General features: G+C 37.4%; 1 protein-coding gene and 1 long non-coding RNA gene across 2 annotated transcripts; one reads left to right on the top strand and one right to left on the bottom strand.

Annotated features, from left to right (window-relative positions):
- Positions 1-21,092: 21,092 nt before the first annotated feature.
- On the top strand, positions 21,093-21,467 carry LOC121153457 (NADH dehydrogenase [ubiquinone] 1 alpha subcomplex subunit 5-like). Its single transcript, XM_040976043.1, has one exon. The coding sequence runs from the start codon at positions 21,093-21,095 to the stop codon at positions 21,465-21,467; it is 375 nt and encodes a 124-aa protein (XP_040831977.1).
- A 10,625-nt stretch (positions 21,468-32,092) lies between these two features.
- Positions 32,093-120,606, bottom strand: LOC121153489. Its single transcript, XR_005883406.1, has 4 exons — positions 120,561-120,606; positions 37,475-37,576; positions 34,277-34,343; positions 32,093-32,118 (listed from the first exon to the last, which is right to left on the bottom strand). It is a non-coding gene; the product is annotated as an uncharacterized LOC121153489 (long non-coding RNA).
- Between the last annotated feature and the right edge of the window lie 23,573 nt (positions 120,607-144,179).

The raw sequence follows: 144,179 nt of genomic DNA, 5'->3' as shown, positions 1-144,179 counted from the left end.
AATCCCTAGAAATAATTCTAGATGATGGTGTATAACATAGTATCAGAATATTATTATTTGCATCATTGCTGATTTTATTTTCCCATAATGTGGAGTAATATGACAGACAAGTATAGCCATAGATTTAATGATTAGCTGAGAAATATAAAATCTTTAGCTCTTTGCCCAACTTCAGGTATCTGAAAAAAATGCATTTCCAACAATTCTCAACTGTTTCATGTTTATTCTAAATAGAAGTTTGTTTTGTTTCATCATAATTTGTTTGAAAAGATGGAAACTATTTAAAGTCAAGATATACAAGTGAAACACTTTGTTTCTCCAATGCATACATTAAGAACTTAATGCATTCATTACATAGCGGAGTGATCCAGAGAAAAATGGAATCACTGTACCTGATCAGTGAGAGCTGCTTCATGTGTCATTCATTCTCCAGTCTTCATTGCTCAGATTCAGCGCCAGTCATTTGTTAGCAATTCACATCATCAGAAGCAGTGCATTACAAGAACCAAGTCTTGGTAGTCTGCATCTCAATGCAACTGAGTTTATTTCATGCTACCTCCTGTGGATGGTGTGTAGTTACAATTTAACACGTCCATTCATACCCAACTCTATCTTTCATAAATCTGTATTTCTATTATTACAGATTGTGTATGAGAATAATGTTTTGCATACTGGTGCAACGTTTTCTACCCACTCAAATGTAGGCTGTTATTTCTAAAAGCAGACAGATGTGTGTATGCTTCCCGAATCGAGAACAACCCCCGTAACATCTGGTACTTTAAGATGTTTTTATGAGCTCATCTATTTTATTGTAATTTTTCCTCATTTTTAGGTATGGTTCATATCACTAGTTTCTCCCTAGCACTGCTGTGTTTTCCTTTCACAGACCTGTGTTCATTCAGATATGCATTCATTCATTTACAACTGATTACTTCTTAACTGCTCTGCGCTAGTCCTTGCTTTTGACACAAAAGATGCCAAAGGTCACTGTGGTCTCAAAGTTCTCATTCACTTGGGCAAAGAAAAAAATTAGCTATAGATACAAGACACTAAATTGTAGTTCCAAGGAACTTAACTGAAAGGCGTTGCTCTAGTTCATTTTCTTCGTAACAAGGTACCACAGACTAGGTAAGTTTTAAAGATTAAAAGTGCTTATTTTGGTACCAGATTCTGCGGTAAAATCATGAAGTATCATCTTATGATGGCTTTCCTACCTGTAATAGTCCCAAGAATGTCCAGGACACCACATGACAAGAAAGAGGGAACATACTCATGTGCATGCATGTACTCTGATCTTAAATAATTACTGGTGGCTTTCTAAGAAAATTCCTTTCTGATCACTTTGTCCTATCCTAAATACCTCCCAAGTTCTACCTTAGATTTATATTCTGATTTCATCATCTACAGTGAGAATTAAACTCTAATGTAAGTCTGAGAAGTATGGAAACCATGATTAGCCGACCTCAGTTGGGACTCCATCCCCTTTTTCCCAAATGATAGTGATGCTGGTCTCTATTACTGCACACATGATACCAACATATGGAAAAGGAGCATAAACCGAGCTGTAAACTTATTTTTACAGGGCCCACAGTCATAGCCTAGAGGCTAAAGTTCTCGCCTTGAACCCACCTGGATCCCATATGGACACCGGTTCTAATCCTGACAGCTCCACTTCCCATCCAGCTCCCTGCTTGTGTCCTGGGAAACCAGTCAAGGACAGCCCAAAGCCATTTGATCCTGCATCCATATCGGAGACCAGGAAGAATCTCCTGGTTCCTGGCTCTGCATCAGCTCAGCTCTGGCCACTGTGGCCACTTGGGGAATGAATAAACAGATCTTCTCTGTCTCTCCGCTGTGTATCTAACTTTCCAATAAAAATAAGTCCTTAGGGCCTGGCGAGATGGCATAGTGGTTTAAGTCCTCACCTTGCATGTACCTCCAGGATCCCATATGGTCGCCAGTTCTAATCCCAGTGGCCCTGCTTCCCATCCAGCTCCCTGCTTGTGGCCTGGGAAAGCAGTCAAGGATGGCCCAAAGTCTTGGGACCCTGCACTCCCATGGGAGACCCACAAAAAGTTTCTGGTTCCTGGCTTCGGATCAGCACAGCACCAGCCATTGTGGTCACTTGGGGAGTGAACCATTGGACGGAAGATCTTCTGTCTCTCCTCTGTTTATCTGCCTTTCCAAAAAATAACCAAATCCTCAAAAAATAAGTCCTTAGGAAAAAAATTCACACACAAAAAAAACATGCCTTCTCTTGTTCGTTCTGAAACTCACTAGCAGTTGGTATGTTAGACATTTCACATAACTTGCTTCATTTGCTGATCAGAAGTCAACTGATAATGCCAAGTATCTCTGAAAACTTCAGTGCAATGCTAATGGGGGACCTATGCTGACCAACTGAAAAAACACACTAAAAACTTTAGATGTTTTTTGGAACTCTGGAGAAGTAAATAGAGGTAAATCGGCATGCAGTACACACATGGACAAACAGCTTCCCTCAAACCTCACACTGTAGAGAGATCCAGTGAAGACGTAACTGTCACCTCCACAGTGATGAACACATAGGCTATTCCACTCATCTGCTCACATGGACACAGGACACACTGAAGGCTTTCATCATTGTTACTAATACGAATTGGAAATGATTGCAGCTATTTACATTATTCTCCACCAAAGATTGGTTTTATGCTTCACCCTGACCTGCCTTCCCCATAGAATAGCTGGGTGAGTGCATCTGGTTATCAGAAACATGGTAAAGGTTTGTGATGACAACTGTAGATCAAGTTGATACAGTGGACTTCCAGCATGTCTACTTATGCTGTGGAAAGCAGCCCATTTGTTAAAAAGTGAAAATGGCCCCAAAGGCTAGAGCTGGGAAAAACCAAATGAATGGTAAATTTTGAGTTAGTTCACTCTTTGAGTTCCAGTATTTTTCTTTTTACCCTAAAAAAATCTAGGATAATATAACATTTAGTAATTTAAAAAATGCTCTTCACATCTTTCTTAAAGGATTCAAGAATAATTGCTCACATTTATCAAATTCAAGAATTCTCAGTAATGTCTTGACTTCATACAAGGAAGTGCCCATGTTTCTACTTCTTTTACCACACCATTAGTAAGTTAGATCTAACTGAACACAGATCTGCTTCTTCTAACTTCATCCAGGTAGCTTCTTACAGTACAGTAGTCCTTATAGTACACTGAAAGAACCTGCTTTTAATTATAGGACAGGAGACAGCAAGAGAGGCTGGGGTGGAACTAGAGAGTAATTTTTCCAATGGAAATATCTGGCTGCCTCACATTTTCTGCCAAATTTTAGTATTTCAAGTTTATCCATCCCTTTCTTTGAGCTCAGTAGTCTCACTTGGAATGAAAACAGAACCCCATAATCTTATTCCACAGTAGTAGTCTGTTTTTCAAAAACTTTTAGATAGCTTCTGTAGGTTGTGTTATTTTGATTAATTTTTATTTACAATTAAAATTGAATCTTATACAAATATCAATAGGTAAAAGTACTGTGCATAGCTTGCTGAGATGATCAGATAACCAACCTCAATTTCTTTAAAATATCTAAAGCAGTAAAACAATCTTTAAAAAGTATTTTTGAAAGACAGCTACAGAGAGGGAGATACTATTTCTCATCTGGTGGGTCACTTCCCCTTAGCTCCAACACCACGGTGGAGTCTGGAATTTCTTCTGAGTCTCCCATGTGGCTACAGGGGCGTAAGCACTCGAGTTTTCTGCTGCCGCCCTGTGTTCATTAGCAGGGAGTTAGACTGGAACTGAGGCAGGTAGTTCTCCAAAAAGCTATATGGGATGCCAGTTTAACATTGGCAGATTTACCTGTCAGCACCACAAACAGATTTCTTATTCATTGGGCCCAATGTGATGTCCTTGTGTCTAAAATCCTCACCTTGTACGCACTGGGATCCCATTTGGGCACCTGTTCTAATCCTGGCACCCATGCTTCCCATCTAGCTCCCTGCTTATGGCCCAGGGAAGCAGTTGAGGATAGTCCAAACCCTTGGGACCCTGCACCCACTTGGAAGACCCGGAAGAGGTTCCTGACGGGATTGGCTCCACACTGGCCATTGCAGCCACATAGGAAATAAGCCCAGTGGATGGAAAACCTTTGGTTCTCCTTCTCTAAATCTGGCTTTCCCAGTTAAATCTATCTCTCTCTCTCTACACACACACACACACACACACGGATTCAAAGAATTGAGATAGGGAACTATACTGTGACTATGCTCACTGTCAATTTGCTGCCATTTCTACCCCTAAGCAGTAAGTATAAATTCCAGGCTCCACTGACATGGACATTTCACAATTTTACCTTGTCCCCCGAATCACAAAACATAATTTCTAATACTGCCAGGATCCACATTTGTTCCTAATCATGACATCACTAACTTCTGGAACAAAGCCTTGAATCAGTGAATTTAATTTTTGATACATGATGCAAATGCTCAAACTCTTACAAGGACATATTGACAAACCAGACAGTGTTATTTTTATCTTCAATGGTGGGAGTCATGTTTTTCCTTGTAAGTTTAACATCATGGAGTGAACAGGTTAAGATTCAGAACAAAGAAAAGGTATTCTTTATAGTGCTCCTCATTAAACACAAGAAATATCGTCTAGAGACAATCAGTTCTTCTAGACATCCCAAAACTGTTGTTCATGTTCAATTTTAATGCAATTTGCATGATTAGGAAAGACAAACGTATTGCCTTGATTTTTTAAAATTTCTACCAAGTATGTTCATTTAGGAAAGTTTATGCCAGCCTGCAAGTTACATTCTTTGAGGAACTATTTTCATGAAGAATTATCTTCCCTACTGTATCTTTCTTGGGTCAATGTTTAAAGAGCACTTGTGAAACTTTATAAAGAGATCAGCTATATTCGTTCTGAAATGTTAGGTACAGTTAAATATTTGGTACAATTCTTCCTGAATTAAAAATTCCTTCAAATGCAGGTCATGGTTTTCTTGCCTCTGCTTCCATGATTAATTTCAAAAATGGAGAATTCTTAAGCCCCTAAGGAAGTGTTCAGTTTTATGACAACTGAACTTGTGACAAAATTCTTCCTAATGTTCAAAGTTTGAGTGTTTTCAGCTGTATTTCCAATAGTAGACCAAGAAATAAGATTAGCAACAGATTTATTGCCAAGTAATCCCTAGATCAGTATCTGTGATGGAGCGAAGGACAGGATTGAGAGCAGAGTGTGAGAGTGGTCATTGTCATTTTGAGAGGTGGTCCAAAGCTGGGACAGCTCTTTTCCACTGCCCAACCACTTGCCATTATCAACTACATGTTAGAATTGAGCTACCTGCAGGGAAAGGTCATTTCCACAGGTCAGGAAACTGTCTTACAGAGGATCATTACACCGAGATGCATTAGAAGCTTAAGCGTAGTCATTCTGAAAGCAATACGTAAGCTCAACACTCACTACTCCTAGGACTCTTCTGTGTCAACTGCTCCACAGCTTTTCACCTTGCCTTCAGAGTCAATGAAAAAAAGCAATCCTTCTTCCACTAGGTCAAGGATATTGAAAAATGCACATTTACTTTCCAAGAGTCTCTCAAGTTCTCCATTGCAATGTTTTCCATCCAGGAATCAGATATTAATTTTTGTTCAAGTATGGCTCATAGAATTCAGATAACTTACTTGGGTCCATCCTTAGGCCAAGATTTACTAGTTAGTGCTATGAATATTTTTCCAAAAAACTTTGCTGACTTGGAGTCTCTCCTGGAATACAACATTAAGTACAGAATCCTAACCCGGAGATCACCAGAAAGCTGCTTTACATCTTCTAATTCATTAAGAATCACATCCCTTTTTGGATTTTAATTTTGTCATTGATTAATACCATGATATAGCCAATGAGTACACATAATTTATCCCTTGTTCCTGCTTTATGATTTTATACTATTCTTACACAAAATTTCATCCAGTGCTAACAATTCACATATGCCTAAGAAATCTTTTGTCTTTATGTAAGATTTATGTTTTCTCAAGATTTTATTTTTTACCATTAAAGTCTACCTGCTCACATAGGTGTTCCCTGAATACTTTGAATGAATTGGCTTCAATTTCCGACATGGTAGTTGGTAAGTATTTCCAAAATCAGATAAAAACTAATCTTAGTCATGAAATGTTGCCTTTGTAGTGTAACCCAATGCTTCAGATCATGGATTTGATGAAATAATGAAACAAAGAGGCAGAGGGTGTTATAATTCTAGTCTTATTTCAATTGCTTTGCACCTTCTTGTGTGCAAGAAAAGGAGCTTTGTGAACAGATTCCCATATGATTTTGAGCAGTGGTGAGAAACTTTCAACCAACTCTTCACTTCAAATTTAATTGTATTGATGGAGTCTCACACTGAATGTAACACTAGCTATCAATCAACTTTACCTACTTCTCCGCTCTGGAAAAGCTCATCTCAGCTCTTCTTATCCCTCTTTTATCACTGTCTTCGGTTTTGTGATTAAACTATGATCCACTATCCTTCAAAGAAGTTGGTATTCAGTCCAGATCCATTTTTTGGTGGCCAAACCAATTAAATGTGTTTTATCCTTGAAGTAGTTCTCCATTAGCCAAGCCGTTGTTCCTCTTTTCCTTGGGAACTGATGGTATTTGTGATCAGTACTGAAAGATAATTGTTTCTAAGCCAATGGGACACCACACAAATTCAAAAAAAAAAAAAAAAGGAAATGGCTGGTCCATTAGTATGGCATGACACAGGTCAAGTTTTCACTGCTTCAAACTGAGTATGTTTTAATTAATACCAAGTTTAGCCATTCATAAGAACCCCTGTGCTTACTCCCTTTCATTATCATGCTATGTAATTCAGTGTTATTGTTATGCGATGCTTGCGACTGTAGGAAATCAAAGTTACCCTTCAGGTGCTAGCCTCATGGTTTCTAAATTGCACATTATCACAATACTTGTCCTGCATAAATTAAAGACACATATGCACAGCCAAGAAAAAGTGCTAAAGGTTAACATTTTAGAGTTACTTATTGCATTGTGAAATAATTCTGGCTTTCAGAAAGAGTAAACACATGATTTCAGCATAACAAGCAATATTCTTAGTGTTTCACCATTAAGAATTCATATAGGCTTAAATGTTAGGAATTGCTATTGTCTTATTACAAATTAGACAACTGAGACACAGCAAAGTCAAACAAATTGCCCAAGTCTACAGAGCTAATAATATCACTGCCTAAATTAGATTGGAACCCAGCAAGTCTGATCATCGGAAAAATTTCTTAGTATTTCTATGACAAATTGCATAATGGAGACTTTTGCTTGAAAAACCATGCTTAACTATTATTTAAAATTGTCATGTAATTTTCCTAAAAAGCACCCAAATCCATGTAATTACATTATTTAATTTCAGTGTTCATTACAGACAGATGAGATGGATAGACAGGACTATGCATGTAAGGGTTAGTATACATATGAATATTTTCTAGCTGTGAGCACCATGAGGTCCCAGAAGAAGTGTCTTCAGTCATGACTACATCTCATGGCCAGATCTTGATGCTGAAAGTTTCAACAATAAGATGCATACTACTTCAGAGAAGTCATTGACTCCAGAATGGTTACAAATACACTAAATGAGCCCAGAACAAATTGTGCTGATGATGTAAGGACATAATTTGAATGGGACTGTTGAAAGAATACAGCAGTAAACCTAAAGAACTTCATAAGAGACTCAGGTTTAAACAACTTTACCACGAAAATGAATGTATGTGATGTTTTAATCCATAGATCCATCAACAATTAGATGCAAAGTTGAAGAGAAATCTTGATTATTCTCAAAGTAGCTCACACAAGACTTAATTAGCTCATTCAACTTTGTAATATTGAAGAAACCAAGTACAGGTTGTCAATTGATCAAGGCTGATAACCCATATTGCCCTCATAAATTCACTAATTATATATAAAGTGATGGATATTTTTATTGTATCTTAATGAAAACCACATAAACTCCTCTCATTCCAGCCATAAGAAAAGGTCAAATTAAAATTAAAATTATAGGGCCCGGTGCGGTGGCGCAAGTGGTTAAAGGTCCTCGCCTTGCATGCCCGGGATCCCATATGGGCGCCGGTTCTAATCCCGGCAGCCCCACTTCCCTTCCAGCTCCCTGCCTGTGGCCCAGGAAAGCAGTCGAGGACGGCCCAAAGCTTTGGGACCCTGCACCTGCGTGGGAGACCCGGAAGAGGCTCCTGGCTTCGGATCGGCATAGGATCGGCCCGTTGCGCTCACTTGGGGAGTGAATCATCGGACGGAAGATCTTCCTCTCTGTCTCTCCTCTCTGTATATCCACCTTTCCAATAAAGAAAAATAATAAAAATAAATCTTTTAAAAAAATCATATGAAATAACTGATTTCTCAAAAAGTCATCAAGAGCATGAATAAAAGGAATTACTAAGAAATGTGTGAAAATTGGCACAATGAGCATAGTAACACTTGCTTAAAAACATCTTTGTATATAGCCATCCCCTCAAAATGTGAACTGTCTGGACTATTAACTGACGTAATGTTTAACCTTCATGTGAAATGTGGGAAATATTAGTTCATGAAATGTGATTGTGTGTAAGCTAGAGTAAGGAATGGTATTAAGATACATGGCAGGCCTTGTGGACTAGACTAGCTTATAAGATGTGTGAAACAAGGTAACATCCAACCCCACCTCACTGATCTGCAAGGGGGAGATCCGAGGGAAGCCGGAGACAGAACCCCAGTGGGTATAGAAAGGGACTCAGTTGGCGGGCGAAATACTGTCAACCAGGTCTTTAAGGAATGGTAAGGTGGATGATAGTATTAAGTATTAAGTATGATTAGTATTAAGTATGATGTCATGCATGCCTGCGTTAAGCTATGGAGGTGGGAGGACTTCATGTAGGAGGGAGACCATGACAGGCAGGTGCCCTTCCCCGAGTGTGCCGCCATCTAGGTTGTGTTGTGTTGTGTTAGTATTAAGTATGATTCCGTGTGTGTTAAGTGACATAGTTTAAATTTGTGAATTCATGAATTTAGATTTTAAAAAAGCATTCAAAGACAAGATCATGCAAGTCTTACTCCTGCTCCAAGAATGACAAGAATGACAAGTCAAACTCCACTAAGAACTGAATTATGGACTAGTTGGTAGAATGGATAGGGAACTTTAGTGAAAGATTTAGTGATGTCTGAATAACTTGTTATTTTGTGGGTTTGGTACTTATACTACAATTGTGTAAGGAAGGTGTTTATATTATTGGATTATGGGTAAGTGGCCAACATACTTGATTTTCAAATTTAAGTCTAAAGTCAGTTAAAAATCAAGTTTTCCAACATCTGGACAGAATGCTATGCAATACTGTACAGTTTGTACATTCTAAAATCTATGCTTCCTCAATTTCAAATGCTCTATGATTGGTTGGAATGGTAAAATTATCTTGAAAAAGAATTTTAAATTCATTCTCATGGTACAGGTTGAACCAAAAACCTGAACAGTCTTAATTCTTTCTGGGAAGAAATGAAGTATAGTTGAAATAAACACCATGCCTATGTTCCCCTGCAATTCCAACCCACTAACACAGCCCACTATGCTTTTTGGCCCCAAAGGATCTTACGCAACCTCAGTCTTATTTCTGTAGTTTTCCCAGCAACATCCAAGCAGCCTTCAGATCAACCAACTGGGAAGAGCTCTTTTCTTAATACATCAAGCACATTCTGGAGCCTGCCATCAACATATCCTGCAGAGGTGCTGCTTTGAATCCCAGCTATACTATTTTTGATCCACTTAACTGGTAATGCCTCTGGAAGACAGCAAATGATAACTCCAGTGTTGGAGGTCAGCTTGGAGTTCTCAGCTCCTATTTCGACTTGGTCCAACCCTGGCTGTTGTAGGCATTTGAAGAGGGAGTCAATGAAACATCTCTCCCCCCAGGCACATTTTGTCTCCCACTCTACCCTTTGCCTTTTTTTTTTTTAGTTCATTTTTTAATACTTCCAATATTTATTTTTCACTCCCCAAATGCCCTCAGTAACCAGGGGATGGACCAAGGCCCAAGAGGATGGACCTAGGAGCCAAGGAGGCAGTGCTGGTTGCTGTCCAGCAGCAGTGGACTTGGCGCACAGACTACTGACTGATGGTCAATAGCTACCCTTTGCCTTTCAAGTGAGTCAATCCTGAAGAAAAGAAAACACTATTTTTTAATTCCCATACTTAACAGGATATTTGATTTAAAATGAAAAATCCACATCTCAAATTCACACTATCCTTCAACATTCTTGTTAATTTATTACTCTCAAACCTTTTTTATAAGATTTGACAATCAGAAATAAGAAAAAGAACAGAACTTTTATGCAGTATCCTTCCCCCAGACAGCTGCAATGACCAGAACTAGGCCAAGGCTCAGCTCTGCCTGGGTATCCCAGATGTGTGCAGCGGTCCAACCACTTCTGACCATCGCCTGCTGCCCTTTTCAGGACATGAATGGAAGTTGGATCTGATGCAGAATAGCATCCATAAGCCAGCACCCGGAAGAGATGTCGGCTTCACAGGAAGCAGCTTTGCCTATTGTGGCACAACTCCAGTCCCCAAGATAGACAGTTTAAGGGCTCACATATAGAAAATAATTCTATACGAAATCAAAAATATTCAATACATAGTTTATATCTCAATTCAATAATGAAAATGGATTCAGTAGTTGTTCATTTAGCATGCCCACTGGCAACCATTGTAGCCATTCGGTTATTTCAAAAAGGACCTTAGAGAACAATAGTCACCGATTTTCATCTCTTTTCACCAAGATGTGGAATATTTGCCACCCGGCATGAAAAGTACTATGACCCCACCCCACAGAATGAAGGCTGACAGATTAAGCTACCAGGCATTATGAAATTCATACAGACATCTAGATCCAAGTTTCTTTACATCAAGTTCTCTACTGAATGCTAAAATGAGATGTAATTCAAATCACATGTTAACAAGCTATTTCACTTAAGGAAACCCCTTTAAGCTTTATGTACCCCAATTTCGTTTTCTCAAAGTTTTTAGAATTCTCTCCTGCATTGTTAAAGAGAAGTGCTCTTTTTTCTGGATGTTCGCCTATTTCAGATGATGAAGGTGGAAACCATCAGGAGAGTCAAAGGCAGTTTTTATCACCCGCCTACTCACGGAGGAAGACACTCCTTGGGGACAAGTGCATTTGCATCTGCCAGTAAATTAGGTATCCTGGAGCTTTTCAAGCATGAACAGTGAAAGCTGAAACGGTGTTCAATGGTAAAATTTAGGCCTATCAATGTGAAGATTCTTCCTTGAAGAAATGGCCTAATCTATATTTTTGCATTTAGTGAAACACTGCTTGAAGTGGAAATCAATTCCTAAGTTAATTTAAATTTAAAGCTGTTTGAGAATCCCCAAGTCTCACAGCACCTTAACACATTTTGTTACAAGACTCCATTAGGGACAAAAATATATTTATAAGATACAGAGTTTGCATGTTGAATTTACAGCTATCATATGGTAAAGCCTACTCATGGGTAAAATTTACCCAGACACTCTGAATTCTTTGTCAGCTTGGCTACACACGAAATGTAATACTAATCAACGAGCCCAAGAGGTCAGAATGGCAGACAGCCTTATCACATACTAGTTCCACTCTCAATGTGTCTCCATGTACTTCAAGATGTTATCAAATTTAAACTTAAAATCATGTAAATGAACAAGAATCTATAGTTTTCATTGGAGGAAGATGGTTAGCACAGTGGTTAGGATGCTAATTGCTACACCGACATTCTGTTTAGCAGAGCTCCTGGCCCAGTCCTGGCTGTTGCAGGCATTTGAGCAATAAACCCATGGATGGAAGCTCCCTCTAACTCCATCTCTATATATGCTTCACCCCCCAAAAAAGCAAATCACCAGAAATTGTCAGAAAACTTGCGTTTAATTAAGGTTGTGGCAAGAAAGTTATGTTTTGTTTAGCCAACAATTGTTCTTCATAAACTGTACTACATTAAGATACATGTATGAGGGCTGGTATAGTTGCATAGCAAGCTAATCCTCTACCTATCACACCAGTACCCAATATAGGCGCCAGTTCACATGCTGGAAGCTATTTCCAATGCAGCTTGCTGCCTATGACCTGAGAAAGTGGTGGAAGATAGCTCAGGGTTTTGGGTCCCTGCATCCACATGAGACCCAGAAGAAATTCCTGGCATCAGATCAGCTCAGCTCTGACAGTTACTGCAATTTAGTGGGTTAGTGGAAGCAAGATCCCTGTGTCTCTTCTTTTCAAATAAAATAGATCGATCTTAAAAAAATATACATTTGCCCATGAAACATCTTGCATGTTAATAGAACACATCATAAACCATTGCATTTTGGAAAATTAAACAAGATTTAATATTTTTCATGTCTTCCTTTCCCCAAAGTTTGAACTCACTATAGACTTCAATAAAGTTTTCTAAAATCCAAGAACACATACTTCATTCCTAAGGAGGAACCAAACCTTGGAACTCACCTAAAACCCCATCCTGACCCTCCCTTCACAGCTCTAGTTTTAAATAGGTCATCTACTATCTGTGCATCTACATTTCCAAGCGAGTTTCCCAGCAGCCTAAACATAATTCTAAGCTTTCTAGTACACACTGTGTGAGTTTGATGGCTTTACCTGAGGTACAGCTTTCAATTCCTATGGAACACAATTCAAACCTCACCTCTCGGCTCAGTTCCTTAACCAAAACTCATTACAGGTGATCCAGAGAACTACAAGGGCCATTCCCTTGGAAAAATAAAGGGAGATGAAGCACTGCTGGAATCAGACACAGAACAGCAGAAAACAAAAACAGTTGCCAAATGAAGGCAATGAGAAGCTCAGCAAAAAAAAAAAAAAAAAAAAAAAAAAAAAAAAGCATCGGGACCAACACCTTTTTTTCAAGTATGCCTACTGATTCGCAATGTGTACTGACTAGGATGAATATTTGTGGCACAACAGGCTGAGCTATTGCGGACTACTGCATCCTCTAAGGAGCGTGTGCTGCTGACTCCTGCCTCTATTTCAGAATCATCACTCCACTGATGCACCCCCTGGGAGGCAGTGATGATGGCTCAAGGTCCTGGGACTCTGCCACCAGTGTAGGAGATTTGGATGGAGCTCTGTCCTCCCAGTGACTTCCTTTTTGCCCAGTCCCAGCTGTGGCAGGAATCTGCTTCATCTGTCAGCGGATGAGAAGATCTTAAACACTGCTAATTTCAAAATATACTAAGTGTACCTGAAAACTTCATTGGTCATATTATAGAGCAAGCCACTGAAGATTTTTAAACATGAAGGAAACATGGATTTCTGATATTCATTCCTGTGTTCAGTATTAGGCTAATGTCTTGATTAATGATTAATATAGTTTAAAAGACTAAGAAAATTCCTTGTCATCCTTAGTTTTGTACATTTTCCCCACAGAGTTATGAGTTTCATCTCATCAGAAATGGCAACACAGCAACATTGAACTTCCTGAGAAAGGAAGAATCCTTCAGCAGAAAGAATTTGGACTCCAACTGCAATTGTTCCCTTAGCCTACAGACCTCCAGTCAAAGCCTCTAGTAACCATGCACCAATCTCTTCACTTCCTACCTCCCAAACCCATTGCACATTTGTAGTTTTCTCTGGAGAACTGGTATTATGCGGGAGAACTAAAAGCTAATGCCTATATTATGCACATTTTACCATGATTAGAATCCCAAATGGGAGAAAACATGACATTTTTCTGCATCCACAAGTTACTGGGTAAGTGACCTAATTATGTAATACTTTCCAAAGACAGGCAACAAATATGGTAATACGAATATGATGTACATTAAATGAGAGAATGTAGGCAATAGGACACATATAGTGCATGATCTGTTTCAAAAAGGTCATGCACAAGGGAAACTCATGATTGTAACCGGAATGAGAACACACTATCTCCAGGGGCAGGGTGGAGCTAGCATTGGTTGAATAAACAGCAGATTCCATTATCTTGACAAGGAAATATTTAAGATTTCCGCAAGTTAAAACTTACTCAAATGTAATGTATCCAATACATAAGTGAAATAAATGCAAGCAGAGGTACAATTTCAGGTAAGGTAGATCTGACTTTTACGGGCCATTGTTGTTGGGTACTAGATCAAGCTGCCACCCACAGTGTCAGCATTCCTTATCAGATGAATGGTTTGAGTTCTAGGCTCTCCTTCTGATCCATCTCCCTGTTAGTACACATGGCCATCAGCACAGACAATGCAAGAATTTGGAACCTTGCTATCTCTGGGCAAGACCCAAATGTAATGCCTGGCTTCTGGATTTGATTTGGCCCATCACATCATTTAAGGGCTTAACCAAAATATTGAACAATCCTAAACTCCATCAGTATCTTTTTCAGAAATTCTTTTTATTTCAATGTGTAGATTTGCAAGTTAACAAATTCAGCTATGATTTAAATACTGAGCTCTATCAAGCCACATGCTTACACAAATATACATAAAAATAAAAATACAATGAAGCCTTAAAATCCTTACCTAATTTACACAATTTCTATTTTTAATAGTGTTAGGAATCCTTATGTATGACGAATAGCCTAACTTGCCTACTCAAAGGATAGACTCAGGTGCAGCAAAAGGCACCACCATTAAAGACAGCAGGACCAAGCACCTTGTGGAGCAATGCACACAGGTAGCATACACCAAGACATTTCCTAGTACGCAGGTATCTCCCCCAGTTCCTCATTGGCTGAGTAACTATGGGGTTAGCATCTTCTCAGCAACTGATTTAGCTGTTCTGTCCACAACTATCCTGTTAGCCTAAGAACTTTCAGATACATGCGACCTAGTTGCTTTTCTGGCTAGTTGTCTACTCACAGCTTCACAACTGCTTTGAAAATGACCCCAATGTTTATATCCCACAGCCCCTCCAATTTTTGGTCTCATGTCACTGCTTTGATGATTGTCTCTTTACCTTCAGAATTTTGTGAAATTCCAACATGAAGGCACCAGTCTCAATCCAAGTGACAGGAAGTGGACATGAGGCTGTTTCCCTAGACATCAGCCCAGGTTCTAAAGATGACTAAAACATTGCTATCAGGCTCAACAGCAACGCTTGAGATACGTGTGCAGGCCAGCAATTCTGCCAAGGCCTTACTGAACTTAGCTTCCTGCCCAACAGGCAGAGGAATAATTTGTTCCTGATAACAAAGAGGGCATTGCCCTTACTCTGACCTTCTCCTGCAGTGTGGGGAGAAGCAATGACAAGCTTTTTCTAGTCCAATTTCCTCGTGCCTCTTTACCGTGCTCCAGCCAGCATGCATCAGTGTTGGTACCCTAGCAGAAACGAAGCCACCTGTGTTTGAGGTAAGGGCTTACACTGAGACTGACCCATTCTACCCAGGCATTCTAACCTCTGTACCATGTCTCAGCTTCATCTACTTCCACAATTCTGTACCAATTTGAGGGCTGAGACAACCTATGGTCACACTGCTCCTACAGTCATATTTAAAGACTCTCGGTGACCTATGTACTTCTAAATGCTCTTCTACCCTTTGAGGATCCTGTATTTCAACACTTCTCAGCAGCTTAGACATCTATCTCAGTGGTCAGGAGCACTACACAGGGGTCTTCTCAACCTTGATATAACTTGGTCTTTTTTCTAGCACATAATTAGCACCAAGCTGCTTGTTTCAGAGTGATGATACACAAACCTAAGAGGCACAGTCTGGGCAAGGAGTCCTTCTAACCTGAAGGAACACTAGTCCCTCCACCTTTGGCACTTACACAACCACCTCATCCCTGATTAACAATTCCCACACAGCCTTGAATCTAAAAACTTCCTACCTACAGTTTGTAGAGCTCAATAGATTCCTTTATGTCATACAGACACTCGTTCGGAAGCACAACATAATTTCACATTTTGTAACCCTGAAAATGAATTTTCAGAAGTTCAAACCATTAACAGCAACAGAAAAATGCATGAAACATGTACATAAGTTACAAAAACACAGAACTAGCATATTTAATCAACATCACTAAACACAATTGGATAATCGTCTTATGTGGACTTCTAAAATTCATCCTAATCTCATACTGCATTTAACTTCCATAAACATTCTTCTGGTTTCTCTTTGTATCAACCATTTCCATTAATACATTCTTAGGCTTGTAGCTTTCTCATAAAAAAGTTACCAACCCTAGAAATCTCAGGGAAATGTGGAAAGCTAGCAGACTAAGCATTTTTAAGTATCCTATTCAGAAGACTTAGGCCTCTGGCCCAGCCTGATAGCTCAACTCGCTAATCCTCCATTTTCAAGCACCAGCAACATATGTACTCTGTTTGCCCCATTTCAGATCAAGCTTTCTGCTTATCACCTGGGAACGCAGTACAAAATGCCCCCAAACCATTGCTGCTCCACTGATCCAGCTCATTACTAACGGCCTTTGAAAAGCAGAAGCTGGCCCACACACACGTGCTCCTGCTGCTCGTCTGGAAGATCTAGAAAAAGCTCTTGGCTTTGGTCCAGATCAGTCTCAAATGCCTTAGGAGCATTTTGTGATTGGGGCTAGTCTTTCTAGCCCCTTGATCACTACTTCCCTTTGATTTTCTGGTTTTCTCTGCCACATGATCAGTTATGAGCCCATCGAAGAAGGTCTTTTGGGCTCCAGCACAGGGGACTCCCGGACCAGGAAAGTACTCTCTTCCTTAGATGTCCATAGCCAGCCCCTCCCTCGGCTATGCTAGCCAGGTCGCCAGAACTGGTCTAATTGGTCAGACCAAATGAGTCTTTGCAAGGTGGACTCTTGCTAATACCCGACTTTAGTTCTTGTAGAAGGGGCAATGACGATGCCACACCTCACTGGAACTTCCTGGCTTTAACAGCAAGTACTTAGTTTTCTTCAAATAGTAAAGATGACAACAATCCCTCTGATCAGGTAGAGGGTGCTTCACCACGCGCAGACTAAATGCAAGTTCAACATACCTGTGTCTTTATTGGAAAGGGTCTTAAGCCTCAACACTGCAGGCTTTAAACTGATGTTTTGGGAGGAATGAGACACTCACTTCATACAGAAACACAAGAGTAAGCATGGAACACCAACAGGGACACCTACAACACCCACACGTAAGCACAGACTGAAACAAGGTCTCCAGAGTGCACTCCCACTACCACTGTGCCCCAAATGACTCTAGAACTTTGGGACAGAGCTGCTGGCACCGTCTCATCCCCACGCCTAGACCTTTGCCATGTTCAGCCAAACATACTCAAGCCACCCTAACGTGGATGTTTTGGGGACCGCCTCTCTGGCTAGCTTTCACGACGCACTCACACCCTGACCACTTTCAGGGATTCTTAGAAATAAATCCACACACGCCTTTGACTCCACAAAACGCACCCAACAGCATGTCGCTTTTTTAAATTCCAAGTCTTCCTACCTTAGCTGCTGAACTTCTTTTCTCTGAGCCTCCTCAGCTGTCTTCCATGCCGCATTCACAGGCTTTTCCGTGGCTGCCGGCTTGAGTTCGGGCTCCAGGTTCGAGCTGGGCGCTGGGAAACTGGAGAAGCACACATCTCCTTCTCTACCAGCATCTCACTACCACAAGCACAAAGATCTCAGCGACCCGTTTCTCGGAAGCAGCCTCGCCCATCCACTTCAAGGATATACTCAAACTCGGGCAGAGAGGCAAAAGCAGAGCTTCATCAAACACCTCGCATGGCCGCACGCCCGCACGCCCGCACGCACGCCCGGGGAGTTCACAGCAAGCTATTTATTTCCTAGCGCACAGGCCCCTCCAAGCCGCTCATTGGCTTGTTAACAATCAGGCTCCCCAGCTTCCTAGCATTGTCTCAGCTGTTTGGCTTCTAAAGCCCTATTTGCCTAAGAACTTTCAGGTGAAAGTGGCCTAGCTGGTGTCCGTTCTCAGCTGTAAGCCTCACTTTAGAAATGAATCGCACACTTCGTACAGTGCACACCGATTTGAAAAACAAAAGAGGTGGATTGTTTATAACCATCTGAGATCGTCAGTGTCCACTTATAACTGTTATTGATACGGCCCATAAACAACGAAGGCCTAATCCTCACTGTACCTACATTTAGGGCCCCAGGATACAAGAATTAACCTTACAATGAAAAGTTATTCTCCTACATGGCTGGGAGACACATTATGATTCTAGAGAGGAGAACATTTGGGGAAGGGGGAGGGGAGAGCCCACCACCAACTAAAATGTATCAAAAAACAATTAAAAAAAAAAGCAACCCGTTTCTTTTTTAATGAGAGAGAGAAAGAGTATCTTAATTTTGCTAGTTCACTATCCAAATATCTGTTGTGCCTGGGGACTGACAAAGCTGAAGCTAATAACTGGAGGCTCTGCATCACCTGGGAGCTGCGTGGAGACCCACAGCTGAAGTTCAAACCCAGGCACTCCAAAGTGGAATGTGGATCTTTCAAGTAACAAATAAAAGCTTTAATTTCCCACAACCTTATGGAAATTTGAATACTTAGCAAATGTCAAGATAACTTATTACTCTTTTCCTGCAATTCAAACACCATTGTTAAAAATATTTCTAAATAATGTGATAGAAAAATATAAACTCATCCTAACAGTTCTTCACACTTGTTGATAACCAACATGGAAGCTTCTGTTATAAATTTCAAAATTCTAAGCAACATGAAGGTGTTCCTTCTTGTATGTTTATCTTCCAGTGATAGAGACAAGTGTTTGGGCAATATGCAATGCAACTTTAGGTTTGCATTGCTAATATTATTCATCCGTCTTCTCATCTGGAAAGACTCAGAAAATATGTAACTAATTTTTTTTTTTTATCAAATGAGCCATGGAATAATTATCAAAATGACTCTTTCACCTGTAATGCCCCCAGCTGGCTGGAGGAATAACTGTGGAACCCCTAAAACTGGTTTCACGCACAAAAGAACAGCAAGCTGATTCCTAACGCTCAGATGGTGAAAGGAAGCTGCAATGCACAGAGCAGGGAGCCAGGCAGCTAGTGCTCCTTCCCGGAGGGGTCAGGAGGAAAGCTTGGTACATTCTGAGTTTGATCAGCTTCTCTGCCATGTCCTGGCCCTCCTTCAGCACAGCAATGACCTTACACTTCTTAGGGAGTTTGGGGGGGTGACACAGCAAGCTGCAGCCAGTCTCAGGACTACGGGCAGATGACATGTACTTTCTGTTTGCAGCCTGGAGTTCTTGGAAAAGAAACTCCTGATGACAAAACTGGGCATGGAGATATTTCAGAGAGAAAATAATTGATCTTGTGAGTGGTGAACTGGGGACTTCATAGGACTGATGGCACCACTCTCTCAAGTCAGGCAGTTAATTATAGCAAAAATAAATGCGGCAAGGGAAGCTGTTCCTCAGTATATTTTCCTCTTTAACTGAGGAAAGCTGGGAGACCATAGCCCGCTGGGACGTGGAGGTATCCAGAACCTTCCTTCCATACACCGTATGAGGTCTGAATGTGACATCCACTATATCAAGTTGAACAACACTGACCACCCATATATCTACATCTGAAACTCTGAACCTGTTACTGTTGGTTTATAAGGCATAAAAGAACTTCAACCAAGGATTCTCAGATGGGGAGCGAACGCTCCAGTATTCAGGTGCTTCCAATAGTATCAGAAATCCCCTACAAAGTGGCAGGAGACCCCAGAAGCTCATGTATTGATAGAAGCAGCCAGAGCTATGTGGATGGAAAAGAGGCCACACGCCAAGTGATACAGCAAGTGCGACCTAGATGACTAGACACGGAAGGCAAAGGTCCCCCTTCCAAGCCTCTAACAAAAGCCAGCCCAGCTACACCTTGTTTTTAGTAAGTCTATGTTCAGACTTCTGACATCATCAACTTCCAGAGGATGAACCTGGGTTGTTTAAAGTTGAGTTTATGGGATTTCATTACAGTAGCAACAGAAAACCATACTGTGAGCTAGAGCTCTAAAATTTCCTGCCAAGTATTTAAAAAAAATTTTTTGCATCAGTCAATTTTTAGAAACCTTAGTCAGAAAGAAATTTATCTCAAGTTCAGGCAAGCTGAGAGGACCATTGAAATTGTCTTGGTTAATCCCTGCTAAAAAGAAAAGGAAACACCTCTGCCTTCAAATCAAACCAGATATTTATATCACTAAACCCTTTGGGTTTATTTAAAGTATTTTGTGATTTTTTTTTTCATTGAACAGCTGTGTGTTTTCCTATCACAGAAATAAGCTAATTTTTCAGTTAACAATTATTTTGAAAAAAAAAAGAGAAAATTCTGAAATTTTGACTACATTTCTCCATAAAATGAAAAACTTGAAAGAGATTTGAAGATGCTGTCTACATTCAGGATAACAAAATAAACAGGAAAAGCCTAAATAAAAATACTTTGAGGATATTGGATACTTTTAAAGAACAATTCCAAAGTGTGCTTTTAATCAATTCAATCTCATATTTGTTGCACAACTATTACATACTGAAAAATAAAACTGAGCTAACACCCTTAAAATATGTGCAAATATATTAAAATATATAAATTTCTGTAGTCTCGTTACATAACATCATTGAAATTAGAGAAAAAGGATAATGAAAAAAAAAATAGAATGTGTAGTTCTGAATCCAGAAATGAGGAACTCATCGATAAGGAGTGTTTGGGCCGATTGCCAAGGAAGAATTAAAGATAATCTCTAAAAAGAGGGTTGAAATGGATTGTCAGCGAGAAAAACACATTTAAAAGCTAACTGAAGAAACTAATTTGTCAAAACCATGGAAACCACTTTTACAGGAGGGAGACATGATTGACAAATATTATACACAAAATGAACCAAGATGAAATAAATAATTGTGGTAGTAAAAGATGTTATTACACATAAAGAGTAATGGTTAAGTAGATATAATATACAAAACTCCCATGTATTGGACATTTAGGTAAGATACTTTGATGTTTTTCTGTAACATTTAATTTTAAACAAGCATAAGAGAGAAATTTTACATCTGTTTTACCGATGAGAAACCCGAGATTCAGAGACAGTAGAAGGCAGTTTAGAAAGTGGTCATCTGTGGCAGGGCACTTGGAGGGTGCAGTCATGGACAGCTTGCCGAAGCAGACCCCAGCTCTTGCGGATCCGGCTACCCTTGCCGGTCCTCGTAGATGGAGTACATTGTACACAAAGAAACTTGATGTTCCTGAAGAGATGCCTAACAGTGTACAATCAAGACAATACACAGAAGACATTACAAATGAGAAGCTGAGTTTGTTGAAAGTGGAAAACCAGCTTCAGGGTGGCCATCTGAAAGAGGTGATTCTTCAGGCTGAAAAGAAACAAAGTCTGGCAAGAAAAATGATGCCAGGGAAACCATGGGAGCCATTACTTGAAGAGTCTCCTGCCAACCACTGGCAAGGGGCCATGGAGTCATCGTTATTTCATTGTGATAGGTTGATAAGGAACTGGACTAATTAAACATCATATTTTAAAATGTAGCCATGTTATTGACATTTTGTGCTCAAGAAAACGATTACGAGACAAATTAAGGAGAGTTACAAAAGTTGGTCATTAGGATAACAGAGTCTTAGAAAGAAATTTTTGATTTGTATTTATTCAGATTTTAAGAATGGTATTTCTTTCAACAGAGACATTGTGAGGAGCTTGGGACGTTCAATAGAAAAGGTCCTATGAGGTAAAACACAACAAGAATCAGAAGGCCAGGTATCTTCAGGATAATCTTCAATCCGTTACTTACATTTCTAATTGCCCAGAAATGTTCGGCGGGGAAAGGCAAGGTACTTAGCTACTGTTTAAACAAATTTACAAGTCTCTGTTAGAAGTGAAGTAGCAACAGTGAACATGTTTAATTATGAGAAAACAGCAAAGAGTTGGTGATGACATTTTATATTGTGCTTGCACTGTGTGGCTGTGATGTAATGTTTATAAAGTTAAATACATACATACATATATATAAATAAAATTAGATTGCCAATTCATAAACAATGCCATTTAATTTACATTTGAATTATTTCATTTGCTGATTCATATTATCTCAACTTTATGATATTGTTAGTCTATCATCTTATCATCAAATTAAGATTTATTGTACTGCCAAAGAAATTAATACTTGAAATAAATGGCATGTTTTAATTATGCAGAGGCAGTTAGAAAAGCTTTTTCTTCTTTCATTTAAGGAAGTTATGTTTCTGACCCTTAAACTTTAACTTTAATGATCAATTCTACCCCATCAGAACAGGAGTAGAATTTCTTTCAAAAGGGGGATATTGAGTTTTTTGGATTATCTGCTATACAAACAGGCTTATATTCAGAATATCTTAGCCACATGCTAGAATTTTAAAGTGGAATCACTTAGCAAGCAATTTACATTAAATTTCTACTATGAGCACAGCTAGATCTCTAAAACAGAAGAAAAAAATGTTATTTGAGGAAAACCTTGGTGAGCTCATTGTTAAACAAAACTACTTAGCATGTGTTCCATTTCTTTTCCTCTCTTCCCAACATCATTTTTAAATATCTTGTTATTTCAACTTGGTATTTCTGATTCTGATTTTCTATGTGCATACATGTCTATGTAAGTTGCTATGTTTTATGGCAAAACAATCAGACTGAGAAAAATGGCATATTTCCTTTTAACTGCTAGTACATTTCTCCCCCTGTTGAACTATGAAGTGAAGGTTAAGAATGTGTTAATTAAGGTCTGCAGGAGTCATTTCTTCACAGTCAGATTGTTAAGTGTCTCCTCTGGAAGAAAAGTGGGAAAAGCCTTCCGGATTCTCAGAAGTCCAGGGTTTCTGCCCTTCATTCTGCTGCCAACATGAGTTCCTAAGCTAACACATTGTTGACCTCTCAGATGGCCTATCTACCAAAGAAGGAGGATTTTTTTTGTTGTTGTTTTCTTTCTTAATTTGTAATTTTATGTTTTTATTTTTTAAAGATTTTTCTTAATTTTTATTGGAAAGCCATATATACAAAGAGGAGAAGAAACAGAGAGGAAGATCTTCTTCTGTCCCTTGATTCACTCCCCAAGTAGCCGCAATGACTGGAGCTGAGCCAATCTGAAGCCAGGAGCCTGAAGACTCTCTGAGTCTCCCACATGGGTGCAGGGTCTCAAGGCTTTGGGCCATCCTTGACCGTTTCGAGATCATTAATAACAATTTAGGCGATGACACAAGTGAGCCTCGAAAACCACTAATTGAAGGTTAGAATCCTCCACCAATGTGAAAGCCTGCAAGTTCAGCAAAGTAGTCTTGGCCAGCTAGCCTTGTGGACATGACAGAGGCAGTTTTAAGAGAAAGAGGAAATGTGCAAAGACCCTGATGGCGATTTCATGGCTGCATATCATTACTTCTGCCAGATTCTGTTGGTTGAGGAGTCCACAAATTGTGATGGGGTAATTTGCAGCCACACTGGAAAGCATCTAGACAGAGTAAGAGGTGAAGGTTTGGGGAAGTTGTAGAATCCACAATGTGTCAATCTTAGTTTTGTCCTTTCTGGCCTTATAACTCTACCTGCAAAAATTAGCAGAAGTAGGAGAAAGACTTTCTGAGGAAAAGATATTCTGAAAATAGCATTGAGAAAACTTACCTAAAATACAGTTTCTTAAATATTCAGAGAATCTTTGCAAGTGGCACCCATACCACAGGATAATTTCTGTAAAGGAACCCAAACATTTGTTTGTGCATGCAAAACCATGATTAACAAGACAAACACTACTCATCTAGCTTCTTCTGGCTTTGGTTTTTTTAGCCAAAAATGTCTCCTCAGGTGTGGTGCTGACGCAAGACTATACCCTAAGACATGAAGCCACACTGCTTTCCATTCATTTGTCTATCAATTCAAAGCCATTGGGTAATAAGATTTAACAATGGAACTTGCATCTTTAGGTTATTTAAATAAGATTAACACAAATTAGGCTAAATAGCTGTTTAATACTCAATTGTATGTTTCTGGTTAATAATTTAGTTTTGATGAGCTGGAAGAAGCAGCAATATAGTATAGTGGGAGACTAGTCAAAATGAGTAAGTATATACTAACAAATATTTTGGTGTGAAGAATATACACACAGATGAAAAAACTCATAGGGTAGCAGCTGTGAAAATTTTCAAATTTGTATAAAGCGGATATGAGATGGAATAAGGACATAGTGAGGGTGAGAAGGAACGATAATAACCACAGAGAATTAGACTTGCAAAAATGGTAGAATGCTACAATGAAGAGATTAGCACAGTAAGAAAGGATGCAGAACAATCTACAAGTATTTGAAATAGTTTGTTACATAGAGCTCTGTGTCCAACAGCAGAGACAATGAGTTCATGTTCTGTTGAGTGTGATCTGAGATGATAGCAAGAGAAATTTCACCACAATTGTTGCTGAAATGTTAAAATGGACTTCAGAAACAAAGAAAAATGTCAAAGCCAAGCCAGAGGACACGAGGATCAGGTTGAACCTAGTTGTCCTACCACGTAGTGGACATAGGGAAATCATCACACAGATGACTGATCAATAATGCTGATCACTGCCCCAAATCAAAGGCTCAAGCCTTAGAGAACCATTCAGAAATATCTATTTAACTAAAATTATTGAAAACACTCTCAGCATGTTGGAACTCAATGCTGTAAGACAACATTTTGATACTTTTCAATATTAAGAGTTTTATGAACATTTTCATCTGATATCTCTTTCCCTGCTCATCCGCATGTTCTAGTATGCAAATACTTCTCAGTTCTTTGAAAGTGCATTAAGTCTAGGAGGCTCAATGCTGTAGGGTGGCATTCAGTCTCCCAGAGTAGTAATTTGCTAAATAGTAGGGTGGGGTACTCTCTCTCTGGCATCCAAGGAAGTGAACTGAAGCACAGAAATAGGGGCCTTTTTCATGTTCAAAAGAGCTTATTATAGAACTGTGGCAGAAGATCCAGTGAACACAGGGCAAGCGTGCTACATAAAATAGAAAAGCAGGTTTCGCTTTGATAATATATTATTTCCAATTGGCTAATAAAAGGAAAATGGCATCTAAAAAGCGTGCAATTTTGCTAATTAGATCAGCATGATCTCTGCAGTCTTCTCCAAAAGTATTCAATACTTTAGGCTATTTAAATGCATTTATCCCTTTCTGCAAGGAACGAAATGGAGAGCATACTTTCGATGGTGAGTATAGCTTTCTTTTTATCTAGGACAAAGCATTTCTCTCATACTTACCAAACATCTCGTCTTCAAGTAACAGGGATTTATTTTGCATCAGTTCAAGTTGCCCTGTCTGCCAGAATGATCCATGTTCAATTACTTTTAGAATGACTGGAACAACTCAATTCAATTGTGCTTCCCCCACCCAGGCATTTTTAAAGGCAGGGAAATTGTTTTAATATTTTGAAAGGCATCCATTAAGATGACTCCACTTAAAGCACTAAGTAGTTTAATGGCATTTTCAGTGCTACGCAAAATATTCTAACCACGGAGAAAAATACAGCTAATACGTAGGAGCTCATTAACTGGCATATGGAAGTCTAACGCAGCAGCACGAAAATTCTGAGTAGTTAGCAGAGACTTTATTTTTTTTTAATTTTAATGGAAATAAATAGGACAAAATGGTTACTCTAAGCATCTACTTGACAAGTAATTGTATTGGGATTGGATTTATAGAAATCAGAATTGATCTGTAAAGTTGCAGCACAGACATAATATACAATCGTTTTTTAAACTTAATGTGTCTAAGAAAACATTTCAATTAAATTACTATGAAATGCTAAATTAAATACAGACTAGAGTTCATGTTGCAAGAGAGTGACATTGGAAGAATCATTTCAATAAGGCACATTACACACAGGTCTAGTTTATGATGTGTGTTGTACTTTCTACATTTTTTTTTCTGTCAGTACCAGAAAGTGGCTAAATCCCCCAAAAAAACACAAAGTAAATGAAATGAAATCAGAGATTGGACTCAGAGGAAGCATTCACCTGAAGCCTGGGTTCTTCTAATTTGCTTGCAAGGCACAGAATATTTCCCAGAATACTTATTTACTTTGAAGATAAATCATGTTGCTGGCCAGCCTTCACTTACTTTTCCCAGTGGTAGTGCTTCCTTTACATCAGACAATGCTAATAACTAATTCTCCTCAAAGGAAGCATTAAAAAAGAAGCCTTTGATCTAAATCTTGAATGGAATCATAAATACATCAGACTACCAAAATGTGTGTGTTTATTTTCAACTCATCCAAATCATATAACTGTTCAGTTTCTATTTCTGGCATATGTGAAAATGGATAATATGACACTTAAAAAGAAAAATAGACAACTTTCATTTGTCATTCAGTATTTTAAAGGGAATTGTAACAAATGTTTGAAGTAAAATATTATTGGTACAGACTATCCTATGTTAAATTCCACATGATGCAAACCAAAACAAAATTCATTTTCAACAAATAATCTTCTTAAGCTACTGTCATGAGAAATTTTAAGTCTGTATGTTTGCATTTCTGTTTGTTCTTATACATCATATATAAGCCAAAGAGGAAAAATAATCGCTAAAATGGAGATTCTTCCATTTTCCTAAATCTGTCAGACCAAATATGCCAAAAGGAATATCTGTATTCCAAAAGATATAATGTATATTCATAAAACTATAAAATAGATCTCTAAGGGAGAAATTGATTTTTACCATTAACATTAGCAGATAGATTAGATAAGGACATAGAGATCATTTTCTTCTCCTTTGCTTCTGTAAGTCCAAGCATTGTGGAATAGTAAGGTACAACAGTGAAAGGAAGTTTAGATTCAATGAGGAAGGGAGAGCGCATAATCCTATCCTAGCGATACAAAAATTAAGATGATAGTAATGACTATTTTAAGATGTAATTGTTCCCAATCAATGCCAATGCAAGTCTGTTAAAGTCTATAATTACCTAATAAAATTTTCAGTACAATGTGATTTTTTCCCCCAAAGAGGAGTTGGGGTGCTACATCTCAGAGTAAATGTGCATGAAGCAGAGAACATCACTTCTTAAAGCACTGGGTGGTTAGAGGGGGAGCCTGAAGGATAGAAAGGAAAAGCAGATCAGGAAATACCGCTATTTTAAATAGTTCCTTGGCACATCAAGGAGTAGGCAGCACACCATGCAGTCTTTCAGACGCCAGGGGGGAAATGCGAAAGGCACATCAAGAAGCAGTGGAGCTAATCAGTTCAATATTTGTTTGACTTTTGAAAATGACCTCTATTTCTCTGTTAAGTCTCATGTAAAGATAACAAACCATGTATCTGTTTTCTCTCGAGTTTCACTGAGATTTCTTTTCAAACAACTGTGTTTACTTCATCATCTGAGAAATTTACAGTATCAGTTGCTGTCTGGTTGTTCTCTGGTACTTTGCTTGGTGAGGTCACTGTTCTGGGCACCTTGCTGATTTACAACATCGTGCACTTAGGTGTTAAAATATGTTTTCCAGTCTCCATAGTTTGACTTGTTTATGGCTGTACCTCCAGAATTTTTAACAAGTCAGATAATCTTATCTCAGCATGTGAGCTCTTCTGCTATTTCATCATTAGACAATGCTCTAGATTAAGGTTTGCCACAGATCTGTGCTTAGTGTGTCAATACTATTTCATCCACAGATGATGCCCCAATTGTGGATTTATCCCAAATTTGCAGTTGGTGTATTAGTTAGAATGAGTTGTGGATATGTCTGTAACAAAATTCATTCCTTCAAGCATCTCTTGTGAAGGAGTTAGGCTGAGACAAACTGGTCCCGCAGTCACCAATACCACAGTGCTACATCGTACCAAGAACCCACTGTTTGAGATCAGTCTAGTCTTGGGGGCAAGTACCAAGGCCTGTAATGCTGTGGGCTATCTGTGCTAAATTAGACACCCAGATGAAGCTGGCTGGGATATAAGCCCAACCAACTGGGGCCATGCAACTGCACTGGGAATCAGGTGGTTCCAGAGATCATATCCTTAGACACTGGCTTTGGATCAGTCAGGGATCATCATGATAAACGGATTGTTCAGTTTTACCAGTCAGGAACTGAATCGTGGTTTGATGCTGTCTGACCAAGATTGAGAGAAGAAGTAAAGAAAACTGTACCTCTTTGACTGCACAGGCAGACATCAAGCTGGCTCATGCCTGGATATCTTGCTTACTCACCACTGCATAATCTTAGGAGTGCATTCCAAGCCCAGAAGAGGATGACAATGATACACGCTGCGACATGTCCATCCTGGCAGGGTATAGTTCTTCCAGCTATCAGAAAAATCTGGAGGCTTCACTGGCAAGTGGTCTGGGGACAGAGGCGTTCATTGTTTACTGGGTGCTGTGTCTCACTGTGGTGGCCAGCAAAGCTCTGAGCTCTGAGGCAAAATTCTAAGGTCTATTTTCTACCTTACTCTTTCAGCAGCTGGAGTCTTGCCTCACTATCCAGTGGATGACAGGAGAGGGGTGGTGGTAGGCTGTCGCTATTTAATTAAACAGGGTGAAAAGGATTTGGAGGTAATTCCAGGAGTCTGGGATATGAGTATCCCATCAGGGTGTTGTTTTCATTGAAAGGCAAGCATGACACTGGATTTCAAGTCTATGGAGTGGACTTACTTTCCTCTGCTTCCTACAAACAGAAACTGCACGCTTGTAGTTAGGAAAAGGGCAACAAAAGCAACTCCCTCCTCCTGTTTTCACTGTATCTTTGCTTATTGTTAGACTAAAATTAGGCATTGTGGTTTTACCCCTGGCTTCCTTAGTTTTGTGAAGGTGACATGGTGCTTGAAAAGCTCTACAAATTCCTGAATTGAGATGTGATCATAAGTGCCTCTTATTTTGTTGCTCCACCCAGGGCTCAACCCAGAGCTGTCAGGAGTTACAGGAAGAGTGTGAAGCTCTGAGGAAGACCCAAACAAACTAAAAGGGTTTACCAAGGACTAACGCAAAGAATTCCGATGGACTGTGAGTCATATGGGGCTGCCTGGCTCTGGAGTAATTAAGCTTATGTGAACAGGGCCCCAAGGAGGATCTGATAAGGAAAATTTTTGCTGGCTGGATTCTGAACAAGTTGCTTTGAATTCAAAATAAGACTTACCCGAAGAGGACGCCGGTGGAAAGCAGAGAAGCAAGGTTGTGAGAGGCCATGGCAAGGTGATTCAACACACAAACCAATCTAAAAGGAGAGAGGTGCAGCATGACCATGCAGGACAGATAGGAAAGCATTAAATTCACAGAAGAAGTAACATGTTAACTCAATAGCTAAGAATGCAAGTATAAGCTCCCTGGAAAGATGAGTAATGCATGCAGCCCGTGTGTGCCAAACACGATAGGAGAAAGATCCCTCAAAAAAAAAAAAAAAAAGAACTTCAGTTTATATATTGCAAGTGGGGATCTGGGGATTTAAAGATTCAAAATTAGGCACTTTTTTTTTTTTACTAATATGTAGTAACATAACACTTGGCTAAACATATTCATTTACATGAAGTTATCCAGGTAATTGGTTTTGAGAAGTACTAATGTGAGATATATTTTTACCCTATGACTTATAGATTGGTATTCTTTAAATATCTGATCTACAGGGAAAATGCACAAAATTACATTAAGAAATGTAATGAGCCTAAAAAATTAGTAACACAAATATTAAATATTGTGAATGTAGACTGTAGTGAGGCAGCAGCCTGAACTGCATAACCCATTAGCTTCACCCAAACACACATGCTTCATTCCTCTGGGAGCACCCCTGTGAAGTTTGCAATTCGATTCCTTTTTCCATGCAGCCTTCAAGCTTTCCCAGAACATTACTGCATAGGCTGATTTCCATCCCCTCCCAGACTCACAGAAAATTTCATTAATGTCAGAAGCTTGCTTCTTCCCCTGGGCTGGTGATCCACTAACATATACACTTGGTGTTGGAAATAGGGAAGAAAATCCACCTCAGCCTCAGCCTCTCTCACATAGTCACACACAGTCCCCTTCCCTGAAGTCCCAGCGGCCACCACAAGCTTCCCAAATGGACTTTGGGTTTCATAATCTACTCTTCGTTGGAGGAAAGATGCATTATTTAGACCTAGGAAGTGCTTGTAGAAAGAAGGTTTTTTTTTTTTATTCTTTCTCTGAAAAATACTGTTTTTAATATTCTCCTTTAAAGTACCCTGACTTGATTTAAAAGCGTAGAGTCATCCATGTGGTCGTAATGTTAAATCAAACTCTTCCAGTAAACTGCCTTTCCCAATCTTGCACATGATCCTTACACAGTATTGAACAAATACTAAGCATTCAAAATTCAAGTTATATGGGCACAACTACCTAAGTCATGTAGATGTTTCATAAAGGGTGTTTGGTTATTCTGTTTCTATTTCAAATTTAGTATAGCATTAATGATACAAAAGTGAGGAAGCATTAATGATACAAAAGTGAGGAAGCAGATAATCCTTAAAACCCAGCAAGAAAAACGATAGATAGTATATTCAGAATTTCTTTCTGGAGAAACATCAAATGAAATTGAGATAAAGTAAAAACAATTACCATTTCATTTCCTCAGCATGTTTTGCTTGAATATTTAGGCAAATTTCTGAAACACAGTGAAAACACTTCTAGAACGCAGCCTTTCTCTTTCCACATCAGAGTAGTTATTTCAATGAAGCATTCTATATTCTTTAGAAAATTCTAATGTCGTTTGTGAGATTTTACAACCAAGCATAATCCCAATAGCCTAACAGACATGACTAACAAACTACAAGATGGGGGCTGGCACAATGGCACAATAGGTTAATGCTTAACGCATGATCTTCGCATCCCAGGTAAGTACCAGTTCATGTCTCACCTGCTCTACCACTGCTCCAGCTCCCTGCTGGGAGCCTGGGAAAGCAGTGGAGGATGATCCAAATCATCGCCTTTGGGACGACCTAGAAGAAACTCCCCACTCCTGGCTTCGGATGGGCTCAGTTCCAGCCACTGCGACTGTTTGAAGAGTGAACCAGTAAATGGAAAATGTCTTTTTTTTCTCTCTCTCTCTTTCTCTTCTTCTGCTTCTCCTCTTTGTCTGTAAATCTGCCTGACAAATAAAAATAAATAGACTTTAAAAAATGTAAACTGAAAGATAAAAAGGAAAATATCTAACTCTTTAGGGTAAAAATACAAATATTAATTAACTATGATATTTATTTTCCTATGTTTATATGATGTGGTATGTATTCCCCTATATTAATATGCATATACACATATATTATGTGCATAAACTTGTACTCATAAATATACAGACACATACATAGTACATATTAGATATCAATGGAATCAACTTATACACCTTAAATATTAAATATGCTTCTGTGTATAACTCAAGTTATATACCATAAATATAGAAAATAAACATTTATGCATGTGTTGTCATTCAATAGGTCAAGATATTTAAATTAAAAAGAAAGAAAATCATAAATATATATTCATCATTATAACTGTAGGCTCATGAAGTCATCATCAGTTCATGGGCAACTTTCTAGGTAAGAATTTGATGAAAAAAACAATATTTCCATAGTCTTAAAGTATGCCTTGAATCAATATTCATTAGTACGGTTATTAATAAACAAACATTAATGTTGCATATTATAGCTGGTACAGTTTTACATAAATCCTGGTAATGTTGAAAGTGAATAGTTGATGCCATATCATTTGAATTTTTAATTAATTTATTGAAGAAGAACAGGAGGGGTTGAGGGAGAGAAGGAGATTCTGTCTGCTGGTTTATTCCTCAAATTACCACATTAGCTGGAACTAGAGTGGGCTGGAAAAAGATTTATCTTTTATGCTGACTGGACCAAAGAATATAATTTACCTTGCAGGCTGATGATCAATCATAGCTAACTGAAAGCCACATTGGGACAATGGAGGTTTGGAGTCCCATTGACAGGAAAGCAGGAAACCAACAAAAAGAACATTAGTGTCTACAGTTCCCCATCTTCAATGGTACGTTGAACCACAGTAATGCAGGAAAGCAATGAGTTGATAACCACAATAAGCAGGAGGCAGAGCAAGAGGCAAGCTAAGAGTTCATGGTGGACATACCTTCCCAGAACTGCCGACTCTCAGCACAGACACCAGCTGAGCTTTTACACACACTTTCTTCTTCACGTAGAAACCAGGCACTCATACTGGAACACAGGAGAACAGATGAGAATTCAAAGGAGGGGACTCTCCTTGAGGGGTTTACTATGCTTGACAAAGTTTTTGAATCTGAACAGTTTTCCCATCAACAGGGAAGCCAAGACTGGATGGTGAAGACACAGATTGACCAACAATGACCTTATTCTAACATAAAGGCAGTAAAAAGTCTTAGGAGTATGGCAACTACTTATAAGTATTTCTTCACATACAAAATAAAACTTTGAGCAGTACCAAGAATGAATTTTATCAAATGAGATGTACACTCTCAGCCCAAGGTTAGTGAGTAGGCATTGAGTTCATACATAAGAAAAAGTGTCTGCATGACTGTGAGAACTAAAGTGACAGCTGAAGTTCCAAGTCTTCAAAAAGTACAACATGTCGTATAAACTCAGAGGCAAAGATAAAGAATATAAACAAATACAATTAATTCTTATAGACTTAGGATGATGATTTTGCCTCACATGCCTAGAATTCCAGAGACAGTGACTCTCCATGCAAAGTAAATTAGCATCTCTATAAGTGTTAGCTAGGGTCCAAAATCTTAGTGACTCTTTTCTTCTATCTTCAGCACTGGGTTTATTTCTGCTTATTATTATGACTATATCATCTAGAGTGATCTCAATCATGTGCCTTTTTCATCCTTTACATCGGACAGTTAACTCAGAGAAAGTCTGTCTCCTAACATACAATATTAATTTTTCTTCCAATGATATTGGAGTGCAATGACACATCTACTTACACTTAGACTAATACCTACCATCAAAAGGAATGGCATTTGCTGGTTGGCATAAATATACTAGGGATATTCAATACCCAAAGCCAGACACAGCAGCCTCAGGGTCATTAGCAAGAATGTACTATTCTATTTAACACACCTATTAGGAAGGCAGAATGTAGAAGGAAATTGCTAACGTAGAATGAAACTGTTGGTATACCACAATTTCAGGAGATAAGTGACAAACTAAAAATGAGGCTTAACTATATATTTTAAAATTGAAAATATACTAACTGAATTTTTTTCCCACAGAATCAGACTTTTGACATAAAAATTCTGATGGAATACCTGAATCCTGTATTAGTGCCTAGGTTCAGGTCCTGGCTGTATTCCAATTCTCTCATGCTTCCACTGTGCTCCCAGAAAGGCAGCTAGTCATAGCTCAACTGGCTGAATTAGTGCCACCCAAGAAGGAAACCCAGGTTGAATATCTATATCCTAGCATGGCCTGCCTGATTGAGCTGATACGGGCATTTGGCCAGTGAAGATGAGATGGGAGGTCTCCTTCCATAAGTCTGTCTATATTTCTTGGCCTAAATCTAGCTTTTAAAATAAATAAAATTAAAAAGCAGTTAAAATGTTATATTTTTAAGTTTTGTTGAGATAGCTGAACAACTGTATATTTGAATTGAATATATACATATTCAATTGTATATATAATTATGTTTATATTATATATCCATGGAAAAATGATGAACACACCCAATTCATAAATCAATATATCACCTTTTAATTATGGTAACAGAGTTAATGCCTACTGTAATGTTGCAACAAAAATTGATTTAATAATCAATCTAACATTTTTAAATTATCAAATTTAATTTAAAAAGCAGTAGATATTCTAAAAGAAAAAGAAGCTAAAAGAGAAGAAAATGCAGTTGTTTGCTGTAAGAGACAGACAAATCAGGCAACAAAAAATGCATAAGAACACTGCAAGAAGACTTGCTTCAAGTTTCTAAGGCTTAGAACTCACTTTTTAAATAAAGGCACTAAAGTTAATATCTCTCAGTTCAAAAATTCCATGATCTTACATTCTATAAGCCTTAATTCCAGTTTTATGAATTAATCTTTCCAATTCATGCTTAGAATGTGTAAGCAAGTTGAAGTTTTTCCAGCAAATGTGTAATTTTGAGATTAAGTGTGACACAAATTGTATAATTGGGAAAGATTGTGTAAAAAAAAGAAAAGATAGCATACATATAATATTATTTTTTACTTTAGTAAATACTTGAAATATCCCTTCAGTAATGTTAATAATAGCCACACTTATATAAACATAAACTCCAACAGAACAATCTTTCTACTTATACACAACACAGAAATTTTGAAGGGATCCTTGAATTTAAAAAAGAGAAGACGGCCATACTCACTTGCAGCAGCAGATCGTGATTTCCTGTGTTTCGACACCATGTAGTTTTGATATTCCAAAAATCTCCTCTGTTCCAAAAAAAATTTTTTTTACTGGTATTTTCTTCTATTTGTGAATCCACATAAAAAAATATATATGTGTATTTAATCACCCCAGTATTCAATCTTGACTGTTGGAAAATCATAAGTCAGTATTGATTGTCTAAATAGCAGTAATTCAACAGAAGGAGCAGTGTTTTTTAAAATCTGCTTCATAATAGTCATTTTTCATTGTGAGACATTTCCTGGAATGAAGATTAGAGCCTACGAATTCTTTTGGGCTAGTTCCAAATATTGACAATGAAATGCTTTTACTGTTCAAAAGAAAAGTGTCATACCTAAGGCAGGATAAAAAAAAAATGTTGATATGAAAGAAAATCCACATGATGTTTGGGTTTACTACCCAATCTAGATTCAAGGATGTCAATCATTTGTAATATAAGGTTACATCTATTTTTAATTTTTAATTTGATATACTTAAGAGATCAAGAATAAGTGAATATCAGAAAAAATACTTATGAACAACAAATAATCATATTCATGAAAAATGTATAAATGAACAAAAAAATGGCCCAGGCATAATTTTTGAGATATATAGGAAACTCTGTAGAATGTGGTTAATGGTCAGAAGAAATCGTGAAAATAGAGTACTTCTATGTTTTGCTAAGAACTGGGTAATATCCATTCCTGCTAAGAACTATATATTACCTGTTCAAAGTGCAACTCTAAAAACACTAGGCTATTTTATCAGTGAAATAGATGTCTGCTTTTAAGAAGCCTCTTAGAATCACTCTTGAGAAAATTATATTTGTAGGACTCATTCATATGCTGCAGGATTATACAACTCTTTCTGAATTAATTTTATTTTGCAATTTGGAGAAAACTTTCGGAAAGATACACCTGAGTAAATGTGAATTTAATATGATTAAGGAAGTCATTAGAATGGCATTAAAAATCAGAAAGAAATTACAATTTTACTCATTATTTCTGGGATACCACAATATGGCAACCACAGTTTTTGTGGATACCTTTCTTATTTAAACAAAACAAAACAAAACAAGGTAAGTGGCTATCATATGTAGCATATAAATAAAAGCCTTCAAGAATTGACAAAAAGTCCACTACGATAATGCAAATGAGATTCTGTACCTAGAGATAAAATTTCTAGGGACCTCTCCTTCATATCCAAACATAGAAAGCATTGGTTTGTGGGGAAAAAAAAATCACATAAACCTATTCATAAAATGCAGTGCAACCATTAGGCAGCTATAATTAATACATTATGTCCCATTTGCTTGACATATCTATGTGAAATAAGCTTACAAATGAACTATTTTAAGTAGATGCTTGACTATTCCATCTAGCAAATACTTCCCATCCCAGTGCTTTCTGTCCTATTTGGAGACAAAACGAACAATTTTGGGAATTTGGGGGCTACTTTATATGTGACACAGATAATGTGTCTATGCGAATTTGGTAATTACTTGAAATAGTACAGAAAAAGAGGAGAAAAATTAGGAAAGGACAGTGACTCAAAATATATAATAAATGTTCTTACATTCAGGAAATATATCAAATTCATTTTAAAATGGGTAAAGCAATGGTGGGAATATTTACATCCTGAATATCTGTTAGCAATTATATTTAGCTAAAGACATCCCATTTCACAAGTTATCAGCTGATACACCTGTCTCTATCAAAACAAAGAGTCACAAGGTAGCTCACCATCACCAAGAGAATGATTCTATGTCAATCAATTGATGCATGTCTAGACTTCTGGTCTTGTGGCTATGTGCTGCTTCTCTAGACATGTGCAGATTTAAACGTTAGTATTTTGACATGACTGTCAAAATAAGATAGTAAAAATATTTTTCCTGTTTTTACCAAGTTTTGCTCTGTGTGCCTGTGTCCATTAATATATGTAGTATAAATATCATAGTAGAAATACGTACGTCACTGCATATTTACATATACTACACGTACACAAACTATAGATGGGACCATAGATTGAGAAATCACATCTTCTAGAAGGAAGTTATAAGGATATTACATAAGCACCATAGTAGAATCATTCAAAAAAAAAAAAGAAAGCTTAAATATTTAACAGCATAGAATTAGAATATCATAACATATATCAAATGACTAAAAAAGAATAAGATTATCTCTAGAAAATTCATTTCAAGGATTGGGTGCTTATACAGGTCACTCACTGAAATAGGAAAGAGGAAAAAGAAATATTAGCATCTGCTGGTACATAAGTAGAAGGGAGGTAAATTAAGTTTAGTGGTTTTATACATATATGGCTGAAGCGGTGGCCTAGCGTCTGAGGTCCCTGCCTTACATGCACCAGTATGCCATATGGGCTCCAGTTCTAATCCTGGCAACCCTGCTTCCCATCTAGCTCCCTGCTTGAGGCATCGAAAAGCATTCAAGGAAGGCCCAAAGCCTTTGGACCCTGCACCCACTTGGGAGACCCACAAAAAGCTCCTGGTTCCTGGCTCCTGGTTCCCGGCTCCTGGCTTTGGATTGGCTCAGCTCTGGCCGTTGCAACCACTTGGGGAGTGAATCATCAGAAGGAAGAGCTTCCTCTCTGTCTCTCTCCCTCTCTGTATACCTGACTTTCCAAACAGACAAACAAACAAACAAAAAACTATAGATTTCTGTCAGGCTATTGGGACAACTGCCTATAAACTAGGAGAGAAGCATATCTGATACTGAGAAGTTATTCATGATAAACACACATATCTTAGGAATGGTTTGGCCCAGCTATTAAAACATTAGTTAGGCACCCACATCCTACACTGGAGTAGCCCCAGCTCCTGACTCCCAAGTCCTGATACAGCAGATCTTGATGCCCTCAGTAATTGGGTTTCTGCCACCCACATGGAAGACTTGGACTGAGTTCCATTTTCCCGGAATGGATTCTGTTCATGTTTGGGGATGGTACTGAGGAGATGAGAGTCTCTCTCTCTCTCCAACCCTCCCTCCCTCTCTTTATTAGACACACATACACTCTCTCACTGCCTCTCAAAATAAATTTTGGAAAATTTAATTAATATAAAGATGCTTACCTTAGCTTTCGATAGTAAGCTGGTCAAATTAAAGCATCATAATCTAATGACACCATGTGGTTCGTCTGGGTGGCAAGTCTAATAGCTTACTCTGTGAGTCAAAGGCCTCCAGTCTGCACAACACATCAGGAAGATGATCTTCACCAGGAACCTCACCGTGGCCTGCTGCCTCGCCGGTCTTGTTTCATCAGTCTAGAGTTGCAGAAATAAACGTTCATTGTTTTAACCTATGATATTTTTGCAACAGCTTGGATATAAACATTAAAACACAACTTCAAATGTTCTGGTGCTACCAAAATATTTTATTTTTGCGCATTTTCTGGTTTTCTTCCTGTCATAAAACATAACTAATAAAAACAGCTAATACTAATTGTTGTGTTAGCTAATTAATCTCATGCTTAGTATTTGTGTGTGTATGTGTGCATATATTTTGATAAGCTCCCAAGTTTTAAACGTTTATAAAGTAATGCTAAGGGAAATGAGCGAATCCCAAAAGGTTAGATACCACAGGTTTGCCTTGATTTAACCTGTAATTTTTGTTTTTTTATTTGTTTGTTAGTTTTTGAACCTGTCATTGATACCGTCTCAACCCATGTGTTTTGAAGAATTGAACTTGCATTATCTTTAACATATTGTTTACTCAATACTATGTCAATTAATTCCATAACATTGTATATTGTTGCTGATGTTTTGTTGGGGCTTTTAACTGACTGGAGCTTTACCCTGTTAGCTCTGCCTTCAGAAGAGAGAAAGTCTCCCCAAGAAGCCACTGAACTTTCTGGACATTAAGATGCTAGACTTTATGCTGGATATATGCTTGCAATGAAGGAATCTCAACTGAACTTGAACTGTGGTTATGCAGCAAGGTGGAGGAATCCACCATGGGGGGAGGGTTGTGGGAGAGGTGGGGAGAATCCCAGTGCCTATAAAACTGTATCACATAAAAAAAAAAGTTAGGTACTTAAAATCCATGGTGCGATGCAGCTTGGACAAGATTATGCCATGTTTTAGACAGAAGAAAAAGCTTGAACAAGACTCCTGTGTTGAATGAAAGTTAGTGAGTGACTTGACAATATTGTTTCAGGTTTAACACAAAACTCATGTCACTGATAAATGTGCTCTATTACTTTTGAAATTGTTGTCTTTCTTTTATAAAAATGAATTTGGAACATTAAGATTCATGAGCATGCATTTGCCTGAACATATAAAAGAGTTAAAAGAAATAGAGACATGAAAGATATCTTTTGAAAGTTTGTCACATCTTTTTTGAATAAACAAGTTTCCGTCTGTAATAGTGTAGTTTTATCTAGCGGAAAAAAGACAAAACAATCCAATGTCTCATTTTTCTTTTATAACCCATCAAAGAGGTATTGTTTTGGTCTAATGAATTCTTCTGAAGCAGATAATTAATTTTATCAATCAACACATTCAAATTTTCTTTAAAAAGAAGACACTCATGCATCTATGTTTGAGGAGGAAAAGATTAACAATTAGAAATAGCTCCAGGCATACAAGTAATCTGAGACCATTATTAAAGAGTCTTTGTGACTTCTGCAACAAGAATACCTAAAAATATAAAATTACCAAGGATTTTTTTCTCTGAAATTTTTTGAGGTGTACTTTTAGCTTTCCCAAGGCATACTATTCTGGGTTCTTTAATCATTCTAAAACGTTTCATTCTATAACTTATATTTTTTAAGAACACATTTACAATGTTGGAGTGAATATTGCTGTGCTGCTTTATTTTTTAAAATTTATTTATTTGCAAAGCAGCACTCAGAGAAAGTTGGCAAGGGGAGCTTCTATTCACTGGCTTGCATCACAAACGGCCATAATATCCAGCTCTGACTCCAGCGATAGGCAGCACCGTCTTCCTATCCTCCCGTGTGGGTACCAGGGGCCCACACCCTTGGATCATTTTCCGCTGTCTTCCCAGACCCATTAGCCTGAGGCTGCACAGGAATCAGAATATCCAGAACGGCAAATCTGGTGTCACAAGTGACCGTTTGATCCATTGCAGGGTGATATGCCTAACCCTAACCTCTCAACGGCTATCTTTGTGACCAAGGAGAAATGCTCTTTTACTATAAAGTACTACAAAAATACCAAGATAAATTGTGAAGTGGGGCTACTTAGCAATAAAAACAAAAGCAACACGTTTTAACTTCATAGATGTTTTCACCCATTTCTAGCTCTAGCAGACTCAAAACAGTAATATTTTATTTCCGAGTGTTCACACAGTAGAGACTGATTCTTCCTTACACTATCATCTTCCAAATAGGTTAGCTGAAATTGAACTTGCGATACAAAGAATGAAACATTCGGGAATAAGAAGAAATCATCTATCCTTGGTCATTACCATAAAATCTTCAGATTGTGTTTACAAAATAGTTGTCTCTGCTCTCCTGTTACGCCCTCTGCCTGTAGGGCCTTGTATGGCAGGCAGGCAGGACTCCTGAAGACCAGCTCCTCAAACATAACAAAAGGACAACCTGACTCAAATACACTCAGGTGCCATGCTGTTTTGAAACTCCACTTACATACGTACTGATCGCTAAACCTTTGAGTTTACACGAAATAATGTGTGGCATGACTAACCTGTGAAATGAATACATTTTCAAATAACCTATGCGGTGCATAAGTATTTTACTATATTTGTAAGTACTTCCTTTTAGAAAGAAGTAATTTTCTCAATTGGCATTTAACAGTAACAAAAATAATTTTGTTTTGTATTTTTTCTCAAGTTAGGGACATACCTTTATTTCAAGTTTATCCTCACTCCTTAGTTCTACAGTCACAAATGATTAAGCCAATTCATTAGGATTTTCTCCTCTGATTATGCTGAGCTTTCAATTTGTGTATGCTTAAATATCCCAAATACTGCAACCTATTGTTTACCATAGGCATCTAACAAGATTTTTTATTTGACATGTTTGTCTTCTTAGTGTTTTTATTCAAAAAAAAAGAAACACAAAGTCAGTGACCTTTCATTTCAATGTTGTTTTGATAAAGAATCCTCACTGAATATCCGGTTTTTTTCCCTTCTGCAAACATTCTAAACTTGTTAGTGGCCTTCTTTCGTTTTGTTTAGCTTATCACTGGACACTCAACATTCATTGGCATACATGTGGTTTTATTTGTCCTCTTTAGGTTCCTTATATTCATGCGATAATATCAGTGTTTGTCATTACATTTCTTCTGGAGTTATTTCACAAATAATACATGGAAGTACCATCAATTATGTTCAGTTATGATTAAAATTTCTGCTCAAAAATATGTACATCAGCAATGTTCCTGGAGGTCTTACTCATTAAAAGTCTCTGCATTGAGTAGACGTCTGACGTAACATTGGTGGCATCCAGATCTAGTATCAGAGTGACTGAGTTCAAGTCCCAACCACAGATTCTAGCTTCTGCTAATGTTTACCCTGGTAATGGTTTAACTGCTTGGTCTCCTGTCACCAACTGGGGCTGGGGTGACCTCGATTGAGTTCCTGGCTTGTACTTTTGCCCAGGCCCAGCCATGCTGTTCCCAGTGTTAAGGAGTAAAACAGCTCATGGAAGCTTTGTATCTGTATGTGCCTCTTAAAGAATTAAGCCACTATAAATAAAAATTGGAATTATATCCACCACAACTCTTAAGATCCAAGGGAAGGAATGAATGCAAAAAGAGTTTGTATATGAAAAGTTGAGATAGTAAAATGATTTAGGGCCTAGTGCAATGGCCCAGTAGCTAAATCTTCTCCTTACAAGCACCAGGATCCCATAGGGGCTGTTCCACTTCCCATCCAGCTCCTTGTTTATGGCCTGGGAAGGCAGTGGAGGCTATCCCAATGGCTTTTATGTCTATTTATTGTGCAGATGGCAATTTCTAACATATAGCACTGCACAGAAATGAAGGTTAACAGTCACAAATCTATCATTCTAATATTGCTGTGACTGTTGCTAAAGGACCATGCAATTGGAATAATATTGTGGAAAACTGGTGAGTGTAAGAGGGGTGGCGAAAAGGGGGGAGGGGTGGCAGTAGAAATCCCTGTGCCTGTGAACTATATCATGACAAATTTTAAAAAATATGAAATGAAGGCTAAACAATCTGAAAAATTACAGTAGCTTTAATGCAAGTGGAAACGTTCAATGTCAGCAAGAGTTAGAGCTTCAACGTTCTCTTTTTCGTAAAGTCAATGATATCAGATAATCTAATATAATCACAGGAGTAACATCTATAGCATTCAAAGTGTCTAGTGATAATTGTAGTGTTTGTATCATGAAGCTATCTTGGGATCATGTGAGAACTGTGACTCTATAATATCTCATTATACAGTATATTATATATATTCTATATTATATTATATTATATAGAATACTAGAGTATATATTAAATATATACTATATTTATATTTAGAGAGAGAGTGAGAGGGTGAGAGAGAGAATTTATTATCTTGCAATTTTATACCAAGTATAAATCCTTTCTCCAGTGTCTGGTAGAAAATATTCAAAAGAAAAATACCTCAATATGTAAGAAATATTATCTTGCCTTCTTACTCAATTTTATATAAATATCACTAACCTGAAAAGCATGAAGTAAGTGCATATGCACATGATGTTTACATCAGCTTCTGTTTTAAAGAATCCAGGTTAGTTACTGCTATAAGAGCTTATAGCAATGTACATATAAGGGAAGGTTTGTTTATTGTGAATTACAGGTGTTACACAGTTGAGCAGGTGCTCAGTCAGTGGCAGATTTCTTAGAAGTCTTTCCAGTGTTCCATCTTACTTTCTATCTTCTAAATCTGATAAGCACTTCGTTTATAGTGCTTGGACATTGGCTTCTATTGCCTTGTTTTGGTTTCGTGGTGTTCATTCTTTTTCACTGATACTTTACTTGTTTGAAGAACAGAAAAGCAAGAGAGAATTCTTCAATTTTCTCAATTTACTCCCCAAATGTTTTCAGCAGTTGGGCTTTTTTAAGCCAAGTCAGGAACCTGGAACTCATTTTGGGTCTTCCCCTTGAATATTAGGAATACAACTACCTGAGCCATTGTTTGTTGCCTCTCAGTGCATACATCATTAGGAAATTGGAATTGGAAGGCTAGCCAAGTTTCAAATCCAGGAATTCTGCAAATATGGCGTTATTTCTTTTGCAAGAAACCCAAGAGCATGACTCAAATTTGGCCAAGCATGAGACAATTAGGACAGATAATAAACCATCAGTGATATGTGATAAAAAAAAAATTCTCTCCTGAAACAAGCAAGATAGACATTGATATGGTCGACAGACCACAGAAGTTTGCTTATAGAATCAGAAAATGTTTCACTACAGTCCAAATACACTTTAAGCAGACAGATAAAATGATACAGAAAATATAACTGTTAACACAGTGCAAATTATCATCCAAATATGGCAATGCATAGGAAGGCAGTAATTACAGTTCATTCTTTTATTCTAAGATCCTGAAATAAAAATATAAGGATCGTTTTTCAAACTAGTGCATCTTCATTTAGTATTATTAAAGCAGAATTCCAAAAAGACATAAAAGTACCTTCAGTATAGAAAGAGATCTTCCATGTATAAATTCATTCCCCAAATCGCCACAACAGCCAAGTCTATGCCAGGCTAAACCCAGGACCAGGGACCCCAATCAGGTCTCTCCCAAGAGTGACAAGGACCCAAGCACTCACTCCATCATCCACTGCCATCAAGGCTCAACACAAGGGAGGTGGATCAGAAGCAGGGTGTGGGCTGCTGCTGTTAGAAGACGCACTTCACTGACTTCTAATGCAGCCAGACCCCTTCCTTCTCCTGCATGGTATGGAGAAAAGGCTTCATGTTTGGTTAAATCAGAAGTGAGAAAAATGTCATTTTATGTAAATGAACTTGAAATGTTTGAAAAGAAGAGGAAACCAAATATGTATAATGGCTTATTGAAAAGCACGTAAGATAGACATACTGAGATTAACTCTTCACATTGCTGCTTGTCCCACTATATGAGGGTCTTTCTAATTATGAGATGCCAAACTGGAACTTCCTCAGGAATTCATTATTATTTATTTATTTATCACCAACAAGAATTCCTGAATGCATGAGGTCTTTGTTATTTCTATGTTGTTGTAAATTTATTTTGTCAGGTTGCTAAATTGTAGAGCGGGGAAAAAAACAGCAAACGTGAAAGCTGATTTCTCCACTTAATTGTAATATAGACTGTTCAAACTGGGTTTCCACCTGAGAATTCCAAAAGCGTGACGAGGCAGCTGCTCCAGTCCTGTTCTAAGTCTCCTGAAGTTTGCTCCAAATTTTTCTCCTGCGCACACAAGCAATTGCTTGTAATGCAACTTTTCTCTGTTCTTCTCCTTCCTATTTTCAAATCATATTTTCTTTTTCATGCTCTTGGCAGAACATTTACTTTCAAGGAAGCTATCAAAAATGAAAAAAAAAAACTTTTATTTTCACATTTTTATTGAAAATGAAGTAAGTCTGTTTTGGCCATGATATAAATAAGAAAATTTGAAGTGTAGCTATTTAGTTTAACTCTTGAGTAAATAGACAAATAATGTAATACTTAGTAGATAAGTAAAGCCAGAAATAAAATGCAGGACATCAGTGATAACATCACATGCATTTTGTTTTACTAAAACTAGTTTATTTACCTCATTGAAAATTATTTCCTAAATCAATTAGGATTTAATAATAATAACTGAATAATACTTAAATTCAATTATGCCAGGCCATGTGTTTTATACTGTTAAATTAAAAATTGGGAAAAATAAGCAATCTCCATTTTCATGGATTGTAAAATCAAGTGAAGAAATAGACAAGAGTGCAACTATCAGACATGTAAATGTACACTAGAAGAGTTGTGAGATTGGCCTACATTCAGAACTCTATTAACAACACCTGCTGGCACAGGTGTAGAAAGAAACACACCCTCCTTTCCTGCCGGGGGAACGTAGGTTAGCACAGCCACAACGAAGTCAATATGGAGAGTGCTAAGAGAACTGAAAATTGGCTTGCCGTGTGACCCGGCTCTCCCATTCCTGGGAATATCTATACCCATACCTATATCTATATGTATACCTATACCTATATCTCTACCTATACCTATATCTATAATAAAATTGCACATGCAAAAGGGATCTGTAATCCTATATTTGCAGCAGCACAATCTACAATCACAAAGACATTAAAACAATCCATATGCCCATAGTAGGAGGAGTGGATAAAGAAACTGTAGTACATCTACTCTATGGAATACTACTCAGCAATTAAAAGAATGAAATTAAACTATCTGCAACTAAATGGTCCCAATTACAGACCATTATGCTCAGTGAAGCAAGTCAATTCTAAAAGAACAAACACCATGTGTTCTCTCTGATATAAGGCAATCTTCCTGCAAAATACAAGATCAATAGCCCTTTGATACTGATTTTGCTGCAACTCAGGGGTTTTGATATTTTTCTTTTAATTTTCATTCATTCAAAAAAGTTTTTTCTTTATTATCTTCATCACTGACACATGCGTTGCACAATAGCACTATTTGCTTCAGGAAGAATGATTTTGGTCTACTACTAACAAACTACTGATTGGTCATTCAGTAGTTTGTTACTTAACTTTATGTTGTAGGTTTTTTTATTTTTCTCTCAGTTGTAGTTTTATGGCTTTTCATTTAAGGGATGTGTATATAGTAACTGTGTAGTAGAGACATGTAGATGTGAGGATGCAACGCAGTGTGCATCTCCACTTCCAAGTCAAAGATGGATTCCCAATGAAATCATTGAATGTATCTTGACAATAAGATGCTGAACTCTCTGCCACTGTCCATGCCTTAAAAGTCATAATACATGTAAATAGCAGAATAATGAACGTGTTACTGATTGGGAAGGACTATACTATTGTAGTGACATGGGAGAGATTAATGGGGAGCAGAGATTTATGTCATGGAATATTTAAAATTTTAATTAATCAATTAACTTTTGAAGAGTCTTTTAAAAGAGTAGTGATTATACTGAAAAGACAGGGTACTAGAAATGCCTGCCACTTTGGGATATGTCTTAATTTCCAAGTCTTGGTGAAGGTTTTCTGCAGTATGCATTTTTAGAGCTGAACTAGGTATATCTGCTTATTTTAGAGAATACTTAGATGAGGTCAAAATGGAAACTCTAGTATTACAGGACATATAGCAGGTTCATCAACGATGGTACTGGGAAGAAGCTTAATATTGCCCACAACCCAAACTGATCTAGATGGAGAATAGATAGTGAGGTTCAGCTTGATGGAACATGTGGTAACAGCATTTAAAAAAGATTCGTGAAGCTACTTGTAAGAAAATATAACAATTTTTATTTCAAGAACGATGGAAATTTAGTAAAAGGTTGGTTGCAAAACAATGGCACATTTTTGTTTTGAACAGAATTTATGATGCATAGCTCATATGCAGCAAACAACACAGGATGTGTTGAAAGATACTAAAGTAGTCCAGGTAGAGAATTAAAACATAGAGCCCACGTTGTGGCAGCGTGAGCTAAGCTGCAGCCTCTGATGCTGGCATTCCATATTGGATCAGAAGTTTGAATCCCAGTAGCTCTGCTTTTGAGCCAGCTCCCATGAAAGTTCCTGGATAGAGTTTCTGACTCTTGGTTTTGTTATGAACCAGTTCCAGCCATTTTAAGAATGAACCAAAAGATGGAAGATCTCTCTCTCTCTCTCACGTGCTTGGGCACAAACGCACACGCACAAACACACACACACACACACACACACATTCTGAGTTTCAAGTGAATAAATAAATAAATCTTAAAAAATAAAACAATTATGACAGTGAAAATTGGGGAGAAAAACTGACAAATAATTTTTTGTTTGTTTGTTTTTAAGAAGGAGATACAGAGAGGAAAATCTTTTGTCTGCTGGCTCACTCCCCAGGTGCGTACAACAGCCAGAGCTAAGCTGAAGCCAGGAGCCAGCAACCTCCTCCAGGTCTCCCACATGGGTGCAGCGGCCCAAGGCTTTGGGCCATCCTCGACTGCTTTCCCAGGCCACAAGCAGGGAGCTGGATGGGAAGTGGAGCAGCCAGGCCATGAATCAGTGTCCATATTGGATTGTGGCAGTTGCAAGGTGAGTATTTATCCACTAGCCTATTGTGCAAGGCCCCCAGTGTGATTCTTGATAGAGAGGTTAGAAAAAAAGAAAAAGTTTGGTTTTTGACAGAAGTTTGAGGAATGAAAGTAAACATACCATTGGAAAATACGGTGATCTTATCAATTATAAAATAACAGAACCTTCTGAAATAAAATAAACCCTGATTTTGCATATATGTGTATTACCAGTCAATAATTATGAACAAACTTATTCTGTTTTTTTTTAAAGATTTATTTATTTTGTATTTCAAAGTCAGATATACAGAGAGGAAAGACATAGAAGATCTTTCATCTGATGATTCACTCCCCAAATGACCTCAAAGGCCAGTGCTGTGCTGTTCCAAAGCCAGGAGCCAGGAATCTCCCCCAGATCTCCCACATGGGTTCTTGGAACCAAGGCTTTGGGCCATCCTGGACTGCTTTCCCAGGCCACAAGCAGGGGAGCTGGATGGGAAGTAGGGCCACCAGGATTAGAACTGGTGACCATATGAGATCCTGGTGCCTGCAAGGCTAGGACTTTAACCACTATGCTATTGCACTGGGCCCACATTTATTCTGTTTTAATTTCTCTTTTAGGCAGCTCTTCATAGAGCTGCTATGCTTAAAACATATTAGAAAGACCATAGCTATATCTCTATGAAGTGACACATTTTTAATTAGAAGACCAGTTGTTACTATAAATGTATTCCATGATAAAATTGTCATGTGTATTTCATATAGTGTTTCCCACATTTCTTAAGGTACCGTTACCAACATTAGTCGTATTAACAACAAAAATTAAACTCTGTTGTGACTTGATACCTAATTCAGAAGCCCTTTCTCTAGAAGCTAGCCACATTCTTCGCTTTCTCCCTTTTCCCTCCCTTCTCTTCTATTGTTAGCTACTTCTCTCTTGTTCAGTTTCATATTCAGAGATTCTGAATCTAGCATCAACAACTAATATCTGGAACAGATATTTTATTTGAAATATTCCAGATCATTATACCATTATACACACACACACTCACACACACACACACAAACACACACACACACACACAACGATGTAATTATAAAATGTTTTTCCACTTAGCAGGGGAGCACACTGTAAGAGCAGGATGCACTCCTTCAAGCTCTAGGAGATACTCCTTAAACAGTTTACATTAAAAATTGTAGAAATGCAATTGGCATTGTAGTAAATAAATTAAACCTTATTTTTTAAAAACAGAAAAGTATTAAAGTTTTAGTTGTTCAATACATTAGCACATACTTAAGCACATTAATGTATCATATGAGCTTTACTCAAAACTTCCTCATCTATTCTCTGCTGCGTAACTAAAAACAAATGAAAGGCAGATGTTACCCTTAGGATTTCTGCCACTGTAAGACAACATTGATTAATTATTGACCTTAAGCTAGGAGGTTTTAAAAAAAATAACTTAATCAGTGTGACAACCTCTCTAGATGACATATATATAATCTGAGCCATATTAAATATTGTCAGTCTTTTGACTTGAACAGGATTGAATCACGTGCAGATGTTTTAGTGTCCCCAAATGAGTAAGGTTGACTCCATGTTTATGGTTGACAGATTAAGCATGGCAGCTTGTCTAACTACAGCCTCTGGGTGGTAATGCTGGGAGTTTAGGTTCATGGAGGGCTTCCCTCTGGAAGGTAGTCCCCATGAGAGGGTTGGCTGTGTAAGCTGCACCTGCTCCTTGTGGCTCTGTCTCCTGGCTTACCATGTGTTTCTCTTTTATCCAGTTGTGCATTTCCCATCCTCCAGCCTCAACAACTGGCTGAGTGGAGGGACTCACCTGATATTGCACTGTGATCCTCCAAAATTGCAAAGACACATATAAACTCTTCTGCTTTCTAAGTAACACTTCTTGGCTATTTTAATTGAATTAATAAAAAGCTAAATGCAATAGTCAATAAGTCATGTGAGTTCTAATTCTGAAGTTAACACTAAAAAAAAAAACTATTGGAAGCATAGCACTGGGAGACTTGTCAGAGGTAATGAATGGATATATGGGCACACATTCACCAATGAAAATAGAATTGTTTCAAAGATCAATTCACCTGAAATAAGGCTAAGAAAATTAAAATCCATTATATTCGTTTGTTTTGTCACTATAGGAAGAAATCTATTTACATTTTAGCTTTCCCACAGCCCTGATTTCCACGAACCTACTGCAAATTCTACTGAGATTCTCCTAAACTGCCAACGTTTATGTTGACCAATCTTATTTTTCTCCTTCATTTCCTCTTTTCTGCACACAAAGGAACTGTTAACCAGTGAGTCCCATTAGCTCTGTTTTTGGAGTTTTGCTGAAAGGCATCCTATTTTTTCAATTTCAACCATTTCATTCTTGTTTAGATTATTATAAACTTCACTCTATTATTACACATAACTTTTGCTGTGTAATGTTCCGGTCCTCTGATTATCTAAAATCCAATCCTCAAAGTAAATTTATATAATACTCTTGGATGACATTCACTCCTATTTTAAAACAAGAGGAAATGAAAGAAAACAAATCACAAACGGAAAAGTGTAAACTTATTATAACATACCAAACTTCTTACTCTGATAGTTTAAGTTGCTAACATAAAATGAATTTCTATAAGCACAGAATCACCTGAAGCTATTTTTAAAGGCCAGAATGAGAAATTCTCATTAAATTGGTCTTTTGTCAGGATCCCCAGAATCTACATGTTGGCAAATTATTAAGTGATTCTAGCACAGCTGGCTCTAGAATATTATTTGAGAAAGTTAATTACAAATTTTACTGACAAGCTTTATGAACAACCTACTGTAACTAATCAAAACCCATGTTCCTTTTTGTGACTATTCCTGAGCTTGTCATTATGAAAAAAAATTTTACTTGCCACAACTTCCCTGGATCTCATAAACCTACTGATTTTCCCATGCAGTCTAAAAACTTCTCTGCATAACTCAGGCCAAACAATCTCACTCCACCGTGCGGTTGTCATTTTGGTTTTATGTAACATACATTGGATGCTGTCTGTATTGTTTCCTATCCCTGTATAACAAATCAGCACAAAGTTATCAGCTCAATACAGCATCTGTTGATTCTTCGCAGTTCTGCAGTAGGCAGTTCTCCACCGCGCAGATGACCTGTACACTCAGGCTGCAATCAAAGAGCTCAGGATCTGCGGCCCAACTCATCTATGGTGTTGGCAGAATTCAGTTCCTTGCATTTTTAACAGCAAAGCTCATTTTGTTGCAATCAGTTAGATGCACTGCAAGACTTATGAGAATGCACTCGCATTCTTGATCCAGCGGCTCCTTCTGATGACATTCACCTCACTCTTCTAATTACACACACACACTCTATCTCTCTCTGATTCACTTGCTTTTGCTTTGGATCTTTCTCTTGCTGTCACTCTCTCACTGTCTGATTCCTTCCCACCGAGACACCCAGATGGAGAAAACTATCTGCTTTTAAAGAACTTATGTGATCAGAAGAGGGGCTCTCAAATAATCTAAGTTAAGGTCAAGCATAACACATAACAGAGTTTAAACATGTAGTAAAGTCTATTAGATTCATACTTCCAAGGATTAGGCCGGACAGCTACACCAAGCATCTGGGAAATACAAAAAGTCTTAGCAATCTCCCCATTACACTTCTTAGGCATATTTATTTCTGTCTCAAATATGAGATTTTGGAGCACAAGTATGATGCATTATACATCCTTCTAAATCACAGGTCACTTGTCCTAATTCTTCGCACAATAAACATTCAGTAAATAACTGTCACATGAGTGGATCTTTATGGGGGTATTTTCCTTGCTGATGCATTAAGCAGACATGAGCTAATGGAATTGGATATAGCAAAGGTAAATGTATAATCATTCACTTTTGAAGAAACTGAAGCAATTAGAAACTCTACCTTCTTTCTTAGTTCCCACTTTCATTGTGGTGAATGATAGCGCTGCCTGACTGGTGATCCAGCTCCCACCTACTGTGCCCGGGGAAGCACCGAGGAGGGTCCAAGTGTCTAACCTCTGCCCGCCTCATGGGAGGCTCTAATGAATCTGCTGACTCCAGGCTTCTACCCCCAATCGAGTCTGGCCATGCAGGAACTTAGGGAGTGAACAAACAGATCAGCAGAAGGAAGGGCTGTCTCTCTCTCTCTCTCCCTCTCTCTACCTTTCAAATAAATAAATATATATATATATTTTTTAAAGTTAAATGGTGACAGAAAATAGCAGAACAAACTATCCAACATAGGAACAGAGAAAACACTCTTAAAAATAAAAAAAAAATTTGCAATTGTACTGTGGGACAATTTTACAAACAACATGATATATGGGTGAGTAGAATTCTAAACAGAGAGGACAAAAAAAGGAAAGAGAAACTGCCGTTCTGGTAATAAGAAGATTGAGTTTCCAGATTTGATAGAAACTAAATCCACATTTCTAAGCAGATCAGTTAACTCCAGGTATTAGGACTATGAAGAAAACAGCACAGAGGCACACAACAAAGAAACTTCCTCAGAGTGAAAAAGGGCATTTAAAGGAGTAAAAATTCCCAACAAATCCAATGAACTAGGTAACCAAAAGAAAAATAGAAGCTATGAGTAAAAACCCTCCAACTAGGAAAATAAACAAATAAATTCAGTGGTAAATCCTGCCAAACAGTTAAAGAGGGATCAGCACCAATTCCATTAAAACTAATATACAATATTGAGGTGAAAAAAAGCTTCTTATTTGCTGTGACTACAATTAACCCTTTATGAAAGCTAGAAAAAAATTTAGAGAAATTAAAGTATTATATCTCAAAGATGTAAAAGTATTCCATAAGATACTAACATAATCCAAAAAGATCTAAAAGTACTGGTAGTTAGGAAGCAAATTTTCTCAGGAATAAAATATAGATAAAATTTGAAATCAGTCAACATAATCTGATAGAAAAAATATGAAAACAAAATCTTTTGCAAAGATTTTATTGTATTTATTTCATAGAGTTAGAGAGATGAGGAAGAGACTGGGAGAGGGCTTTACTTTTAATAGTGAATAACTGAAATCTTGCCTCTTTGGTTAAGTATCAGGCAAAAGTTTATATTATCAGTGCTTCTACTCAAGATGACAATGGAAAGACCCAACCCAAGCAATAAATCCAGCAAAAAAAAAAATCTCTTATACTTTTTTCACTTATAATTTCAATTGCATTTTTTTGAAATTGAAATTGAAATTGTAAGTGAAAAAGTATAAGAGATTTTTTTTGACATAAAACATTGCCATGCTTCAAAAGAACTTCAAGGTATCTAAAGAAAGCTACAAGAAATAACGAGTTAATCAATGGTAAGATCACAGAAGATATTAAGTGGACATTAGTTACTTCTATATGCAATCAAATGGTCCACAATAGGAAGTAGAATGGTAAAAATATTGCCATTGAATCATAAAAAATAATAAAGCTGATAAAATATGCAAAGATATATATATATATGCATAGAGAGAGAGAGAAACTTCCATGCAATTTTCAAAGAAGTCTAGAGAAATCAAAGACGTCTGCAGAAATGTTATAATACATTATGGATCATAACACTCAATATCATTTACATGTCAATTGTGCACATGTCAATAATAAATTTTTCAAATAAAAATCACTTTCAAGACCCCAGTAAGGTTTGCTCTGTTCATTTTAATTTTGTTTCCAGGAATTCAGAGATGAGAACTGCCAAAACATTTTTTTGGAAGAAGTCAAATAAACGTGATTCAAACTACTCGGTTTCAAAATTTACCTCAAAACTGCTATCATCCAATCAATTTACTATTGAAATTTTGAAAGCCTGAAATTCATCAGAAATTGAAAATTTTCTGCTCTTAAAAAATTACATCTAGTAGCACACACACACAAAAAGATAAGGCACAAATCTCCAAGATACAGATTTGGGAAAATAATGTCTTGAAATAGGGACTAGCATTGTGGCACAGAGTCTTATGCAGCTGCTAGAAATGCCAGTAGCCTGTATGAGCACCAGTTCCAGGCCTGGCTACTACAGATCTGTCACAACTCTCTGGCATCATGCCTGAGGAAGCAGTGGAAGGTGGCCCAAGCACTTAAGCGTCTGCACCCCTGGGGGAGGCTCAGGTGGAGTTTAACACTGCTAGCGTCTGCACAGACAAGCTCAGCTGTTAGTTATCAAGGGGAGAAAGCCAGCGAAGTGAAGCCCTCTTTCAGGCTCTCCCTTATCTCTAAAATGCTATCAAATAAATGCAATAAAATCTTTGTAAAAGACTTTTTTTTCAAATTAATTATCTAACAAATTACCATTGCTAGAATAAGCACCAAACTCTCAAAATATAATAATAATAGTAATAATAATAATAATAAGCAGGTTTATTATTAAATGAATAAAACCTCTTTTACCATATGAAATTAAAGCCTGGCAAATGGGACATGAAAAGATATTCAACATCATTAACCTTTAAGAAAATGCAAATTAAAACTATAAAGATACATAAATACACATTTATTGTAATACCTAAACTTTAAGAAAATGACTGTGTCATGCATTATGGAGAATGTGAGGGAACAGGGACTCCAAATGCAGATGGTACAAATGTAAACTAGATTGCCTGCTATAGAAAATAATCTGAAAAATTCATAAAAATATAATCAGGCTCCCAGCCAATGACTCAGGCATTCCAATCCTGTACATGCACTAAGAAAATGGCAGAATGTATGTGCATGTGCAAAACCTATATTCACATAGGTTGCTCAACTTTCAAAAAGTACGCAATCTATTTTTATTGGAAAGTCAGATTTACAAAGAGAAGGAGAGACAGAAAGATCTTCCATCCACTAGTTCACTTCCCAAGTAGCCACAACAGCCAGAACTGGGCCGATCTGAAGCCAGGAGCCAGGAGCTTCTTCCTGGTGTCACACACAGGTGCAGGGTCCCAAGCCTTTGGGCAGCCCTCTATTGCTTTCCCAGGCCATACGCAGGGAGCTGGATGTGGAGCAACCGGAACCCAAACTGGTACCCATATGGAATCCTGGCACATTCAGGGCAAGGACATTAGCCACTAAGCTATAGCGCCAGCCCTAAAAATTGAACATCTTAATTGAACATGTGGCAGAAATATTTGTACAGATTATTCCTATCAATTTTCTTGACAGTTGCTTTTAACCTTCAATTCCAAGATTCTAAACAAGCCTCAACCATAGCAAATAAAAAGAAACCCACACCTAAGCACATCATAGTGAAAATTTAAAAGAGAAAGGAAAAACACAAATGTGAAAAATATGAAAAGACCTATGGGAATGTGGTATCCTATCAACCAATCATAATTATATGAGTGATGACTTTGAAAACAATGAAAGCAAGAAGATAAGACACTAGGGCAGATGTTTGACATAGCAGTTAAACAATCATTTGGGGTGTCAGTGTCCAACTTCACAGTGCTTAGAGGCAAGTTCTGCCACTGCTTCTGGTTGCAGCTTCCTTTTAATGTACATCCTGGGTGTAACAGAAGATGGCCCAAGTACACTGGTCCCTGCCACCATGTAGGGGTTCACAGGTGCTCCCTGGCTCAGTTACAGCACTCACCAGAATGGGCTGAGATGAGCTGTTGCACCCACTGGCGCACATGGGAGCTGGGTCTGGAGAATGGCCTTGTAAGGATTCAAGAGTTTACTTCAACTGAAACTTTCTATCCTATGGTACACAAAAGAGCAGAGACTGGGGGTGGAACAAGTCAGATCCTCCTACTCACCACTGTTCCTGGGAACTGGGGTTGCGGTGCTTCTGTAGGGCACCACCCCTACCCCCATTGAGCCAAGGAGATGTGTATAGGAGACAGGGCAGGTACTGGTCTATACCCTTGAGGGAATGTGTTGGGGATAAACTGGGTAATATGACTTGCTCAGGAGTGGGCTCCACGAATCACAAGGGTACCTTAGACCAACAGGATCCCCAATTGCAGGGAGCACCCCACGGACACATGGTCCAACTATGGGGCACATGTTGGGGGACTGTACTACTCCAGAGAAAGAACGAAGAACATAGGCAGATGCACATGAGAGATAACACAGCCAGATCCTCTAGTCCAACAGAAGACTTCAAATACTTATGCAACGGGTAGAAAGATACACAAGTGGCGCAACACATTAGGACAAGTTCTACCAAAAGCATCTAGGCCTATAGATACTCTGAGACAGCCACAAGCCACCAACAGGCCTTAGATCTTACACAGAGAGAACACTGAGGAGCCCAAATGCCAATAAATGGAATATGTCATCTCTAATACAATGACTATCAAGTAACGCTTCAGGTCATTCTCCTCTACTCCACATTCCTGAAGCATTGTCAATGGACCATCTCCATTCTCGCCACTAATGAAATCTGACAACAGGGGGCAGCGTACCTGCCATTCCTTCCTGCCACCAGAAACACATCTCTATAACCTCTCCTTCCCTCCCTGTCCCTCTCCATCCTACCAGAAGGCCACTTGGGTCTGCAGTCCCGATAACAACACTTCCGTGAAGTTCATTAAAAAGTTAAGGTTAAAAGAAAAAGAAAAACTCTCCTTCAGTCAAAAAATAAATAATACCAGATGGAACTTTGGTTCTGTAAGAAGAGATACGGGAAGACAGTACATGCAATTCTTCTACCACATGTTTTCAAAATGTTTTACTTGATGACATATTTGATATTAGACTACTTTAACTTAGGATATAAATAGATACTGTAAAAAATTCTACAGAGCAGTGGATCTAATACATCAATGCAGAAGATAAAATAATATATTAATAACAGTTTACATAAGGAAAAGACAAGATGAAGGAACATAAGACCAACATTAGACGTCAATCACAATAGTAGATGTAGACAATCCTACCTATTTGGAAAGTAGACCTTGGCCTTCTAAACAGCTCATAGCACATTTGGCCCTGCAGTTAAGATACCAAATCAGATGGACACATCCTGTCTTGGAGACTGGGCTGAATACTCAATTTGTGTCTGACTTCAGTTCCTGCTAAGATGATGGGAGTCAGAAGTGATGGTTTAAGTACTTGGATTCCTGACACCCACAAGGGAGACACAGATTTCTAGATTTCTCTTGATCTAGCTTCCTAGCTGCTGTGGACATCTGGACAGTGAACCAATGCAAGGGAGCATTATCTAGCCCTATTTTTATCAATATTCGCATGTCTACCTCTAGCTCTGATTCCAACAAATAAAGCTTTTAAAAATTGAAGTTACAAAATGCATTAGTTGAATAATTACAGGATGTAACAAAATGTATGGGCTAAGAATAAAACATTTTTATTAAGAATACATTTTAGATGTTTACAAAAGACAAAAAAGTAAAATCTTACTAACTAATCCACCAGCCTAAGAAACTAAAGAAAAGAAAATTAAGACTACAGGAAGTGGGAAAGTAAATAATAAAGTTGTAATGAATGATTTCATTAATGAATAAAGCAGATGAGGAATGAAGGAAGAAATAATTAATACTTTGATAAACTTACTAAAATTCATATACCTTAAGCAAGAACGATCAAGTTAAAAAATTAAGAAATAAATTACTGATACCAGAAGTAAAATATAATTAGTGATTGTATATTCTGCAGGCTTTTAGGATAGTAGAGTGCTCTACCATAAAAGAATGTTTCTTTGAAGAATGTACAAAAAACAGTAAATAAGAAGAAAAATATATAAAGGATGGGTATTTAGAACAGCCATTTAACTGCCATTCAGTAATGCCTGCATTCCATAGCAGAGTTGAGTCCTTTGAGTCCAGGCTAGTCCATTTTGAATCCAGTTTCCTGCTAAAGTGAATAGTTTGGTCCCTAACACTCACATAGAAAACCTTTTTCAAGTTCTGGGCTCAAGTTTCAGCCTGGCCCAGCCAGGACTGCTGCAGGCACACTGGAAGTAAACCTGCAGAGAGCCTCCTTGTCAGTTTGTCTGTGTGTCTGCCATTCAAATAAAAATGAATGCATATTACATAATTCACTTACAAAATGTCTTAAATAAAAATACAATACAAGTGAATAGAAATTAGAGAATGGCTAATGCAAGCATATTTTAAGTTACTTGTGCCCGATATTTTAAATACAGAGACCAAATAATCATAAATTCCCTCAATATTTATCAATTAGAAAACAGATACTATTTTATCATTATACAATTGAAAATAACTCTGCATTTAAAGTGCTTTGAATTTGAGTTATATTCACCAAAGAAGACAGACATATGGCAATAATGGACCATATGAACTAAATAATAAAGTACATGAGCCAGTGTTCCTCTCCATATGTCCACAGCGATATACAAATTAAAACAAGGATATACTACAATATATCTATTGGAATGGTTAAAGGATACAACATAAACAATTCAAAATCCTGGCAAGGATATGGTTCAAGAAAATGTCAAGGAAGTCAGTAACCACCAATTTACAACTGAAGACTGTAGCATAGGAGGTGCCTTTCATAATACCTGGAGGTTCCTGGACAGCTACACCAACTGGAATCTAAATGTCATCTAAAATGGCCATGTGTCCATGAACACAAGTCAGAGTCTAACTATAAAATAACAAGCATCAGAACTCTCCCCAAAATGAACTTCCTTGTCAATCTGAATCTAGCAGGTAAAAAACCCGACTGCAAATGTTTGCATAGCTCCTACAGTGTTCAGGATAACAATGATGAAATAGGACCTCCTTTGAGCTCCTTACTAGGCTAAGGCAGATGAAGCAGGAGCAACATGTTTTGTTACACAGGAAGGTGGGCTTGACTTCATTAAATAACAATCTCCCTGCCATTCTACATTACACAGCAGCTACATTATGCAGCTGCATAATATAAATCTGTTTTAGTTTAAATTCCAGAAAGAATCTAAACCTTCGCACCAAGGAAAAAGAAGAATTATCAATGGCTTTGCTGTTTCTCAACAATGTTGATTGAGGAAAGTAAATTCCAGGGCAGAGAGAGTACAGACACAGGCTGCAATTTAAACACACAGAATTAGGGATTGTATGTGTGTTCAGGCACTTAAATCTCTTTTTAATAAAAAGAGTCATGAGTACTCATCTATCCCGTATACCCCAGGTCCTGGAAAAATGTGTCTGATGAGAAAGAAGAATGAAGCAGATATAGGTGTACAGAAGACAAATGGAGTCTGTGAGACGGAGTGCTTTAAATTCCTGAGAGCAGGCTGCTCCTGGTCTTACTCTCTGAGGACAAGCTGCATTCCTGCCAAACATTGGTCATGCAAGACAGCACTCTATTCACACAAAAAATCATGAAAATGAATTGATTTTCCCTTAAACTTAGCCAATATTGATTTTATCACTTATAGCCATAACCTCAATAAAATATTAACACACCAAATGTGGATCTAACCCCTTTTGTGTGAACATTTTGTTGTTTCAGAAAGTGCCAATTTAAGGAATTTCTCCAAGGTAGATGTTTAAACTTAGTGAATTTACCTAAGGATTTGAAGCAAGATTCTAGCAGTCCCCTATGTAAGCTTCCTGAGAATGCTCTGCTTCAGTATTCATTCTAAATGAAATGCAACATTTTGAGAACTGCAGACAATGAATACTATTTCAGCAGAGAAATTCAGTGGACGAAGGAAACCTGCCGTTGTATATGCCAGAAGGGGGCAGGAAGGCTAGCACTTCCTCTTGTGTATGATAAGTAAGTCAAGTAAGTGCCTAAAAGGCCAACACTTGGGTTGTCTACTAAAATAATATGTATCATTTATTGTGTAATTATGTTTCTAGAAGTCCATGAAATGTTCTACATCAAATAATTTGTCACCATAAATCCCTTGGGGAGTCACTATTTCTATCACTCTGGGACAAATGACACAGAAATACAAAAAAAAAAAAAAAAATCTCGCTGAGCATGACATGAGCATTTAAAGCTGTGAAGTCATCAAGCTAAGCAATTCCCACCCCTGCCCTGAGCACTGCTCATTTACCCACTGTCCTGGCTCTTACCTTTGAAACATACAAATGGCATGTTTCTATAACAAAACCATGTCTACATGTGTGACTAAAATATACAGAAATATAGAAATTTGGGGGCAAAAGAGATGTGTACTTCATACTTTCATGAAAAAATGGACTCAGAATACCTTCATTCTGGTGTGATTTTGCTTTCTAGAATCTATCTTTGACTGTGCATACTTTTCTTCTCCATATTCTTTGTATTCTTCGAATTTTGCTAGAGGACTGTAGAACTCCTGGTCACCTTTAGGGAAGGACACTAAAGGCTTCTTCAAAATTATTTTGCCACTTTTTCTTTAATATTCTCTTTTCATTTGGAGCAAGAATGTGTGCAACCAAAATTGGATGCCAGATATTCTCTTATGTTACCCCTGTATGCCTGTAATAGGAGTTAACACATACAGATGCAATTTGAATTCTTTACATGGGTCTTTTATGAAAGATGTAGAGAGCATACTCAAATTGTTTTCATCTTTTTTTCTTTTCTTTCCTTTCTTTTCTTTCTTTTCTTTTTTTTTGTCTAAAACTAGGTGAGATCCAAAGGTACAGCAAGCTTCCTGCTACCTGGAGGCAAAAAGCATAAAAACATGATTCTGTATTCTTAGGATGGAGGACCAGAGATGCAAAAGTCTCCTGGCTCCCTAAACACAGGAGTGAGCTGCAGAAGCATCCATGCAATGCAAAAATCCAGGCTTCTTAGTGTGTCAGAGTATTAGCTTCTCTTTTGTTCATCAGACTTTCCTCCTGTTGGTTCCTTAAAGCATTTCCTACAGAGTCCTTGATGATGTATTATTTCTATGCCAAAATGTTCTCCTAACTCTGAAGTAGATTTCATCATTACTAAAAACTGCTTTCAGAAGAGTGATAAAGTTATAGTTAAGCAGAGCATCTCAATTTGTTTTGAGGCTGCTTTGGGATAGCATTGGTTGCTTGTATCCTCGAATACAAAGAACTTAGGGGTGATTTTAAGTTCACACATCAGTCTGTTAGAATCACAGTCTTGATGTGTTGTAAATGCTATGAAAAACTAAAAACAACAATAAATTAAAAACAAACAAACAAAAAATTTAAAAAACTTTCTAGGACTGGTGAGATAGGAAGATAGGGAAAATGAAAAGAAAAAGCTTAGAAACATGTTCTTATTACATGTTTTCACTTACTTTCCAAATTATGTATTTTGATTGTTTCATAATTTTATAAGTAGGACACAGGCTAAGCATTTTGTTTAATATTCTTCTAGAATAGAAATCTTAATAAATGCATACTTTAAATACAAACATCACTTATATGCTAACTGTAAGATTATCCAGGATATTTATATATTTACTTTGAAAGTGGAGGAAAGAAAATTCCTACGGTTAAATACGCAATAATTTAAAAAGCCCCAAACTTTCCATTTCACCTTCTAATTTCACCTTCCAAACAGAGGAAAATAGAAATAGATCTTATTTCTTATTCTTTTCCCAGCTCACTGGTTTTCTAACGTGTGAAAAAAATAGATATCCACTATTAATTTAAAATACAGTTATTAGGCTGGGCTTCCATGCTTTAAATTAAGGTGAATCATTTTAAGGTAATTATTCCTCTCATTTTAGTACAGAATCTGTCATAAATGAATTATGAAATGCAAAATTGTCAAAATACCTGAGATTGGACAAAAGAAAGGTAGACATTTCTTGAATTTTACTGTTACCGTGTTATGCTCTGAAAAACATATAACTCAGACAGCACTCCCACTGATTTCTTGAACACTGAAGAATTGTTTCAAATAGAAGTAATTAGTCAATTATTAAGAGACAGAAAGTAATTAGTGCAAAAGAGAAATGCCTTTGTTTGTATAGTAACTGCCAGTCCAAAGAGAAGAACCTTCTGTAAAAACTTTGAAAGGAATGTCTCAAGTTTGAAGGTTAATTTCTTCTAAAGTTAAAAGTTCAAAGAAAAAACTATCAGCATAAAAGTATAACATCCACTGGTGTAAAAGCACCCTTACCATGCCTCACTGGCACTGCTTGCAATTCTGTGCCCCACGTTTTCACGTGATTGTCTCCTCACCAATCAGCCAGCTTCTCTTCAGAGGAGCTTTCCTGATTCCCTAGCTCAAGCAGACCCCAATTCTTCATCCTGTTCTCTGTTACTCATATTACTCACCGAATTTTGAAATTATATTGCTACACATTTAGGGGAAGGGATGATTACCTTTCTCTCCTACTAGAAGTGTCATTGGGTGGTTATATCTTTAGTACTTAAAACAGTGTCTTTGTTGGTGATCAATAAAATATGTACTGAAAAATAAATATGGAATGCTGGAGGAGGAGTTTCTTTGCTTCCCAGGTTTGAAGGATTGGCCGTGGTAGACACTGATCTTATCTGTAACAATTGGCTTTAGGGTTGCCTGCCAAGAATGCCCAGCATCCATGCCATTATTCACCTGGGTCTGCCATCATCTAGGAGTCCAAATGGCATCTCCACAGAAAACCTCCAGTTAAACAGAGTCAACCAATTTCTCAGTTGTGCTCCTTTTGTTCATTTGTAAACACAGCTCCTTTAATTACAAGTCACTCCACGGCAAAGGAGGATGAACAATTCATCTTTATAATTACCTCCAGACCTAACACTTCATTGTCCAGAAGAAATAACAGTAAATGACTACTCAAAGTGCTTCACAGACTCTCTTCCAATGAAAACATTCTCCTTTTAATTATTTAAGGAAGACTGCTGCTCAAGCCCAAAGCTGCCTAAATTTGAAGACTTCACTGACTAATATGGCCCACTTCTTTTTTAACTGTTCCTTGCATGGCCATTTACACCCCGAAGTGCTCAGTGCACCATTCACAAAAACAAGTCATCACTTACTGTATTTGCTACCCTTCTGCAAGTGCTCCATGCTCCCATTCGCCCCAAATGAATATAAGTAATAAAAACAATATGCAGTTAGCATTGCTTAGCTCATAAAAACTGCTGTAACTTCCTTTCTCTCCCCATCTTCCAACAGTAAGTAAGCAGGTGTATCTCCCAGTACAGATCAGAAGACCACAATTGCCTTAAGATATATTAACACCCACATATTTCCATATCAAGAGAAACACTGATGAAGAGAATTAAGAAAACATCTTACCATCATAACCAATATTGAAAATGAACTAACTCTATTTACAATTTTTGAGTTTTTTAAAATATGATAATAGTGTCACAAATCTGAAAAAGTCACTTCAATAGATCTACTATTTTGCTTTTGTGTTCTAAAATTTCAGTTTATAGATTAAGATATATACTTGGGTGAAATCACTTCACATTCACATAGTATACTAGGGATATAACAAATAAATTGCATATAAAATTGGAGAGATGATTTAGATACACAAAAGGCATTTTAAATTGTGTTTCTGAAAAGTAAATAGTGCGATTACTTTCCAATAAATCTCTCATTTCTTGGAGAAAGATAAACACTTTCAAATTACTAATAGCAATGAACTGAAATATGTAACTTTGTACACCAAAGCAAAAGAGAAACATTTCTCAAAAATTATTCCTTAGAAAAATATGTCACATTATGTTTAAATATTAGTACTCTCCATGCATGTTCATATTACAAAGCTATAGTCAATATGACACTATGTACTAAGTCTAATATTAATTGGAGAAATTTCTAACTTAGAATTCCTCTAAGGAATTGGGATGATTACATGTGGATTGAAAGCAACAAAAAGTAAAAATAAATATACTATAAAAATAGAGAGCACATTATTAGGGCTCTGAACATCACCTTCTCAAATGCTCTGTACTCATGAGTAAGCATTTCAAATAAACTTCAAAGCGATCCAGGAAAGGGGTACACTGTAGACCAGAGAACCCTTTTAGGTTCAATTTGGCATCAGATTCACTTCAAAGATACAGGATCAAAGTGCAACTTGTTCAGGGGCAGTGTGAAGTGTTCCATATCAAGGACTCTGGTTGTCAGAGCATCACGTCCCACAGTCAACAGACCTCCTCAATGATGGTTCAGATGCAAGGAAAGACTCACATGGGTCAAATGCAAGAGGAAGAGTGACTTAAAAAAATCAGGAAATAGGCCACAGGAAAGAATTCCTCTCCTAACACATCACCAGTATGATTTGCAAGGGACCTAGAAACACTTGCCAATTGTAAGAATCATCACACTTAGGGAAACCCAGAGTACTGTGCTACTCTCAGCAATGTATTGTTCATTCATAATTTCTCTTTGTATAAATGTTTTTGGCTAATCTGATCATTTTAGTCAGAAATAATACAACTAATACTACCCTATTTGACTTCAAGTTTCTAAGAGAAGAGACTTAGAAAAATTAACTAGAACTTGTGTTCTCATGTTCCTAATCCCTTACACACAGATGGATTTCACTGAAGGCAAAGTGACTTCTATCACACTAATTTTCTCATCAAAATATTAATGAACTGAGGGGATTTAAAAAAAAAACTGTTGTAAGACCATGAAGGACAACCCAAAGTAGGAAGAATGTTGTGAGGCAATAATTTATACACAGGGTGGTCAATTAAATGAGATTCACATAATTCCAAATTTAATCTAAAAGGCATGCCTTGGGATGTGCAGTCGATGGGTGATCAAGGACCGATAGAAAATAAATATTTCACTGGGATATGTAATAGGGAGTCTTGGGGATGAAAGTCACTGCATGATGACATTATGGAACAGAAAATATCTGCAACCAGGGAAAACCCTAAAATCTGCATATTCTTTTCACTTAAGGTTTTCTTTTAAATTGAGGACACAGTGTCAAGACCCCGAAAACTCCAGCCACTTTGCTAACACAAAGGCTGCAAGAACAGCAAGCACCACAAGACACTGGAGCTTCAAATCCATCCATTTAAATTCTTAACAAAAATAGTAGGTTTTTCATTGAAAGCACAGAAAAGTCAAAATGTGGAAAGAGACATGATTTTCCTGGCTATTAATAATTCCTAATCATTCTATGAGAAAGCAACAGGAATTTAGAACCAATTTAATTCCCTAATTAAACAAAACCCTGAACCCTAGAAAGATGATGAGTTCAGACACTATATGATGCATAATGTACACTGTTCATCATGTAACCAATTATTACCAGACATGATTAAATGGGAAATGCAATCTGTAATCAACAAAAACAGTAAATAAAAATAAACTCAGATGATTCTGATCTTATCTCAATCTTATTTAAAATTTTCATAGACTTAAATTTATGCATATTAATATAAAGTTTTATTTAAAATTGAGGTAAATATATCTATCCCCTCAACATTGAATATCTCTTCATCATGAAAATATGCAAATGAAAAACAAGTGAATATAGAATTATCATTCATTGGTATAAATGTAGAGCTTAAAACAAATGAATAAGAAGTCAAAAACAAATGCAAATATGTAATCATTAACTAGACCTAGACATCTTTGAAAAAAACATTTCAGTCTTATATTCAATCACAAAATTTAACACAAACTGCTAACAGATCTAACTGCAAAAGTGAAAACTGGGCCCGGCGCGGTGGCGCAAGTGGTTAAGTCCTCGCCTTGCACGCCCGGGATCCCATATGGGTGCCGGTTCTAATCCCAGCAGCCCCGCTTCCCTTTCCAGCTCCCTGCCTGTGGCCTGGGAAAGCAGTCGAGGACGGCCCAAAGCTTTGGGAACCTGCACCCGCGTGGGAGACCAGGAGGAGGCTCCTGGCTTTGGATCGGCATAGCACCAGCCGTTGCGCTCACTTGGGGAATGAATCATCGGATGGAAGATCTTCCTCTCTGTCTCTCCTCTCTGTATATCTGCCTTTCCAATAAAAAAATAATAAAAATAAATCTTTAAAAAAAAAGTGAAAACTATAATTTTTCTTAAGACAAAAGTAAGCATTTTTCACATTGAGTAGCCAAAGATTTCTTAGACAAGTAAATAAGCATGATACTTTCTCAGAAATTTATTAAGTCAGACTTTATCAAAATTAAATTTTTTTTAGATATAAAGGTAAGGTAAGAACACATTCTATACCCCACATAATTGGATATAGTTGTGTATGCTTAATTTTTTTTGACAATAAACTGTACTTCCAGTGTAATAAATGATTTTTTAATTACAAAGAAATTAAACATAAAGCATTACCTTTAGCCCTTTTTTGATATTGTTCTCTATCTTGGAATGCTTTCAGCTATCATTCTGTGGGAATCTGTCACCTATGATACTAATCACCACAGAGTGAAAGGTACAAGAATTCAAGGAAAGAGGATATCCCCAGATAACTTGATATGCAATTAGCATATCTTCACTGTTTGACAAATATTCAACAATAGGCATTTATTGAATGTATGGCACAATTGTTCTATTTTGTCATTTGAGACTAGACCTTCACAATTTAACAGTATATGTTTCCCAAGGGCAAGACTGATAAAGTCTGGATAGGCCTGACTAGAAGGTCATCACAGTGAAGCATGACGTATCCATGCACCCTCTTTTATGATCTGTCTTGTCAAATCTGGTCTTCATTTCTGTATTTTTATTTAATTGATTCACAAAAACATTAACACCTGTATTTCCTGTGTGACATGTTGCTTATCTTTTCTCAGTTTGCTTTTGAAATGGAAACATCAGATGGACAATGTAAAAATACTGCAGGGATGAAAGGATATATTCATCTTTAATGTTAATAAATGCTAATATAAATATCTATACAAATTAACAAATATTTCAAGAAACTATGCAACGCCAGAAAATAGAGATGAAATGTCAGGACAGGCACAACTGCTACGCTGGTGGCATTTGCCAACAGAAACAAAGAATTATGATCCAAAATATATTTCTTAGAAAAATGGTTGTACTTGTTACTGTGCCTGGAAAAACAATTTTAAGTAGATTTCAGCTGTGGATAATTTTATTTAGCATGTATTTATAACATATAAACACAAGAAATCAATATGTTAACTACATACTTACTATCCATGTTTTCCGTAAATGTAACTCTGAACATATACAATTTAAGAGAAATACATTATTTAACAGATGATTATGTAGATTGTACATTGCACATTCTGTCAGTAACTACAATCTCTGAATACTGACTTTCTCTGTTGAAAAATGCATAATAAGATTTGGACATGTAATGTCTTACCATTGGCAGATATAGTACAGGAATAATAAACTAAAGTTGGAAAAATAACTAAAAAAGGTGCTGTTAGCACAGCCAAGAGAAATAGGATCATGAAAATGACACAGCCATATCCCTTAATTTGCAAATGAAGAAACTTTCACAACACAGAGCTGTATTGTTACATTTTAATAAGTGTCTAATAAAACCAATTTTATGTCCTGAATAAAGAATGCAAATTTATTGCAATAAACAGAATAGATGGAAAAAATCATCCTAGCTACACTTTAGAGTTTCTAAGCAATCCACTAGAAAGATGCAGAGAAAAGCACGTTGATTTGTTTGCTGGTCTGTTTGGTACTGCGCTAGGAAGTAACATGTAAAAGAATCAAAGCACTAACTTACAGTTTCTTAACACTTCTGTTTCCAGACTAATTTCACTCTAAATTATAAACATGTTTATTGACTATTTCTGAGATTAAGGGGACATTTGTGGGAAATGAGTCAAAAACGAAACAACATCTGAAAATTCGGCAAAAGAAAAAAACAAACAGAACAAACAAACTTCAGTAATTGAGGAGAATCAATGAACTATATACCCATGATATGGCTGTATATATGCCCTTAAATGCATATATATCTGGGATCATAAGACAGTTTCTTCAAGACAAATATTGTGTTCATGTTTGAACCAACATTAAATGCCAGCAATTTTACCTTACAGCAAACTGTGATGTGCATAAAACCCAAAGAAGCAAAGGTGTATACTCTGAGATCCCGGGATAAACATAGAATTGTGTTTCCTAATGACAAGTTCAGTTTGCTTTCCATAATACCTGAGCAACCATTTTTTGGCAGGGTTATGTTAATGCCATCAAGCCCTGACTTCTCTAATGTGACAGCATCTCCATTACCTTAGACTAACCAAAGAGAAATGTTTTGGTTGAAGATGATTCCTTTTGGTTTCCAAATAATTTGCTTATTTTTTACATAAGAAATGTATAATAAATTCAATTAGACAAATATCAAATAACTGTAAAAGGAAAAGAGAAAAATGCCATCCTTGGCCCCATGGAGTTCCTAACCAACACATGTATAAGTCTGAATTTCACAATAAATAGCTGAACAAACTAGAGGACAAAGAAATTAGGAGGACAAAGTGATTAATTCACCCTAGATTAGGGGACTTCACTGTCTCAAACTAAAGAGGCTTGACAGTTACCTTAGTACATTTGAACATTAGGTAGCTCCAAGCTCTTACTCCCCATGGACATGTTGCAAAATGAGCAGGATCTGTGGCAACCAACTTTGTGAGAGCATGCCAACGAAGTTTCAAATTTCAATAATCTTCATGAGGGAAAAAGAAAAGTGCACAAAGCAGAATGAACCCTGTGATTTTTACTTCCACAGGCTGGCAGAGGAAACTAAAGTGTGAATTGCAATATTATTGATAGTTTGAAAATTATTTTGATATTAAAAATAAATGCTCTATTGTTGAACACATGCAGATATACACAAGCAAGAAATTTCAATGTTTATTTTTATTTGTCTAGTGGATACAGGGACTATAGGAATTATGTCTTGGAGGAATATGCTATTCATTAATTTAGGCTTGCACATCAAGAAAGAAGGCACATCAATGAGCTCTATTGTACTAAATTTAGGCAGTAAGATATGGTGCTTCTTGGAGATTGAAGAATTGTAAAGAATTTTCTGCGTTTGCAATCAGAATTCCTAATTAGTGAAAGAGTTTGACCACCGTGAGCTCTAGTTCCAATTGTGAAGTCTCATTTTTTGGAACACAGAGAGAAAATTTTGTGTTTCTGTTTTATCTCTGAATACTTTTTTTTTTTACCTAGGAGTTACCCTGACAACCAAATCCTTGATTCACATTTATGTCCCAATTTACCCTGATCCTCAATGGAAGTTCAAACACTGTTTTGCCTACAATGCTGCAGATTACTATTTTATCAGAATTACAGCTTTTCACCTTTTTTCAATTGATTTAAGAACATTTCATTTACCACAGAAATTTATAATGAAACAATTTTAACAATAATTATAAATAGTTTAATAGAAAAGTTTCTTCAAATATGTTTGTAAAATTAAATATTAGTGGAACTTGACTTCAGCCTACAGTCTATAGGCGTACATGCATTTGGAAGCAAATGATTTAATTTCTGTTAACTGAATGGGATTAACTTCTACAAATTTAAACATTTACTTAAAAAAGAACCAATTTAACTTCCCTCTAAATCTAAAGGAAATCTTCATTATTTATAATCATTACTCTTCATGTTGGAGTATGGTTTAAAAAAAACTTTATTTCTTAGACACACACAATTGTTGAAAGCAAAATGAAAATAAGCTATTCAGTTATTCACAATAAAAGCACCAACACAGTTTTAACAGAAAGCACAGTCAATTCCTTTTGACAAAAGAGCAATAAAATGATTTACTGTTCCTTGTATGTACCTGTAGAATCACTTTTAAGAAAGAGCTTTAATCTGCAAATCAAGTATTGCAGAGCCTTATTCTAAAGAGATAAATCATTTTTATAAAGTTTACATTGTTGCATCAAAAATGCATTATATCCGATTTTTGGAATATCTGTCTAAAAATTCATTTGCAAATACTATCATAGTTGATATAGTATATGTAAATATGGAGTTGTATTGCCCTTGTTACACTTTGACTAATTTTAGTGAAATAGCACAGCTTACTAATACATAACATTCATAATGCTGAAAATTAACTTTTGTTTCCCAAACCATTCCATTCTAGGGAACAGTTTTTGCTTTGCACACAATTGAAGGTACTATTTATTTTAATTTCGTTTTTTCCTTATTGCACATTACTCCTTTATCACAATGCGGACAGCGAATAATCAGCTCTTGTGGCAGGAACAAGCAACTGGAATATGATACAAAAAAATCAGACATAGTGATCAAGAGGCAATCCGTTGCCACAAAGCAAGGCAGGGAAGGGATCCTGGAGCAGGCCGTAGATGCATTCCCACCCTCGAGAGATGGGAATTCCTACCCTATGTTAGGTAAGGCTTATTTTCTGGGGATCACTTGTGTGACTATTTAAACTACCACTAGGAAAAACAGAAGGTTTTTTTTCATTAATATAATACATTCACACATTCACACATAGGCACATTTTGTAAACAGAAATGCAATACCTAATGCATGATTGATTTAACCTTCTGAACTCTATCTCTGAGGCAGAGAACAAATAGTCATTATTTTTCTTTTTCATTTTTTCATCAGATTTATTTTATCTTATGTGAAAGAATTACAGAGAGAAGGAGATATGGAAAAAAATCTTCTATTCAGATAGCCTGAACAGCTAGGGATGAATCAGGGTGAAGCCAGGACCAGGAATTCAAACAGGTTTCCCACATGGGTATCAGGGGCCCAAACACTTGGGCCAGCTGCTACTGCTTTTCCCAGACCATTAGCAGGGAGCTGACTTGGAAGTGGAATACTTGGGACACAAACAAGTGCATTGTTTGATATTGATTTTTAATCATCTTGAAGGTTGCATTTATCTTCCCATGGAATGGCTAGAGACTTTGTATACGATGGCCAGACTATGCTAGCTCATGGAAACACAATGGCATTCTTGCTTGTTCTCAATGATCAGAGCTCAGCATAACTCCCCCCTATTCCTTTCTCAAGCTGAACCTTATTAAATGAAGCAACAAAAAAGCAGAGCTTTTGCCTCTCAGCCCCTCAGTTGGGACTGAGAGAACATGACTCAAAGTTATTGTTCTGAATAGATTCTGTGAAGGAAGTGTTCGGGGACAAAATGGCTAAGATAAAAAATAGAATGCACCAATCACCATCACTAACTTCATCCTAAGATGCCTCCAGATGCTGTCAGTGTGACATGAACAAAGGAATAGTATGCAAGGAGGGTGTTCCTTGGTGACTTTGCAGCTCACTCTCAATTTGCTAGTTTCACCCTGGGCAGCCTAAGCTTTCACAGCATTACACATAGTCTCTTCATTCCCCCAGGAAATGCATGGGCTTCATGGCCTGCAAGCTCTTGCCCAGTTCAAGGACAACGGGAAAATCTGTTCATAGGTTCAACTGTGTGTCAGCCAATTCAGAGAGGACTTCATATTTTTGCTGATGTGCTGCACTGCAATCAGTGTATGTTTTCCCTACTTGGATTGCACTTGGGAGCTATTTCTCTATTGCAAAAGGGCAGAACTGTAGTAGCAGTGTCATTCAGACATTTTGTGAATACTGCATACCTGGTTCCACCAGAGGTTCTGGAATATAGGAACATCTCCAGACTTCTACCTGAATCTTACCGTGCGAGCAGTAGTTTCTGCTTGATGGAAGCTATGCATACTTGCTCCTGAGCCACGCTCTCATTGAGGCTTCAAGTCTACTCTCCTGGTGGCCTAATCTTGTCAATAATCTCTAGCACTGTCCAGAAGGTGCAGATTTCTCTCCCATACTGAGGTAAAGCACCTCTTCAACTTCATTGCCAGCATTTTCTAGCATCTGGTTGTGATGTTTCATCTCAGCATCTTCTTCTAGAATCAGGTCAGGGTTGTTCCAGCCACTGAAGTGAATCTACAGGTTCCATGCCAGCTTGCTGGACAAGGTCAATACCAGCTTATAAGTGGCCAGGGAAGTCAACTGGGGATCAAACAGCTGTTATTAAATAATTAAAACTTGCAAATCTTCGAGTCCCAGAAAATAACTACCTGTTCAAATATTTTTTAAAATGCATCAGGTTCTGAGATAGGGCTTCTCCCAAGACCTCAATCATCAACTTCAAGGATTCGACTATCCTTTGTTAGGAAGTACAAAATCACTGTTTCACATATTAGAATAATTACAACCATGTTTTTCACGGGTAGAAGAGTCACTTTTATAACCAACTGAGCTAATGTTAAAAATATTAAAGCACATCCTGATACAGGATAAGTTCCTTTTATAATTAGCTCGCACTTGCAGGTCAAATACATTGGATGTAGCAGAATTAGATTCAGAAGATTGTCACAGAGTTGTTTTGGTTTTTAAGAATCATTGCTTAATGAAAACGCTATGTATATTCTGTTTTGCTGTATATTTTTTTAAACAAATGTTTGCAGCTGACTTAAACCTTAGAAATATGCATGGGTCCTATGCAATATTTTTAAAAATCTGATAGACTGTAATGTCCAAAGTAAATGCATGTTTCCTCAGATGCTTAATATTCTTCTACAGACAAACATTAAAATCTCTGGTAGGCTTTTTTAAAGAAAAAAAATAAGCAGTACATCATTAATATCAAATGTCATCTGCTTTTCAATAGAACAATAGAACTTCTTGCTCTTACGTTATAGCAGCTTGAAACCCACTAACAATTTTGCCCACATCTCCCACCAACTTAACTCCACCCCACTCCAAGCTCTGGTAACTACCAATATTCTTTTAATTTCTTTGAAATTGCCAGTTTTACATTCCACATTTATCTTTTGAAACAACATGGGTGGAATGAGAAGTCATTATGTAAAATGGAATAAGCCAAGCAAAGAGAATCTATTTTAAATGCATAGTTCTGATTCACCACGATTCTCAAAATACTTCTGCTTTTTCCATTTCTTTTCTCTTTGCATCATATCTGGGTTTTTTTCCCCAAAAATCTATGCATAGAAATAAAACATACCAAACAAAATAGAGAGAAGCAAAATATATTTTCCATTTTAGTATTTGCAAGACGACAAATTATCCAGAAAAAAAAGCCTGCAAGCCCACGATGTGAATTGGCTTAAAGCTATCTTTCACAAGCAATTTTACATAATCTGGTCTTTACAAGGAAAGAAATATAATCAGAAATTAATTTTTATAAACAAAAACTAGATTTTACTCTTTACTAATAAATTACAGACCACACACTCAAGGAATACTTTGTTAAAAAGAAAATTAAAAGGTCAGGAATGAAATGCATGCATGTTCCTCCATATGAGGTGTCACTGCTATTAAAATGTGTACAGGGATGCATTCCTGTTGAGAAATAGCCATTTTCTCCACACACTCACTCTCCCCAGTTTTCTCTCATCACTTTGGAATTTTCTCTTCAACCCATCACCTGAAAAAGCTATTGTGAGGCACAAAAAGGGCTTTTAGCCCACACTATCCATGCCAGTTTGTTTTTAATAGTAGGTTGTTTTTAATAGTGGGTTCCCTTCATAATGAGCATGTAACGTTGCATACTTAATACAGATGGTAACATTGCCACCTTAACACCAAATGACATAAATTTATTTTTTTTCTGTTTTCTAGCACATAATAGAATTTACATGCCTATATGAATAGCTAAAGAAGTATATTTAGAAACAAGATTAGAATTAAAATATTTTTGTACTTATGGTCATCATACAAGTGCAGTATGATACAACTATTCTGATTCATATATGTGATGTGTAATCTGTCTTGGTCATACTAATAGCTTAAAATATCACTATGCATTTTAAAATGATATTTGTGTAAGTATTTATTTTAGGGAAGAAGGTACTGGTAATTAGGTACCTGATTGCTCCCATTTGCTGCCCCATTCCTGCCAACAATGACCCGGATTGGATTGTACCAGAGGTGGCAGGGGTGGGTAACAGGGATGTTACCACTGTTCTGTCACAGGGTATGACTTAGAAGGAAGTTGGAGATCAGAAAGCAGCGCCAGAGCTCAAACCCAGGCATTTCAAAATATCACTGTCTCCCTGTGGGAACTTATTCTCAATGTTCAGTGGCAGGTAAACTATGGATATGGCATGAAAACTATATCCTTTAAGAAAATCATTCTGGAAACTGACAAGTCTAATTTGGGTATTCAGAAGAGGCAGAATTCTGACAAGTAAAATAAGGACAAATGTGTAGCCTTGTGTGATAGATCTATAAAAATGGAAACAAAATTCAGGACTTTGTGTTATTTGTCCTTTGTCCTAATCAGGGTGACTGTACAGGAAGAAAAGCTCAGTCTCTAAGAATCCACTCATGTTGTGTCTCGACACTCACACAAAATGTCCCACATCATCTCAGAATCTTCACAAAAACAACTGCTGCTCATGTGACAACAGTGAGTGATGTCAGAGTTTTATCAAGGCAGGTTTCTGCCTTTGGTGACTAACATCTTTTCTCAATCTCCAGCTAAGGCCATGGCCAAGGCAGGGCCAGGCAAAAGACAAAAGCCAGGGATTAGGGGCATATTTCCTGTTTTGGGTGGCTAGGGATTAAGTACTTAGAACATCTTCAGCCACTTTTCTAGGTCATTAGTAAAAGGCTGGATCAGAAGTGGAGCAACTGGGACATGAACCAGTGCCCATATGTGATGTCAGCAATGCACGTAGTGACTTCAACTATTATACTACAATGCTGGCCCTGGGCATGAACACAGCTTTCACTTTTTTTGAAACTCAGCAATTTTGGTATAAAATCTAGACTTCAATATGACAAAATGAGATCACTTAGAAAAGTCCTCAAAGATGAATCACCAAGGATAGAAGGAGAGAGGAGAGAGAAGAGAGAAGAGAGAAGAGAGGAGAGGGAATAGAGGAGAGAGAGGAGAGAGAGGGGAGAGAGAGAGAGAGAGAGAGACTGAGACTGACTGACTACATAAAGGAAAGCTGAGGAACTCCAGCCAACAGGAAGAAGAACTTAGGGCACGGTTGAGATCTTCCTGACCTTCTACCTCCATCCAGCTCCCAAGTGAGTACAGCTAAAGGAATTACTTTGGACACCTGCTAGAGAAGAGCCACAAAAGCAATGCACAAATGCACAGTATCATGGAAAATGGTAACTGTTAAACTGCTGGGCTTTGCTATGTTTATTACAAAGAGATGGAGAGCTTATACGCCTTGAAATCACTGATAGAGTCAATTTGCCACCTCCATTCATTGTTGGCCGTTTCTTCATTCTTCTTGCCTTAGGACCAACTTCCCTCTATCATATTGTACAAGCCTCTTTACTTCAGATGCAGAGATGGAATTTGTTGGTTAGTGAACTCATTCTTAAGAGCCTGTATGTTTAATTCACTGATTTATTTTCTTGCTTTGTTATTGCTATGGAATAACATAAAAGTTATCATTTTAACTATTTTGACATGAAAAATTAAGTGATAGAAAACTCACATTGGCATGCAGCAATCACTAACATCTAGTTCCAGAATAACTTCATTACACCAAATGAACATATTCAACCCTTAAAAGTAATGTGTTTTTCTATGTATTTGCCAATTCTGGATATTTCAGATCATATTCCAAAACAAAAATGCAATCATATTGCAAGTGGCTTTTTATGACTGACTCTTTTCATTTAGTATTACGTTTCTAAGTTAATCCATCTACTTCATTATTTTTCACATAGCAAGAAATTTTTCTTTACACATCACCAATGTAAGAAGCTAATGTTTTCTTTGAGAAAGGAAATCTTAAAGGTGTTTCACACACTCCATTTCAAATTAAATTCATGTGTTACTCTTGCCCAACTAAAAGTCCACTGGGTTGTTTTCATTCTAAAACCAAAGGTCATCATTCTTACAAAAAGTTAATTCTATAGTTACTCCTACAAAAAAACCTTTGCCGTACCTTTATCCAGGTTTGCAAGGATTCCTGCTGCAGTAGTTATGTGTCAACCTAAGCCTGGGCTTTCCAGATATTAAGTCAAATATGGTTCTGGGTATGTGAGTGGGAGTGTTCCTGGGTGAGACTGACACTTGGATTGATAGAATGGGGGTAAAGCAAATTGCCCATCCCACTGTGAATGGGACTCATATAAGCAACCTAAGATCTAAATAGAATAAAAACCCTAATTAAGGTCAATTAAGCCCAATTAAGCCTAATTTACCTGCCTGATTGAGCTAGGACTAAAGTTTTCTCACGCCCTCAGACTCATATTGTCTTCATCTCTTCAGGTTTTTTCTACTTTCAACTTGGCCTAGAACTCTGCCACTAACTCTCATAGGTCCCCAGTCTGCAGTTTGAGACTTAGCCTCTATAATTGTGTAGACATGTCCCTAGATGATAGATAGAAACATCTAAGCAGAGAGACAGAAAATCCACTGTTTCTATTCCTCTAGAACCACCAACATACCTGCCTATTTTTTTTTCATTTCTGCACAAATTCATTACAGGTCAGAATATATATACATCAGTTTCAATTTCCATATGTCCAGAGAAAGCCTTATTCTAACAGTTTTCATCATCTCCAGAGAAGACTAATGCAACCGTAACATAAAATAGTTTTCTTCTTCTCTTTTCCTCAATATTCATTTCAATATAAAATAGGAAGAAAGGCAAAAAATTATTTTACAAGTGTTGTTTTATAGCTTTGTTGTTAGCATCAAGGTAATTCAATTTTTTGCTTTATCTATCTCATTAAAACTCTGGCATGGCTTATTGTCTGGCAACTGAAAATATGTCTTTTCAATGTGCAAATCTGTAAGTTATCAAAGAATCTACTAAAACTCCCACTGAGAAAGTCAAAATGTGAAAGTTGGCACAAAATAAAGTTGGTCTATATCAAAAAGAAATGAAAGATGCTGAATGTCTCTACATCTTTCATTTAATCTACCTTACCTTTGATTCAGTTTGCATACCTGAGTCCTGTAATGTTTTTAGAATTGACCACAAGAAACACAACATCCTGGGTTTATGTATTAGCATGCCCAGCCTCAGGGTTTGGTAATCATAATCCTAGAATCAGACGCCTAAAGATCCAACGCTGGCAACATTCTTAGAGCATTTAGGCAGCTTCCCAGATGGAAAGGCGAGGAAAATTATGGACATCCAATATCATATTGAATATAGGTCATGAAAGGACAATTTGGGATAAGTCAAGTCAGAAGGATTTGTGATTTGTGGACAGTTGGATTTGCGTCATAAAATCAGGACAAATCGATTACATTCACAGTAATGCCCTGGTCAAACCTCTGCATCTTCTTTAGTGCTATTTATAGATTCAGTGCCATCTGCTTTACATAACAATCTATTATTTTCAGGAATGAGAGAGTACAAAAGGATCCTTTTTAACTGTATTTCTCTGGCATGGAAACTTGCTGCCAAAATCTATCAAATGGTTTAATTTAAGTTCACTATTTGTTTTTCAAAAAGGAATTCTCATGAAAAATTTAAGCATTGGCTTGTTTATAGGAATTTCTGAAATACAAATTAATTTTGAATAATGCAAGCCCAAACTGTACAATTGAAGATGAAGTTTTTCCATTTAAATTTCATGAAAGATTAAGGGAGTTTTGAAAGAAATGTGTATGGACTGAAAGAACAGTTTGCACTTAGATACTGAAAACATTGAGATAAATGGTTCTTCGTTCTCATTTGCATATATATATACATATATATATTGCAAATATGGGTAAAGATCAAGAAGCTAAACTCTGCATTTCAGTAAAAATGATCCAGTGACAAAGAATTTTCTTCACATATCAACCAATTTATTTCTTCCAGTATTTCTAGATAGAATATCATAAACCTTACTTCCCCACTTCCTGCAATTTTAGGGGAAGAAAAACTGTTTCAAAAAATATATACAAATACAATCAACAGATGTTAGGTAGAGAATGAAATCATCATTTTTTTCTCCTATCAAATACAATGATGCTTCAATATTAGAAGCATGAAACAGAATGTGCACTGTTCTTGAATTCAAATTTGGCACCAAACTTTCACAAGTACAGCATGCTGACTTTTACAAGATAGACTTCTAGTTTGAGTGCTACTTTTCAATTATTTTGAAACACAAGAAAAATATAAGGAGCAGTCCTAACAACACACATAGTTGGTACCAATTAACAACTCTTTTGAGCTTTTTAATAATTGCAAATTTTACAGAACTAAAATACTATTTTAATAATTTCCAATTTATTTTTCTTCATCATCCTCTTCCTTTCTCATCTTTACAACCTCTGTCAAGTGATGAAACAAGAAATAACTACCTTGGTTACAAGTTAAGAAAAAATGTTTTTCAAAAATTCTTTAAAATAGTGATAACAGGTTAGCCTTGAAGGTAAATCTACGAATTTCCCCAATGTAAGATGCTTTTCTTCCACTGGGTATATATATTCCTGCTCCGATACATATTACTGTCTCCTTTATACAAAAAACTTGCCCTCCTTCCCAATGTTATTATCTCTCTTGACTAATAACTCCAAAGACATTTATTGAGGATGCTATGTACAAAACATATTTAGTATCAAAAGTGGTTCTTAGCAACAGGCAATATGTATGTACAACTAAAGAGAATATCTAATGGGCTGTGTATTCAGCATTCAGACAAATGTAATTAATTGTCTCTTTAACATGTCAGTTATACTTCTTGCTAATTGTGTGTTTTGAACCAATTTGACCAAATTCACATAGTTTAAACCTTAAGCAAAATAAATGTAATAAAACTAAAGAACCTTAAGATTATTCCTAGTATAATCTAGAGATTTATTGATAGCCTAAGCAATTGCTAATTGTATTTTTGTATCCAAGAGCTCTTGCTTAGAGATTCCCATATATTTTAATTTTCTAGTCTCATCACAAATTCCATCACCACATACTCCAAGCAAATAACCAGTTTCAAAATCTCTTCCTGAAACATCTGCCACACTTCCTAGCAATATTATTGCAACACTTTATATCCACCTAAGAGCAAATGGTTAGCATCTGTTTTGGACACAGTAGAAGAAAAAGATAAATCTTGATTATGATCAATTCTGACACATATGTAGATTTCCCCAGACATACTGCATAACTCAGCATAATGGTACTGTTTCTCTTCACATTTCTCGATTGGCTGTAAGTGGTGAGCTATTCACAGAGTATATGGATATTAAGAAGATCGAATAGTGATCAAATCAGTCTTGATCTTTGAACTAAGCATAAACGCCTACAGAACATCATAAGAGCTTTTAAACAAATCCTAACAGAATAAGAGTTGGTTGATAGGCAGGTTATTGATTACTTGCAAATAGGCTGCTAAAATTCTTAAGATGTTAAATGGGGCTGAATAATTATATTCTAAACAAGACTACAGATTATCACAGAAGTTAGAATACAATGAGACTCACCAGTAGAGACTATGCTTTTTACCAGAGTCAATTTTATTTTTTAGGATTCAGCCTTTGAAGTTGGTTACAATACCTTTCCCCCTTGGCACATATTCTGTTCCATGCATCAAAAAGTAGTGTCTGTTTCTCCTTCTCTTGAAACTCATCTGCTTGGATCCTAGCTTCAGGCACAGCAGAAGTGATACAGCACATCTCCCAAGCCCAGCGTTTAAGAAACCTGGCAAGAGCCACTTTCTCTCTGAGGATGTCAACCATTAAGCTGCAAGGAAATCTGCGCTCTGCTCCTGAATTAGCCAAGACCAGTCGAAAAGAGAGGCCAGGAGGAGAGGAAATGAGCTGCCAAACATGACAGTAAATCTTGGTAGATTAGTATAACTGACAGCTCAATGCATGGAACTGGATAAACTCAGTCATGGTCACACAGGCCATGGGATTCATCCTGAACCCAATATCGAAAACCTGAACAGTCAATACATAATTCTTGCTGCATGCCAACAACTGCTAAAATGATGTGTTTATTCAACAATAAATAACTAAACATCAGAGGAAATGAAAGCAAGACATGCAAATGATATTCCAAGGTTTTATCTGTTTCTTATATCCAGTTCATGATACAGGTAAAGACAAAGAAGTTGGAGTACCTGAAACACACATGTCAAGGCTCAGATGTGAACACAATAAAAAACGCAAAGATGAAGTTAAGAAAATAGCACCTCTCCCTCCTGTGTAAGCACATAACTGAGATTTGGATAAATTTATCAATTCCTTCTATACTTCTGCGCTCCAGCAGGTATACACAGAATGTTAAAGTTATTCAACAGCCTCTCTCATCACAGAAAATACCAGAATATCTACCTGTAATGTCACAGCTCACCAACTTGTACCATCCATGGCTCCTTGAGGATGACAGCCTTTGACAGTCCTGAAATACCTTTCCCCTGCAGAGATTTCATGGAGGAGTCTTTGCTTTCAAACAGATTGCATGCCAAGGAAACCATACTTCTCCTGAAACATCCGTTGTGCATTATATTATAAACATTTTCTGAGAAGATAAAATATCAATGCTTCTAAAGTAGCTACAAATTATAAGCCTTCCTTAAATTCAACCAATTCTAAGATCTGATCCCTAATAAGTGAATCTTTTATTTCCATGTAGCTATGCATGAAATAGAACCTCCTGAACAGAGGTAGCAAAGCCCTAGCTTCCTCATGTTTTTTTAATCTTGCAGATCTAAAATAGAAATGACAAGAACAGACACAGTAACAATAAATACAATGGGAAAGATGTGTCAGGTTGTTGGGGAGGCCCCAGAAAGGAGGTCCAGGTACTCTGGAATTGTTAAGCCTGCAGATGAAGTGGGGACAGCAGCCTTCCTTCTACCACTCTGCAAACCTGCCCAGTCATCGAGTTGAGAGCAAACTATAGTGACCCAGAAATGGGTGAACACATGGAGAGAGGAGCTCTTTCTGCAACACACATATTCAAAATAGAGTTTAGAGCAAACAAAATGAGACTGAAACACCATACGAGGCCCACATGCCAAAATGACCCAGGACTTGATGGTTGAAAGAATTTGAGATCTCTGCTACACAGGCTGTACATGTGGTCTGTGATCGCAGCAACAACAAAACCCATGCTTAGCCCAGGCAATGGAGTCACGACCTTAACAGGGCATACCAATTTCTGGATACAATGACTACTGATCTCATGCCCAGCGTTTCCTCAATACCTGGTCACTGTCACTTAACATAAAATCTCAAAATACCTACACAAAGAGGACAATCACCCCAGCAAATAATGTAGCAGACACAATGTGTTTCAAATTTACCCAGATTTACCCGTCAGTATAGGATTTTATATGCATTTGTCCCAAATAATCAAATTACATAGTACCACATTGAACCATTGATTTTTATATGTCAATTACAAATTAATAAATGTTTTCAAAGCAAGTACATAAAACATTTATTTTTTAAGGAAAAATTGAGACATCGTGATAATATTCAGCTTTGAGAAACATACACAAGCATGTCACCATCCCCCATCAGCAAAAACGGAAGTTTCATTGCTTCCAAGAGATTTTGAGAATTGGAGGTAGTCTCCTTTGCAGTCCATTTCTCCCTGGACTGTAGCACCTAACAGCCACTGATCTCTTGTCATGGCGACGGAACCATACACTCTGACTAAAGCTTCATTCACTGAGCACAATGCCTTCAGGGTTCATTCTTTCTGTTACATGGGTATTCCTGGTTATGCCAGGTTAGTGTTTCATTGTGTGAATATTTGACAAGTTGTATTTGTGGTTATTGTGGCACTAGGTGGTGTTCTCCAGCTTTGGTCATTAAGAACAAAGCTATTAAAACATTCACACATGTGTTTGAGAATCAGTATTAATTTCACTTGATGGACACCTAGAAATTATTTTTTTTAGTCATGAGGTAAATATATATTTAGCCTTATAGGAAACTTCCAAACTGCTTTACAAACTGTATACAGCCAGGTAAACAGCAGTTTTAATTTTATCTCTCCTTTTGCCACCTATCATTACATTATAAATTAGGTGATGGTGTTAAGATCCAAGCTATCTGATGGGTTCAAAAAATTGAATTTTTAGAAAGCCTGGAATTGTCCTGAATTTGTTTTACCCTCTAAGTGTGTTCTCTTGAGACTCAGTGAGTTTGTTAAAGAGGGTCATTTTGAATTTTTTGTAAGGCAATTCAGATTATTCTTTCTTCAATGTCCACATCTAGAACTTTGTTCATGATTCTCTGGGATTCTTATACCCCTGCACTATCTGTATATTTAAAGTAGCCACCTCCTCCTGTCATCACTGACTTATTTGGGGCAAGAATTACCAATCAGTCTGACAGAGGCCCCAAGCAGCCTGGGTAATGGGGATCATGGGTTGGCAGGCTCCATGCTGAGCGCCACGAGCAGGTAAATCCAGGGCCAAGGTTCTCAGGAAAATGGGTTGCTGTTAGGGTATGACAGGTAAAGCTGTTTACCGAGGTTTGTGGGTTAGCTGGTGAAATCTGGGCAATGATTATTGAGAATCTCTCCCTTACAACTCTGTTCTAAGCTATCCAGGCAATCTGTCTGTGACACGTCCTCAGTGACTGGGCTGTAGTACGACAGAAGCAAACCTCTCAGGTAGCTCCCAACAGGCCTGACAGGCAGATGCTCACATCACTCTTTCCCTCATGGGAAATCTGCTAGAACCAGTGTGAGTTAAGGGTGAGATAGGCAGACCAGAACTTTTCCTCTGATCCCTTTCAGAGTCTTGCCTCCTTTCTGAGCTCTATCAGAATGCTATCAACTCTCACTTGGATTTTGGATTTCTCATAAAGGTATATTTTTTAAATTTGTTTGTTTGTTTTCCATGCATGGTTGTTCAGTGTTTCATGGAGGAGAAGGATAGGAATTAGATCTTCTATTCTGTGGTCTTGCTAAGAGTTACTGCTGCTGTTTTTGCAGTGTTGAAGCAATCACCTTCAACTTTCTGCATCCTAAGTGGAAACTTGATGTCAAAAAAAAAAAAAAAAGATACACAAGGGGCCATTATTGCGATGCTGTGACTTAAGCTGCCACCTGCAATGCTTGCATCCTATATAGGTGCTGGGTTAAGGCCCAGCTACTTCATTTTCAATCCAGCTAATGTGTTTAGGACAGTAGTGGAAGATGGACCAATAATTGTATGCTCAACACCTGTGTGAGAGATCTGGACAAAGGTGTTGGCTTCAGGCTGTTGCCATCCCTGCTGCTGCGGATATTCGGGGAAGTGAATCAACGGAAGAAAGGTCACTCTATCCCTTCTCTGTTTTTTCCTCTCTCTCTCCCCCTCCTTTCTCTCTAGCCCTGCCTTTCAAGTAAATAAATTTTAAAAAGGCACACAAAGCTTGTTTACTTAAACAATGACAGCTATATAAAATGATTACACAGTCAGCAATTTTATAAGTCCATGCAGTACATATAACATAATGTAAAATATGCAATATATAAAGAAAATAAACATTTTAAGCAGATATTAAAAGGCTAGGTTTTTTTTTAGACAAGTGAAATCTGAGACAATTCATAAACCTCAGGAAAGAGCTCCAAACTTCTGGGACTGTGGCAGGACAGCAACAACCTTGAGTTAGGAGATAAGAACCCACCCACAGGCTCACTGTCTGATTACCTTCATCTAAGACTGCTTCGGGGACCTCTTGAGCATTTGATGAGCTGAATCTGTGATTGACAGGGAAAAAATACTGCAACCAATCATTGTTGCGCATAGGGAAGCCTTTTAACTGAGATGACACTAAGAAGAAACAAATTGGGAGCACTGTTCTTTTCTCTCATCTTCTGCCTTTCATTCTCTCTCTAACACATCCTCTTGGCATGACCCAACAGTCTCTGCAAAGGCAGAATAAAATTTACAGAGTCCACGACCTAGAATCCCAATGCATCTAGAAAGTGTGTTAATGGCTATCTCAGCAGGAATGGTACGCTTTCAATAGGCTGAATAAATTGTTAGTACAGATTTAAAAATGTTTTCAATTTTATAATCTATGCTTCATTAAGCCTCAATAAGCAAATTGCAAAAAATAATTCATGTAAATAAAGTCATTTTAAGAGCTTGTATATTTTACAATTTCTGTTATTTTCAGAGACGTTAATATCAGTTCTAAACCCTATAGTCAAATATGATCTGTATGATTTGCACATTGTTGATGGTGATGGAAAAGAATACTTTTAGCATTGCTTGTTTCACCAAACTCTAACTGAGCAGTGATATTAACCAGGGAATTTCCATTTAACAGTTCAGGACATTAATTATTTTAGAAGGTATTTACTTTATAAACATATTTAAGTGTATTAGGATACTCTAGGATATGTAAATATACACATATAAACATATATATATATATAGAGAGAGAGAGAAAAGTATAGAGAGAATCACAGAAGCAGAAACAGTGATTTCTTATGAAGAATTGGCTGACATGGCAGTTGCAAAGTACCATGAAATTCACACTTTAAGCTGGAGATAGAGCAAAATTGATACAAATTCATCTGAATCACAGACTTTAGAACCAGGGAGTCAATGGCGTAAATCCCATTCCAGTAGTAACAGAAAAACCCATATTCCAGCTCAAAGACACAGGTAGAAAAGCAAAAGAGTGAATTCCTTTTTCCTTTCTATTGTTTCAAGCCTTCATCTGATTATGACCTCACTGAAATTGGGAAGGGCAATCTGCTTAGTTGAATCCATTAACTGGAATGCTAACTTCACGCAGAAACCTTCTTACAGGCATTGCAAAAAGAATTCAGAATTTGGGACCCACACAACACACAAAATGACCATAAATTGAGCTAAAGAATGAACTACCACACCTGAGTAATTCATAAAATTCATTTAAAAATTCTCTTGCCTTTTGTAAGGCGTTATATTACTTCTTTATTAAAATAGATTATGTATAAAACAAAGAAATAAATAAGCTTAGGTGAAGAAAATGCACTATAACAATAGAAAAGCTTGAATTTTCAGTACAATACCCCTCGTAATAATCATGGTTCTTACTACCCCCTTTTTAAGTTGATATGTTTTTAATAAAGCTATGATTTTCTTTTATAAAAAAATGTGTTTATATGCATGTTAGGGAAAGAAAGAGCTCTTATTTCCTGATTCACTCTTCAAACACCTGCAATAGCCAAGCAGCCAAATCCAGGAGCCAGGATCTTGATCCAAATCTTTCACAGAGGAGCAGAAACTCAGCTGTTTGAAGTGTCACTACTGCTTCCCATGACCTAGGAGAGCAGGAAGCTGTAGTCAGGAGCCAGGGGGCAGTTGTCAAACCTGCTCCAATGGAAGACATGGCATCATAACAGCTGAAAAGTAAACAAAATGCCTGCCTCAAGTTGGTGCATTTTTAGGATATTAACTTTCAGTACATAGTAGAAATTTGATAACTGTTGTTTAGAATAGGCACATGAATGAACTGCGAAAAAACATAACTTACAAAATGAACTAAATTAAATCTCTGCTCTGAGAAATCTTTTCAATGACAAGTTCAGCAAAGAGATGTTCTTCATTGTTAAGTGTATATTCATCAGCACATGGGTTAAACTGAGTTTTCCAATAAAGGAAACCTAATTTCTACCTATATTCACTTTGGGGAAATAGCACCTTTTCTCATGAAAAGATACAGTACTGAGGCCAGTGCTGTGGCTATCAGGCTAACCTTCCACCTGCAGTGCTAGCATCCCAATTTGAGTCTCAGCTGTTCCACTTCTGATCTAACTCTACGCTTATCGCCTAGAAAAGCAGCAGGGGATATTTCAAGTCTTTGGGCTCCTGCACTGAATTGGGAGACTTGGAAAGAACTCCTGGCTCCTGGCTAACCCTAACCCTAACCTCTCACTACTGTGAGAGGTCATTTTGGAAGTGAACCAGCAGACAGAAGAATCTTTCTTTTTCTCTTCCTCTGCCTATCTGTCTGTCTCTTTCTCTCTGGTTCTCCTCCTTCTGTAAATCTGCATCTTAGATTTTTAAAAAATCTTTTAAAAAAATATAGTACTTATCAATAGCATTTATATGAAAAACAGCAATTAGATGATGGATGATAAATGATAAATTAGGTATACATTGACAAACAAATACATAGCTACACAAACTGGTGACATCTCTCCATCCTCAAATATCTCAGACTTGGCAAAGAGACAAAAGGAAAAGGATTTCTCATTAGTATGAAGAGCTTGTATCTTATGAAAATATATTTGAAAATGGAACTATGTTTACCTCAGGTTAATAAAATGAATGATCCTGGTCATAAAAATTCATAACAGTTTTGAGAACAGAGTACATACACTTGAAAAGAAGAGGATAAATTGGAAAGTATGCATATTACAGCCTTACTGAAAACTTAATTATAAAGAATTTCCCTTTGGACATTTTGCTAAGATACCCTACAGTAATAGATCCAACTTTTCTTTGTTACATTTATTTCACCTTAGATGTATATCATCTTTTTTAAGGCTTTTTTTTTTGATTCATTGAAAGCCAACATACCCAGGAAATTGGGTTCTCCCACTACAGACACTTATCAAACAGACTGTTTAAAATTGCTTTGGCATGGAGACAGACATAGTGAGTTTCAGCAAAAGTGCTATTTATTTTAAAAGGAAATATTCTTTTCTAAATCCTGGATCAAATTTATTTCTCAGACTCAGAAAACGTTTCTGTAATACAAAGTTGGCAATATGACTGTTACCTTAACAATATTTTCAAAATACTATTAGAGATATGCTGTACATGTATACAGTATTAGAAATATTTTTCCTACCATTTATCATCAAATGCCTTTCAAGTTGAATAAGGAGCTTTTTTCTTTAGTGCGCATATATAGTATTTATTCTTTTTTCTTTCAAAAATGAGTCCTAGGTAGAAATGCATACAAATGATGCTTCTCAATTCACCTCAACCATTCCCCTCTCAAATCAAAGACTTGTTAACAAACATTTTATTCATGAAACAGGTGGCATACTATGAAAAGTATTAATTTGAGCAAAGGAAATATTATTCCATTTTTTTACCAAAATGAATTCAATTACAAAACAGTGTCCTTTCCAATATTTACCTAACAGAAATAACTTCCCCTATCCTGTTACCATAATGACTTCAAACAGGTGCTGTTATTTAAAATCTTTTTTTGAAACCTTTATTACATTTTTATAATTATTCATATTGAGAAGTTTAGTTATGATCCTTCATCTGTCTGATGAAAATAGAAGTCCTGTAGAGGTTATTTCTTTAAATATTTTTATCCCCTTTCTCTGAAATTATAAGCAACAACCTGATTCAGTCAATTTTGCAATTTTATTCGTATTTTAGACTTTAAAATGACTCTAATTATGAAGGGATATCATAATTTTACTTCTCAAATGGCTTATTCGCTTTCAATCTCTGCCTCTGTTCATACCACCTACACCCTTCCATGGATACATTTCTAAGCAATGATTTAGTTTTTCTATCAGCTTTCCTTTACATAGATGTTTCTTACATTTCAAATATGTAATCCCTTTATGTGGATGATTTTTAATTTTTTTTAAAGATTTATTTATTTATTGGAAAGTCAGATATACAGAGAGGAGGAGAGACAGAGAGGAAGATCTTCCATCCAATGATTCACTCCCTAAGTGGCCACAAAGGCCAGAGCTGAGCCAATGGGCAGCCAGGAGCCAGGAACTTCTTCCGAGTATCCCACACGGGTACAGGTCCCAAGGCTTTGTGCCATCCTCGACTGCTTTCCCAGGCCACAAGCAGGGAGCTGGATGGGAAGTGGATTAGCCGGGATTAGAACCGATGCCCATATGGGATCCCGGGGCGTTCAAGGCGAGGACTTAAGCCGCTAGGCTACGCCGCCGCCGGGCCCAATTTTTAATTTTTTAATCAACCTGATGAACTATAATTTATAGAAGTAAGATGTAAATTTTAATGTGGAATTTAACTGAACTGAATATTGATAAATATATATGCTAGTAATGATCAGCTCAGTGATAACTTAGAATTTTACGTAGGTCTAGAAAGTTCTCCATGTTCCTTTTAAGTCATCCTGTATTCCAACGTAAATTCAAGCACAAAACTGATCCATTCCTTGTATCAATACACCATGATGTGTTAATCCATTTGCCTACTGAAGACATTAAGATTGATTTCATTATACAAGTAGCACAAATCATTTTTTGTCTACTGATTGAATTATCTGATGGGGTGATTGTCTTTTACCAGTTACCTGATCAAATACTGACTTTCAATTTATATTTCAGTTAATGCTTCAGGTGTTTTTTTAAAAATGTATTCCAAATTGTAAGCTGGTTAAACTTACTATTATAAATGTAACAGCACCTTTCTAATGGTCCCAATTTGTTTCATTTTCAATTTTTATTTCTCAGCTTGGATTTATATGCATTTTACTTAGATATTTATCCATCAACATTCACTGATTTCCAGTTATTACAGTCTCCTCCCAATCCAGAAGAAGCTGACAGCTTCACACCATGTTCTGTAGATAATTCATAATCTCATATATAGACAGACACTTTTAGGGCGGCATCCTCTGCTGGTTGGCAATATAGGAAATGAAAAAATTTTAAAAACACAATATTGAGAAGAATCAAGATGGTGGAATAGGGTAAGGGTATGTGTAAACAGATGGAAAATGAGTAGAAAGAGTGAAGCAGAGAGAGTGTGATGCTGGGAAATAGGAGAGAGAGTGTGATACTGGGAAATAGGAGAGTATAAGCCAACGGCAGAGGGACATTTGGAGACCCACGATATGGGGAACAGCAGAGATACCAAAGTACTGCTACAGAGACCAGATATCCCAGATGTATCAGAGACATCTTATTCTGCATAGAATTAGGACCAAAGAAAAGTAATGAGGCAAGAGAATGGCAACTGTTGTATTATATCTTTCTCAAGAAGAGTACTTTAATAATCAAATGGAAGAGATGAGAGAAGCTGCACAAGGTTCATGGGAAATTATTGTCTTTCATTTCCACTTTTAACAAAGTTTTGAAACCCTTCTATGATAATGAAAACATAGGTGAGAAACATGAAAATGAGGTAAGAAGTCTCATACAAGTGTTCAAGCAATTACTTACACAGAGAGATCAGGGTTGCAATCATGGGAATGAAGCAGAGGTAACAGGTGAGAGAGAAAGAGTTCAACAGAAAACTCAATAGACCTTGAAGACTAATCAGATTTGAGAGAGAAAGAGTCATTCATTAAATTCTGCAGCCATTACTCAGATACTTCTTTCCCTTTTTCATGCCACGAAATGATCTAAAATCTGGCACCAGTAGGCAGACACACAAACTTCTGAAGGAACTGCATTCCCCACACTTGTATTTTTGGGAAATCAGAGTTTTAGAGAGTACATAAAGTGGGGAGAGAGGAAAATGGGATGGAGAAAAAGAAAAAGATAAATTTTTCAATCCTTATTCATTTCCAGATTGACATCAACAGCCAACACTGGACCACGCAGAGGACAGGAGCCAGACATTACATGTGTCTCTACCAAATGGGTTGTAAAAGCTTAAACACTTAACTACTGCTGCCTTCCCCAAGGCCTTAGTAGGGAGCTGGAATGGAAGCGCGGCTCCCAGGATAAAAATCAGCACACACATGGGGTGCCAGTGTGGCAGGCAATGACTTTATCTGCCATGTCACAATGCTGGTCCCAGAAAACAAGCTCTATCATTGAACCTAGAGTGACTGCTTCAAGTTACCTAATGTGACTTCAGTGGCCCTAACCACAACTGTAGGTTTGATCTGTGCCACACACAAAAATGATGCCAATAATACAAGCAAGAAATGGAGAATAATCAAGAGTTTGGTTTACATATTTTAACCTATTAACATACCAGATATGAAAGGTTAAGTAAAAACTTAACAAACGACACTGTAATGGAGGCCATTCTTTCTCCAACCAAGCACATTAGTTAACGTTTTACTCTAAGTTATGACATCTAAAACATAATTATATAGGTTTTTTTAAAGATATTTTTATTGGAAAGTCAGATATACAGAGAGGAGGAGAGACAGAGAGAAAAATCTTCTATCCCATGATTCACTCCCCAAGTGGCTGCAATGGCTGGTGCTGTGCCAATACAAAGCCAGGATCCAGGAACTTCCTCCAGGTCTCCCACGTAGGTGCAGGGTCCCAAGGCTTTGGGCCGTCCTAGAGTGCTTTCCCAGGCCACATGCAGGGAGCTGGATGGGAAGTGGACTAGCTGGGATTAGACCCGATGCACATATGGGATCCCAGGGCACATTCAAGGCGAGGACATTAGCCTCTAGGCCACTGTGCCAGGCCCTTGTATAGCTTTCTAAACTGTCCTAATAGATAGACATTGCTGTCAAAACAGAAAAAAAAAATGGGGAGGGGGATTTTTTTTTCATGATATATCAAAGTCCCCAAAGTGTTTTCATTATTAAGACATAAGGAAAGAGTCATCTAGTATTTTGAGTGCAACAAATGCACTAACATTATCTGGTTGTTCTACTAGCTATGCTGATGGCTTTCAAACTTAGAAGAAAGCAAAACAAAAGCAAAACCACTGGATATCATGCCCATTAATCCTTGGAGTTCAGTTTTTCAACCAGTCATACGATATAGAACAAAATCAGAGGAGAATGAAACCAATTATGTTAGGTATTCAGCTCACTTCAGCCCTGTGTGCCAAGAGTTTTCACCCAGGAACATGCCAATGTTAAAGTAAAATCTCATTCCATTTAAGCCATCACATTAGAAAAAAGTGAGCTTTCGATATACTTCATAACAAAATTCTAAATCTGAAGAATTATTGGAAACTATTTATCCTAGTAAAAATAGTGCATTACAACGTAAAATATAAGATGTTTATGTGAATTTTGTTAGAGGAAACTATTTGGCAATTGTAATGTTCTAAAAAGAAAACTGGCATTATGACAATAGCCAATAAATCAATAATAGGAAAATACAATTACAATAGTACTTTTAACTTTTACTGAAGCAATTTAAGTGTATATATTATATGTTTCACCCTAAGTTACTATTTTTAAATCTGCTTCCCTCTCTTCTAACAAGCAGTTAGTTTATGATTATAGATTTCTTAAACATCCAAAGTGTGAATGAAGGAACAAAATAAGCAACAACAAGTCTAAAAAAAAAAAGCTTATTTATTTAATTGAAGAGCAAGAAAAACAGAGACATTGGAGTTGGGGAACACTTTCTCTGATAGTTCACTTTCTTGGTGGCACAACACTACACCTGAGCCCAGGAGCAAAGGACTGGATCTTTTGTGCTGTTGAGGATGAGGGGAGCAGGGGTGTGGAGGGCGGTGAAGACCCAGGTGTTATGGCCATCATCTGCCTTCGCAAACACAGGGTCTTAGATCACAGGCATGAGCAGAGTAGTCAAAGTACAGTGTAGGATGCTGGGAGTGCAAGCAGGCAGCTTCCTCAGTTGCCATGCTGACCACAGTGCAAGCCTTCCTCATGCAAAATCCACACAAGAGCAGAAAAGAAATGCATCACTCCAAGGTTCTATTATTTTATTAAAATGAAGGTTTTATAAAATAAATTTCTTTCAGCATATGAATTTCAAAAGGAAAGCATATCCTATTTTCTGATCAGTTATGCTTTGTGACATCTGCCAGTCTTACAGCTCTGACTTTACATAAGCACCACCCACTAGAACATTCAGTCTGCTCACAGGCTCATCATAGTTTTCAAAGTCAATTTGAAAATCACCTCCCTAAGGTATTTTGGATGCTGTATTTGATCTTCTCATGGATTTGTTATTTCTGTCCAATTCAAACAGAACAGCTTTTAAAAGATCTCACTCCCTTTTTTCTTGAGTGGTATTATTTATGCTATTAGAGGTACCTTCTTTACATATTTCTACTTTGTTCAGCTAAATTACTAAACAAGCAAATTGAATACAGTTATGTGTATAATGTTACAAAATAGAATTAAAAACTTGTCCAGAAAAGCTTTTATGGCTGATTCATTCCACAGCTGTTGACTTAGTAACCTAATAATTGCATGTGTCATGTGTTTTCATGTAAAGTATTTAGCTTTAAGAGTTTCATACATTTGGGTGTATGAAATATTGAGTATAATTCAAGTCAAGTAAATGTAACACAAAATATTGAAGTAGTTTCTATCCAGAGAATTAAAATCATCTGAAATACTAGTGTAATGTTAAAAGGCCCTGGATAATCGGTAGCATTATATTTATTGATATCATGATTGAGATCTTTATATAGGAGTTACATAAGACATAAACATTAATAAAGTTGGAAGAAGAGCAACTTTTAATAGTCTTCAAAAAGCCTACAATTATTATAAAATTTGAAATTTTGAAAGGACTGTAAGAAATATCACAAACCTAGATAGAGTGATTCATATCATGACATAATTGAGTTACATTTGTCTTCAAGCAAGAAAGGCTTTCCTGCTTAGCCACAGGGCGGTGGCCGGTAGACAGTCCCCTTCAGGGATCAGGTCCCTTCCGATGGGCCTCACTGTTAGAGAAGCCACATCCTTCTCCTACAACCATATCTTGTAACTGAGTAAAACGAGTGTTCTACGGGGCATAGAGACAAGAAATACTTAACGCTCAAATCATCTTTAAAGGATCTGGTTTGAATATGTACCCAAGCAATTGTGTACTGGAAACTTAATCCCCAATGTAACTGTGAACTCAGAGCCTAATGAGCAATGCTTAGGCCAACTGATGAACTGTGCTGCACCAAATGCAACATCTCAAAATACATCCCTGAACAAGAAAAACAATGCTGTATTAGGTGACTCTCAGAGCACGGATGACAGAACAGCAATAGAATAATCAATTGTGCCACCACACGACACATGTTGTCATACTAATGTGTACAATGACAGCTTCAGTGCATGTGAGGAAAATGGGGTTGTGCCATAATACTCAAAAGCATAGTACATTCATGACACATGAAAAATACAGTAGCATTGAAAATGACACTAGTGGACCCGGTGCAGAGGCCCAGTGGCTAAAGTCCTCGCCTTGAACACACCGGGATCTCATAGGGACGCTGGTTCTAATATCACCAGCCCCACTTCCCATCCAGCTCCCTGCTTGTGGCCTGGGAAAGCAGTCAAGGATGGCCCAAAGCCTTGGGATCCTGTACCTATGTGGAAGATCTGTCTCCAGGCTTCCGATTGGCCCAGCACCATCTGATGCAGCTCACTTGGGGAATGGATCATCAAACAGAAGATATTTCTCTGTCTCTCCTCCTCTCTGTATATCTGACTTTGCAATAAAAACAAATAAATCTTTGAAACAAATAAAGAAAGAAAATGACACTAGCAACCACAAATGGTAAACAATTACATATGTGTAGGTGCACATATGTGAGAGTGTGTTTATGTTTGTGTAGCAACTACAGCCATTGACCTTAAAAAGGCCTGCAATTTTCTTGTGGAAATAGAAATAAGGTCACAGTTTGTACCAGAAAAAGGTAAACAGAGAATTAGCTTCAATTGTCTTCAATAATGTGGGAAGTTGTAAAAACAAGCTGACATGTGTGATGAACCAAAAATACCTAACAGCTGGATGCTTCAAGTGTACACTTGTATGTTTAGGTGTGTGTTTCTCCTCAACTGCATACTGTTAGCTGCATCTGACTAATACATTGTGCAAACGGAATCATGAACTTTGTTATGCTCAAACTGCTCCCTATGTCAGTCAAAGCAAGTGCCACAGGATGACTAGTTACACTAGACAATGCTATTTTCTATTGGCTAAGGTGGGAAGTCCATGAAGAAAATGAGAGTGATCCTGAGAAGACATCACTTATAAGGCATCACCTACCAAGATTCCAAAGTCATATGATGCATGACAATGTGCAAACTAAAAATTCACAGTGAAGACAGGGATCAGCTTAGGATCAAGGGAAAAGCTGTAAATATATGATATATATCACAAGTTAAATTCAAGCAACCAAATCAACAGATGTCACTAGTAATAATTAATTAAAAAGGCAAAGTGCAAATCTACAAATAATTATCCTGGAGCAAAGCTAAAATGCAAAAAAAAAAACATTAAATATATTAGTATTAGGTTCTTCTGTTGAAATTAGACAAGTTTTAGCTATACATACAAAAGCAGTATTGCTTCATTGATTCACTATTCACTGAGTATAATAAGGGACTGGTCTTAGTGTTTGGCATGATGTATTAAGCAAAATAAAACGTATGTCTCTTTTCCTGTAGTTAACAATGTAGTGAGAAAAAAGTAGTATCTTGCAAGATAAACCATGTGCACAGCAGGGCAGAGGCTCTACACAACTGCATCCACTCCAAAGCAAAGGCAGTTAGAATGTTGTTCTACAGAAAAAAGAAATCGGAGTTCCCATGGCATGAGGCTAAATAATCTAGGGAAGGTTGGGTCCAGCACACTGTGTTTATAAATGTCCAGAAGTGGCCATGGCTGCTGTGGAGTGACAACTGTCCATCAGGTGGTAATATCCTACTGAGAGGTGGCAATGCTCGGCCCCCAAGTTTTTGCCTCACATTATAGGTTAGTAGATCCGGTGAGCTCATCAGACTTGTGATACATTTGTTTTACAACTCAGTTACCCAGAATCTACTTTTATTTCTATTTTTAAACAAGAATCTAAACATTAAAGAGAAAATCATTAAAAAGGAGATTGGGGTATATATCTCTTCCAACCATGTTCAATATCTTCAAAAAACAAATTTCCAGCTGGATTGAAGTATTATTGACAGTTGAAGTTTACATTTAAGGTGTAAACAGGAATATTTAAGATCTGCTTCTTAGTTAATTTCAAGTATGTAATACACTGTTGCTAATGTGTTCCTTGTTTTACATTAGAGTTTTTTTTTTAAAAAAAAGAAAATATTTTAAATGATGATTCTCTGCAGGCCAAGAATTACAGAGGGAAGGGTTAATTTTGCAATGATTTGCTGGTTTCAATGGGAAACAGCCAAAGGTGTCACAGATCTAGAAGATGTATTTAATTTGTAGAATTAAAAAATAGGCATAAGCATCAAGATCAGGAGTAGGGTCAGCATCGATTGGATCTGACTCGCAGGGGTCTTTGATGATTGCAGACTGGGCATGGAGACCATATAGAGTGGAAATACTGGTTAAATTCTCATACAGCCAGGTGGGACAATAGAAGACACATCACAGACCTTCATCAAAATTTTTAGCATGAGTCAGTACTGAGGCAAAATGGCATCTCATGAGTTTTCACTCTATATGTCTCAAGGGAGCTGCAAGCTGTTCAATAAGACTTATTTGCATCCAGGAAATAGATAGATTCAGATTCAGACACTTCAGGAACTACTGAATTGGCTCTGTGGTGACACATCGCTGTCAGTTGAAATATAATGGTATGAACTGAAAAAATGGAAATCTTGCTGATTATGCTCTCCAGTAGCTAAGACCAAATTTATCATAGGTACTTTCTCTAGTTTGAATTTCCATTTAACTCCTGAGTGCATAGCTTGGCAACATTTCTACCTAATTTTGGCCATGTGACTGAGCCGAGAAAGTAGAAGTATTCTATTCCAACTTTTGAGTCATTGAAACTGTGGCACAATTCACTATTCTTTTCTCTCCACACCCACCCCCAAACTTAGCTGAATTGAGAGAGGATCTAAGAGGGAGCCACATGTAGGAAAAAGTTCAGCTGTGCGATATCTTAGAGGAAAGCCATGTGGCTGCCAACACTCCTTCTAGGATGTGGCATGACTGAGACGAACAATTCACTTGAAGGTATAGCATTTTGCCATTTATCTATCATAGCATCATTGCCTCACCAAGCTGCGCAGATAAACCATCTGGTTTGCTTCTGTCCTTTTCCCCCCATGAAAAGTAGTGCAAAAGCAGACCACAATCATATGGAAAACACAAATTAGACTCTCAATTTTGCTGTGAAAATTAAGGGATAGTGCTGTTATAACCACTACTTTTGGTGAAGAAGAGAAACACATCTTAGTGCTCCTGAATGAATGCAAGTGACAACTATCACTCCGGATCATGTGCCTTAGCTGGGATGGAAAGCCAGGTGTCCTGACACTGCAGGCTCAGCGCTCATTCATTGCTGCCTACAGCAAGGAGACCATTCAGCTCAAAAAAATGGAATCTATCTGCAAATATCAATCTGGTTGACATTGTATATATAAATATTGCTATCTGTAGTAACTTGGCTTTTAAACAGAGCCAAGAGATGTGTTGTTTTATATGTGGATAAAATCAAATAATGTCTCAATGAGACTTCTGTGAGAGTATAATGGGATGTGGCTATGATAATGATAATTTGTACTATGTTAAAACTTAGAAAATTACTTCCATCTATAATTACTTAGTGGGATGCAAACCAAATAGGAGATAGTACACCCAAATGGCAATTTTGGTTTCTCAAACTATGTTTTAATGCAGTGATTTTAATTTTCTAGATACAAACAAAAAGTTGTACTATGTATTTTATCATGTATTAAACAGAACTAAATATATTTTATATAGAGAGGAATTCTCTGAGAAAATATAAATACAAGTTTTAATATTCTAAAATCCAAGTACCAACTGTGAATATATAGTATTTAATTCCCATATAACATCAAATCCATATATTCCATCTCTGTACATATTTTTGTATGTCTTTTTGAGCTTGTCACTGTCTGATGAGTATGTACTTCACAGGACAGACCTGCACAATCTATGCTAGCAAAATGTAATTTGATAAACAAATGCAGTTTAAAGAAAATAATTGTAGGAATAATGCAAATATAATCAGGACAGTAAAAGTACACAGATATTTCCTATATATGTATATGTATATATATATATATTCTAATCCAACTCTCTCTCTATATATATAATACTGCCTCAAGAATTACATTGTAATTTCTCATTTTAATTTGTTACTATATTTTCCCTTCTCATTTTAAGTTAGTTGCACTTTAATTCATCTTCTGTATCCTAAACTGACTGAGATTATTTAAAATATTTTTACAATGTTTAAAACCTTCTTCTCAGTTGTACTGGCAAATATTTGTAGTTACTCAAAAATCAGTTACTCAAACAACTAATAAAATATGGAGTAGTGGCATCATGTTCTCTGCATTTTGGTCAGAAACCTTGGCCAAGACTAGGAAGCTAGTAAAATGTTTGGTCAAGACTAAGACATTTAGGGCTGCAGAGTCTGGGCTGCTACATGTCTGATTATGTTTCCATATATGAAATGCTGTGGTCCAACTCTTGAACGAACACCTTTAATTCAGTGGCTATGTCTTACTTTGTTCTGCACGCTTCCTCATTCCTATCTCGTAGAAGATAATAATAAATGGTTAATTTTTTTAGACATCATACATGCAATGTAGCAATTACAGGAAGAAATATTTTTAGAGCAATTCATATATTACACTGGGGAAGATGCACTCTTTTCCAACTAAAAACAAACGAGTAACAAGAAATTGAACCTCATCAATCTGTTTTAAAATTCATAATTGAACTCATTAGGTAGCAGGTGAACTGAAATTAAAGTGAGGGTAGTTTGGGGGGATGGTGTGTTTGTGTGTGTGTGTGTGTGTGTGTGTGTGTGTGGTTGTCATTGTAAGAACTCTCCAAAACTACATAGATATATTTTTCTATGATTTTATTTAAAACACACACCCTAATTAATAACATATATGAAATAATCATATGGATGCATTCATCACTTAGTTGTAAACTTTTCCTTTCTTTAGTCTTTTTGTTTAATCCCTTGCATTAGTCTCACCACATTTAAAAAAATATATATCCTCCCTAATTATACTTCATTTTCAAAAGCTGTCTCTCAAGCAGCAGATTACATAATCATCCTCAAGCACATGACTGTTTCCATATGGCTGCCAGAGAGCGCTTTATTATCTCTGTAAGATGCCTTTTGCGTTTTTTTTATACCTAGGAAGCAGAAAGGCAATCAGAATCACTTCAATTTACCTCCTGCCTAAGCTTGGAAGCAAAACAAATTCACATGGCTCCAACAATTGATCTATCTTCTCTAGCTTTCACTTCACATTTGAGTTACCCAAAAAGTTTAACCAAAATACTGTTAAGTGGATCTCAGCCCAGGCAAATTAAATCAGAATCTCTTAGCATGTGGCCTCGACACGACATTTTTATTTAAAATCCCAACTGATGTTAATCTATAGTTATGGTTTAGGATGCCACTCTTGAGATAAACATAAAATTTAGGAAGCAACAGGCCATCTGGGGCAGTGTTGTCCAAAGCCTACCTGGTACACATGGGAATAACCACTGGGACTTTTTTAAGGTACAGATTCCTAAGGTCCCACTAACTCAGAAGTTCCAATGATGGTGCTCAAACTGACTCTTCCTCATTTTGTAATTTGAAGGCCATGGTATTAGAGGTATCCTAAACTCACTTTAATACATGAAATGCCTTAACTGATCGGTTTAAGCCTAAATAAATGTATTCGTGGTACTTTTCAGCAAAACACATTTCTTCTTGTAAAACCTGAAGTGTGATATAATTAATGTGTCAGATGCTGGAGACCAGCTGCTGCACTGTTCATTGTTGTCCACCATGGTAAATCATTGCCTATGTCTCAGTTTGTATCTGAAGGTAAGCCACAGGACTGTCATCATCAAATAGGTGAGTACAATAATTCCCAAACCTGAGTGGTAATCAAAATCTTCTTGAGAATAACATGTGGCTGTATTGGTCCATTTCTGGAGGCTTTGCTCTATATCCAGAGAGTGTTGGACATGAGTAATTTATCTTTTTAAAAATTTGCAAGTGAAGTTAAGCAGTGATTAGTTGTGCTGATTTAAACCACTCTGTTGAGGGTGAATCTGCTGTCAGTTCTCAGGATACTGATAGCTCATTCATAGATGTGTACACAACCTCTCACAGCTGCACACCTCTCTACAGGTGCTTTTTCTAAAACAACGGCTTTGAGATGGCTTGCCATAACAGGTGGTGAGATGAATAGTGTAACTACCTCACGTATATCTATAGCTAAAGAGATTCCCAGAGTTGTTTTCTCACTTAGTTGTCATTTGTTCTCTCGCTCTCACTCTCTCACACACACACGGACTCAGCATTTATAAATGATTGGCTAAAGTGGCTCATATCTTCTTTTCACCATCCCAGCCTTAATGCTCAAACTTGGATGGTCTCAGTATCCTTCTCTGATAATCATGAGTAATGACCACTGTTTCATCTGCACTGTGGGGCTTGAAAGGAAATAAGTAACAGATAGTATGTGTTAGCATTTCTGCATTCAATACTTATTTTCCACGTCCCCCAGTACGAGGCAAGCTCCTAGAAGCCAGCTTTTGAACATCCTTTATTCCTTAATTTATTCAAATGTGTGTTCAGTTATTTAACAAAAAGTTTGTATCCACTGACCATTTTTAATGTGGAAATGGAATTAAATTATATATTGTTTTGGTACAATTGTTTTAAAAATCTGTCTTTTTTTGAACATATGCATTTTCCCTGAACTTCATGAAAACCCATCATAGTTATCAATAAGGATGTCAGGAGACAGAGCTAGAATGAATATCACTAGATAAGAAAGATAGGCATGTTGCAATGAAAGAATCTTGACTGGACTTGAACTGTAATACTGCATCAAGGTGGAGGAATCCACCATGGGGGAGGGCATGGGGAGGCGTTGGGGGAATCCCAGAGCCTATGAAACTGTCATAAAATGAAATGTAATTAAAAATTTTAAAAAAATTTAATAAGAAAGATAGGCATGACTGGTGTTCTCAGGATGCTTAGTTATGCTGTTGGCATCCACTAAGTAATTATGCAAATATTTACTAAATCGTCAATAAAAATAAATGCCATATGGAAGCTCAGCCTAAGATGATCATGGATAGTGAGAAGTTTTCCCCAGTGCATTCTATTATCTAAGAAAGGTACACATCAGTATTAGCTGAACTGCAAGTAGGTCAGGTGAGGGAGGGAAGCCATGGTGGAAGAATTCCTGGAAACACCCCACGCAAATGTCCTGAGGAAGAAAGGAAGGAAACCAGTGGCCTGGGAGGAACTGAACAGATCTGAGCATCTAAAACTCGATGAACAGGTGAGTGGGAATTCCCAACATGTGGCTATACAGCACCTTATATTTGAATTCTAGATGGCTCTTAATTTTGTTCATCTTTTAACAACAGTGAACACCATCAACGAAACATATTCAGAGAGGAGAGAAAGAAACACAGATTAGCACTTTATATTATTCTAACTGAAATGTGAAGGATTTTTTTTTTGGCACACTGAAAGTTTGGAGTCTAACTGAGTAGTAAGCCAGATGGTGAAATGAAGATAATTATGATTTATGCTTGAGAATGAAGAGACAGATGGGTTCCAGAGATATGGTCAGGAGAGGGCACTAAGCTTAATAATTAAGATAGCCACAATTTGCATTGCACTGTTTTCCTTTGATTTCCAGGTCCAGCTCATACTGCCTACTTCAGCCTCCTGCCATGAGAGACCTCAAGAAGCAAGAAGAAGAGTTGAAGTAATTGATTTCCTACCACCCACATGGAATATCGAGATTGCATTCCTGGCTCTTGGCTCCTGGCTCTAAGCCCAATCCAACCCTGGCCATTACCAGCATTCGAATGTAAGTCTCAGAGTAGGGTGTGTGTGTGTGTGGGGGGGTGTGTGTGTGTGTGTCCATGCCCTAAAGTAAATAGAACGTGAAGTTTAAGAAGAGAGATGAAGTCAGGTGGCTCCTGCATTACTCTTATTTTTTTTAAAAAAAAAATGTCCTAATGACTTAGTAGAAGATAATGGATTCTCTTTGGTACTCAGTCATCTCTGAATAACCAATATATCATTTATTCACCAAAAAAAAAAAAAGTTTTTAGATTGCCCCATAGTTGGAGCTGAAATCTTCCTTTCAAATTTTAATTACATTCTTCTCTCAAAATACATACTGAAAAGTATAATATCACATATACCCTGATTATGATGGCCCTTGATCTTAATCTTCTGCATAGATACAAAGCTCTGCATTCCTGCTTTCCAAATACAACAGTCTCTGGTCCATCTATCCTTCCTCATCTGGCAGAGTGTCTACATTATTACTTCCAGAAATGTTTCACCCTCCACCCAATTCATATCACCGTGTCTGAGTACCCTTGCTTCATGGGCAATAGAACTGAACATGATTTCTTATTATGATTCAACTGGTGCTGATCTGCTGGAGCCAGAATAGCCACACTGTTCCTGTTTGACTACAAAGAAAACCCGCATTCTAGGAAATTCTCGAGTCTTAGACAAATCTTGAAGATTGGTTTGATGATTTATTTTATGTGTCAATTTCACTGGGTTAAGTCATGTTGATAGATAGTAAAATATGTCTGAGAGTTTGTTGTTTCCAGTATAGATTAACATTTGAATCTATAAACTGAAAAAACAATATTGCCTACAGGAATATGGACTGTCATCCACCCCATTGCCAAAAGGCTGAAAAAGGGCAAATTTCTCTTTCTTTTCCTCTCTCTCTTCCTCATTCCTACCCTACCTCCCTCCCTACCTCTTATTTTCATTATGTGCTGGACAGTCAGCTCCTCCTGCCCTCAGATATCAGAATGTCTGATTCTTGGGTCTTCGGAGCGGATCAGGACTTATACCACTGGCTCCCTGAGTCTCTGGACTTCAGGACTGAGTTAAATTACATCAACAGCTTTCTGAGCTCAACAATTTTCTAACAGCACTCTGTAAAACTGCTCAACTTCCATTTTATGAGAAAGGAAATCTGTAATATACCTCTTCATGTGCATACTGAGAAACTCAGTGCCCACATGGTTAAGATGTCTTCTACTCATTCTGTTTATGTGGATATCCCTAATATAGTTTGCAACAATATTAATATGAAGCTATACTTTAAGGTAATTCTGCATCTATGTCCTTTCTCTGTCAGGATGAACACTTGCATGGAATGTGCTGTACTGCAAAGGTTATTCATTTGAACACTGTGTAAAGTGCTTTTACATTTATAATTTCATTTGCTTCTCCAACCTTTTCTATTAAGGAGATATCTTCCTCAAGCTTTAAGATGAGGGAAATTAGGATCAGAAAATATTTAGAAATTTGTTTCTGCCACCTGGCTGTATCAAATGTGAAAATCACATAGTTTCATCAGCTATTTTGTCATAAACACCAGACGACATGGAAGGCAGAAAATAGTTAGATTCAATGCATGCCCTATTTTACTTCCTACTATCCAAAAACGATGGCAAGACTCAACCTTATGGATTTTTCAGATACTAAGAATTTATTTCAAGAAAATTCTCCTTTATGAGAGACCACACTTGTCTACTCATTGATTTACTCTTTCCACAGGTATTTTCTGAGTACTTGCTATGAGCCATCACCAGTTCTGGAAAGAAGTTGGCTAAGGAGGTAGATAGAAAGCAGAGAACAAACAAATCAGTACCAGAAAGAACATAACATATTGTGGGATGTTATACAGAGTATAAAAGGAAAGTCAGAGCCAATGACCAGGAAGCTTCATGAGTTTAGGTAATAACAAAATTCTTTAGGATGGCTGAATTCCAACTTGTAAGATGAGGCCAACTCCTGCCAGGAGTGAGACTAAAACTCCTGAAAGAGAGTACAGCCAGTGCAGAGTTCCTGTAAATGAGACAGTGTGTTTGAAGAAGAAAAACTACTTCTATGCCTTTTGAAGAAGAGAAACTACTTCTATGCCTTGGGATCATGGCAGGTGAGAAACATAGTGACTGAAGATGAAGATACAAAAGTAGCAGCCACAAAAGGTCAGGTAAAACAGGATAATAAGCATGGAATTGTTTTCCTGAAGTACAATAGGTCTGAGGGGTTTCAAACAAAGGGAAACAGATTATTTGTGCCCCGACAACAGGTGGTTAGTCAAGGAAAAGGAAGTAAGTTGAGTGAGTGATAAGAGAATTTGGTGATTTAGAGTAGGATAATAAGCAATAGTGTAGACAATACAAATGCATGGATTAGGTTTTGGTAACAAAGGTAAAATGGCCATGCATTTGTGTGCTATCCTGTATCTAAGCCAGGGTTTAAAGAAAAGAACAAAACAAATCATTTCATTTTTCTTTTGAGCATCCTACATTAGAATTTAAGAGATGGAAAACTGGCTAAGTCACCAACGGAAAACCTGAGACATTTGGGAAGAATTATAGAAGAGCCTTTTTGCATGAGTTAGATTTCAAATATCTTCCAGATATGGAGATATCAGCAGGTAGTTTGCAAACACATGTAGAGATTGCGAAGTCTATGTGTAATGTCCTTATTGCAGATGGCAAAGAGAAAGTGTGCGTTAGAGAAGGAATGCTGGGTTCTTGAAAAGTAAATTAGATAACTCAACCCTAAGAAGGAGGCAGAGTTATTCAAGACCTGCCAAGAACCCAAAAACTTGGAGCTGCTCTTTCAACACAGCCACAGTGCTGGCAGGGTGGAGCAATATATACTTTGTATCCAGGCTCTTGGTCCTAGAAAACATCTCCAATGACAGCAATAGCTCTTCTGACAATCAGAGAACTTTGTAGGTATGGACAATGGTATCTCAAAGACCGTGCATATCAAAGAAAGAATCAAGGCAGGCCAAATATTCTGGAAAACAATAAACGTTTGACCCAAGGACATATTACCAAGTCAGAGCCAAATAACAGTCAGAGAAACGCCCCCCCTTCAGGAAATCGCAGCACCAGTAAGGCCACACGTTGCATCCAGTGAGCCTGATTTAGCTGTCACGAGAAGTTCTGGGGCACAGCATACCCCATGATCATAGCCCATCCTCTCTGCCATGATATTTCTTGAGCCACATCCTTAGCCTCACTTCATAAAAAAACCTGTGTATGATCAAGTAATTAGGGAAGCAGGAGTTTTCTTTTTATCCTAAGAATATGCAGTGCTATGTAATCTATTAGCAATTCTCAGTCACACCAAATTTTAAAGAAAATAGTAAACAAAATACACCCTCCGTCTAGAAAGCAGATAGTGTCCATGGAACTACTGTTTTTCTACACAGCTGAGGTGTAGCATGAATGAATTTTATGACCTTCAACTGTGCATAATATAGAAAGTGATAGGACAGCTGTGAACTAAGTCAAGAAAGGCATCCATGGAGCAAGTACACCAAAGAGAAAAATTACCAACAGTGAGTAGCAAGCACAGGTTTTGTTCCTCAAAAAAACAAAAATTGTATTTAAAAGGAAAAACAATCTATGTATGATGCTTTCTGCATTGCAGACAGTGAACATTTTCAAAGAAAAATTTTTATCATTTCAGTAGTGTGATGCTATGAATGGTCTCTGCTTTCTTCCATAAATGTGTATGCTGCTTATTTAAGAGTACCAGGGATGCATCTCTGGTGAGGCTGCCAAGGTGCCATGTGGGACTCCTGCATCCCATGTCAGCATGCTAGGTTCCAGTCACGGTTCCATTTCCAATCGAGCTTCTTGCTAACTCACACAGTAGCAGGCAGTGCATATCCAGACAGTAGCAGGTCCTGTCTTTGTACCTCTGCTTCCCATATGAACACTTAAGTGGAGTTCTGGGCTTCCAGCTTCAGCCAGTGCCAATTAGAATTGCTATTGATAAGTTGTATACCACTGTGGCTTGTGTGTGTATGCATGTGCCTTACAAAAAATATAATAAATACATTTTTGAAGAAAGCATTAAATTGAATGGGGAACAGCTTAAATGTAAAAATAAAAACAAATGAACAGAAAAAAAAAAGGGCCTCAGTAAGAACTCAGAAGATAGGACCACAATCCTGTACTCAGGAGAGAAGGTTGCTGAGTGGGATTTGACTGCACGGGTTCCATGATGCTGTAACTCCCAATATGGCTACATCCTCTTGCTCAGACACTGTGGCAATACTGAATCAATACCAACAAATCCGCCCTTGCTGCCTCTTTCACCCATTTAGATTTTGCAAACAGAGAGGACTCATTATCATAGATAATAACAACTAGTATTTGATAAAATATTAATAAGTCTAATTTTGCATGAAAACATTGCTAGGCAAGCACTTTCCTGCATGAGATTATTAGCTTATTAAGGGCTTGAAAAATATTTTCCTAGAAATTACCTGTTTTATTTTCATAATTATTTATACAGTTAGTTCAGTGGAACACTAGAATAGGAACCACATTCGATCATATTCATTCAAAAGTAATTCAATCCCTCTTTGCCTAAGTCTGCCCTTAATATGGACACATGAAAATAGTAGCATATCCTTAAAAAAAATCCTTCTTATTTAAAATTTCCAGCTTGGCTTCTGTTAGTACACAGACTGAGAAAATATGGCTTGAAAAGTAACTATGATTCTTTGGTGCTCAGATAAAAGCTTGGCTGTATTCTTACAGGAGGCATTCTTAGCACAGTGTCTATTGCAAGGTCAGAGCAGCTCTTCAAGCAAGAGAAGCAGGGCTTTTCTGAGTGTCTCTGCTTTTGTTCACCCGTGACATTCAAAGCTAAGGAAGAAGTGAACCACTTGTCATTAGGAGCCTTCTTGACCTTTTATTCCCTTGAAGCATCTTCCTATTAGCTTTGGAAATATACACAGCTGCTTTTCCTTCCCATCCATACATATCATACTCTGTCTGATCAAGTTAATATTTCCTTTTAGAATTATTTAGCTATTTTTGTGGAAGCTGTAAAGGAGAAAAGAATTCAAGGAAAACCATGAGAATACCATGTTACCATTCACATTTTAAAAAAAATTTACATTGTTCTTCAACATTTCAGATCTTCTCTCTCTGCATAGTAGAATAAATGCAGAATGGAGAATACACAAAGTAAATACAGCACTCTGCTGGAAATGATTTTGAGAATAGATATTGGTGAGGGGAGGGGAATGTATAGACTCAGTGCAAGAAAATTCAGCAATTCCTACCAAAATATAAAATAGACACACCTTTATGGCATATTATGAAGTGGCATGGATAAGGCTAGTCATTGCACCAGGGTTTCTAATGGTAAAGATTTAAACAGCTCCAATCAGATTTTCACTACATGAATTATTTAATAAGCACGTAACAGAACAACATATAACTACGCAACATGATCCAGCTCTGTATTTACTGACATGAATAGACCTCCCAGGCACATTGTTACGTGATAGCAACCTGAATGAAAATAACATCACAGCATTCCAATGTTCTTGTTTAGAAAGAAAAGAAAATGTATATAGGTTATATATTACAGAATACCAGGTTGTCTGCAGAAGTGGGGTGGAGTGTAGCAGTAAGAAATGGATACAGAATATCTTTCTCTCTGAGGTAGATCCTTTTGAACATTATGAATCATTCAATGTTCACAGTAATATTTATTAAATTAATAAATGATTTAATGGGATAACACTAAGGGAGTGTTAAGCAATTAAGTTTCTACACAGATGCAGTAGTGAGCAATTGCTTTCTAGATATTTGACCAAGCAGTTAAGACACTGTCATCCCACATCACTGAGTGCCTAGCTCAATATCTAGCTCTGGTGTGTAGTTCCAGCTACATGCTAATGCAAGGTTATGTGGGAAAACTGAATAGAGTGCTGGACTCTTGGCTTAGCCCCAGGCCAGAGTCAGTCCCAGCTCAGTGGGCTCTTGAGGAGTGAATTAGATGACAGGGAGTCTTTCTCTTCAGGTGTCTGTTTTAGGGTCTTTCCCTGTCTAATAAGTTAATACTTAAAAGTTTTTACTACTTAGACAAGAAGAAACGAAGTCTTGTCTTTTGTAACAAAAAGGATGCAACTGGAAATCATTATGTTTAGTGAAATAAGACAGTCCCCCAAAACAAATATCATATGTTTGCTCTAATATTTGTGGTGCTTAATACAGAATACAAATATATATATTCAATATGTATTCAATATATATACACATTCAATATATATACACACATATATAAGTATTTTCTTTTTACTTGTTGAATATTGTGGTAAGAGTTGCATTCAGCCAGTGGCTACAGAAAGGGTTGAAACTAAGCTTTCCTAAAAGTTAAAGAAAAAAAATAAAGAAAAGAAGGGAAGGTGGGGTTAGGGAGAGAAAAAAAAGTGGAGGGAAGTATGATTATCTTCTTAGAACTGTATAAAATGCATGAGATCTGTTCTCTTTATAAAGATTGTTTTTAAAAAGTTAATTTGAAAAAACTTTGGCTATTGTCTTCTACTTGCTTGTAGCTTTTTCAGCTTCTGCTTGTCAGCATAGAGCAATGGTGTTAGCTAGTGCCAGACAGCATATGCCAAAACATGTATGTGGAAGAAACGTTAGGTATATTAAGGGAACTGGTTAAAATTTATAAATAAGTATATGCACATGCATAGTTTTGTACAAATTCCCAAAGCTGCCATGTAGCATTATGATATCCAATTAAATGTATGCATGCAGCCATATAAGGGAGAAAGAAGCTTAAATTGTATTTAAGAGGACCCTGTACTAAGGCTCAATGCCTAATTCTCCCCTTATAAGGATCCCATATGGATGCTTGCTTGTGTCCTGGCTACTCCATTTCCCATTCAGCTCTCTGTTTATGGCTTGGGAAAGCAGTGAAGGATGGCCCAGTGCTTTAGGACCCTGCACTCATGTGGGAGACCCAGAAGAAGTACATAGCTCATATCTTCAAATTGGCTCAGCTTTGGCTCCCACACTGTAGCCACTTGAGGAGTAAAATAGCAGATGAAAACTCTTTTTCTGGCTCTCCTTCTCTCTGTAAAGCTGCTTTTCTTTATTAGAAAATAAATAAAGCATATGTAAGAAAATGGCCACCTTATTTGAGATTCAGTCTTTTGGATATGTATCCAACTGAGCCTTGTAGAAGCATAGTAAGGACAATTTCCTCTTAAAAGCCTTGGTTCTTCCCCTTAAAGGCCTTGGTCTTCCTCTCTGGGTTTACAGATCCTGCTACAATAAGGCAGGTGTTTGGTATAATGGTTAAAACATAAATTAGAGTACATCATCCCATATTAGGATATCCAATTCAAGTCCAACCTCCACAACTTCTGATTCACCTTCTTGCTGATTTGCCATGTGAAGAGCAAAGGGGTTCCTGACACTCATCTGGGAAACTCAAATTGAGTTCCAGGCTCCAGGATTTGGCTTTTGAGTGCTAGTGTTGCAGACATTTTAATGAGTGAACCAGCAAACAAAAGCTACTGATCTATCTCTGTGTATAAATAAATAAAATAAACTTTCAAGAAATGACATAGCATGATAGTTAGAACATTCAAAAAACACCATTACCACTTGGGTCATAAGAGTCTGGATGTTGATGTTCTATGTAGAATGGTATTTCCTATATCTATGCCTCATTGGAAGCTTGAATTCCATGTTCCATATATCCCAGCGTAATGAGGGGTTATGGGCTGGACATGTAGAATTTTAAAAGCTCTCAAGTAATTCTGATGTTTGACCAAAATTGAAAACCTCTACTACACAAGTAATTACATAATCCCTAATGGAGAAAATCTTAGTTAAATAATGCCATTGGTAAGGAAAGGAAAATTCTAGGGCTGTTGGGGAGATGAATCTGCAGAACTCAGAATCAATAGAATGCAAGACATAAAAGAATGAGTAAACAAATACTGTCTCCTCATTTTCTGATATGAACAAACATGACAAACAGTGATACAGAACCAGTTGTCTATGTGAGGCTGGTACTGGAGGACAAAACATTGGAGGTTTGGGAACCACTATCAGAAGGGAAGGCTGCTATTTGAAATTATATGATAACATAGTATTCAGAAAAAGCTTCAAAAAATAGAACTGTCAGCAGTTTCACAAGGCTCAATAACTTTGTACTATCATGGAAGCAGATATTTATATAACAAAATGCATTATTTATGCAATAAGCTTGATGACCCAAGAGTATATTGACACAATTGATGGAATATTGATTTAAGGAAAATAAAGAGGATGGGACCAAGGTCTCAGGTAACAGATTATTTTTTAAATTTAAGTCATTTTGAGACAGAGAAAGACAATTCCCATCCCTGGTTTCACTCCCAAATGTTTGCAACTCAGAGCTCAATCAAGGTCTCCCACATGGGTTGCAGGGACCCAATCATTTGAGCCAAAATAAGTTCCTTCCCAGTATTTGCATCATCAGGAAGGTGGATTCAGGAATTAACCCCAGGCATTCAATGTGAGAGAGAGGCATTTTAACCAGCAGGTCAAATGTCTAGCTGTCAAGTAGTATACTTCTCTCATGAGTGGAAAGACCGACATCTAACCCTCTGAGGTGCATGGAAAAAAAAAAATTAAACAGAGTGAGGATGGAGATGAGGTTGCTTGGCTTGCGTTTTGACATTCAAAGAGATACAACTAATCACTTCTTGCCTCTTTCTCTGTGAATCAGAAGCAATTGGCTGCATGATGTCAGGGATATTTGTTAAGGGAATGAAGAAAAGTTAATGGTCTGAAATTTTAAAGATTGGGAAAAAAAAAACTGGTCAGTATCATGTTCAGGAACTTTTAGGAAGGAGTAAGTTCGTTTCTGGGGTAGGGACCCACCAGCCATAACCTGTTCTCCCACTGCAGGCTGACACTGGCCCAGAGAGTGTGGGGACTGCAGAATCAGAGCCTCAGCATTTGATGGGCATTTAGTAAAGTAGACCTTAGGGTCTCCCCCCCACCGCCCCCCGAGGCTCACAAATCAAATCATGTCTGTCAGTCAAAGTACATCCCAGCAGAAAAATAACAGGATCCCAGAGAGAAAACAAAATGTGATCATGGAAAAAACAAACAGAAGGAAGGAGGGAGTTTTCTGATGAACATGGCCAACTTGGACAAACTGGCAGCACTGGAAAAGGAAATAGCCAAGGGATCCCAGGAAAAGAAAAACAATCACTGAACTCTGCGAGCTCCTGATGGGAGGCTGCTCACCACTATGGACCCTGGCACGCAGCTGGGGCTCAGTGGAGAAGCTTTGATTGTTGTGTTGTTGGTGAAGAAAAAAGGGACTAAAGGGAATATTTAATGAATGAATGAGAGGGGGCACCTAAGTAGTTGGTTGCCCATTCAGACTGCCAATCATGAGGCCCCTGGGAAGCTACCTGTGGAGCTCACTAAAAAAGTTGGGATTTTCTGAGCTGAGTCTGTGTGACAATAATCACTATGTTACTTCCTTTACTTTCCATAATAACAGGGCAAGAATAGGAACTCTTCTTAAAAATCTCAAGGGAGGCAGAAACTTGTGCTTTTATCTGACTATCCTGGACATGCTTTGACTCGTCGCTACTGGGATCAAACTGACATGTTCAAACAGTTGATGGTGGAAATGTACACTAAGGTTTGGGTGCTTTGCAGTGGGTCATTTGGTCCCACAGTTCAGCAAGAGGCAGCTTCCTGTTCCCTGGGATAAACACTGAGAATGAGAGGCCCACTATTCTCTCGGCAGTCTAGCACTCATTACCCCCTTCACATTTATTTCCTTCTGTATTTTTAATTTTTACTTCACATTCTTTTCATGCATCTCTGATTAAAATAATTACTTTTTAAGGAAGCAGGATCTTTTGACTTCTTGCCCAACTGCCAGAATCAAACTACTTAGAAGCAGCTAAAAAGAACATTGAGGGAAAAAAATGCTAAAACAAATTCTCACCCACCAGATGAAAGTTGTAGTTTATTATCTAGTTTTGAAAGTCTTTTAACTGACATATATTTTGCATTCCTGCCATAAACAATATCCTATCAGCATTCACATGTGCTATACTCAGCATCCCATAATTAAACATTTCTGAGATTTCCATGAAGATGTCATTTTAAATACCACAAAAAGATGCTGGGTTATTGCATAAAATATAAAACAGCTCATTAACATTTGCATGAAAAGTAAAGTAACACCTCTTGATTTTACAAAGAAAATATTCCTTCTTCAAAAATCATCAACTTAAGTAGTGCCTTTCCTTCTAAGCACTTTGATTAATATCTTCTTGGCTCAAGTGTTTGAGAAAAGGGTGATAAAATTACCTTCCAGTAATTTGGCCATGTCTAACTGTTCACTGTGACAGTAGCGAATGGAATCTTTCTTCCATGTTAAAAGCTGTCCAGAGCATCACTCTATACAATAAATTCAGATCCTGGTAGGAAAAATATCTATGCATCCATCACAAAAACATGTTGCTAAAACAAATTTCCTTTCCTTCTCTCCTTTCTCTAACTGTTGCTCCTGTCCTGAGTATGTTTGCAAATATGTCAAGATTGTGGCATAATATACCTGCTTGCAAAAAAAAAATAATAATAGAAGAAATGAAAGAATTAAAGCAATGAAAATATCCTTACAGAAAGCAAATGTTTGGATTTTATTTCTATAGTCATTCAATATGGTTTTACCAGAATTTGGTGATTATTTGGATATTATTTAAAATTTTTTTGTATACTTCATTTCCTTTTGGTTCCTTGTGCAGATGAAATCAGTACAAGATAAGAAAAGCATTTCTTCTGCGAATAGCTTGAAACTAATATATGAACAAATGGCGTAAGCACCCTCACTTTGTAAGGTTGTTAAGAGGAAGATTTTCCTTTGCTACATTTTACACATCTATATTGTAGCCCAGAGGGAGGATCTGGCTCCTATGGGGCAGGTGCCTTCCAAAGATGGACAGAATTCAATAGGATTTATTATGCAATAGGACAATAATGCCAAGGGAGAAAGGAAGGTTGCTAAACAGATGTAGGATGATGAGAATATAAGATTAGCCCCAAGGAGAATATATGCAAATAGCATGGGCATTGCCAAATGTCAAACTGAATAAAATACCCAAAATTAAGGATGTAAATTAAAGTAAAAAAAAAACCAATAATGTTGGTGCCAACAGAAACACCTTGGCATGAATGTACATCTTCCTGTAATAATTAGAGCCTATCTGCTTACAGGGTTGCTCTTCCCAAATCTTTCAAGTAACTCATCAAGTATGCTAACCACAGAATGCTAATCAAGCATTATTACTCACTAGTCATAAGCACTCAGGGACTGCAAAGGTCTAGAAACAGACTCCCCAACTTAAAGGACTGAATGGAGTCAGGGCAATGAACCCATTGTACCTGAAATGCCAGGCAGAAATGTTGATACTGACTAGATTTTTCCAGGAAAGTCTACGCTAATACTTAAATGCTGAAAAATGAAGAGAAAAAGGATCTAAAGAATATCTAAATTATCTGAGTTCTCCCTGCTTATGATGCCTACATGTGTAAACAAAGATTAGAAACTTTCTGTGGTTAGCAAGAATTCAATGAAGCAGATCTTATGTTCCCATCTATGAAATCTTTCCCTAAAGACAGTTATCGAAGTAGAATTCTTTTTAGGGAGCTCTCACGGGAGTCAGTCCTGGCTCAGCTGAGTTGTCCAGAAGACTCAACATGATGGAGAATAACCCTTCTATCTTTACAGAATGTCAGCTTTTCACACTTAAAATAAGCCAGTGTCATGCTACAGCAGCCAAGCGACCCTACTCTTTACTTACTCACTTGGAAGTACTTACTGAGCTTCTTCAATGTTTCTGCCATTTCGTTAGGCTCTGAGGATGCCATTCTAAATAGACTTTAGTTTCTGCCATCAAAAAACCTAACCTAAAATTTAATCAATTTACTCCTATAATTTACAAACTAAAAAAAAAAAAAAAGGTGATGAAGAATCTCCAGCTACTTTATAAATGGAAACATTTTCCGATGGGACATAACCATGAAGAGGGCATTAGGTTGCCGCTTGTGTTCTCTCTTGTTGATTAAACAATGAACAGAATAAGCATAAGCCAGAATAATACATAAAACACATAAACAGCACTTGTATCTCAGGTGTCAGTGCACTCAAATTGAAAAACTACAGGTTTGGCACAATAAGGAATTGTTTCTGAGAGGCTGGGGTTGTGACACAGCATACGGACTTCAGCCCCAGCTAATTGGTCTCCATTCAGCTTCCTGCTAACTGCATTTCTTAACTGGGAATGCAGTACAAGACAGCGCAAGTACTTGGGTCCCCAACAATCAAGTGGGAAACCAGGACAGAATTCCTGGCTCCAGGCTTTAGCTAGTACCAGACCTGGCTGCCATGGCCATCTGCAGAGTGAACCCATAAGTGTAAGATTCATTCTTTCAGGCCTGGTGAGGTGGCACAGTGGTTAAGGTCCTCGCCTTGCATGCCCAGGATCCCATATGGGCGACGGTTCTAATCCCGGCAGCCCCACTTCCTAACCAGCTCCCTGCCTGTGGCCCAGGAAAGCAAAGCATAGCATCGGCCCTTGTGCTCACTTGGGGAGTGAATCATCGGATGGAAGATCTTCCTCTCTGTATATCCACCTTTCCAATAAAAATAATAAAAATAAATCTTTAAAAAAAATAGATTAAGATTCATTCTGTCTCTCTCTCCTCTTTCTTTTCCCCACCCATACATATCAATCTGTTTTTCAAATACATAAACCTTAACCAAATGGAAGACCTGTGGTGGACTTTCCACCCTTCTACTTAATATCTGCCTTTGGCCAAGAGAGACCCAGCTCTCTGAACTTCAACTGTCTCATAACACCTAAATTAAATAGAACAAAACAGTCACCTAGAAAACGATATTCAATCAACACACATTCATATTACAGTGCTTTGCAGTATCAAGTATGCATCAATCACATGAAGCACATTAAGGAACAAATTAAAATTAAAAAAAAAAAAAGAAATAGCAATTTTTAGTTCTTAGAAATTCTAAAATACACCAAGGCACAGTGAAAGGGGCATTTAGAAAGGACTGGTCATTTATTTATCAGCAGTCACACTGGCCACTGTGCTGCTGCTCCCAATGGATGTGCGACAAAAGAAATGAGTAGTAGTCTTGAGAAATCTTTCAGTGCTGCAGCAGGAGGTCAGAGAGATTTTAAAAAGAGAAAAACCCACCACTGCTTCATTGCTTCTCTGGGAATCAACTTCTCCAGCTTCCTGGTGTGCTACTTGATCTTTAATTTATGGAGTCAACAAAAAGCCTGCCTTGAGCTGCACAGATGCTGGACGAAGAGCTACAGCATTGATTTTGGTATTTGGCCAAAGTGATGGCATCATTATGTTGACTGAATACCAGTGTCTCTAATAAAAATGCTTTATGTGGAGTCTCAGAGAATGGGGAGGACAGCACGACTATGGAAAAGGAGGAAAAGAAAGGCAATTGGGCAATGGCATTTTCTGGTGGGCCATAAGCATTATGGAATGATTTCTTGATGTTTGTTTTCTGCTGTTCAGCTGGACTTCATTAATACCACCAAATGTTTGGCAAAAGAAGTATAAACATAATTAAACTTTCTACATTAGTGCAGATTTGCAATAGAGCAGTTAAATATTTGATTCAAATATATGTAAAGTATGCAATAAAAGTTTTAATTAATTTCATTACAAAAAAACAACAGTCTTAACCAAAAAAGAATAAATAATAATAATAATAACTTATTACTTGGGAAAAATGAACTAAATGTTTCCTTTCTCGACCATTCCACTGAATCAGGGTTTTCCCATAAAAGCTAAATCCAGGCATAAAAATGCTATAGGGAAAAATAATTAAAAATTATTTCTAAACTCATTAAAACTGCTAGCACATCCAAAAGAGATTAGTGACAGAAAAAGTGTCACTCACCTTTAATTCATCCTGCATATCATCAGCACATTCTCATTTTGAAAATGCCAGTTTTATCATCTTAATAGAGCAATAGCATAATAACTGTGACCTAAGGCCTTGTTGTCAGAAATACGTGTGCTCATACTTCAACTATGCCACATTCCAACTATGAGACTGTCCGTGTTTAACCCACATGAATCTGAGCATTAGTAGTCTCATCTACTTGCATGAGAATAAGTCATCTCATTGCTATGAGAAATAATTTATGAGAAAGCATATAATATGATTGACATTGTCACAGGAACATACCCATTGCTCTTTAATGACAATTGAGTGATTCATTTTTTACTTAGATGTCACAAACACAGGAAATCAAGGAGCTACAGTATAATAAAATTTAGCAATTATTTTGCTAAATTAAATTTAAGCTTTTAAACATAAATGTTCCATATAGGTATACAGATTCCATTTATTCCTATATATGTAGGAGTTGAAGCACTGAAAATTAAGTTTTATAGTATATAATAAAATAATGAAGCATATAATATCATATTGCTTTTGTATTCTTATTTTAAAATATTTCAAATAATATAGAAATGCAGATAGGCGAGTTTGATGAGCACACATACTTTTAAAGAAATCTCTAACACTCTATCATAGTCCCTTTCATATGTAAACATATGCTAGGAGTTTCCTTTATGCAAAGGGAAATAATTCAGCAAAGATACACATTTTTACTGTAAGTGTAACAGGAGAGAAAAATGGTGACTGCATATTATCACTTTTTTTATAAAGGAAAGGTAGGTTTATAGAAAGGAGAGGCAGAGAAAAGTATCTTCCATCCATTACTTCACTCCCCAAGTGGCGACAAAGGCCAGAGTTGAGCCAATTCAAAGTCAGGAGTCAGGAGCTTCCTTCAGGTCTCTCATGTAGATTCAGGGTCCCAAGGCTTTGGCCCATCCTCCACTGCTCTCCTTGGTCATGGGCAAGGAGCTAGATGGGAAGCAAGACCACCAGGACACAAACCAGCACCCATATGGCGTTCTGGTGCATGCAAGGTAAGGATTTAGCTACACGTTACCATATGGGGCCCTATACTATCACTTTAGGGTGTGCACAATGACATAATGAATTATGGTGTAGTTACCACTGCAGCACCTCATATGATCTGTTTCGTCTCAGGCACCTGGGATAGCAGTAGCAGCAGATGGCCCAAGCCCTTGTGTTCCAGTCAGCCATGTAGGAGACTAGATGGAGTTCTAGGCTCCTCGTTTCAAGCTGGAATATCCCTGACTGATGTAACTATTTGGGGAGTGAACCCATGGATGGAAGATCTTATCCTTCCCCCTTCTCATCTGTAGCGCTATAAAATAAATAAACATATTAAATAAGTCTTTTTAAAAGTACTCCTTTAAAAAAGCATATAGTCCAAATCTCAGGAAGACTAAAACATTGAAACAGCCAAGTGGGTATAATATCATTCAAGCTCTATTTAGTACGGTAATAATTTTAGAAAATCATCATTAATGTTTTACAGTTAAAAGGCAATGGAAGGGGGGAGCAGTGCTGTGTTTTGGTTGTTAAAGCTGTTGCCCACAATGCCAGTATCTTCTGTGGGTACCAATTCATGTCTCAACTCTTCCACTTCCTTGCAGTCAGTTGGTGCTGGCCTGGGTAATGTAGTAAAAGATGGCCCGTGATTGATAACCAACTACCCATCTGGGTAAGAAGCTGTAATAAGCTCCTAGACACTGGCTTTCACTCAGTCCAGCACTGAATACTGCAAACATTTGGGGAGAGGACAAATAGTTGGAAGATCTCTTTGTCTCTCCCTTTCTCTGAAACTCTGACTTTCAACATAAATACATAGATCTTTTTTTAAAAATGAAGGAAAGTAGTATGTGTCAAATGTTTAGAGAAAATTTCAGAAATCTCTTTGTTTTCACTCAAACTTTTTTTTTAAGATTTATTCATTTTTATTGGAAAGGAAGATTTACAGAGAGAAGAAGAGACAGAAAGATCTTCCAACTGCTACTTCACTCCTAATGTGCCCACAAAGGCCAGAGCTGAGCCAGTCCGAAGTCAGGAGCCAGGAACTTCTTCCAGGTCTCCCATGTAGGTACACGATCCCAAGGCTTTGGGCCATCCTCCACTACTCTCTTTGGCCACAAGCAGGGAGCTGGATGGAAAGTGGAGCAGCCAGGACATGAACTGGCACTCATATGAGATTCTGACATTTGAAGAGGAGGATTAGCCAATATTCCAATGCTTGACCCTTCACTCAAAACTTTAAAAAATTTCTGCAAATCTTACATGTGACACTAGGAAATTAATCACAAACTATTATCTGAAGAAAGACAAAAATTACATTTAAAACAGAAGGTCTTCTGTAATGTTTAGAACATTTATTGTTCTAGATACAAATACCAGTCCTAGCAATCCCAATTTTTATACTCCATGAATTTTACTATGTGGAATCCACATATCAGTAAGATTATACAATACTTGCTTGTTTCCTTTTGCATTATTTTACTTAACACAATGTTTTACAAGTTCATCTGTGTCATAACAAATGGCAGAATTTCCTTCATTTTTAGACCTGATGATTTTATGAGCTATCCATTCATCCATCAACAGACATAAGTTATTTCTCTGTGTAGACTATTGTGTCTAGCACTATGAATGAACATTTGCAGACACCTCTCTGAGATGCTGATTACCTTCCCTTCGATATTTATCCGGAAGTAAGACTGCTGCATCATTTGGCAATTCTAGTTTGTGTTTTCTCAAGAAGCTAAATCCTGTTTTCCACAGTCAGAAATGTAGATCAACGTGAGCAATGATTCTTGTGTACAGATAAATTTTAAAACAAAAACTATCAAAATTTCATTAAACTAATTCAGAAATAATATTGGAGGCATAAAGACATAAAAGACACATTTGGTGAAATCTAGCTGAAACTTATATGAAGACAAAAAACATTCTTTTGGCTGACATGAGTGGTTGGAAGGATGTGGCAACCTTGGATTATGAAACACAATGATGTCACCATCTCTTCGCAGTCAGGTCTTTTAGTGACTGATGACGGACACAAGGCTCAGTAATGCCCCCAGATTACTTTGTGTCTTGAACTGTAGAATAGCAGCACATTTGGAAATAGGATCTTTGCAGATGTAAGAAGTTAACCAGAGCAGATCCGAAGTCCAATAACTTATGCCCTGGTAAGAAGTAAAGAAGAAAAATGGAGATATCTAGAGAAAGAAGAAATGGAAACACAGAGGCTGAAGTTAGAAAGATGCAGCCGTAAGCCAAGAAATACTCTGCATGGCAGGAAGCCACTGGCAGCTGGAACGTGAGAAGGAAGGGATCTGCCCAGAAGATCCAGAGGAAGCAAGGCCACATTGATACACTGACTTGGGGTGTAAGATGTCTAGAATCTTTGAAAAAATACATTTCATTGCTTTGAGTTACTGAGCTTGTGGTAATCTGCTACAGAAAACTTAAGAAACAAATGTACAATCCTAACAGCAAGAATGAACTTTTAGAAAACCGTGGAAACTCATGCAAGGGTGACCACCTATTGGGACACTGAATTAGGAATCTTTACTAAGTCATGTGATCAAGAGTGAGAATAAATCTGGCAAGTGCATGTCTCTACATGTAACTGCTGTGTCTCTTCTTTCTGCAGACTAAGACCCTTTGCTGAATTGCCCAGATTGAAAAGTGGTCCCCCTTTCTCATGTCAGAGAAGGGCCAGGAGTGAGGACTTCCAAAATCATTATTTTATATTATATATATATTAGTTTATAATATATATATATATGTGTGTATATACATATAAACATTGCCCTGACTCCATGGAAAATTTATGCCCATCAGAGTTAATACTCAATTTTTCTTCTCATACTTCTTTTATATCAGCCCAACAGTTAACACTTGGCGGTACCTGGAGAGAGTGGTGTGGAGAAACATCTGCTGGATAGAAACTATAACTTTCAGTCGAGGAAAGAAGCCAAAGACAATAGACTGGGACTTGTCCCGCCCTTAGTCTTCACTGCCTAAGTCTTCACTTCCTGCTGTTGAAACCATCTAGAATCGGGCTCTAAAGCCAAGTACCTATGTGCTACATCTGGAAAAGTAAATGAAAGACACTAAGCATGTTGGGAAACAATGTAGGAAAGGTTTTCTAAATGTCATATGTAACAAAAGCAGGAAAGGCAAATAAAACAGTTGATCTATCATGTGTAATATAAGTATGATTGAAAGAAACAAAATGATAATTTTTTAGGCAAAAAAAAAAAACTGGAAACCATCATACACTAATTTACTGACCTATTAGAATGTGAGGTTACATATTTCCCTTCCTTATCTCTTCTTGTGCCCTCACAAATTTGTTTTGCAAGTGTTAAGTTTTGTGCCCTTTCTGTATTTTTTCATCTAGTTACATCTGATTCATTACTAAATTCTATATCACCTGAACTTAAATGCTTAGGATGGATAGGCAGTTCAGAAAGCAAAACCAAGCACCCAGCTAGGCTATCATGACTGATAATGCTAATTGTAAACAACAGGAAGCTCCATCTCCTCCCCTTGCCAAAAAAAAAAAAAATTGTAATTTATAGTTCAAACAACATTACAGATAAGCCAATATATCCAATAGTCAGTGAGTCAAGCTGATATGAGCCATGGAGCCTGAGTGTACCAGCTTTTGTAATGAAAAAGGTCATCTTGCATATAGGAGCTGCTGGCAATCAAACGGGCCAACATGTAGAGTTGTATTGGCAGAAGATAGACAAGAGTAAATACCACCCAGGCAGGTCAGTGGAGTCAGTTCATGCTCTCCAAGGAGAAAGACATGCCCTTTGTCCCCCTGGGGGAATTCCCACAGCTTTTCACAGCAGGAAAGAGAGCATCTTTGTAAAGACAGCATCATGCTCATGGTCTCAGCTCCCTTTGAGGCAAAAAGAAAAACAGTCATCTCAGACTTGTTCAGACAAAGAAGTTGTGCATTAAGAAAACAATGATCTGTCTTGAGGCAGTAGCCTAGCTGCTAAAGTCCTCACCTGGCATGGCTGGGATCCCATGTGAGCATAGGTTCATATCCCAGCCTCTCCACTTCCCTTCCAGCTCTTTGATTGTGGCCTGGGAAAGCAGTCGAGGACAGCCCAAACCTTTGGGACCTGCACCCACGTGGGAGACCCAGAAGAAGCTACTGGCTCCTAGCTTTGGATCAGCGTTAACTCATGGCTTCTTGGGGAGTGAACCATCAAACTGAAAATCTTTCTGTATCTCAATTCTCTGTATATCTGTCTTTTAAAAGAGAGAAAAGAAAACAGTGATCTTCTATGTTTGTCTGTCTCTACAATGCCATGATGTACTTAATATCAGGATGTTAAACTTGTAAGTGTTACTAAAGGAGTATACTACTGTAATAATATAAGGGGAAATGGTGGGAGGGTGGAAGGAGAGAGAACACAGGAATCCCTATACCCACAGAGCTATATTATGGAAAAATTACACTAATAATTAAAAAAATTTAAAAAGAAAACAATGAAAGATGACTTTAGAGCCAAAGATGAAAATCTCTCAAATTCCTCATTTATTGAACCGTGTGTCAAGAAAATATTTTACTTTCCATACCTGAAATGGCATTGTTTTAATCTGAAATTTCTAGAATAATGAAACATGAAATTTAACAAAGAGAACATTTTTTTTAAAAAACAAAAAAAAAACTAAATTATTCTTACAAAATAGCTTGGAATTTCCTGTAGGCTTCAGAATTAGGCTGATTATGTCATGTTCTGTGTCCTTTTAAGCTTAGAAATTTTCTCATTGGTACTGTGACTCCAATAAATGGGGAATATTTATTTTTAAAAGCACCTTCTGTTATTCTGAGAATGACTCCCAATAGACTCCACATGGGAAAAATCAACCTGCTGTAACTGAACGGTTAACTTTTTAGAAAACCTGAGATTACAAAAGAAAAGTAGTGAGGGAACGTCAAGATAAGCAAAAAGAAAAAGTAAACAGTCCTTAGAGGATTCTCGCTGTTCTCACTTATACTGTAGCAGTTAATCTTTAAAATTTTGTTTATTTTACCTTTCAAAGGTAGTTATTCAAATGTCACCTGTTACAAAATCATACCTATTCTTATATTCTTATATACCAAGAAAACGCATCTTTACAAGGATGTTTAATTTAACTGCATATTCCTATCTCATAAAAGCGTCTCCACAGCTACATCTACAGATGTCTTTAGGTATTTAAACATGAAAGCATCAGAGGCTAGATTTCTTGTCAACCACGTAGTATGTTTGTTTAGCACTATGTATAAAATGGTAATAACAAATTTCATTGTGCTGCAACTCTCATATTGGGGATAATGATATGGCACCAAATTTGTTTGTGTGTAACAAAACAATTTAATAAAATGATCCATTGTAGAGGCTTATGTCTGTCACTCATTAAGTCATGTCTCTGCTGGGTATTTTTTTTAAGGGTTATAATGGAAATCAAGATAAGCATGTTTGCATTCAGGGAATGTACTAGCCTTGTACTCAGGCCAATTTTGACAGCATTTCTATTAGAATACTGTCATGAGGAAGGGGAGTTCAGAATTTGACTTGTAAGTATTTATGAAGACCAAAGATTTTATCTCCAGGTTACAGTGTGATCTGAAATAAAGAATACAGAAATGCAAAAGAGGACAGAAAAGATCCAAAGACTTGGGATGAAAGCTTTCAAACACTGCACCCTGGACACTACAAAGATGACAAAGCTATCCTTCCTCACTGGCAAATTAAAAAACAGTGTCATTTCTGCCCTTCGGTTTTAGATCCTCTCTGATCCTTAATACAGTACAAGACACGCAGCCCAACACTTTTAAAATCTCATCAGGCCAATATAGGCAGATCAGGGCTTAAATTCTGAAAGAGTCTCACTTTGAGAAAGCTATTTAATCTCTTTGTAACTTCTTATCTGTCAAAACAGAAACACTTCTGTCAGTCTTGTGGGGGTGAGCAGGGGAATTCAAAGAAGTGTTTTTAATTTCCCTAAGAAAATGCCTGACCACTAAAGACAAACAAGTGAGAAAGAGGAGGCATGTCGCCGGTGGCCGAAGTGACAGGTGTGCTTCTGGACCAGCTAAAGAGACTAGCAGTGCAGAGGCTGAGCAAAGGGAGGTCAAGCCGCTTGCCCAGGATGGAAGGGTGGCAGAGTTCCCTTCGAAGATGACCTTCACGGGTAGGATCCAGCTTTCTTCCCACATGTAAAACCCTTTTCTTTTTTAAAGATTTATTTTTTTATTATTTTTCTATTGGAAAGGCGGATATACAGAGAGGAGAGACAGAGAGGAAGGTCTTCCGTCCGATGATTCACTCCCCAAGTGAGCGCAACGGGCCGATACTATGCCGATCCGAAGCCAGGAGCCTCTTCCGGGTCTCCCACGCGGGTGCAGGTTCCCAAAGCTTTGGGCCGTCCTCGACTGCTTTCCCGGGCCACAGGCAGGGAGCTGGAAGGGAAGCGGGGCTGCCGGGATTAGAACCGGCGCCCATATGGGATCCCGGGCGTGCAAGGCGAGGACTTAACCACTTGCGCCACCGCGCCGGGCCCTGTAAAACCCTTTTCCTTGTCCTAAAAGATCATAAGACTCAGCCATTCCACTCTCCTGGAAAATGAAATCAGCATATGAAAAAGTGATCTTTAACCACATGTTCATGGCAGCTCAACTCACCACACTGAGATCAGGATTGAGCTCCTCACTGGCATTGTCATGGTTGATGTTGTCTTCGTTGGTGTCTTGTCTGTTGAAGGTGTTCGTGGAGTAAACCATGGGATGGAAGATGTCTTTCTCCCCCTCTCTCTCTGAAGTTTTGCCTATCAAATAAATAAATAAATCTTTTTGAATGGAATTAAAAAAATGTGATGCATAAACATGATGCAATACTACTCAGACTCAGAATGAAATGCAATTTTTCACAACAAAATAGATTCAACTGTGTTCATTAAAACAAACCACTTTCAAAAATCCAAATATCAGGCCCTGTGCAATGGCCTAGCAGCTAAAGTCCTCACCCTGAACTTGCCAGGATCCCATATGAGTGTTGGCTCTAATCCTGGCAGCTCCTCTTCCCATCCAGCTCCCTGCTTGCGGCCTGGGAAAGCAGTCAAGGATGGCCCAAAGCCTTGGGTTCCTGCATCCATGTCAGAGACCCAGAGGAAGATCCAGGCTCCTGGCTTCAGATCAGCGCAGCACTGGCCATTGCAGTCACTTGGGGAGTGAATCATCGGACAGAAGATCTTCCTCTCTGTCTCTCCTCCTTTCTGACTTTGCAATAAAAGTAACTAAATCTAAAAAAATCCAAATATTATGTTTTCCCTGATTCATGCTAATCAATACACAGAGTTCAAAAAAAAATTGTAATTTATGAGTGAAACAGACATTTGGATTTTTTTTTTTGTCTATAACTCTGTTGGCACAGGTTTTTTTTTTATTTTGTACTGTTTGTACTTTTTTTACAAGAGAGTTGAGACTGCAACTTTAATGTGAATTGAAGTATATCACTGTAAAACTTAACATGAAAAATGACAAAGTAGGATGAGGAAAGGTAGGAGGGAGGGCCGGAGGGAGAGAGGGAAGAGCAGGGAGTATCATGATGTGCTTAAATCTGCATGTACATGAAAACATGACATTTGTCCCTTTACAAAAGAAAAATTGAAGAAATGGATTGTCTTCCTAGAAACATTTTCTTAAGTGTTAATACGAAAACAAGCAGAAAAGCATTTAATGATTTTAAGCACCTTAACAAACAATTTAAACCACCACACGCTTGAGATAGGCAGCCATTAGACAGGAAAACAGACCTAGCATAACATTAACTGCAAACAATTCATCTATTATTTATTAAAAACCACAACACTACAGACATTTAAAAGAAAAAAAAAAACCCTAGGTCTATCAAAACAGCTTTTCAAATGTTAAAAAAAAAAATAAAATTCCAGCAGGTCATTCTAAACTATTGAAATTGTAGCTCTACATTGACTTTTTTTTATAATGAGGCTGCAGCATTATTAAAGGGAAAACAGTTTTATTTTAGTAACACCATTATACTGCATTTACTAGTTTCAGCAGCACTCTGTAAGAAAATGGCTAGTAATATCCATACTAAGTATCTCCAAAATGTATTTAATTTGCATTAGGCACAGAACACTATAGGCCAACGAAGACCTCTCTATGTATAATGTCTTTTCCGTTCCCTTCCTACAGCCTACCCTGGTTCCAGCCTACATTACCTTGCATTTCACTATTAAAGTAAACTGCTGTCTTGTCTCTTTCCCCTTACTCTGTTCCCTTTCTGACCCCCTCCAGTCTCGTGGCTAGGGAACAGTTCTCTGGCTAAGGCTCAGTGTTAGGCAGCACCTCACTGAACTCTCAGCTCCTGGAAATAACTTTTCAGACTCACTGAATCTGTCCCAATCCAGGGACAATTATCACTGGAATCGTTTACATTCACCTACCAATTACTTGCCCCAAAACACTTAGTGATGACTTGTTAAATAAGCTCCAAACATTCTTATTTCCACAACTTATTTCATGCAGATATCTCAACTGCTTCCATTCTGGGCCCAATTCTAAAAGTATCATATCTAGTTAATGCTCATATCTAGTATCCTAAGTTGGTGATAAATAATTACTCAACAAATTATGGGAAATCAACAGCACAAAAAAATGTTCAGCCTCTCAATGTAATATATTCTAGAAATATGTATACATCAGAAATTAATGATACATGGATTTCAGTAATGCTAAAATTAAACATATTTGGAGGATTCAAAAGTCAAAAGAGTATGGGCAGCACCTTAAATCACTTCAGACTCCTGCATCCTGTATCAGAGTGTAGATTCAGGTCCTGGCTGCTTTGCTTCTAATCCAGCTCCCTGCTCATGTGCCTGGGAAAACAGCAGTTAGAGCTCACGTGTGTAGGTACCTAGCACACAATGGAAGAGCTGGATAGAATTCTGATTTCGTGGTTTCAGGGTGGACCAGCCTCAGCCACTGTAAGCATTTGAGGCATCAACCAGATGACAGATTTATTTATTTATTTATTTACTTATTTATTTATTTACTTATTCAACTCTCTCTCTCTATCTCTCTCTGCCTTTCAAAATTAATGAGCATGAATAAATGAATCAAAACACTTGCTATTAAAAAATGATATGTGAAGCTGAATAATTTTATTGTCCAAATTAACTTGCATTTTCCAGGAATTATGTTAAAGACTCCAATATAGAAAAAAAGGTATTTCATAAAAAATAAGTGATGACTGAAACTAGGTGCAAACTCCATACTTGGTATAATAGATCAAGTAATTTGTAAATTCTATGTCCAAAAATAAAAGTTTACATATAAGTCCTGATATAATAGAAGACAATTACTCAACCACAACACCTTGGTGTATATAAGCATGTTTGTGTGCAGGCAGGTGAAAAGTACAGATTTGGAGATGAGTTTGTACATATGTGTATGTTTGCATACTGTGTATGTGAGATTATACATTACTATGAATGACCAAAATAAGCCTTCTCTTTCATCTTTCCAGTCCAATTCAGAACTTAGCAAATCATGCTCCTCCATCTAGGTTTGATATGCAATGTTTATGTGCTTCTGTTGCAGTAGTTAACATGCTACCTGTTATGTTCTATAAAATTTACCCTCTCATTAAAATGGTTAATGTCTAAGAGGAGGAATTTGATTTCCAGGACTCAGCACAGTACCGTCCCTCACAATAAACAATGGATTAATAATAAATGCATGAGTTGATTTTGTTTTTGTTTTTAGAAACATCCTATCAAAGTTTTATTTGGAAAGCTCACCACACACAGGGAACTCTGGATTCATTAAAACAAAGTTTGGTGCACTGTCCGGATCAATCACCCTGCCTAGCCTTAGAACTTGAAGAAGAGTAGGTACAAGCCGGCGCAAACCACACCTGTGTAACAGCAGCTGATTTAAATCCAACATTGATGAAACGTGCATATAATTCTAAACAAGTTAAAAGTAAACAGGAGAGATGACTGAATTGCCAAAGGACAAGCTTGAGGAGATTGGCAGATATAATGAGATGAGATTTAACATGAACCCTGTGGGATAATTTACCTGAGGGAAAATCAGCAGCAGCTGAGATATAAAATGGAAACTCGTTCTCCCTTTGGAAATAAATAACATTTAAAAAGAGTCTAGTTATAGTGGATAATAACCTGTACATGAGTGTACTTTGTGAAGCTGTTGCTAAACAGCCAATTGCTTTCCCAGGAGGATGAACATAATGGATCGTTTCAAACACACACACAAGTGCCTTCAGCAGCTTTAGGAATCACCTTGATTCTATTGTAATTGGAGCCCTCTTAACAGAGAAAGAAAACCTTAAAGTTTAAGAAAAAGCAATAAACATCATGAAATGAACCAGAGCCTATTTAATTTGTAAAACCTTGAAAGGGCTCAGAAAGAAGGTCATACTGCCCAGTCTAATACAATCAGGCTCTGGCTTCCAGACAACAGTAAGAAGAATTATTGCTGGCATAGACTGAGCTCTAACTCTGGGCCAGGATCTGCCAAATATGTAAGCTGCATCTGATACTTAATCCCCACCATCTTTCGGAGTCATTTTTATTTGACATTAAAGCCACTTTATAGATAAGAATGCTGAGGTTTAGAGACATGAAGTATATCGGGTGTGATTGTGAAGTGACAGCAGCAAGAATTGCAGCCTACGCTCTCGGAATCCAAGTGTGTATTTGTGATCATTGTTGCTCAGCCTGCTATGGTGAGCTTGACAAATCAGTGAGTTCATTTTGGACTTACAAAGTCCTTCAGTAACTAACATGGTCATGTTTGTCCTCACTTTGATCTGGGTCAGTTCTTCAACCCTCCTCTTCCTTAGTTTCAGGACTTCCCAACTTAGTGCAGGAAAGGCTCCACTTGATCTTCACTGTGACTCATCAGTCTGAAAAGTCTCTCTCCACGGCCAGTTGTTCCGACCCTTTCATGCCCCATTTTCAGAGAACTTTACTTGGATTTGACTATTTCTGAGGATGCCTTCAAATGCTTTGAAAATGTTTACATTTACTGTTTACGCTTACATCAGTACCAGTGTTCACCTGACATGTAGCCCACCATCCTTCTGGGCACAGAGAGAACCTTCATACATTTTGCTTACGTTCTCACAGAAACAGGTAGCAATAGACATAGAGAAGATTTATATATGGTCTCTATGCTTGACATCCCAAGAGAGTGGTGCTACTCTCTCAAAAGTTCACTCTAAACTGAATTTAAAAAAATCAGAAAACAAACTTCTCATGAAAAGAGTTAGACCTACAAAGTTCATCTTAAAGAGAGCTATTGACATTTGCTGCTCAGAATTACCATTCTTAAGCTTACTAATAACAGGGAGAGACGGCCTGTTCTGTCAGACCGAATCTTGGATTAACAGCGTTTCCCATCTGCTTCTGATTCTGTGTTGGTAAAACTCTGGATGGTGTGCTCAGGAATTTATTCTTGACATCTGCATTTGGAATAGGAGATATCAAAATGGTGAAAAAGGCATGAGAATTGAATAGATCAAAATACAATAACCTCTGCTTAGAAGGTGTGCTTGCCCGGAGGACAGCCTGCCTATGGGAGTAATATAAGATCAGGAAAACAGCTGAACGTACTGAATTTTACCATTGCCATCCCATGGAAGGGAAAATGATGATGAAGCCATCAACCATCCTCTACAACACACGTTCCATTGCCATTGAAAAATGTCCCACATCTGCGACTTAACGCTGGCATCTGCTTCAAATTACCCTCCGATGAGCTCTACAGCTCTTGCCTAATTGGACACTATCAGAATGACATGCCTGCTATCTCTTAGCTGCCAGTTGCCCTTTATGTAGCAGTCTGGAGTTTCATCTTCACTTACAAGACTCTTATTTCTACCAGAAATTCTATAAATAATATACTGCAGAAATTTCTTCCAAATACTTTGTGTATCAAACTATTAGGCCCTACCCAAATTTCCCATTTCTTTCTAACTGAGAAATTTAAAACCTCCTGGCCTAGAAGCAATTGGGAACAAAACTAATAGAAATTCAATTTATCCAGACTTTTAGAAAATTAGAGTGTAGAAAGAGCAAAGCCCTTTTATTACAGATGATGAAATTTGGGTTCAGGTAAGTAAAACAGTCTCCTTCACATCAAACACAAAAGTAATAGTGGAAATCTGACAAGAAACACTCTGCCTACCCAGCATGGCTACTCCTTCAGTTATTTTCAGAGGAGAAGCACCTTGTAAAGTCAGCACAGCCACATCAAAGGGAAATCAGGTCCTCATTCTACCTTTTCATCCTTTTTAATAAATCTTAACTTAGTATCCAGATGGAAGGTATCCATGAGCTTTGTTGTCACACAACGTTGGAGTCAAGTCAATGGCCTTGAAAAAAGTAATAGGGAATTTAAGCATGACAGTCAAAATCTGTTTCACATTTAATACAAGGGAACTCCAGGAGGGTCTTGACAAAGCACTGTTTTTATCAGATGGGTTTCACCAGAAAAATGAAGGCAGAGCATGAACCATTAAGACAATGTTTTAGCATTAATGATGCTTCCTCTTAGAAGTAAGTCAAGAAGACATTACAAGATGCGATATATTCAGATTGCTTCTGTGAAAAATATAGAAGGCCATATTATACAGCAAGATAATTTTAGAGATGTTCTTAAATTTTTCAGCAAAAATTTTGTGTCTGCAGATATTTATTCAAATATTCATGGTATAGGTTATGAATAATGTGAGTGTATTTCATGGAAAAAATAATTGCTATTTCTATGAATTAACTATAGTATAGAGTTTCAAATTTTGAAGATTTATTTTATTATTATTGAAAAGTCGGATATAGAGAGAGGAGGAAAGACAGAGAGAAAGATCTTCCATCCACTGATTCACTCCCCCAAGTGACCACAACAGCTGGAGCTGTGCCAATCTGAAGCCAGGAGCCAGGAGCTTCTTCCTGGTCTCCCACATGGGTGCAGAGCCCCAAGGCTTTGGGCCATCCCCCACTGCCTTTCTAGGACACAAGAAGGGAGCTGGATGGGAAGTGGGGCCACTGGGATTAGAACCAGCATTAGGGACCCCTGCACATACAAGGCGAGGACTTTAGCTGCCAGGCATTGCACTGGGCCCCCAAATTTTGATAAATAATAACTACCAATTCCAGTTCTCAACAAGGAATTTAAATCCCTTTCATCATCTACTATGCCTTCAAGTCATGTTGTTACCTTCATCTCCTATGATGCCAACTTTGATATACTTTTGAGGTAATGTTCTGCCCACTGCCTGTGTTTTAATTCTTTTTCTTTCCATCAAAATATTGAATAATTCATCAAAACAGTAGCCTAATTGATACCACTGTCTCTCCCCTATTTCCCTCCACCTCAACTACATCCTTCACTTGGCATTATAATGTGTTTTTCAAACATAAGTCACTCATATTTTATCCCTGTTCTAGAGTTTTCAGTAACTTCCTGCTACTTACCTACCTACCTACACACAACATACCAAAATCATAAAACCCCAAGAACAGTCTATGTTACTAACAGTCTGCCCCAACAAACTCTTCTAACTTCAACTTAAAATGTCCTAATCTTTAAATTATCTGAATACCCTGCAGTATACCAACAGTCTTACAGCTTTGCTGATGATTTTACTTACTTATTGATCTGAGAAACTTTTACTTGTCTCAAGTTCATTGACTCAAGTATCAACTCTTGTGTGATGGAGTAATGGAAATCCCAGGGCCTATAGAACTGTATCATAAAATAATAATAATAAGAAGAAGAAGAAGATGGGGGAAAGATGTATTTATTTCTATTAAAAAGGCAAGTCAGATTTATGGAAGAGGTAGAAAGACAGAAAGAAAGATCTTCCATCCACTGATTCATTCCCCAAACTGCCACAATGGCTGGAACTGAACCAATCTGAAGCCAGGAACCAGGAGCTTCTTCCCTGTCTTCCACATGGGTGCAGTGTCCCAAGGTTTTGGGCCATTCTCTGTTGCTTTTCCCAGGCGATAAATAGGGACTTTGATGGGAAGTGAAGCAGCCAGAACATGAACTGGTACCCATCTGGGATCATAGTGCTTTCAAGGTGAGGATTTAGCCATTGTGCCATCATGTTGAGCCCTCAAACCAGCTTTTCTGACCTTAGATCCTATGGGTCAGCTCTATACATTTGTGCAATGTGCTCTCTGCCTCTGGAAATCCTACTTTGAAAAGAAGAATGCTCAGAAACAGAGTGGGGGTAACTCAACAAGATCCTAGCAGAGTTCTTTTCCTTTAAGTAACATTTGTACCTTTTTCAGGACAGAGAATGAGAATCTCTTTACTAAGACTGACAGAGCAAAATTTCACATGGAAGTGCTTGCTTTAAATTACACTATATTTATTGAGCTAATTACAACTTTGAAGCATTTTCTTATGACCCTAAGATTAAAGACTCCATTATCACTCATGTCTCAGAAAGTGTGTCACTGGGTCAACAGTGGGAAATGGAAAAGAACAAAAAAAGGACAAAACAATTGAATTGGTGTCTCTGTCCCAACACTGTAGGATCACCTGCTAACAGAAGAATCTTGTACATGGAAGAACCCCCTTGAGAATGAATCAGAAAATTCTCCTTTAAACTAACACTGCAGGGCAATGAGTTTGGGTGAATGTAGACTGCACTTTGATCTTCACTTTCTGAGAAAAAAGTGGTCAAATTCTTTAGAGAAATCCAGTGGAATTCATTTCTGCAAATGCTGGACTCTAAACTCAGACTTCAAAGCGGTTACTCTTGAAAAAATTCACTTAGACTGTGCACAGAAACAGTATGGATAATTTTGTGAACATTGTCTTAAAAGTAAATAATACATAAAACTTTGAGAGCTGAAATTTCGAACAAATCAAAAGAAAATCTACATATACAATGCTGGAAACTTAAACTATTCTGCCTTTTGGATAACTACCAGAGGCCTAGCAATGAATACAGAATAGAAACAAATTTTAAAACATCCCAGCTTGCCTGAGGGTTTACTCTTCTCAATTCTCAGTGTTCATTGCCTTAATAACTACAGTTTTCTGAGTTAAATACTATGGTTGAGTTGAGTCATTTCTAATTTAACTTATAATGAGAATCTACAGTTAGTCTGTAGTATATGTAAGTATAAAGTAGATATGATAATATATGAATAACAATACAGATTTGAAACATAAAGAGATAATACAATCACTCCCAATATCTAAATGTGAGAATGGAATTGTATATCACAATGTACATGAGCAAATGCCTTTTTTGTTTCATAGAGCTCTGGACATCACATCAATATTTATGAGCCAAAGATCACTGATTATTGCAACATGCCATTCCATTCCATGTGGAGTAATTGCTAGTGTAAATCATTTTTGTAAAACTGATACAATGATTCATTTTGCTACATAATATATGTACACAAGTATATGGACACTTACATCTATTTCAAAGTTAATTATATGATTTATAAAAATCCCGTCTCAAGAGCAGAGTAAAATTTGCTGCTTGAAAATAATATGTAAATAGAATTTAAAAATCTAAATTTACTAGCAGTTGATTTTCCTCTTTTTACATGCCTCTAAGTATTACTGAGTTTCATAATCATTAAGTCTACTGCTTTCATGAAGAAAATAATTTAGATATTTTCCTTCTTCACATTACCATATGTAATTAGGAACTACTGTACTAATAATTATGTATGAATGGTTATATGATTAAATATTTTAAATATTATGTTAAAGCAAACTATTGCCTATGAATATAATTCTAAATGGCCTCATAATACTGTAGTCCAAAGTATTACTAAATATTGGTATTGGCTAAATTAGCCACAGTTCATTTTGACATTAAAATTTTGGAGACCCTTTCTGAACTGAAAAACACAGTGAAGGAACTGATATTTACAAAGTATATTTTAAGGTGGATTTCTAAAATAATTCTCCATTCTTAAGGCATTGCTTTTCATTTACTCTCCTGTTTCTAGTGTATAAAGAAACTTCAAGGTTTAACAGTTGGATAGAGGTGCTCAGCATTTACCTGCTCTCCAGAGAGAAAGGAAACAGCAATTAAATAGTTACATCAAAGGCTAGTACCCAATGAGCAGAAGAAAACCAGTAAGACAGGGAGACAAGAGATGACAGCACAGAAAAAAGAACCAAGTCAGCTACAAACTGAAATCCAGCCCAATGACCAGAGGGCAACTCACGTGCAGAGGAAATGGTACCAGGCAAGATCCCAGCAGAGCCACTCTGGGCAAACCCTTAGAGTAGGATAAAAAGAGCTGCCTGAGATTTCATTGTTGATTGCTCTGGTTTGAAGAAGGAGCTTACTTTGTATCTTCCAACATACCCCAGAGCACAAGCTACATCAGTGTAACACTATCTTGAGAAAGCAGTCATTGTCAAAATCCACACCATTCCTGCCTATGCCCATTCCCAGATTCACAGACCTTTCTCCCAGTTAGCAAAGAAGGACTGCAATCAGACAAATAAAATCAGACCATGTACAACAATGGTAAACCTACTACCCTAACCCATGAAGGACTCCACACCACAAGAGACAGATGTGCAGAGCAGGTGAGAAGCCTTCCCCAGGACCCCAGAGATAGCAGGATTTTCCCTCTAAGAACTGTGTCAACATCCTCCAATTCCCTCTTCTCTTCTTGCCGCCAATATCTTCTCTTAGAAAAGCTGGAACTCAAGCACACCAGGGCTCTGGTCAGCAGCTCTGCCCCTCTTATAAAAGACAACCAGAGCAATGCCTGCCAGCGATCCGATAACCTCCCTGTGCTCCAGGAGGATCACATATTCTACCAGAGCTAACAACCTCTATAGCAAAACAAGGCAGAAGGAGATAGCACTCTTATCCAACTGGAATGAAGGCCCAAGGAGCCAACCTAACTGACGTCAGAAGGCGTGTTTTCTGAAAAAGGCTTTCCATTCATGTCAGTCTCTTTGAAAAGTGACAGAAATAGCAGATCTTCCAGATTTACAAAAATTGGGGAGAAAGGCAATAGAACACCTCCAAATGAAAAAAACAAATAACAGTTTCCTATTCAACTACAACGAGAAGGAGTTGGATGGAATGCATTCAAATGTTTGATCAATAATATTTTTAAATACAGTGAGTTAGCCAGAAGGTTAAGTGAAAAGAGCAAATCAATACATGATGCAAATGAGAAATGAAGCAGATACAGATCTTGAAAATGAATCAAATTGAAGCATTAGAGATGAAGAACTTTATCAATCAAATCAAAAGTACAGATGAAAACCTCATAGACAGACCACATCAAGTTAAACAAGCCAGTTTTGAATCTGTAGAGAAAGGCCTTTTGAAATATCCAAGTTGGAAAAAATTCATTAAAAAATAACAAAGAATGAGGATAGTCACTTTGGTCTTTGGAAGACTATCAAAAATATCAATATTTGCACAATGAGAATTTCTGAGATATGAGAGAAAATGAAAGGCCCACAAAATCTATTCAATGAAAACAAATAACCCTTACCTTCCCAATCTAGAACAAACTGAGAAAATTCATGCATAAAAGGACCTCAGCATTCAAAATAGACATAACACAAAACACCTATATTCTGACACATGATATTCAAAGCCTCAAAAGCATAAGACTAAATGAAAATTCTAAGCTTTACAAGAGAAAATTACCAGATTACTTTGATAGGCAAGAGAAGCAAAGACTTTCCAGGACACATAAAACTGGGTGAATTCATCACCACCACACTAGCCTTCCAAAGACATTTAAGAATGTCCTAAATGAGGAAATACAGACAGCAACCATAATAAAAATATGCGATAGTACAAAACCCAGCAGAAAAACAATAAAAGATATCTCAAGTAAGTAGAATAGATATTAAAGAGCAGAAATACTCTAACATTTTTAAGTCTAAATGGATTTTATTACCCAATTAAAACATACAGATTGCATGAGGCTTTAAAAATACACACATTCACACAATCCAATAACCTGTCATGTAGAAGAAACTTGTTTCACCACTCAAGACAGCCTGAAAGTGAAATGATGGAAAATGCTGTTTCCTGTGAGTAAAAGCCAAGAGAGTTGAAGGTCAATGTGTCAATTCAACAAGAAAACGACGATTGTAAAAGCAAATGGACCTAATGCCAGAACATCCAGTTTTATAAAACAAACATTGTTATTTCTAAAGACAGAGATAATAGTAAATAATGGAGACTTCAACATCCCAGTTACACCCAGCTTAATCTAGACGAAAGAATCAGAAAAATTTGGAGTTAAACTACATTGTAGGTCAAATAAATAGATGTTTACAGAAAATTCCATCTACCAACAACAGAGTATAAATTCTTTCCATCAATTCATGAAACATTCTTGAGAATAAAGTATATATTAGGCCACAGAACAAGTGTCTACAATTTGAAAAAATGAAATAATATCATGTATCTCTTAGGATGACAATAAATAAACTAGAAGTCAGTAACAAAAACTTAAAATTATACAAAGAGATGGAAACCACATGTTCCTAGATAAAGTATGGGTTATTACTGAACAAATCACAAAGTAAGTAAAAAAATGCTTGAGATTATTTCCTATAGAATCACAACCCATTGAAACTGAGATAGAGCAAAGGCAGTACAAAGATGGAAATTTATGTCAATCAGCACCTACATCAAGAATCTAGAAATATATAAAATAAACAACCTAACAATGCATTTCAAGGATCTAGGAAAACAAGATAAACAAACTGAGACTCAGAAGAAGGGGAAAAATATACAATTTGAACAGAGAGATAAATAAAATATAAACTAGAAAGCAATTTTAAAATTAATTAGATGAATACTTATTATTTGAGAAAGATAAAGAAAACTGATAAATCATATACTATACTACGGAAAAACATACAAGATTCACATTAATACAGAGATGAAAGGGGAAATTTGCAACTGAGAAATGTAAAGAACAACTAGGATGAACTAAAATTCTTTCACAGTAAAGAAAAGTTAACAGAATATGCCTCTTCCAAACCTGCCCTACAAAGGATACTTAAAGATGTTCTCTTGACAGAGAAAAGGAATAGCGCCCACCAAAACCAAAGACAAATATGAAGAACATCCCAGTAAAATAACAGAAGACTAAATAAATAAACAACCCAGGACCAAATTATCACCCACTCATATTAACCCTGAATGGCTTAAACTCATCAATCAAAAGTCATAGATTAGTAGACTGAATTAAAAAACAAAACTCATCTATTTGTTGCCTACAGGAGACATATCTCACAGGATCAGTGAAAACTATATCTCATGGATTTTGATTTTTTTTGTTAGTTTCATCTCTTCAAAACACTCTCTTTTAATTAAATTCTTCAATGACTCATAGATCATACAGTAGCATCATTTTCTTCAAGAAGGTTCTTGATTCTTTTCCATTTCTTCAGAAACACATTAGTCATTCAATAGCATGTAATTTAACTTGATGGTGCTATTAATTTCCTTTTTTTTTTCCTTCCTGCTGTTGATTATGTTTTGTGGCTTTTCATTTAAGGGGATGTATAGTAACTGTGTAAATGGAGACTAACATATCCAGATGTCAGGATACAAGGTAGTGTGTATCTGTACTTCCAGACCAAAGAGGGACTCCCAATGAAACTGTTTACTATATCTTGACAATAGGATGCTGGACTCTCTGCCATTGTCCATGCCCACAATGATGGACATATGACTGTGTATGAAGAACTATACTATAGTAATGATATAGCGGAACTGATTGAGGGAGGGATTTGGAGAGGGGATAAGGGAAATCCCACAATCTTTCCTAATTATTCTTTTTTAAAATGATAATAATAAAAAGAAGTAAAATTTTAAAAAAGAATAATTAGGAAAGATTATGCTATATGCTAACTGTTAAAATCTGGAAGAAATGGACAAATATAACTGGATATTATATAACATTTGTACTTGGAGAAAACAAAAGACAGTATCAAGAGTTTATCAGACTTGATTAATGAATTCAGTAAAGTTCCTAAAACTAAATCAAAACAGAATAGCAGTAGCAACTTAAAATACCAGTGAAGATTGACTGAGGGAAAAATTATAAGAGCATTCCAACTCAGAGTAGCTACAATATAAAATATTTTGTATTTAATCAAACATGTCAAGAACCTTCACAATGAAAATCATAATACATAAAAAAAAAAAGGCCCGGCTGCATGGCCTAGCGGCTAAAGGGCTCACCTTGAACTTGCCGGGATCCCATATGGGTGTTGGCTCTAATCCCAGAAGCTCCACTCCCCATCCAGCTCCCTGCTTGTGGCCTGGGAAAGCAGTTGAGGACGCCCTAAAGCCTTGGGACCCTGCACCACGTGGGAGACCTGGAACAAGCTCCTGGTTCCCAGCTTCAGATTGGCGTAGCACCGGCTGTTGCAGTCACTTAGGGAGTGAATCATCGGATGTAAGAGCTTCCTCTCTGTCTCTCCTCCTCTCTATATATAACTTTGTAATAAAAATAAAGTAAAATAAAATCTTTTTAAAAATTAAACAGGACACACATAAATATGGAAAACTCCACATGTTCATTAAGTATAAAATATAATTTTAATAATTTATACAAATTATTGCCTATGTGAAAGTTCACAACAACCCCCTTTAAAAAGATCAATGACTTCCTTCACAAACTAGAGATAACAACTCTAAAATTTATCCTTAACTACTATAGACTCTTAATAGCAAAAGCATTCTTAAACAACAACAATGTTGGGATAAGCATGAGAACCAGGGTGAGAGGCAGAAACTACTGGCATGAGTGTAGGCTAGATAAGTGGGATCAGTTGAGTTGAGCTAGGATCCATACCCATTGATGTGTATGAGGGCTAAATGGGATGTGGGAAAGACTGAACCAGTCTGCTCCACATACCAGAATATTCAGAAACCAGAGCTGGGGGTGGGCCTGGTAGAAGTTTTAAGAAACTGCTCTGATTAGGCTGTAGTTCCCACTGGTGTGTGAGAGGGCTGAGTGTGTGGTGGGCAGGGTTAGATTGGGCCACAGCATGCATTGGTTTTCATATTGATGGGGCTGGGGACAAAAATAAACTGGTGACTGAAACTACCAATGTGTGTAGGCTGATGTGGGTGATAGACTGAGCTGGAACCTGCACTGGCTGGTCCAGGGACCAGGTCTAGGATCGTCTCTGATGAGATTTCATTTATTACCCCATCTGGATCACTGCACTCAGAACTCCAACTACGGGGAAAATTCCAGGATCTGTGGTCTGACCATGGAGTGCATGTGTCAGAGTGTGTCTCCACAGTTGCTGAGGCCTATGCAGTGGACATCAGGCACAGATGCTCATGGAGGATGAGACAATCAGTTCATCGAGGCCTGCAGAGGACATCTAGTCTCATGGAGGGAAGAACAAATTGGAAGGCTCTTCCAGTCAAGCACTGACAGCAAGTATCTTGGCAAATGGAGATGCTAAACAAATGGACCTTGCAAAGATTTCCTCAAGCTTGGAGCAACAAAATCAGTAGCATCTGAGAACTATCAAAACTACGTAAGCAGTATCCTTAGAGCATGCTCCACATCAGGGATCCTGAGATGACTTTCCTGAGGTGGCCATCCCCCATTCCCAGGTACTGAGCAGCTGGGCTGCTTGGTGTCGACCTCTCCCCTTCTCTCCACTCTCCCGATACAGGAAGAAAAACGGAGACTGGAGGCAGTTGTCTCAGTCACTTTTCCCCCATTCTTCTCCCTCCCCACCCTAATTTGTGGTGCACATGGGCATGCACCCTTCTTAACATCATCAAAAATAAAATGAATTTATTATTAAAAATACAAAGCTGGATGTACCACACGACTGACTGTATTTCACGATATATATGTAAAGCCATTATTACCAAAACAGCATGATACTGGCACAAATGCAGCTGCACTGGCATACATGATTTCCTGAATAAGACACTGGAAGTATGGACAAGAAAAGCAAACATAGACAGATGGAATTATGTCAAACTAACAAGCTTCTTCAGAGCAAAGGAAAAAAATTAACAAAGTAAACAGATACCTGACAGAATAGTACAAATACTTGCAAATTAATAATTTCACAAAGGATTATTACTTAAAATATATAAGGAACTCCACATTGAAACAATAAGCAATTTAGTTAAGAAGTGAGCAAATGATCTTGTTTGGATCTAGATCTGGCCACTTGCTACTGTTTGTCGTTGGTGCCTGGAGATCTTGCCTCCATTGAGTTATTGAGTTAACAACAGAGAAGCCAGCTTCCTAGTTTTCTCTGTGTGTCTACTTGGGTGTTTTGAGCTCTCTGAAGAAAACACAATAGGTTTTGTTTTTTAATATGTAGATTTGCCAATTTTTTGTTTTTTAAATTCTTGACCAAGGATTAAAGCTATAAATATGTTCACATGTCGAGGAGTGTAAGATACTTTTGTACCTCTGGGTGATTTTACAAAATGAGACTAGAAAACCTATAAAGTTAAAAGAAAGCTGTTCTGACTGGCTTAAGTGAGTGCTTTTATAAGTTAAATATTCTTGACATTCATATACTGAGGATTTGAACTTCCAGTACTTTGAAGGCGCTAAAGAATTTTATTGAAACCAATTCAAAATGCATTAAGAGTTCAAGCTCATACAATTTAGGTAAGTCTATGGAAAACAGATTAATGTTACATTGCTTATTTAATACAAAGTCATGTTTTCAGAGCTAATGCTTATATTTCTACTATATTTGAATAGTTCTTCCTAAACATAGACAGATTACTGATCAAACAAGTTAGTATTGCTTTTGCAAAATGTTCAAGATTAAGGGGAAAATGTTAGTGTTTAACCAAACAGAATAATTGTTTTGATAAATTCTATTTCAATAGAAACTGTGTTTTGTAGTATGTGAATTTGAAGATGGTTTAGGAGGACTATGCAATGGCACAACATGCTAATCCTCAGCCTTGTTCTACTGCCATCTGGTTCATGTCCCAGCTGCTCCACTTCCAAACCAGCACCCTGCTGATGGCCTGGAAAAGCAGCAGAGGATGGCTTAAACCCTCTGGACAGATCAGCTCAGCTCTGCTCATTGCAGCCACGTAGGGGGTGAACCAAAAGATGAAAGCTTTCTCTGTCTCTCTCTCCCTGTAAATCTACCATTTTAACAAAAAATAAAACTTTAAAAACAAATTCATGTAGCTTAAAATACTGGAACGATATTAAAGTTAGAGAATTAATGAATAGTCATTAGATAACTATCATTTTGCATGAGAAAAATGCTGTAACATTATTTACTAGATAAAATCTTAGATTATTTTTTACCCTTTTATTTTTACTGATTGTAAAGAGACGATGTGTATATGGATCTGTGGATGTGTTCCATTGGACACTGTATTGTATTGTAACTAATGTGTGTATCAAGAAAAAGCTTTGAATCCTGTTTTCACGAGCCCTTCGGATTTTCTATAAGATGTCAGAACAGAGGGGCTGGTCGTTAAGATAGCCCCCACACACATCCCTCATCAGAGTCCATGAGTCTGCCTATCAGAGTTCTGGCTCTGCTTCGTATTCTACCTTCCTGCTAGCACCTATCTGGGAGGCAGCAGATGACAACTCAGTTGTTGGGGCTCCTGTCACCAGTGCGGGAATCCTGGAATGAGTTCCTGGTTCCCAACCTCACACCTCACCCAGTCATAGCTGCTATGAGTTTTTGGGTGGTCATCCTGTCAAACAGATCAATATGCTTTGGGTTTTTATTGTCATTATTATTTTAGTAGGTGACAGACATATATTCAGTTATTTGGTTCTTCATTTTAACTCTGAAATAAAAGTTTGGGTTCCATTTGCAGCAGATATATGTGCTGTCAGGGACAATGGTGGCTGCTGCCTGGGTTTGCTATTGCACACGATAGGAGGGCAGCAAGTGCTTCAAGCATCAAACCCCCTGACACTCACATGAAAGGCCCATACTGGTTGCTGGCTCCTCGGTGTACCCTGAAAGCTGTGAGCACTTGGAACACAGCCCAGTGCAAGGGAAACCTCTTTCTCTGTGCCTTTATCTGCGTCTCACTCTGCTCTCCCTCCCTTTTTTTTTTCTTTCTACCTTTCAAACAAATAAAGTAAATACATTTTTAAAAATTGTATTGCAAACTGTTTATTTTTTCTATCTTCTGAATTATCTGTCAGAGGGCAAAGACACTGCATTATCAGAGCAGGTTCCTGCACTTTCATGCTGACTTTCTGATGTCCTTGATTATTTAAGGGAATACAGTTTTCTCAGTTTAAAAGGGTGAAGACTTTTACCTTTTCATGTTACCTCTAATGTTTTCATTTAAAATCTTTTGCCACTTTAGCTAAATAGACAGCCCGATATTATTTCTCTATGACTCATGATCTGATCTTAATCAAGTGTTCAGCTCTCCTGACAACTTTTGACATTTTGCCTTCCAAAAATTGAATCCTAAATGATGTCTTTGCACTTAAAAATTGCTTTTGAGATTTCCCAGAGAGACTCTAGAAATTCACAAAGGATTTGTTCTACCTTCTAACAAGAAAGATGCTTAATAAATACGTTTATCCAATGTGTTACCGCTGGTCAACAGCCCGGGAAAACAGATAAGAAATTAATCTTCTCTAAATCTACAGGTATAAAATGGTGTACTTATCTTAGAAATCCAGTTCCCTATGGAGTCCTTAGAGATTTGTCGATGTCCTAGCTTTCAACACATTTACACTTATTAGAGTTGATTCATTGCTTTTTTTAACAACAATTAGAAGTTACCTACCTAAAATACAGATATTTTAAAAATTTTAACTTCATTGCCACACTTGGCACCCTTGGTTTATTTCATATCTAGCATCAATGGTTTTCTGCTAGAGTTCCTATGATACATCTGTGAATTTTTGTTACTATTCATATACTTACAACTGATTCCTTATCTATCTCCACTTGAAATTTGTAGTATTCTTAGTACATACTAACTAGATATTTGGTATACGTAACATGTTATGTCCCAAGACAATTCTATCATATTTTTTCATTGTATCATATTATCAATTTTTACAGATTCATTTATTTTTATTTGAAAGGGAAATTTTTCAGAGATAAGGAAAGATAAAAAGAGAAATTGTCCATGCACTTTTTCACTCTCTACACGGCCACAATGGCCAGAGCTGAGCGGATCTGAAGCCAGGAGCCTGGAACTTCTTCCAGGTGTCCCACATGGGTACATTGACCCAAGGAATTGAGCTGTCTTCTGCTGCTTTCCAAGATCATTAGCAAGGAACTGGATTGAAACTGGAGCAGCCAGGACTAGCACTGGTGCTCACATGGAATGCTAGCAACAAAGGCAAAAGCTCAGCCTACACCATGGTCCCGTCCCCTGTCATCAATTTTTGTACACTACATTTCTGTGTGTTCAAACAGGATATAAAATATTTCATACGAGTTGTAATTATAAATATTTGTTGGGAACTAGTGTTATTATAGGAAATCTACCCCATCATGTTAAAGGTTCCTTAGAAAGATGGCAAGTGCAAATTGCACACGGTTAACTCACAATCTAAAGTCCGTTGCCCAAGTCTTTCCTGCCTTCTGACCTCCCCCCCTAGATGTGTCTCCTGGAATGGCTTCTCAGATCTGGAGCCATTTTCAGGAGAAGCTAGCTGGACCACTGCAGCAGAGGTCTATAGCAACACAGAGAACATTCAACTAGGCTGTTTCCACAGTTCCTTTCTTCACTTCTCCAGCCAGAGTTGAAGCTCTCCTTGTTTTCCACAATCTGTTATGGAGAGTTCAGAATTCTACAAAACATCATTCAAAGAACAGTAAGATGGTTAAACAGATTAGTTCAATATCTGGCTCCTGTTTGACCAAGAAGACCAGAAACACAAACAGCTGCATTTCAAAGTCAGTGGTACTGAGCAAGAGAGAGACACAAACCATGTAGTGCTGACCCAGTGGCACAGAGTGGTGTAAAGCTCACTGAATACCTGCAACCCCAATTCCCTGGTTAGGCCACTGAGAAGAGTCAATGGGAAAATCCAACAGGGACTTGTGGCTGCAGACACTGCAACTCCAATGACAAGAGAGTTCCATAGATTTCACAAGCTAGGAGAAGAGCTAGGGAAATTAGTTTCCATCATGACTTTGCTTTGCAGATTTTTACACTGTCTCCGCCCAACCCCTAGAGCCCAAATGGATGCAGCACTGAAATGTATTGGGGTGGAGCTATGATTCCAAAGGTCCATCAATCTGAGGGCAGGAAAGCACAGGTTCCGAGCCATATAGTCACTTCAGCTGTAGCTTCCCTAGGCCATGTGTTCTGTACTACACAGTACCCTGCCTGCCTCCTAATGGCTTGCAGTTCATACCACACACCCACAGCTTACCACAACCATGAGTGACTCACATTTGACCTGGATTACTGCTGAACCCAAGGGCAAGTGTCCTGCACTATCACCATCATCAATGGCTTATATATTTGTCATTAAAGTTTATTAGGATATAAAAATAATTTCAATGGATGAAAGTAATCAAAGACTTAGCAAAAATACCAAGTTTCAGCTTGGTCCTTAGTTCAATTAATATTTTTATGGATAAAATTTAAACTAGTGATATAATGAATATAAAAATTCTTGGCAAGTAAACCTGGCAAAATGAATGTTAATGTGTTACAATAATTATCAGCATATTCATTTCAATATAAAATGAAATTTACAAGAATTTAAAGCATTGATACTTTAAAACAACAAAAAATAAAAAGAACTTTACTTTTCCAAATAAGTGATTCTAATTAAGATGTGTATTTCTACATTCTTCCTTAGGCTCATATTCCTGTACTTTCAGCATTTTGAGCATTTGTATTGAGAACACTTCACATACTTACTGCTTATTGAACAAAGTCCTTACAAGGTCACACTTCGCTAGAGATAAGATCACCTTTAAAACCTAGCATACATCCAAAATTAAATAACTGCTAGGATGCAATTTCTCCATTTTTGAAAGTGATTTCTTTTTAAAATGCAAAAACTTTGTGTATTAAAACTTAAATGCCTTGTATGATTTTGTGGGGGTCAAATTTGGAAAATATGTGGTGATGTCTACTTGCAAAATATATTTACTTCTGATTGAAATCTGTAGATATTTTTTTTCCAAAAAGAATTCATGTCCATTGTATCTTTTAAATTCCATAATTCTTGCCATGTAGACCTGGCCTCTTAAAAGACAGCACTACTTCTCTACTGCTGGACCATGTGGTTTATGATCCCATAGTAAGCTGAATATTTCAAATGCAGTAAATTTCACAGTCTAGGATCGTCATACAAAGGAACTTTGTTCCTGATTTCTACCAAGACAAGAAACTGAAATGGAACAAAGAGACTGGAAGTTCTATTTTCCAGGAAGGGGATAGACAGGTGGCAAATATCACTTGTGGCAAGCCAGGATTTTCATAAATAAAGATTTTCAGCAATCTCCCTCTATTAGCATTGAAGTCACCTCAGGTACTTCCTATCAAATGCTAGGTACCAGCCCTGAATCCAAAACTCCAGGATAACTGTGTTGACTTGAAGCAGGGCCACCCTAAAGTAAGCTGTAAAAGATGTGCTTAGAACAAAGCTCCTCTTTACGTGAAGTATCTTGCACATGAGGTTTTGGTAAATGGTCTCACACTTAAAAACTATAAACTCTCATCAAGAAAAGAAGCAATTCACAGGAATGATTTAATCAACACCAATTTAGCAGCAAATCCAACTGCCTCAAAATTTAGAGGTCAGATTTGTTCTTGCTGAAGCCAAAGGTGAAGACGAAAGGGTGAGGACTGCTAAAAACAATGACTCGCAAAAATATGATATAAAATTTAAATATTGCACAAACTTTTATCCACAGAACTGCAACTGAAGCAAATTTTACACATGGAAAATAGAATGCATCTGTTGACTATTAAGTTTAAATCACTTACCATGGAAATTCCTGTGATAAGAATCTCTTGAGTGAATGTGTGATTCTAATATTCTCAGAATTTCTTTCTAAACTGTGGTTCTTCTGTGGGGTATTGCCCTTTGCTTTCCTCATGCCCTGGGCTGTGTACCCTGCACCTTTATGGCCTGTACACACTGCACCTTCCTCTCTCATGGTGACTGTATTTGCAATAGGCAGGCACTGTTAGGTTGTTCGTAAAATTTGAAATCTAACAAAAACACTCTAGGTTTTTTCTAATGCCTCATAAATTTAATGGGACATTTACTCCTACATCACTGTCGCCTCTGTGGTGGTAAACCTACAGGTTAACCTAAGGTTTTATAGTTGAAAAATTCTCAAATCAGAGAGCTGAATTAAATACATACTCCTTGTAAAAGCTATGACGGCTGGGCACTCATGTGGGAAATATGCATACAGGGAGCCTGGATTAAGCCCAAAATCTGATTATCAAAGTGCTTTTCATTTATCTATAGATAGCCAACTGTTCATACCATCAGGGAACTCTGTTAATGGAAATCACAAAACTAATTATTTACCCCCCTCCTAAATCTTGTCATAGTAACAGTGTTGAAATTGAGAAAAGTAAGAGCACAAAATAAAATGTTTCTGCTATCAGAGGTAAAACTTAAAGACTTGTACCAAAAATTAACTCTCCAGGGCCTGGCACGGTAGCCTATCAGCTACAGTACTCACATTGCACTTGCCAGGATCCCACATGGGCACCAGTTCTAATCCTGGTGGCCCTGCTTCCCATCCAGCTCCATGATTGTGACCTGGGAAAGCAGTTCAGGACAGCCCAAAGCCTTGGGACCCTGTACCACTTGGGAGACCTGGAGGAAGTTCCTGGCTCCTGGCTTCAGACTGGCACAGCTCCAGCTGTTGTGGTCACTTGGGGAGTGAATCATTGGACAGAAGGTGTTCCTCTCTGTCTCTCCTCTTCTCTGTATATTTGACTTTGCAATAAAAAAAAAACTAAATCTTTGTAACAAAATTAACTGTCCATGCTGTATCTTGTAATCAAGAAGAAATTAGTTACCTCTCTGGAAACCTATAAATAAGTATATTTTATAAGAATTATACCATAAAGTAACTTCACATTAAATGAATAAATTTGAATCAGTTTCTCTGACTTCAACACAAGATATCTTATGCCTAGATACTTGACTGTAACTTCTAAATATATTAAAACACCCAGGAAAGACTGTGTCAGAAGGGATGTTGAATTACTTCCATGCAAATGTAAGAGTTAAAGTGATCATGGAAAATATTTATTACATAACAAGGTAACTAGGCTGGCAGACCAGATCTAACAGTAACATCAGATAACATAACCTTAAGACGTTGAAAACTGGTGGACCAAAGGTGACATATTTTCCTCTACTATTCTCTATTCACTGTATTTTCTTTCAAAGTGTCAACAAATAAAAACAGGGGCCAGAATCAAGCACCTAAAATAATAGCATTCTAGATGGGAGCTTCTATAAGTCCTGGCTACCTCACTTATTATCCAACTCCCTGCTAATGTGTCCAGAAAAGCAACAATGGTTACCCAGATAATTGGGTTGCTGCCACCCTCTTGGCAAACCCGAATAGCATTCCTGGATCTTGGCTTCAGCATGGCCCAGCTCCATCCTTTGCAAGCTTTTGTGGAGTGAACCACTGGATGAAAGATCTCTCACCTTCTCCCTCTGCCTTCTGATTCTACAGATGGAGATATGCAAGAGGAGGAAGTAGAAATGTCAATGAGCTCAAAATGTTTATGAAATGCATTGCTGATGCATCATGTTGAACATCTGGGACAATAAACCAATCTATAAGTCTCTGCTTCCTCTAATACTTGAAAGGCCAATCATAAACAACATGATGGCTGTAAGAGACAATATGTCAGTCTTACCCATGCTGTCATTATGCAAAATATCTAACCTGGAAGATCTGAACGATTTATTAAAGGAAGCATATTGTGGTCAGCCTTTGTTATTAATTCTCTATCCTACTATTCTCGAGGGCATTTTAAAGATTTTATTGATTTACTTGAAAGGAAGAATTCATGTATGGGGGGGTACATTTGGTGGTGTGTGTGGCAGGTAGAAAGAAAAAAAGAGAAAGAAAATATCTTCCACCTACTAGTTTACTCTCAAACAGCTGTAACTCCAGCTAAACCAGGAGTGTCTGGTATTATATTAGGGTGCATGGAAATGGCAGCAGGGACAAGCAAGTGGCCCATCTATTGCTGCTTCCTCAGGCACAATTGGGGGGAGCTGTATCAGAAGTGGAGCAGTCAAGACTTGAACTAAGCTCATTGGGGA

The sequence above is a fragment of the Ochotona curzoniae genome, unplaced genomic scaffold (genome assembly GCF_017591425.1).
Source record: "Ochotona curzoniae isolate NIBS_2020 unplaced genomic scaffold, NIBS_Ocur_1.0 contig_2692, whole genome shotgun sequence".
NCBI classification, from domain to species: Eukaryota; Metazoa; Chordata; class Mammalia; order Lagomorpha; family Ochotonidae; genus Ochotona; species Ochotona curzoniae.
This window is presented reverse-complemented; position numbering and strand designations above follow the sequence as displayed.

Excerpts from the sequence above, each read along its gene's own strand:
- LOC121153457 (XM_040976043.1), top strand. The coding sequence starts at position 21,093 with ATGGACAGCTTGCCGAAGCAGACCCCAGCTCTTGCGGATCCGGCTACC.